This window comes from Heptranchias perlo, chromosome 17 (genome assembly GCF_035084215.1).
Source record: "Heptranchias perlo isolate sHepPer1 chromosome 17, sHepPer1.hap1, whole genome shotgun sequence".
In the NCBI taxonomy this organism is placed as follows: domain Eukaryota; kingdom Metazoa; phylum Chordata; class Chondrichthyes; order Hexanchiformes; family Hexanchidae; genus Heptranchias; species Heptranchias perlo.
In genome coordinates, this window is record NC_090341.1 from 7,407,221 (window position 1) to 7,547,913 (window position 140,693).

The 140,693-nt window shown below is 45.5% G+C and overlaps 2 protein-coding genes and 4 non-coding genes across 6 annotated transcripts; 3 read left to right on the top strand and 3 right to left on the bottom strand.

Moving 5' to 3' along the window:
- Positions 1-293: 293 nt before the first annotated feature.
- p4htmb (prolyl 4-hydroxylase, transmembrane b) lies at positions 294-57,553 on the bottom strand. Its single transcript, XM_067998419.1, has 9 exons — positions 57,187-57,553; positions 52,413-52,494; positions 30,891-31,081; positions 28,450-28,546; positions 23,905-24,067; positions 18,966-19,151; positions 17,557-17,647; positions 8,483-8,606; positions 294-7,174 (listed from the first exon to the last, which is right to left on the bottom strand). The coding sequence occupies exons 1-9, from the start codon at positions 57,505-57,507 to the stop codon at positions 6,963-6,965; spliced, it is 1,467 nt and encodes a 488-aa protein (XP_067854520.1). The 5' UTR covers positions 57,508-57,553; the 3' UTR covers positions 294-6,962.
- LOC137334342 (secreted frizzled-related protein 5) lies at positions 39,417-48,060 on the top strand. Its single transcript, XM_067999052.1, has 4 exons — positions 39,417-39,739; positions 42,913-43,082; positions 46,498-46,587; positions 47,700-48,060. Exons 1-4 carry the CDS (start codon positions 39,417-39,419, stop codon positions 48,020-48,022), a joined length of 906 nt encoding a protein of 301 aa, XP_067855153.1. The 3' UTR covers positions 48,023-48,060.
- A 19,381-nt stretch (positions 57,554-76,934) lies between the features above and the next one.
- On the top strand, positions 76,935-77,008 carry trnan-guu (transfer RNA asparagine (anticodon GUU)). Its single transcript has one exon. It is a non-coding gene; the product is annotated as a tRNA-Asn (tRNA).
- An 846-nt stretch (positions 77,009-77,854) lies between these two features.
- trnaf-gaa (transfer RNA phenylalanine (anticodon GAA)) lies at positions 77,855-77,927 on the top strand. The gene has a single exon. It is a non-coding gene; the product is annotated as a tRNA-Phe (tRNA).
- A 336-nt stretch (positions 77,928-78,263) lies between these two features.
- On the bottom strand, positions 78,264-78,336 carry trnaf-gaa (transfer RNA phenylalanine (anticodon GAA)). Its single transcript has one exon. It is a non-coding gene; the product is annotated as a tRNA-Phe (tRNA).
- Positions 78,337-79,236: 900 nt separating this feature from the next.
- Positions 79,237-79,309, bottom strand: trnaf-gaa (transfer RNA phenylalanine (anticodon GAA)). Its single transcript has one exon. It is a non-coding gene; the product is annotated as a tRNA-Phe (tRNA).
- Positions 79,310-140,693: the final 61,384 nt, after the last annotated feature.

The window sequence follows — 140,693 nt, forward strand, 5'->3', positions numbered from 1 at the left end:
TTTGGTTTAGAATTTATCAACTAATGAGAATGGCCCTTTTCAAATCTCCTAGCCCATGAAATTCAAACCATCCACCAGTAAATCAGCGATATAAGCACGATTAGGTCGGAGATGCCTTGGACTTTGGAAGACTAGGTTGCCAGTGATCGGCAGCAGCATGTGCGCCTAGGTCTGCAGGTCGGATCCCCTGCTCTGAGTCACTGCGCTGGGCTGGAATTTCTAAATAAGAAAGCCGGAGAGGTGGTTATGCAATTGCGGAGATTAAATTGCATAAAATCCAAGCAAGTTCAGTTTTAAACTTTTTTGTTTTATTATTATCGGTGAAGATTGCACAGCATGTTTCAAGTCAACATAAAGACAGGCAGACTGAAGTATACAATAGACAAACTAATTCAGTGAGTTTACACATGCAGTACAGACAAGAAACATGTCGTCCTTATTCAGACCAAGCTGACACGTGTTACCTGAGTAACCCAAGAGAATCTTGGGGGAATTGAGTGCAAGATCTACAATTATAATAAATACGTTGGGCAGACTCCCAGCCACAAAACACATTCCCTAACAGAGCAGACAAATTAAATACAAATGAATAAATTCTTTAATAAATACTAAATAATTTAGAGTCACAAAGTGAGGGTGAAAATTAATAAATAATAGAACTGACTTCTTTAATACAATATTCAAAAAGAACAGACAAGTGTCACAAATTGAAGACGATACTCATTAGAAATATAAATAAGGTATGAATGTCTTAAGATATAATATGAGTAAAATAAACATACAATATCACACAGTGAGGATAATGGCCATTAAATGGAATTGTTTTTAACTTTGCTTTTAAATGAGATCTTTTAAAATGATCAAAACAAAAACTATGATTTGAAACATTTTTGAGAAATTTCAGATTGAAGACTAGAGAAGCTGGGATTGTTCTCCTTCGAGCAGAGAAGGTTAAGGGGAGATTTAAAAGAGGTGTTCAAAATTATGAGGGGTTTTGATAGAGTAAATAGGGAGAAACGGTTTCCACTGGCAGGAAGGTCAGTAACCAGAGGACACAGATTTAAGATAATTGGCAAAAGAACCAGAGGGAAGATGAGGAGAATTTTTTTTTAAACACACAGCGAGTTGTAATGATCTGGAACGCACTGCCTGAAAGAGTGGTGGAAGCAGATTAAATAGTAACTTTCAAAAGGGAGATGGATAAATACTTGAAAGGGAAAAAGCAGGGAAGTGGGATTAATTGGATAGCTCTTTCAAAGAGCTGGCACAGGCATGATGGGCCAAATGGCCTCCTTCTGTGCTGTTGGATTCTGTGAGAAGGCTTGACACTGGATTAGGATTACCAGATGCTTTTTTGTGTGCAGACTGCAATATAAATGTAAGTGGCTGTTGCCTGTATATTATGGCAGTGTCTTTAATGCAGACGTGACCAGTGTATGTGTTGCTACAGCCCCTCCTCAGATCTACCACTGTACAGCCAACAAATTGCACATAACTGTAGCACCATTCCAGTGAAAACACAGGCCAATTGACCGAGGGACTCAGTGGGTCAATCCATCATATGCTGTGGTACGGAGACAAAAAAAACCCAGAAAGTTCAAGTTTCAATTCTCAGACTCTGAGGAGTTCATTCAGACCAGCAATGGGAGAGTTTACAATGAGCTTCAGTGTCCCAGGCTAGAGAGAGGGGGGGGGGGGGGGGGGAAACACAGCCTGGGCGGGTGCTCCTGATCACTAGAAAATGTGCATGTGTGGGTACAAGCAAGGACAGGATCAAGCTCAGCTGTGATTCCCTCCATTGCTGAATAGCCTGGCGATACTCATTGTCTGGGCACATCTGAAAAAGGATCACTTGGATGAGGTACCAAAGTGTGACTATCAAACTCTAGAAGTGAAAGTTCAGGAACGGAAAAAATCATAAAATAGAAACTTGGCTTTTCCTTGACTGTTTCTATGTGCACGACCAGGTCCAAAATTATATACCGTAACTGTCTAACCTGAGAATCAAGACTTTGATTGCTTATTTGATCCACTTCTAAATAGGACCCTAGCATCATTATACTGCTGTAGTATTAAATATATATGGAACCACAAGGAACTGAATAAGCTTATCGATATAGTTTTTTTGGACTGGGCACCACCAAACAACTGAGGTGCCCACTATCTGCTGCACTCACCTTAACGGAAAGATTCAGGCAGTTCACTATCTATTGTCAAACAGTAACCGTGTTCTTTGTACATGCATTTAAGATTTCATTGCAAATAGTGAACAGTAGAACTCTCCCCTCCTCTCCTTGTCCAGATCTGGCTATTAAAGCTGCACGACCCTGGCTTTCCGTATAACTACAGTAAGTAAATGCACTGCTCTATGTGGTGCTGAACTATCATGACCTGGGTTTGATCCTTGGTCTGTAGTGAGTTAGCCAATCTTACCCAAGGTAGTATTTGGGGGCTCAAAAAATGTTCTTGGTGAGCCTGGTCTGGAGGGAAAAGAGGAAAATTCAGCCACTGCTCCCACTCCTGATCGCCAATTAGTGGGCCCTGTTTGAAAGGGCACGTGTGAATCTCGGGCAAGACCAGGATCAGGCTCAGCTGGGTTGCTGTCAATCAGTGTGCTGACACTCCGTGCCCGGACTGACACAGGACGGGTGGCCACATGCCAAAGAGCTGCCTGTGGGCTGGGAAACCATAACTCAGCGAGAGTCACAACCTTAAAAACACAAACAATATCACAGGTCCCATAGAACTTATTTGAAAATTGCTACAGTCATGGCTTTCAGTCACAGAGCTTCCCCAACACCCAAATTCAACAGCGATGGGTACATCCAGATTCATCATTTCTTTACCAGATCATGGGGCAGGTTTGATGGGCCAGACGGTCGTTTCCTGTCCTTCTTTCTGACGCTCAGAGAGCTTGTCCTGTGGAAACGGACAGTTTCACTAATGCCCATTAACCGGCCATTCCCTGGTCAGGCTGGTATTTAACTTATCAGGGCTTAGTGCCTATATTGGAACTTGCAAGCTCTCCCAGTTCTCTAAAATATAGATCCCCTAAACTATATTTTAATTTCGAGATATCAATCTGCCATTCTCCCTGTACTGAAAGCAAGACTCGTGACTGGGACAAATGATTTGGAGCAACGCAAGATCCCACAAATGTCTTCACTAACCACGTAAGGCACAATTTGGCGCCCAAGTACTGCAAGAGTCCCGAAGACAGTAAAAATGTCAGTCTACAGCGATAACAAACCACTTGCTCTACTCATGGCACCATCTTCTCCAACTCACTTTCCCAGGACCTCCAAACTGTGGAAATCCTCACTCCCTTCAGTGCTCCCTTCCTTCAAACCTACCTGCAAACCTTTAAAATTCAAGTTTGGCGTCAATTAACCCTCTTGCTTTATCTCATTTTCTCTCCTACTTTTTCTTTTAAGGTTTGATTGTGCCCTACACTATTGGCCTTGACTCTTCGCCTAGGAGTCTAAGAAACAACAAAAAATTAAATCCTCCAGTGAGCTTTTATTTTGGTGTGTGTGTAACACTTTTACTTCTTAACCCATGGAATTAGATGAGTCTTTTTTTCTTGAGGGGGAGCGAGAGGGGGAATGACCTGCAAGATCTTGTTAAAAAGTTAACATCTGTGCAAACCACAGGACATCCAAAGTGCTAGCAAAGAACACCACTCCCCTAATAGATAAATAAAGCTACTGTAATTAAATTCACACTAGTGTCTGCATGGGTCAGAAATGCACTTATTTTTAAAAGGGAAAAATGTCCATCTTTTGGCAAACACTGAGACATCAGAAGGGTTAAACAGTGCAATGTGTGTGGAGATGAAGAAAGGGGAGGGACAGAGGCAGTCAGAGCCTCCAGTCCTTCCATTTTTACAGGAGTTCTTCCTGCTTTGGTAGTTTCCATGGATCATCCAAGCAGCTAGCATACCAGAGTCAGAAGTGAGGCAACCAAGACATTGGGAAAAGGAAAACAAATCCCTTAGACACTGGAAATCTGAAGTAAAAACAGAAAATGCTAGAAACGGACAGCAGGTCAGTTGGATTGTGAAAGAGGGCAATGTTTTGGAGTGGGAACATTCACTCAGAGTTACTAATTCTGATGCGAGGTTCTGCCTGGGACATTAACCTGTCCTTTCTCTTTCGCTGCTGTGTATTTCCAGCATTTTCTGTCCTTATTTCAGGATAGTTGTGGAAATGTTCTCGAATGAGGTGCTGGACTATTGCTTTGAGTACAAATGTCATGATGCAGAGAGAACTGTAAGTGTCTTACGATCTGGTGCTAAAAAAAAAAGTGGCATTGATGAATTATTTCATGTCTTCATAGCTTGTGGACTGGAAATCTTTCACACTTGTGAAAAATAACTCTTCCCTCCCATTATACTGCTGCTAGTGAGACACTCTCAAATTAACAAACGGTTGCACAATATGTGAACTGGTTGCACTGAGTTAACTGATCTCATCTGGGACAGCAATCGGAGCAATATACCTGGCCTCAGGAGCCTCGGTTGTGGGGGGGGGGGGGGGGGGGGCGGGGAAGAAAGGCAGCAAGAGTTCCCTGGCCTTATCATTTTCCAGTGACCTCCATTGGAAAGGGGACATCGGACGAGGACAGTATCAGGCTCTGACTCAGCTATGGTGCCCTCCATGGTGCAGCAGCCTGCCGCCACACGCTGTCCAGACTCGCATATGAGTAATGACATACTTGGGTGAGGTGTTAAGGGCAACCAGGCCATGGAACTGACCTCCAGCAGGGAGCAAGAACTGGAGGAGAGGGTGAGAGAAATTGAAAGGGGATTTTTTAAAAAATCAGGAAAACAAACTCATGTCGGATTAATCCCAGGACAAAACAAAAAATGAAAAGGACTAAGGAAGAGAAGGCCGAGAGCCTAGTGGCAGTGCGCTGACTTTCCAATCATGCAGCAGCAGGTTTAAGTCTGGGTATGCCCATCAATTTAGCTTCTGTGCCACAAGAGGATGAGCTTAGGCAGTTTCTGCAGAGGTGCCAAGAAATGTCCGTACCCTCTTTCAACCCCTGATCTGCCCTCTAGTGGAGGTGACCCTTTGTTGGAGGGGGAAGAGAAGAGACACAAATGGGAAGATTAAAACTATCTTGCTCCCCCCCACAACAACATACAAAATTAGAAAGGTGGTGCTTTATGTATCAATGCAGAAAATTTGTGACATGCAGATTTAAAAAAATTAAATATCTGAGCATTATTAAGAGTTAATATACATTTTGGGCATATATATATTATTTTAAAGTTCTTTTTTTCTGAATACTGTACATTGAGAGACTTTCTCTTCCCTTAATGAAATAGTGGCATCACACGTCACCTAGGTAACCTGTTTCTCTGTGCGTAATAGTTCACGTGCCTAAAAGTCTGAGAACGATTGATCCAACTCTAGAAATGCTACACTGTCAAGGTGGAGTTCCACGATCTCCCCTGATGGCTTGGTGGGTGAATACACCACTTGCTGCAGTACCGGGCCATGAATGACCAGGGAAGCCTCAGGTTTGATCACTGGTCTGTGCCGATAGCTTGGGCAGTGGTGGCAGCACATCAGTTCATCTCAACAGCCTATCTATCCAGGGCAGGGTAAAGAGACAGCCAAGATTCTGACCCTGATCCCTATCCAGAGACCCTTGCTGGAGTGTGTGGCTGTGAACATCAGTAGGGACCAGGACAGATTCAGCCCTGATACTGCCCTCTGAGCAAACAGCTTGCTAATGTTGCTGTGATGGCTTACAGGGCTACTTGGGTGAAGTACCAGAGGGCACCTAACATATCCCGGCAAGACTCACTGTCTTCAGGAGAGGAGGGAAGAAAATGTGGTGAAGCAGGGTGGGGTAAGATAGAGGTCCACTGCTGAGAGTCATTGGAAACAGCTCTGTTCTGTCAAGTCCCTACATTATGTGCTATTAAACAAAAACACATAAATCCCCCTCCCCCATTTCCTCTCCATCTCTCCTGAAGATCTTGTCTAGTCGCTAGAGTGCAGTTGCACAGGCACGCCATTCCTTACAGTCCCTGGCCCAAGTAGCCGTTCTTCACCTGAGCCAAGGGTGTGTCAGCAGGCTATTCAACTGCCAAGGGCATCGCAGCCAAGCCCAAGCCTTGCCCTACGTCCACAGAAACACACACTTCCAGTAGGGTTTGTTGAATAGTGACCAGGAGCAGGAAGCCTGACCGATTTCCCCTGCCCTAAAGTGATCACTGTAAAGCCAATTGTAGCTCCCCCATTGCCATCCTGACAGGCTAGCTAATACAGCACAGGCCAGGGACTGAACCTGGGACCTTCCTAGTGGAGTGCGTTATAGGCCAATGTTGAGCAGAATTGAAACGATTCATCAAAGGAGGAATGGCGAGTGGTAAAAAGAGATGCAAAGAAAAAGCACGCAAGTTAGAAATCTGAAACAGAAACAAAAATGCTGGAAATACACAGCATCTGAAATAGAACCGCATTAATATTTTGGGTGCGACCCTCAGTTAGAACAAAACAAGAAGAAGTCAATCGCCCTTCAGCCCCTCTCCTGCCAAGAGGTGTGTGAGCGGGTCAGCTGCCTACCCACCCCTCTTAGCCAGGGGCTGGAAAGGGTTAGAGGTGAAATGGAAAGAATAAAATAGCCTTACCAAAAGCAAAATGACTTGAAGGTTGCCATTCCTAATCACGACCCATTGATCTGTGTTCGAAAGCGTGCGCGTGCCGGGTAAGGACAGGATCAGGCTGGGCTGCAATGCAACATGCGGTCAAACAGCCTGCCAGCACTCGCTGTCAGTAGCTGAAGGTCAAAATTAAGTATTCGTGAACAAAACCGAAAGCAATTTATCACGACATTTTTTTTTCTTCTAAACCCTGATCGAGGATGGAGGAATAAATAGGGAAGTTGGTCGCTGCGAAGCATTCAAAGGCATTCCGTTATTTTTTTTTTCAAAAAAAGGAACAGATTCACAGTTCTACATGCAGATCCTGATAAATGTTATCAACTGCCCACTCCGCAGGAGCTTCTTCATTAGTGTATTTGGAAATTGCCTGTTGGAACTGGATTTGACGCTGCACATCTGGGTCGATGTTGATCCAGTTGTTGGCGATCCATTTGGTCCCTCGGGCGACGACGCAGCCCCCGTGCAGCGAGTACTCGTCCTGCTCTCCCACCCAGCCTGCAGGAATCGGGAGAAAAGAATTACCCACACATTTTTGGTATCGCGTTCCTGACCTTTAGGACCGAGAGTTGTCCTCACCGCAGTCGGAAGAGACAAAGGGGTCCAACGTGGCAGATGGTACAGTAGCGTAGGAACTAGGCGCACTAATGTCCTGCACCGGGCGGTAGACTGACATAGTTTGTGCTTGCAAGGCAAGTTCCAGCTCCTTAGCTGGGGTACTGTGAGAGGTGTGCCGAGAGCAGGCACAAGCAGGAAGAGGGAGAATTAAAAGTCAGAGGAAAGACAACCAGCACGCTCTCCCGTGTCTCCCACTGGTTGGTTATAGAATAGCACTGGATCGCAGCTGGGAACAGTCACCTCCCACAGCTCTGGAAAAGGGGTGCAAAGGGAGCAAAATATATATATTGAAAATGGCAATAAAAGGACTAGGGAACAAAAAAATGGGCAACATAGAAACAGCTGGAACGCGAGGCTACAGCACCGATTGCAGTTAAAAGATAAAGAACGTACAGTCTCACTGCACTTTGCTTGAAACAGAGCAACCAGGTTGAAGCGACACAGGCCTCAGTACAGACAGACAGTGTATTCTTTTACAACATCATGGAATAAACTGAAGCTCGTTATTAAAGGCAGATAGTTTGGGCGATTTTATTTGCTCGGTTTAGGCAGCGAAGCTCTAATGTGCAAGTATATATTCCAGGAGTCGTGTTTCTGGGGGTTGGTGGAACAATAATAGAAAAACAGCTCAGGAATAGTGGGACACACACACTAGAATTCTTTGAGATTTAACCAAGCACACAGGGCAACTGAATTCTGCTCTTTCCAATGTCGTATGTTGAGGTACCTTTAGGTGGTCAGTTACTTTATTGATAACAAGTCTTAATGAGGTACAGTAGTTAAAAAAAAAGAACTAATGAACTGTAATGTAGCAAACCTTGGTCGATTTTTCCTGTCCCGAACCCAGGGACACAGAGGCAGCTCCCAGGCTCAGATCAGCTAACTCAACACAAATGGGTAAAATCTGAGACCTTCCTAATCTATATGACTCAGTACCACACTAGGCAGTGCAATTACCTACTGGGCAGTTAGAGGAGGCTCCTGAAATTGTTTTTAATTGAACAAATACACTTCACTTTACAAGCAAGAGTTTCAGAACAATGCAACAATGGTGATTCCCTCGAGGACAATTAGAAATGTCACTTGGACCAGGACGTATTTTTAATTAGTAAACACTTTGTGGAGCCTTACTTTCTTCGCTATGGGGTGTAAATCTGAACTAATGCATATCCAGATTGGTGTGAGTACCTTCACCATCAGAGAGGTAGTTGTACCAGAAGAGAGCAGTGCCTTGCACAGGCTTCACCAGCAGGTTGGCTCTGTTACAGTTTCTGCGTGTATCTCGTAAATCCATGTCGTTCTGGATTAAAGACTGAGGAAAGAATCAGACACAAGAGCACAGTGCATGTCAAGAATTCCCGGTGCCAATTCAACATTCTTTAGTCTGGCGATTGTTGGAATCCAATATAAAATTATCCGGGGTCACCACTCGAAAGTTAACTTACTGGACTGCAAACACTGGACTGCATACAGAACATAAGCTTCCCACAATTAGTGTTGACAAAAATATCACCCATTAATCCCTTACTGGCGGACAGCTATATTTAAAGTTAGTGTCACAGTATCAAGGGCTCCCCCACACGATCCCAGTTATGAAGTGCAATGACTGATGCTGGGATTATAGTTATATGGGTCCTGGAAGCCTGTCAGTATTTCCTCCTGCAGCCATCCCTCATGTGCAAGGCACTGAATGTCAGCAAGCTATTAAACCCTGGGGAAAGGGCAAAATCATAGTTGATTGCAATCCTGTCTTCGCCCAACATCCTCACACAGGCACTTTCCAGAAGGGGTCACTGGACAGCGATCAGAAAACTCTGGGCTGATTTTCCCTTTCCTAGCCCAAGGGGCATTGGGGGCAACTTGGAAGCTTTCTGGTCTTTATGGCTCAGTTCCAAACCAGGTGGTGTATTTTTCCATTAAGCCATCAGGCAAGTCTAAGGAATAGGGGATGCACAAAACAGGATAAATTCCCAGGAGAGCCTGCTCTGCTGCAGAGACACTGTGCTAATTTTGCAGTGCAAGTGCAGTTTAAAAACTTTTGTCTTACAGTTTTGATAAAAACTGCTAATGGTGCTCATCTTCTGTGCTAACATAGTATAAAGTGCCTTGATAGACAGTTTACCATTAAGACATTGCTAGGGTTTGAACAAAATCTCCCTCCTCACTGACGCTATAAACTACTACTAATTTACAGAAGTTATAATGGAATGAATCCAGCAGAGATTGAGTGCTGATATACGGCACTGTAATTTACACCCTGCTGCAGTAAGTACTTTAGAGGCAATCTAGCACAGAAAATCTCCTCGATACCCATCATGGGAGACCGGGGGTAAGTTCAATAGCTTCCCAAAGTCACACTGGCACCAAACAATGTGGATGGTGCCAATAAAATTGCCAACATCCCCTTGTGCTTAAATAGATACAAGTCTGCACAGCCTGGTAGTTTGAATTCAAACTACTTGGATTGAAGATGTACTGCAGATTACTCTGCTAGACATCAGCAAAAATCAAAGTGGATACAAGACAATGTTCTGCTTCATCAAACGGTTATACTACCTTAATGGTCTATCATAAGAACACAAAAACTCTCTCAAGTCTTTCTATTTCATCGATACTACTCTAACTAATGTTCCTCTGAACTTTCCTAGTTTGCTCCTCCTTACTCTCACCGTCCTACACATACTGCCTCCTCATCACACCATTGGCTACTCCATATCTTTCTTTCCCAGGACACCTTACCGCCCTTAAACATCCCAAATTGTCAGTCCCCTAACCACTACCACAGAAGTTACTTCATCTTTTCTCCCATGCTTCTCACCCTTGACGGTGTCCCACAATATGGGCCTTGGTCCTTCACCAAGGTTTTTCAAGAACGCATCTATGTTTCTCAAGAAAAAAAATCCCAGAATGTCAATAATCCCAGCTCAGGGCACCACCTTCAGGAGAGACTGGAGGAAAAGGTTGGAAAAACATGTGATTCGATGAATGCCTTGTATCACATTACTCACCATCGATCAGTATCTTAAGGTAACAGTGTTGATAAAAATCCGTGAAAACCAAATTATTTTAAGATTTTTAAAAATACGAACATTGTAACACAACTTCACAATACCCAGAACTCTGTCTGTTAAACAGACTGTCTGTAAAACAGGCACTTTAGGAAAGATGTGAAGGCCTTAGAGGGTGCAGAAGAGATTTACTAGAATGATTCCAGGGATGGGGGACTTTAGTTACGTGGATAGACTGGAGAAGCTGGGGTTGTTCTCCTTGGATCAGAGAAGGTTGCAAGGAGATTTGATAGAGGTATTCAAAATCATGAAGGGTCTAGACAGAGTAGATAGAGAGAAACTGTTCCCATTGGCAGAAGGGTCAAGGACCAGAGGACCTAGATTTAAGGTGCTAAGAAAGAGGTTCTGCTGAGGGAGTTTGAGCAGCTAGGGGCTAAATTAAAAAGCAGAACCACAAAGGTGATAATCTCTGGATTATTACCTGAGCCACGAGGAAAGTGGCACAGGGTAAATCAGATCAGAGAGATGAATGCGTGGCTCAAAGATTGGTGTGGGAGAAGTGGGTTTCGATTCCTGGAGCACTGGCACCAATACTGGGGAAAGAGGGAGCTGTTCCGTTGGGATGGGCTTCACCTGAACCATGCTGGGACCAGTGATCTGGCAAACCGAATAACTAGGGTGGTAGAAAAGGCTTTAAACTAAATAGAAGGGGGGAGGGCTCAGGTGGAGCGAAGTTTAGATTGGGGGAGATTTTGTTCAAACCCTAGCAATGTCTTCATGGTAAACTGTCTATCTTTTTTTTTTATTCGTTCACGGGATGTGGGCGTCGCTGGCAAGGCCGGCATTTATTACCCATCCCTAATTGCCCTTGAGAAGGTGATGGTGAGCCGCCTTCTTGAACCGCTGCAGTCCGTGTGGTGACGGTTCTCCCACAGTGCTGTTAGGAAGGGAGTTCCAGGATTTTGACCCAGCGACAATGAAGGAACGGCGATATATTTCCAAGTCGGGATGGTGTGTGACTTGGAGGGGAACGTGCAGGTGGTGTTGTTCCCATGTGCCTGCTGCTCTTGTCCTTCTAGGTGGTAGAGGTCGCGGGTTTGGGAGGTGCTGTCGAAGAAGCCTTGGCGAGTTGCTGCAGTGCATCCTGTGGATGGTGCACACTGCAGCCACAGTGCGCCGGTGGTGAAGGGAGTGAATGTTTAGGGTGGTGGATGGGGTGCCAATCAAGCGGGCTGCTTTATCTTGGATGGTGTCGAGCTTCTTGAGTGTTGTTGGAGCTGCACTCATCCAGGCAAGTGGAGAGTATTCCATCACACTCCTGACTTGTGCCTTGTAGATGGTGGAAAGGCTTTGGGGAGTCAGGAGGTGAGTCACTTGCTGCAGAATACCCAGCCTCTGACCTGCTCTCGTAGCCACAGTATTTATATGGCTGGTCCAGTTAAGTTTCTGGTCAATGGTGACCCCCAGGATGTTGATGGTGGGGGATTCGGCGATGGTAATGCCATTGAATGTCAAGGGGAGGTGGTTAGACTCTCTCTTGTTGGAGATGGTCATTGCCTGGCACTTAACTGGCGCGAATGTTACTTGCCACTTATCAGCCCAAGCCTGGATGTTGTCCAGGTCTTGCTGCATGCGGGCTCGGACTGCTTCATTATCTGAGGGGTTGCGAATGGAACTGAACACTGTGCAGTCATCAGCGAACATCCCCATTTCTGACCTTATGATGGAGGGAAGGTCATTGATGAAGCAGCTGAAGATGGTTGGGCCTAGGACACTGCCCTGAGGAACTCCTGCAGCAATGCCCTGGGGCTGAGATGCTTGGCCTCCAACAACCACTACCATCTTCCTTTGTGCTAGATATGACTCCAGCCACTGGAGAGTTTTCCCCCTGATTCCCATTGACTTCAATTTTACTAGGGCTCCTTGGTGCCACACTCGGTCAAATGCTGCCTTGATGTCAAGGGCAGTCACTCTCACCTCACCTCTGGAATTCAGCTCTTTTGTCCATGTTTGGACCAAGGCTGTAATGAGGTCTGGAGCCGAGTGTTCCTGGCGGAACCCAAACTGAGCATCGGTGAGCAGGTTATTGGTGAGTAAGTGCCGCTTGATAGCACTGTCGACGACACCTTCCATCACTTTGCTGATGATTGAGAGTAGACTGATGGGGCAGTAATTGGCCGGATTGGATTTGTCCTGCTTTTTGTGGACAGGACATACCTGGGCAATTTTCCACATTGTCGGGTGGATGCCAGTGTTGTAGCTGTGCTGGAACAGCTTGGCTAGAGGTGCAGCTAGTACTGGAGCACAAGTCTTCAGCACTACAGCTTTATACTATGTTAGCACAGATAAAGAGAAAAGATAAGGAAGTAGTACAGGAAAGTGATGGGGGTAATGATAAACAAACAGAGTGTGTCAGGCAGGGACAGGGAGTACAAACCTAAGAGTACACGAGCAAATGGGGCCAGGGTAGGAAAGAATGGTAAAAAGACAAAATTAAAGGTTCTTTATCTGAATGCGTGCAGCATTCATAAGATAGATGAATTGACAGCACAAATAGAAACATGGGTATGATCTCATGGCCATTACAGAGACATGGTTGCAGGGTGACCAAGGTTGGGAGCTAAATATTCAGGGTTATATAACATTTCGGAAGGATAGGAAAAAAGGTAAAGATGGTGGGGTAGCTCTGTTAATAAAGGATGAAATTGGTATAATAGTGAGAAATGATCTTGGCTCAGAAGATCAAGATGTCAAATCAATTTGGGTGGAGGTAAGAAATAGCAAGGGAAAGAAATCACTGGTGGGAATTGTATATAAGCCCCCTAACAGTAGCTACACTGTGGGGTAAAATATAAATCAGGAAATATGGGGGGCTTGTAAAAAAGGTAATGCAATAATCATGGGTGATTTTAAATTTCACATAGATTAGACAAATCAAAGTAGCAAAAATAGCCCTGAGGAGGAGTTCATAGAGTGTCTTAGGGACTGTTTCTTAGACCAATACACCGGGGAACCAACCAGGGAACAGGCCATTTTGGATCTGGTAATGGGTAACGAAACAGGATTAATTAATGATCTCAAAGTAAAGGATCCCTTGGGAAGCAGTGATCATAACATGATAGAATTTCACATCCAGTTTGAGAGCGAGGATCTTGGGTCTGAAACCACTGTATTAAACTTAAATAAGGGCAATTATAAAGGAATGAGGGTGGAATTTGACCAAGTGTAGCACCAAGGAGCCCTAGTAAAATTGAAGTCAATGGGAATCAGGGGGAAAACTCTCCAGTGGCTGGAGTCATACCTAGCACAAAGGAAGGTGGTAGTGGTTGTTGGAGGCCAATCATCTCAGCCCCAGGGCATTGCTGCAGGAGTTCCTCAGGGCAGTGTCCTAGGCCCAACCATCTTCAGCTGCTTCATCAATGACCTTCCCTCCATCATAAGGTCAGAAACGGGGATGTTCGCTGATGATTGCACAGTGTTCAGTTCCATTCGCAACCCCTCAAATAATGAAGCAATCCGAGCCCGCATGCAGCAAGACCTGGACAACATCCAGGCTTGGGCTGATAAGTGGCAAGTAACATTCGCGCCAGACAAGTGCCAGGCATTGACCATCTCCAACAAGAGAGAGTCTAACCACCTCCCCTTGACATTCAACAGCATTACCTTCGCCGAATCCCCCACCATCAACATCCTGGGGGTCATCATTGACCAGAAACTTAACTGGACCAGCCATATAAATACTGTGGCTACAAGAGCAGGCCAGAGGCTGGGTATTCTGTGGCGAGTGACTCACCTCCTAACTCCCCAAAGCCTTTCCACCATCTACAAGGCACAAGTCAGGAGTGTGATGGAATACTCTCCACTTGCCTGGATGAGTGCAGCTCCAACAACACTCAAGAAGCTCGACACCATCCAGGACAAAGCAGTCTGCTTGATTGGCACCCCATCCACCACCCTAAACATTCACTCCCTTCACCACCGGCGCACAGTGGCTGCAGTGTGTACCATCCACAGGATGCACTGCAGCAACTCGCCAAGGCTTCTTCGACAGCACCTCCCAAACCAGCGACCTCTACCACCTAGAAAGACAAGAGCAGCAGGCACATGGGAACAACACCACCTGCACGTTCCCCTCCAAGTCACACACCATCCCGACTTGGAAATATATCACCGTTCCTTCATCGTCGCTGGGTCAAAATTCTGGAACTCCCTTCCTAACAGCACTGTGGGAGAACCTTCACCACGCGGACTGCAGCAGTTCAAGGCGGCTCACCACCACCTTCTCGAGGGCAATTAGGGATGGACAATAAATGCTGGCCTTGCCGGCGACGCCTACATCCCATGAACGAATAAAAAAATAGTAGCAGGACATTTGGAGACTCATAAAACCATGTTGACTCTCCGTGATTGTATTATGAAGGGGAAATCATGTCTGACAAATTTATTAGAGTTGTTTGAGGAAGTAATGGGCAGGGTGGATAAAGGGGAACCAATGGATGCAGTATATTTGGATTTCCAAAAGGCATTCGATAAGCTGCCACATCAAAGATTACTGCACAAGATAACAGCTCATGTTGTTGGGGGTAATATACTGGCATGGATAGAGATTGGCTAACTAACAGAAAACAAAGAGTCGGGATAAAGGGGTCATTTTCAAAATGGCAATCTGTAACTAGTGGGGTGCCGCGGGGATCAGTGCTGGGGCCTCAACTATTTACAATATATATCAATGACTTGGACGAAGGAACAGAGAGTCTTTGGCCAAATTTGCAGATGATACCAAGAGAGATGGAAAAGCAAGTTGCGATGAGGACACAAAGTGTCTGCAAAGGGATATTGACAGGTTAAGCGAATGGGCAAAAATTTGGCAGATGGAATATAATGTGGGAAAATGTGAAGTCATCCGACTTGGGAGGAAAAATAAAAAAGCAAAATATTATCTGAATGGAGAAATACTACAAAATGCTGCGGTACAGAGGGATCTGGGTGTCCTCGTACATGAAACACAAAAGTACAGGTGCAGCAGGTAATCCGGAAGGCAAACGGAATATTGGCCTTTATTTCTAGGGGGATGGAGTATAAAAGCAGGGAGGTCATGCTACAACTGTACAGGGTGCTGGTGAGACCACACCTGGAGTACTGTGTACAGTTCTGGGGCCCTTATTTAAAGAAGGACATACTTGCATTGGAGGCAGTTCAGAGAAGGTTCACTAGGTTGATTCCAGGTATGGAAGGGTTGTCTTATGAGGAAAGATTGAACAGGTTCGGTCTATACTCATTCGAATTTAGAAGAATGAGAGGAGATCTTATTGAAACATACAAGATTCTGAGGGGACACGATAGGGTAGATGCTGAGAGGATGTTACCCCTCATGGGGGAATCTAAAACTAGGGGGCATAGTCTCAGAATAAGGGGTCGCCCGTTTAAGATGGAAATGAGGAGGAATTTCTTCTCCCAGGTCATGAATCTTTGAAATTCTTTACCCCAAAAAGCTGTGGAGGCTGAGTCATTGAATACATTCAAGGCTGAGTTTGACAAATTTTTGATCAGCAAGGGAGTCAAAGGACATGGGGAAAGGGCGGGAAAGTGGAGTTGAGGTAAAAATCAGATCAGCCATGATCTCATTAAATGGCGGAGCAGGCTCGAGGGGCCAAATGGCCTACTCCTGCTCCTATCTCTTATGGTCTTATGATTGACAAAAGAACCAAAGGTGACATGAGGAAAAACTTTTCTACACAGCGAGTGGTCAGGATCTGAAATGCACTGCCCAAGGGGGTGGTGAAGGCAGATTCAATCATGGCCTTCAAAAGGGAACTGGATAAGTACTTGAAAGGAAAAAATTTGCAGGGCTACGGGGATGGCTGGATTGCTCTTGCATACAGCTGGCACGGACTCGATGGGCCGAATGGCCTCCTTCCGTGCTGTAACCTTTCTATGATTCGAAAGGGGATGAAAAAAAGTCATGAGCATTTTTTATCTACACTTCACCTCATGGGTTTGAACCTCCATGCAGCCCTCTTTCAGATGGGAGAATGGCCGACTGGCTCCCGATCACCTACCCCTCATATTCTGGATAAATTCCAATACAACTGGTTCCCCTGATGGTTCAGAAGTAAAGTTACCGTCTCTGAGCCGTATAGATCAGGAAGGTCCCAAGTTCAATCCTGGGTCTCTGCTAAGTTCTCAACCCTGGTAATGCCATGGTACTACATTTGCTGCAGGCAACCAGGGATTAGGGAAGGAAAATAAATTAATAAACTGGCTAGATTTCCACTTCTGATCATACGTAATAATCCCTACTGGGACTGCATGCATGCGGATGCTGGCTAGAACAGTGTTGAGCTGGGCTGTGATCACCTCCGTAGTTGGTTAGCCTGCCATCAAGGCATTTACACACAAATGATGACCACTTACTGGTGAGTGCCTGGTCCCTGTGGTAATGCACCCCAATGACAGAATCCATCGGGAAAATGGAAATAAAAACATCCGTCAAAAAATGCAGCATAACAAAAGCACATGCAAATAACAATTTATATTTGCAAACAGTGGCAATCATTATGGTGCCAACTCTCAGCACGTTTCTGCAGCCTGCTGCTCAGAACTACTCACGGTATCAGCACCGACACTAATGCCTGTTACAGGATTAGGCTCAGGGGGTGAATCATAGAAATTTATGGCACAGAAGGAGGCCATTCAGCCCACCATGTCTGTGCCGGCCGAAAAAGTGCGATCCAGCCTAATCCCACTTTCCAGCTCTTGGTCCGTAGCCCTGTAGGTTACGGCACTTCAAGTGCACATCCAAGTACTTTTTAAATGCGATGAGGGATTCTGCCTCTACCACCCTTTCAGGCAGTGAGTTCCAGACCCCCACTACCCTCTGGGTGAAAAAAATTCTCTTCAACTCCCCTCTAATCCTTCTACCAATTACTTTAAATCTATGCCCCCTGGTTATTGACCTCTCTGCTGAGGGAAATAGGTCCTCCCTATCCACTATATCTAGGCCCCTCATGATGTTACACACCTCTGGAGGTCACAGCATTCCTTTTGGTCGGGGCTGATACTTTATGATTAAAAGATAACCGCAGAACCCTACAAAATCGGAAAGAAAAACAGTGAAGGCCAGTCAGCGTCTCTTGGGCTCAACCCGTACCATAAACCTGTCTTTTTAGATGTTGACTGACCTGCTGTTTACTCAGCACGTTCTGTAACATAATGACTTGTCAATAAGATAAGCAAAGATGTTTTTTTCTTTACCAGTTCATCATAGGTTCTATTGTCTGCTACAGGAAAAGCAGTCTCCCCTCCTCCAGAAACAGTGTTCAAATAAAATAGCACCGTCACATACCTGGAACAGAAGTGGGGTTGAAGACAGGGTAAGGGGTGAGAAGGTTAAATATCTCTGCAAAAAGGTGCAAGACAAAAATATGCAAAAAGATTCGACTTTCCTGAACTGGACAAATCAAAATTTAAACATAGTCTGAAAATTTATAAAAACTCTGCAATTTAGCACTATTGGAAAAAGTTCTTTGCTCCCTTCCTCATTCACAGTAACGATACCGGTCCTGGCCTCGACTCCAGCAATGCTTCCGCTGCCAGCTTCAGGTCAGAGTTTGCTGCTGCCAGTGGCCAGATTAGTCTGCTCCAGCCTGCTTCAACTTAAGCCTCAGGGTCAGAACTTTCAACTTCAATAGGGGTGTAAAATGGGCGATATCGGATCAACTGCCCATTATCCACCCTGCCCAGTATAAAGAGCGGCCAATTCACTATCGCCCGTTTTACATCCCCACCAAAGTTGAAAGTTCCAGCGCATGTCCCGCTCCAACTAGCTTTACATGCTGTCAGGCTTTTACTATAGTTGGACACAGGGCTGAGCGCAGGTTTTACAAACAGCAAGTCCTTGTACGCTCTGTAAACGGCCAGTCTTGCTGTCAATCATACAGCAATATTAGTTGCTTTATTGGGAGCTGTTTGCTAACTATTAATTTTCGATTTGAACCTCCTTGGTACTTCCTGATTGGCACTTTTCATTCCTGTTTGCCACTTGTCCTCTACCTGTTCATTTGTGATTTGTTGCTGTTTTATGAGTGACATTTCAACCAGTCAGATGCAAGTGTTACACATACAGGTACTTTGCATATATAATAGCGACACTTTTAGATGTGGCATTCTCACACTAGATACAAGGCTTTATAGATGTAAATTTAAAGGCACCTCGTAAAACAGTGATAGATATAAATTATTCACACCGGGCTCTCTTTAGACCTAATTTAATAAAGTCCAAGGGACCCTGACAATCTCCCAATCTGTTTTAAAAAAGGGAGGGGTATAACAAGAACAAGGTTCAAGGGTATAAGCTAATATTCATATTATGTTGCAGAACAGAAAACATATTTTAACGTGCAACATCTTCAAAATTTTACTGGGTTTTCAATATGTTACAGATTGGCCTTGCTGGGGTAGGTCTGTCCCATAAGAAAGGACAGGAACTGTGCATTGCACATTGGGAAGAAGAAATAAAATGGTTTAAAAAGGGGATAAACTTCTCCCGTCTCGGGGTGATTATCTCTCAAAGGAAACATGATGGAATGGGTTAGATGCAGGAGGACATAGAAAACCTTTTAAAAATTGGACAAAGCATTTATTTGTTAGAATTTGTCACTGACCGACAGGAGGTTTCAAACGGTGTGGATCCATTTGCTACCAGCTTTGTGTGGAAGCAGCTGGTCTCTGCATAGATTGGTCCACTGTCGTGGTGAGCATGATAGTGCCCACCTTGATCGTACTTCACCACCTGCAGTGGCTCACTGTGTTCCACTATCTCTGGAGGTAACTGTGTCAATCTGATCACCCTAACAAGAGAAAAAGTTTAAAGATTGTCATACAAGAAGAAATTAATTAGCCCCGACAGATCTCTACCTTCTCCCATGAGGTAGGTGGGTTTGGAAGAAGAAAGGCCTACAGCCTATTTATCATCCCTCCAGAGCAACATCTCAATCGCCTTCTCAATATAGCATTTAATGATGTCTCAAATGAATCTAACGTTCTAAATTCAGCCATCCTTCCTGACTTCCCATTCCAGCTGTTAATCACCCTCGGTATAAGGAAGTACTTCCCAATACCTGGCCTAAATGTTCCCTTTACAACCCTGAATTTGTGTCCTCTTGTCTTCTTGCCCTGGGGTATCTGAAAGTATCGTCCTGGGAAGAAATCAAAAATTGGCGACCCATCTCTCTACTTAATGTGGACTACAAAATTCAGTCCAAGGTCATCGCCAATCGGGTCAAGTCAGCCCTGGAGGTGGTGATCCACCCCGATCAGACCTGCGCTGTACCCGGCAGGAAAATCCCTGATAGCCTGGCGCTACTCAGGGATACGATCGCCTATGTACCAGACAGGGGGGTGAACACCTGCCTGATCAGCCTGGACCAGGAGAAGGCTTTTGACAGAATATCTCACAAGTACATGATGGACGTGCTCTCCAAAATGAGGTTTGGGGAGGGAATCCGCAATTGGATTCAACTGCTCTACATAGACATCAGTGGGTGGGAATCAGAAAGCTTTCTGATCAAATCTGGAGTCAGGCAGGGTTGTCCTCTCTCCTCCGTCTTGTTTGAGTGTTGCATCGAACCCTTTGCCGAGTCCATCAGGAGGGATGTGGGCATAAGAGGGGTGACGATCCCAGGCAGCGGAGGCACTCAGGTCAAGGCCTCCCTGTACGTGGACGACGTCGCCGTCTCGGATCAGCTGTCGGTCCGCAGATTGATGAGCATCTGCGACCAGTTCGAACTGGCCTCGGGGGCCAGGGTAAATCGTACCAAGAGCGAGGCCATGTTCTTTGGGAACTAGACCGACCGATCCTTTGTCCCCTTCACCGTCAGGTCGGATTACCTGAAGGTGCTGGGGATCTGGTTCGGGGGTGGACGGGGCATGCACCAAAAACTGGGAGGAGCGGATTGCCAAGGTGAAGCGGAAACTGGGACTGTGGGATCGACGATCCCTCTAGATCGTGGGCAAGAACCTGGTCATCAGGTGCGAGGTGCTCTCGGTGTTGCTGTACGTGGCGCAGGTCTGGCCCGTACCTCGCTCCTGCGCTGCGACAGTCACCCGAGCCAACTTCCACTCTATCTGGAGATCAAAAATGGACCGGGTCCGCAGGGACACGATGTACAAATCTCCAGAGAAAGGGGGGAAAGGCGTGCCCAACGTGGCCCTCATCCTGACGGCCACCTTTGTGTGCGGCTGCATCAAGCAGTGCGTAGACTCTTGGTACGCAAACACAAAATGTCACTACGTGCTGAGGTTCTACCTGTCCCCGGTGTTGCGAAGGATGGGCTTGGCTTCGCTGCCATGGATCGCTCCATCCAGTTGGTCCGTTCCACCCCACCTGTCCTTCGTGGAAAAGTTTGTGCAGAAAAACACCATTGACCACAAGGCGATCAGCAAGTGGTCCGCATGTAATGTCCTTGAGACCCTGCTGGAAAAGTTGGTTGGTTCCCCGAGCAGACAGTCAATGTCATTTGGCAGAGCTTTCAAACAAGCACCAAGACCTAGCTTGGCTGGTGGTGAGAAGGGCCCTTCCCGTCAGATCCTTCGTGCACTCCTGGAGTCTCAGCGCCACCGCGCGCTGTCCTCGAGGAGGCTGCGGTGGAGACGAGACCGTCACCCATCTCCTTCTGGAATGTGCCTTTGCAAAGAAGGTCTGGAGAGAGATGCAGTGGTATCTGTCCAGGGTCATCCCGAGCAGTTCCGTAACACAGGAGTCTGTGCTCTATGGGCTGTTTCCGGGGACGCACATCGAGACAGACATCAACTGCTGCTGGAAGACCATCAACTTGGTGAAATACGCCCTTTGGTCTGCCCGAAACTTGCTGATCTTCCAGTGCAAGGAGCTGGCCTCGACCGAGTGTTGCAGACTGGCACATTCCAAGGTCCAGGACTACCTGCTCAGGGACGCACTGAAGCTGGGTGCGGCCACCGCAAAGGCTCTGTGGGGAAAGGCAACCGTTTAGAGCATTCCCGCCATTGTATACCGTGGGGCTGCAATCAGGGAAAAACCCCCTCGGGCAGAATGTAAAATTCAAATTGATGTAATATACCTGTAATGAATCTGTAATCAATAATCTGTATTGATTGTAATGCAATGAAGCACCCTAGAGTGTCATGAACGGTAATTATGTACAATGTGTTCATTGAACGAGACTTGATGTAAATTGTATAACCTGTATTGTGTACGTTTGGAATGTGATATGACAACTGTATTGTATGTATTGTTGCAAATTTTATGAATAAAATATATTTTTTGAAAAAAAAATCTGAAAGTATCGTCCTGGATTACTTTCTCTGTTAAGCGACTAATATACCTCTATAAGGGTCCCTTGAGACACATCTCCTTTCAAGACCGGAGAGCCCTAACTTGTCAAGTCATCCCTCTAACACCAGGGATCAATCTCACGGCTCTCCTCTGCTCCGTCTCGAGGGCCTTCTGCCAACTCTAATTTTGCTCATTTTTCTCCCTCCTCTCCTGAAAGTTGAAACTCATGCCAAAGGCCAAAGTGGTTGTTTTTAATGTATGAGCCCGGACAGAGCACCAGTAGGCCATCTCAGCTCAGTGCGCACTTTCTGCAGCGCTCAATGGGTAGTGATCAGGAATGGGAACCCCGGTTGACTTTACCCATCCCTTGCACGTGGATGCTCAGACCAATTTTAGTGCACTCACTGGTAGGTTAATCAATTTCAGCTGGAGCAGCAAAGGCCAGAAATTAAACCTAGAACCTTCCTGGGTTTGTATGACTCCGCGTTACACCACACTGTGCATTTGTCCATTAAGCCGCGGGGGGAAGCTTTACTGGCTGTCTGTGGCCTCCCAGATTGAGGCCTGGACGGTAGTCAGCCGCTACCTTGAGGTGGGGTATTTTGGTCAGTGAGCTGATCTCAGCTAGAGTCGCAGTTACAGCACTACAACTGGCATCAGCATCTCTGAGCTAGGGAAAGAGAAAATAAAATGATCATCCAGAGGATCCCTCCTGGACACTATCCTGTGACCAGTGATGGGAAGTGCTTGTGTGTAGGATTGAGGTCAGCTGTGATGGAGAGGGGACTGGCAGTGCCTGTGGAATCATACCTGAGCAGAAGTCATGAAAATTAGGTGAGGAGCCAAGGAAAGGTAGGAAAATCAGAAACAATACTGCCACTTTGGCCCAGTGAGTTCAACTGAAATCATAGTCCTCTGGTTGGGGAATTCCAAAAGTCTATCACGAGTCTGTCCTTCCGGTTCACTCAAAGATTTTCACAGCCCAACTAATTTTCCTTGCTGATTGAGTCAACAAGGGGGCGCTGCTTCAACTAATTTATACTATAAGCCTGTTGGAAGTGGATTTATACAATGCACGCCTGGAATTAATGCTGAGCCAGCTGTGCGTGCCTGTCTGTCTGCACCATGATGCCGTTTCATGGCATAACAAGCACACAGCAATTTCATGGCATAACAAGCATATAGCCCACAGAATTGGCTACAAGTGTTCTGCAGCCCAAAACAGGAGGCACCTATCTAGGCCTGCCACACTGTTGGATCTCCAGAGGGCACCTGTTTAATATTTTCAAGCGCCAGCGACATTGCGAGGACTGCATGTCTGCCACTCACCAATAATACCTTAAGACAGTTACTTGGCACAGTACATTTGACTAATTAAACACTTAATTCAGGGGAAATAAGCCGATTCTGTTTGCCTGTCAAAGAAATTACCTGTAATCTCATAATGTGCCACAGTGTAAGCAAACAACCGGATAATTACTTTGCATAACTATGGACTCCCTTCCAGCTTCATTTGCATTTTCTCAGTTCTTAATTCTATGTATTGTGACTTTTCAATTCACACCCCATTATCAACAGAGATGCAGAAGTGTTTGATAACCCACTGTGGGGCCATGGTTGCATTTGTAAAGTTCTGCAGTGGGAGCATAATACTAATCTCACCTTTACATTACTGGACCGTTTCTACTGGAGGGGATTCCGCAACGTGTTAAGGCTGCTCGTCTCTGAGTTTATCCAGTTTACTTGGCAGAGTGGATTTCAGTTTACTAGCAGAAAAGCTGAAGCATAAACTTGCGAATGAGCAGTTGCTTCGAAATCACATCTGTGACAAGTTTCTGACTGCAGACCTTCCTCAACACCGGGAGAAGGTCCGTACAAGTCAGCAAAAGTTCACCTGAGTCCACTGCCAGGAGTGGCATTCGTTTACATGCGTGTTGGCAGCATGGAGAGTTACGTCTTGATGTAGGTTACTATGTCTGAAGGCATGAACACTGCCTCATTTATAACTACTCTGGTAACAGTGCTGTGGTTCAAATGCAGCATTAGTGCCATACTACTGGGAATGATTTGAGCAAATTCAACCCTGAAAAGCATTGCGGTAAGCTAGTCAAGTAACACCATGGTTGTATTTTCAGGATTTCATACTGAGAGAAAGTAAATACATTCTTCTTGAAAAAAAACCTCCAGCGCTTAAGTTCCTGGCTGCTTGCAAATCACCCTGGTTAGAACAGCAATCTTGGCAAATAACACAGAGTGCAATAAGGGTTTTTTTGTTTAATTTGGAAGCTCACCTATGTCGAAGGGTTCTCAGGATCTGGTGCGCCCCTTCACCCTGGTACAGCCACGTGTGCTTACTGTTACGTACCAGCTCAGTCTTTTGCACCCCACGCTGTCGCAGGTATGTTTGGAAAGCATTTGTGTTAAGTTGCTTAAACTCCTCCAGGCTTAGCAAACCTGAAACACAAAATCATTTTTATTCCTTCCTGTTTACTAACCCCAATGTTCTCTTTTTCTCTGATGAAGGCAGTGTCTCTTGCTGAGGTTCAGGTACATAGGAACAGTAGGCCATTCAACCCCTCGAGCCTGCTCCGCCATTCAATAAAATCATGGCTGATCTACACCTCAACTCCAATTAACCGGCATTGCTCCATATCCCTTCATATCCTTAGCTAACAAAAATCGATCTATCGAGAAAGAAACAACTTACATTTATATAGCACTTTTCACAACCTCAGGATGTCCCAAAGCACTTTACAGCCAATGAAGTAATTTTGAAGTGTAGTGACTGTTGTAATATAGGAAATGAGGCAGCCAATTTGAGCACAGTAAGATCCCACAAACAGCAATGAGATAAATGACCAGATAATCTGCTTTCGTAATGCTGGTTGAGGGATAAATATTGACCAGGACACTGGGGAGAACTCCCCTGCTCTTCTTTGAATAGCGCTATGGGATCTTTTCCACCTGCCTGAGAGGACAGACGGGGCCACGGTTTAAGGTCTCATTTGAAAGACGGCATCTGAATGCAGCGTTCCCTCAGTACTGCACTGCAGTGTCAGCCTGGATTATGTGCTCAAGTCTCTGGAGTCTTGAATGTCTTAAAAGTTCCACTAGCGTTGGCCGCCCTCCTTACCTCACTCTAGTGACCATTCTCCATGTATCAGGCTAGACAGCGAGTGTCGGCAGGCTGCACGAAAGCGGGAGACATCGCACTTGAGCTCAATCCAATTTACGCAGATACATGTTCTGCAAGGGTCACTTGTTAGAGATCAGGAAACTTGGGTATTTCTCTATCTGTAGCTCAGGGTGCGTTGCTACCACTTCTCATTCTGTGCTGAGCCAGATTACCTCAGCTGGGGCAAGCCTCTGTATCCAGTCTAATAGTCTGCCAGCACTCATTACCTATACTTCCATATGAAGAATGAGCACAGGGTGAGGTAATGGAAGGCAGCCGGTGTGGAACTGCACCTCAGCGTAAGTTGCTCTTAAAAAAAAATTAGGAGAAAATTTTGGGGTGGGGAAGGCAGAGAGGGAGGTACATTTCAAAAATAGAGAACGGTTAGCAAAATGTCTCCTGTAAATTGCAACATTCCCAAAAAAAAAGATAGCTAGATAATCAGAGGTTAATTATCTGAAACCCAGCAGGTAAGAAGTCACAGCAGCGGATTAAGGCAAGCTAGCAGTGGGAAGTACGCCCTCCCTCGGTGAAAAGAAAAGTGGACGTACAAAACTTCATAATGGATGTGCAACCCCCCAAGGCTGTAACTCACTATGGGGGCTTAAAGCTTAACATACACCATCAATTCCTCCTAATACCTTCTTTACATTATCTGCTCCGCATGACTATTCAGTTGAGGTGAGGATGATTAACACTGAATAGGATCTCTGGTTTTCAAACTTTTGTGTGTGGTGAACCCCTTGCAAATATTGGCACGCTCCTGGAGACCCCCTGTCCTAACTTCCGAAAGAGCTAACCAAAGGAACACAGTGCGGAAAACAGTTATTACTGTACAGCAACAGAAATCTGATGACAGGTGGACCCAAATCTGATGACCTCGCAGATTGCCCCCACAATGGACTCCTCTTGTGGACGTCATGACCGTCTGGGAACCCTAGATTTCATCCAAAAGGTTTGCCATAAGTCAGTATATATGCTAAATAAATTCAGATGAAATCAACTACCAGAAGTTTTGACGAGCTTACATGCTCAAAGAGGTGATGCGCCAGCATGTAAGGATGAGTGTACAGGAATGTAATGCTGTTGACAGATGCACAATACTCCTGCTGTCAAAGGCACTCTGGTATAAATAACCTGACTTCTGGACAGCAGACAGTGTCTCTGTGGGTCTTGCGAGCTGACATCAAGTTTCCAGTTAAAGGTGGAATCTCAGGGCTAGATCCCCTCCCCCGCCCCTCCCTCCGCCCCCTCCCTCCCAACCCCCTCCACTCTCAGCGAGTGTTAGGATCAGCGGACAGCAACATATGAAGGACAATGGTCTCCATTTAAAGACTGTTCCCAGGACCACTCTAACCTTTCCATGTCCAGTACCTATCACTGCTAAATATCGACCAAAGCTTCCTCTAGCACACTGTAACAATGTGCTCTTGACCCCCTTTTGAAGAGAAAGCCTCTGATGGCGTATCCCACCTGAAATGCTAACCTATGTTTCTTTTTCAGATCCTGCTGTGTGTTCAGAGTTTTAATTTCAGATTTTCAGTTTTCTTTTTATCTCTAGCAAAAGCAGAGACCATGAAACAAGTCGTCTGCCCAGGCTCTTGGCCATGAAATGGTCCATAGCATGGGATGCAAGTATGAAATTAATAACATACAGTATAGAATACATAAGTCTTTAGTGCTTTACAGCAAGATATTGGTTTGAAAACTATAGCGCATGTATGAATGGATCCCAAACAAAAGTTGAAATACACAGAAAATGGAAAGTCCGGACAAATCCGGTTCATGTCGCATGAAATGATACCCTCAAACATCATTTTCTCTCTTGAATTTAAGTTGAAATAAAACAATATCACAATTTTTTTTTTGAAAAGTTAGTCAAATCTGAGACAAGATTCACCAGTGCCACCTGTTGCTAATCTGGAGACCAAAACCATAGACTGTAAATGGCTGTCAGCAATTGCAATGCAAAGACTGATCTGGGAAAAGCGTGGGTGAGAATGTTTTAAATGAGACAGTGGAAGGCAGCTTCCTGACCAGTTGTTTACGTCCGCTCGCTTCAGAATTATTTGCTCCACTGAATTACGCAGTAACACAAATAGGAAATTTGCAAGAACAGTTGCATCTAGTTGACAATAGTGTCATTCTCCAGTACCAGCAGTGTAGTAACACCAGGATCTGTTGGGGTCCTAATCAAACAAACTCCTACAGAGTTTTTCATCTGTAATTAGTCTGTGGAAACGACAGAATCAATTTATGAATCCGTCTTTCAGTAGGACCGAGGCGGTAGGACAGTTTCCTGAAGCCTGGTTAGACACGAGTGTGTAGCAATGGTCCTAAACCAACTGGAGTGGTAAAAGAGTCCACTGTGATATAAATATTTGCGTAGACTATCTAAACACTACTTCACCAGAGAAAAATCATTAACGTTTTGGTTAGATGTGCACAGCCCACATTATACCTTCCTATAACAATGAACCTCCTTTCCACCCCTCACCCCTGTTTTCCTTGTACTTACTCCCCCTTCATCCCTCCCCCACCAATCCCCTTCTCTCCCCCTCATGTGACTGATGCTGCAAAGGCAGCCCAAGTTTTTTTTCCCCGTTTGTTCTTGGGACGTGGCCAAAGCTGGCAAGGCCGCATTTATTGTTCATCCCTAGTTGCCCTGAACGCAGTGATTGTTTGCACAATTGACTGATTGACTCTTAATGCAAGCCAAACAATGTGACCAAACCAGACTGGGCAGGGGTGGCAGCTTCCCTTCCCCATGGGACTCTAGTGAACTAGTTGGGTTTGTACAACACTCCATCAGCTTTCATGGCCATTTTTTTTTTCTGGTACTAGCCCACAAATTTATTTTATTTCATTTCATAATTTGCCATGGTGGGATTTAAACTCACCATCTCGAAGTTACTAGTCCAGTTCTATACTATACTATTGCACCCACTGGTAGTAGGCCATTATTTATATGTAAGCCTAGACTGAAAGTCTGGGGGCTATTTAAATGCTGAGGGCGTCACATACACATGCAATTTCCAGCAAGGCTCACAGGACAGCAGTCGAGATTAGGTCCCCTGGCTGACCTTCTCCTTCCTAACCTGGGCACACAGAGGCCAACTGCATCCCTCCTGAAATCAGCTAACACGAAAGAGCCCAAGCATCCAACTTGGGAACTTCCCAGACTGTATTTCTCAGCTGGCTGAACATGCTGAGGTATTGGGGCAAGACCTGGGAGCTAAAATCTAAGAATCCAAGGGAGACGAATTTATCACACGTCTGTTTAAAAGGCAGTCAGAATGCATTGCAAAATATTTTTAAGGCTATCTGTCATAATGATATCAGATGAACTTACTCATCTTTAGTCAGATACATATTAACTCTGGCAACAATTTTACGATTTCATAGAATCATACAGATCATAACAACTCGCTGCATAAAATAAATTCTTTTCATCTCCCCTCTGGTTCTTTTGCCAATTATCTTAAATCTGTGTCCTCTGGTTACCAACCCTCCTGCCAGTGGATATAATTTCTTCCTGTCTACTCTAGCAAAACTCCTCATGATTTTGAACCCCTCTATTAAATCTCCCCTTAACCTTCTCTGCTCTAAGGAGAACAATCCCAGCTTCTCTAGTCTCTCCACCAGTTTAGAAGTCTCTCACCATTTCCATCAGGGTCAGCCTTGAGTCCTGTATAGATATCCCGAATATTTTCAGGAGTAATCCAGACACCATCACCAAAACGTGTATGTGTCAAAACCTGTCATTAAAATAAAGCCTTTGTTAACATGCTATACAGTACTATATAACCGCACAAGCTAGGAAGATAAACAGGTAGGGGACTACAAGTCTGACGAGATTACTATATAGTAACCTATTGTGGACCACTACTCTTTCTAACTATAATATCTGAAGTTAGTACAGGTCATATTTTTGATATTTTGAAACAACCTGCTGGGCTGGTTACCTGAGGTCTCCATGTCTGGTTGCACTTCCACTAAACACTGATCTCAATCCACACCCCAAAATAAAACTGGCTAATTTCAGCTCCAAATCGCCAGCATGCTCCCTGCATACCTGATCCGATTTTTCTCTGCTTTGATGCTGCGTCTCCCTCTTGGCCTCACTCTCAGAGTGGATGGGGAGCTCTACTGAAGCCGAGCTATCGTGATGTCCTCAGCACAAATGAAGGAAACAGTGCACTTTCACAAATGTTTTTTTTTTATTCGTTCATGGGATGTGGGCGTTGCTGGCGAGGCCGGCATTTATTGCCCATCTCTAACTGCCCTTGAGAAGGTGGTGGTGAAGATATAGGGAACGCTTTATGGAGGCAGTGAATTAGTGACACCAAAGGGGATTGGTAGCACATCATGAAGGGGGAGTCTGAAACAGATAAATGCTGGAAGGGTAGTAGAACTTTGGAGACGCCAAGTGGGAAGGATCCAGCAACACAAGCGAAGACATTCAAGTCTGCATTGATCAGCAGCGCTGTTTTTTTATAGCTAAAGACAGCCTATCTACTTTTTTCCCCTCTTTGACATTCAACAACAACAACAACTTGCATTCACATAATGCCTTTCACGTAGGAAAACATCCCAAGTTGTTTCACAGGAATGTAATCAGACAAAAATTGACACCGATCCAAAGGAGAAGATACTTGGAGGGGTGATTAAAAGCTTGGTCAAAAAAGTAGATTTTAAGGAGTGTCATAAAGGAGGAGAGGTAGACAAGCGGAGAGGTTTAGGGAGGGAATTCCAGAGCTTAGGGCCTACACGGCTGAAGGCACGGCTGCCAATGATGGGGGTTCCTATATTCACCAATTAATAATTACATTACTTTAAAAAATATTTTTCCCTTCATATTCAGTTGGATTAAAGATGTATAATTGTTAATCTTATGATTGGAGAAGCTTTCAGGCATAGTGACTCCTTCCAGGCAGTTTTTCCTGATCATTAACATCTGCTTCAGATTCTACAGTCTCTCCCCTTGCCCCAACCAGTCCTTGCAGAGCACCAGCCACATTAGAAAATTCTCTACTTTACACTTAGCCATCAACTCTTGGGTAAGATCAAGCACAAAGCAGAGCTCCCTTTACAATAAATACATGTGGAGACTGTAATCATCCACCCTAGTGAGTCAGTGCTGCAGTTAATTTTGTTTCAAACAGGCAATGAGATGAATGGCTAGTTAGTCTGTTTTGGTGATGTTGGAGGAATGTTGGCCAGGAAACCCAGAGATTTCCCTGAATCAGAACAGACAGACGGGCCCTGATTTTGCATCTCATCAGAAGGACAATCCCTCCAATGGTGAAGCACCCACTAGGCTGTCAGCCTAGATTATTCGCTCATATCCTGGTACGGGTAACCCTTTGATTAAGGGGTGAGAGTATTACCAACTGAGCCCAGCTGACAAAATTACATTGTCCTTCAATTTGATCATAAAATGCACATTGCTACCTATTCCCCACTGGACTGTTCAACGGAAGGTGCTATTTGTTGAACCATAGCCATGTGCTTTTCAACCACTGATATCATTCTGTGGAACAATTCACTTAAGAAGAGGGAGTTAGCATTATTTGTGTAAGATTTACATATCTAATTCTGAAGCTTTAAACACTGGGACCCATCATGTATCAGAATTTTAAAACTAAGTTAGACACTTTTACTCCTCAGACTGGTTCAAATTTAGCCCCCACTCCTGATAAAGGTCTCCTGTGTGTGGCTGCTGCAAAGGCCCTTTGTAAAATGAGTTTGACTAGTCTCAATCCAGTTCCAAGATGCCTAATTGGCAAACTTACTCAGAGATCCACAGGCTGGCTTATCTGGGAAAAGGAAAATGTTAGAACAATTAGTGGAGAATTCTCGTGAGATTCGGGTACTGTGGAGAGAGCTTTACTTTGTACCTAATAAATGCTGTACATGATCTGGGAGTACGTAATGCTGACCCTGAGTACTCAAATAGAAAGTGTTGTACTCTCAGTACCAGTATCCCTCAACTTGACAAGCAAATATTCACATAAAAAATTCTTTTTTTGGCCATAAATTACTTTAAAAGCCACAATACAAGAGAACAATGCAGTACCATCTTTAAGTAACACTATGTACCTCTTTCATCTGTAGCTGTCCGTCTTGGTTGTAGTCAAGTAGGTTGAAGATTTCCTCCTTGCTGATATCCATCTCATCGATGGCCTCCTGCTGAAGATCAGATGGCATTATCTGGCTCTCCTGGAGACCCTTCAACTTTGCTAGGTGAATAACCAGTTTACATTCTTCCTCTGAAAGGAAGTTTGCAATTTCTGAGGGAAAAAGAATAAATTAGATACAAATAACTGGGAATACAAAGGCTTACAATATGCAAACTACAACTATAATTGCCTACGTTTGATTATTTCCCAAGGTCCTGAGTTCAAATCCTACTCCAGAGATTTGAACACATAATCTAGGCTGACATTTCAATGCAGTACTGAGCGATTACAGCAGTGACTACACTTCAAAAGTATTTCATTGGCTGTGAAACACATTGGGACGTCGAGGTTGTAAAAGGTGCTACATAAATGCAAATCCTTTGCACTCTATGATCCTATTTTTAAAACCACAAATTCTATGGCCTTTTTATGGCTTTATTTACCAGGACTTGCATTTTCAGGGAATTATGTATTTGAACCCCTAGGTGTCTCTGGTCCTCCACATCCTCCAGTGTCTTCCCATTAAGTGTATACTCCATTTTCTTGTTTTTTCCCACCCAAAATGTATTACCTCACAGATATTCACATTAAATTACATTTCCCACCTGCTTGCTAACCTGTCTGGGTCTTCATAAAGCATTTTACAGTCCTCCTCATTGTTTGTTAAACTTCGTAATTTGTATCATCAGCAAATTTTGAGTTTGCGTTCCCTACATTCAAGTCCAAATCATCTATATATACGGAGAATAAAAGTGGACCCAGCACCAACACCACTTAAAACCCTTCTCCAGTCTGAGCAAACCCATTTACCCAAACTCTGTGTTTCCTGTCTGTCAACCAACTTTCTATCTGTTAAGCACTTTCCATTCTATTACAATTACTCTTGTACCATATGCCAGAATTTTTCTAACAAGCTTCTTATGAGACACATTTTTGAACACATCCTTTTATCTGTCCAATTGGTCACTTCTTCAAAACAACTCAATTAAATTTGTCAAACATGACTTGACTTACAAAGAAACATAGAAAACAGGAGAAGGAATAGGCCATTCGGCCCTTCGAGCCTGCTCCGCCATTCAATATGATCATGGCTGATCCTCTATCTCAATAATGCTTTAACAAATCCATGCTGGCTGTCCTTGATTAACCCATACACTTCTAAACGCTTATCAATTTTATCTCAAATTATGGATTCTAAAGAATTTGCCCACAACGGACGTTAGACTAACTGGCCTATATTCACTTGGATTATCCCTCCCTCCCTCCCTTATTGAGTAAGGGTGATACATCAGCTATTCTCTGGTCCTACGGTACAATTTTCATACTTGAGCATTGAAAAATTGTAGCCAGGGCCTCTGGCTATCTCTTCTCTTACTTCTTTCAACAGCTTAGGGACAAATAACATTGCGCCAGGTTTTTCAGAAAACAATTGCTGCAGTGTAGGTCGGAATAGGCTACCCATTTGGCCAGAGATGGTTAATAGTTTGGGGAGATCAAAGAAAGAAATGTGACCATACATATTTGGTAAAAGCATAATTGACTATTATATTATAGACTAAGAGTATTGTTACGATGACAGGATTGTCCAAAATTTGTCTTTGTGAGCTGCATATGCACGTACAACGGAGCCTTGGGCACATATACGAGGTTTAAATCCATATTCCCATTAATTTGCAGATATCTCAAGTTGCGGATACCAACAGACCTTGGTGATCTGATTTATCCACCCATGAGGCAGCAGAACAAAAATAAAATACAAACAACCAACAGAAGCACAATCTTGGCTTTAAGTGCTGGATTGGTAAGTCTTGGGGGCTGCAGGTTGGACACGTCTGTGCCATCATGTAGTTTATGTTAGAGGAATTTAAAACCTGTATCCCTTGTTTTTGTTTTACTGATCTCTCATGTTATTGCTCACATTGAGTCAAAGGACACTCTGATTCCTAAAGATGGTATTGTACTAATATGAAACTTTGAAACAAGGAAAATAGAGTCATAAGAACATAAGAAATAGGAGCAGGAGTAGGCCATCCGGCCCCTCGAGCCTGCTCCGCCATTCAACAAGATCATAGCTGATCTTCTACCTCAATGCCATTTTCCTGCACCATCCCCATATCCCTTGATGCCTTTAATATCTAGAAATCTATTGATCTCTGTTTTGAGTGTACTCAATGACTGACCCTCCACAGCCCTCTGGGGTAGAGAATCTCAAAGACTCACCACCCTCTGAGTTAAGAAATTTTTCCTGATCTCAGTTCTAAATAGCTGACCCCTTATCCTGAGACTATGACCCCTAGTTCTAGACTCTCCCGCCAAGGGAAACAGCCTCTCAGCATCTACCCTGTCAAGCCCTCTAAGAATTTTATATGTTTCAATGGGATCACCTCTCATTCTTCTAAACACCAGAGAATATAGGCCCATTCTACTCAATTTCTCCTCATAGGACAACCCTCTTATCCCAGGAATCAATCTAGTGAACATTCGTTGCACCCCCTTCTAAGACAAGTATATCCTTCCTTAGGTAAGGACACCAAAACTGTACACAGTATTCCAGGTGTGGTTTCACCAAAGCCCTATATAATTGCAGCAAGACTTCCTTACTGTTTTACTCCAACACCCTTGCAATAAAGGCTAACGTACCAATTCCTTTCCTAATTGCTTGCTGTACCTGCACGTTAACTTTCTGTGATACATGTACAAGGACACCGAAATCCCTCTGAATACCAACATTTACTAGTCTCTCATCTTTTAAAAAATATTCTTCCTACCAAATGGATAATTTCACAATTCTCCACATTATACTCCATCCTTCTTGCCCAATCACTTAACCTGTCTACATCCCATTGTAGCCTCTTTGCGTCCGCCTCACAACTTACTTTCCCACCTAGCTTTGTGCTGTCAGCAAACTTGGATAAATTACACTCGGTCCCCTCATCTAAGTCATTGATATAGATTGTAAATAGCTGAGGCCCGAGCACTGAGCCCTGCGGCACCCCACTAGTTACCGCCTACCAACCTGAAAATGACCCGTTTATCCCTACTCTCTGTTTTCTGTCTATTAACCAATCTTCAATCTATGCTAATATATTACCCCAATCCCATGAGCCCCAATCTTGTGTAACAACCTCTTGTATGACAACTTATCGAATGCCTTTTGAAAATCCAAATATACTGCATCCACTGGTTCCCCCTTATCTACCCTGCTAGTTACATCCTCAAAAAACTCTAATAGATTTGTCAAACATGATTTCCCTTTCATAAAACCGTGTTGACTCTGCCTAATCATATTATGATTTTCTAAGTGCTCTGTTACCACCTCCTTGATAATAGAGTCTAGATTTTCCCTACTACTGATGTCAGGCTAACTGGCCTATAATTCCCTGTTTTCTCTCTCCCTCCTTTCTTGAATAGCGGGGTTACATTTGCTGCTTTCCAATCCATAGATAGTAATGTCATCTTGGATAGGTTAGGAAAGCTCAAAATTGATAGAGCTTCAGGTCCGGATAATATCCGTCCAAGGGTGATTAAAGAGACAGGACATGTGCTCTGAGAGCCCCTTGCCTGTATCTTCAATAGTTCAATAGAGGCAGGGATAGTTCTTAGACTAGAAGCTAGCTCATGTAGTCTCTATTTTCAAAAAAAAGGGGATAAATCAGTGCCAGGGTACTATCAGCCTGACATCAATTATGTACACAACATGATTCTGAAAAAAATAGGTTGTGCCTAACAAATTTGATAGAGTTTTTCAAGGAAGTCACTAGGGTAGTGGATGAGGGTAATCCGGTAGACATTGTCTACCTGAACTTCCAGAAAGCCTTTGATAAGATATCTCACACTAGGTTACTTCACAAGCTAGAATCTTGTGGTATCAGTAGAAATTTGATAAACTGGATTAGGAATTGCCTCCAATTCCATAGCCAAAAGGTTCAGCCTAGAGACATGTTACTAGTGGTGTCCCCAGGGATCAGTCCTTGGCCCGCTACTCTTTACAGTCTTGTTTAATGTCCTGGACAGTGGTGTTGGGAGTATGGTAAGTAAGTTTGCAGATGACACCAAAATCTGTGCAAGGGTTAAGACGGTAGAGGACTGCAATCAAATCCAAAATGATTTAGATGTGCTAGGGGAATGGGCCACACATTGGCAAATGGCATTTACTCTAAATAAATGTAATGTCATGCATGTTGGTAGGGCCAATACAGAATACACGTATCATTTGCAGGGAACAATATTGAAAGAGGTTGAGCGACAAAAAGATCTTGGTGTTATTGTGCATCAGATCACTAAAGGTTCATGACCAGTGTAGAGAAACTGTAGCTAAAGCTAACAAGGAATTAGGTTGTATTAATAGAACTACTCAATATAAATCGAAGAACAAGGACCAGAGGGCATAGATTTAATGTGATTGGCAAAAGGTGACATGATGATAAAACTTTTCTTTTTACACAGTGAGTGGTTATGATCTGGAATGCACTGCCTGAGGGGGTGGTGGAGGCAGATTCAATCGTGGCTTTCAAAAGGGAACTGGATAAGTACTTAAAGGCAAAAATTTTGCAGAGCTAAGGGGGATAGGGCAGGGGAGTGGGACTAGCTGGATTGCTCTTGCAGAGAGCCGGCACAGACTTGATGGGCCGAATGGCCTCCTTCAGTGCTGTAGCTATTCTATGATTCTATGACACCATTTTGACACTATACAGGTCGCTGGTCAGACCGCATCCAGAGTACTGTGTCCAGTTTTGGTCCCCCCAGATAATGGGTGATATAGCAGCTTTGGAAAAGGTCAAAAGAGCTACAAGAATGATGCCTAGCTTAAAGGACCTCGGCTACTCAGATAGAAACATAGAAACATAGAAAATAGGAGCAGGAGTAGGCCATTTGGTCCTTCGAGCCTGCTCGCCATTCAATATGATCATGGGTGATCCTCTATCTCAGTACCATATTCCCGCTCTCTCCCCATACCCCTTGATGCCTTTTGTGTCTAGAAATCTATCTAGCTCCTTCTTAAATATATTCAGTGACTTGGCCTCCACAGCCTCCTGTGGTAGAGAATTCCACAGGTTCACCACCCTCTGAGTGAAGAAATTTCTCCTCATCTCAATCCTAAATATCCTAACCCGTATCCTGAGACTGTGACCCCTCGTTCTGGACCCCCCAGCCAGGGGAAACATCCTCCCTGCATCCAGTCTGTCTAGCCCTGTCAGAATTTTATATGTTTCAATAAGATCCCCTCTCATTCTTCTAAACTCGAGTGAATACAAGCCGAGTTGACCCAATCTCTCCTCATACGAGTCCTGCCATCCCAGGAATCATCAGATAGGCTCAAGAACCTTGGTCTATTTACTTTAGAGCAGTTGTAAACAATTTTACGACACCAAGTTATAGTCCAGCAATTTTATTTTAAATACTTTAGAGCAGCGCAGACTCAGAGGCGACCTGATAGAAGTCTATAAAAATGAAACGGCTGGATCAAGTTCCTACTGATAGATTATTCCAGTTTATCAAGTTGAGGAGGACCAGGAGACACGGGTTTAAACTATGGAATAGCAGGAAGAGACTGGATGTTAAGACGGTTCTTCTTTTCCCAAAGAGTTGAGCCTCTGGAATGTGTTGCCAGCTGATGTGGTGGGTGCTTACTCTCTTAATCTCTGGGGCAGAGATCACATCATATAGAAGGGAAGTGACTTTATAGATAACAATTTGTCCATGTGATCTCCTGGACTGGTTTTGATCTCCGGGGGTTGTGGCGGTGGGGGGGGGTCGGAGAGGAATTTTAGAATTTTTTTTCCTTATTGGCTCTGGGTTTTTTTTTCCGGGTTTTTGCCTCTCCCAGGAGGTTACACGGCTGCGGGTGAGCGGGAAGGGATGAAGTGTTTAGCTAGGATGGTTTGGCCATCATGGTGTGGGGGAGGCTTGATGGGCCATCTGGTCTTTTCCTGCCCGTCAATTTTGTACGTTCTTTTAAACCGCCTTTTATAATATCGCCCACCTATAACTCTCCCTCTAGGATTAGGGAGTTGGATTAAGTAGTGTAAATGCAGGGAGCTGGCTCACAGCAGCTGGTCTGACAGTATCTGAACTGAATGTGTACTAGTGTTAAAACACTTTATTTCGTTGCCAACTTCAAGATTACCATTTAAGCACTCAGCAGAGTAAATGAACTAACGCAGGTCCCTGGCAAAAAAATGGAAAGAATTTGTCATGAAATTCAAAACAGTTTCTCTTTAAAATTTGGCATCATTAAAAGCTATTTCAACCAAAAGCACCCTTTCACATAATTACAGCCCTGTGCATCATTCCTGCAAATAACATCATTGGTTACATGGCAATGCCTTCAAACAACAAAACTGTTAAATTCATGCAGGAAAACTGGGGTCAAGCACATCTTTAAGAACGGGAAGGAAAGCAGCACAGATTGGTGACTTGGGACAGCTCCTAGAAAGTGACGCGATGCCAGAGATGCTCGATTGTAAACTCCCGATTTCCATTATAATATAAAAAAAATGGAAACCTAACTTTCTCATTCAGTCATTTTCAGAATTCATTCCGGAGTTTTAAGGGAGGCCCCCTTTTGTTTGACAATCGTTAACAGCGGGGGAGTCCCTCAATTACTGTCGTCCGAAAATTAAAATGACTAAAGAGTTGTTCACTGCCATGCTTTTTTTCCTGGCAAACTTCGGTCTGGTTAGAAAGTGGGATTTGTACTTTCCGGAAGAAATCTTGTTGCTTCCGTGGAGAAGAACAAAACACATAAATACATTGTGTTTACTTATTCAACGATCACAACAAAACCATCATTAAAGAAAGCGAATTGTAGCAGAAACCAAGCAAACTTTTAATATCCAAAATAACGTTCGTCTGAATATTTAATTGGAATTCGTTTTATTTGTAAATATTTGATTGCAGACTTCAACTCTTCCAAGAATTTTTAAAAAAGAGTAACGGGGGAAACTATTTGGCTTCAAAGCAATTAAAAAATTTTAAAAATTTATAAATAAAATTTCCAACTGTCTATAATGAATCTAGGGGACAGGAGAAATTTTGTTTCAAAGACAACACGATATTTAAAATTATATTCAATTAATGAAGGATTGGGCTCGTTTTATAGCAAACATTAGCTTTATTAAAGAAACAGACCAATTGATATCAAGACAATCTCAATAACATTTAAAGGCAGAACATTACAACACCAAAATTACCAGATTAAAAAAAAGGTTTCCCAGCATTCTCGTTTCCCAAGTTGAAATAACTTTGCGTTTTCGCATCGACAAAAGAAACATCAAATTATTTAAATGCACCGTGTCTGCATGATGAGTATATGGCTACTCTCTATTAAATGTCAACAAGACCAAATTAAAAATCACATATATGGTGCTAATTTGTTGTGGGAAATCCAATTTACACAAATTCATTATTTGCCAATGTATTTAACGTCAAACGTATGATTTAGAGCAGTTTGCAGACGACTGTTAATTTGGACATGATTTTTTTTAAATTAATGGCCATTGACGAATTAAGTCAAAATAATTATAGACTACTGTAAAGGAGATTGGAGCCAACCCACATTTAGAAAATACAGAATAAAACTTTGCAAAGTTTGGAATATAGAAGTTGTTTTATTTGGGGTGTTGTTCTGGTTTTACTTACAAAAAAAATGCAATGTTTTTGATAATTGCAGGATTGAAAACTCGCCCCAGAAAAGAAAAACACCTGGCTCAAGGTCGCAGTGAAATCTAAATTTCTCAAAAAAAATTTTTAAAATGTTGATAGAAATGTGTAAGCGTCCAATTTTCTGCGGTTCCGACGCGACTTGGTCTGGTTTGTAAATCACCAATTGCCCGACTTTCAAATTACATTAAACTGAAAGGAAACCATCAATCTTGCCACAAGTTACGAACGTTCCTTGAGAAACAAGTCCCCAACAGAAAGTGAGATTAATGGCATCACCTGAAAGGTGCAACACTGGAACTATGATTGCAACTCAGCTGAACCCAAGTTTAGTACGTGTATGGTTCACTGCACAAAATAAACAAGTCTTCATTTATCTAATCTGATTTCCTCCCAACACAAACAGATCTACAGATGTAACGTTTTACTGCCAGATAATTACCGAGCAGCGCGCGGAGGGGCCGAGACACAGAACAGTTCCTACATGGTGAGTAAAACTGATTTAATAACGTACAATACCAGCCCCCTCCTGCTCTCATTAAGGTACCTGCTGGTCCCAGCTTCGCCCCCCTGAAAACTCCAAACAATAAGAGCAATTCGTCAATAAAACTATGGCATTGTCCTTGTCCGACCTAATGAGCAGGGATTAGGCAGAGTTTCTCTCCTATAAATGGCCCTTGGAAAGTTGAGACCAGTCAACACACCGCTTGGCCAGAATACCGAGATCCACTAAGCTGATATTTTCTTGGTCTCACCCAAGTAACATACAACCAAAAGAGCTGCGATGGCCTTCGGGGCAATTGGGAGTCCCATCAAACCCAGGCTGCAGATCTTGGCGTTCGTTGTAACCTGCTTGTTACCCGTGGCTTCTCACGGGTTGTTTGTAAACCTGGGCAGTTCCACCAGATGCTTGACCATCCCCAAGGCGATGGCCCTGTGCTACGACATTGGCTATGCGGAGATGAGGATCCCCAACATACTGGAACATGAAACGGTCGCTGAAGTTATCCAGCAGTCCTCCAGCTGGTTACCTTTACTGGCCAGAGAATGTCACCCGGACGCCAGGATCTTTCTTTGTTCTCTTTTCGCACCCGTCTGCTTAGACAGGTAAGGAGCATTAAATGCCATTGCCCATCAGTCCGCTTCGACAAGATAGCGAGATGCAACCGCCGGAAAAGTTTTAATATATTTAAATCAAAATGTCACCAGATATCGGATGAAAACAGACATATGAAAGTTGCCTTGTTCATATGATCATTGTTTGCTTTGAGTTCGGTCCAGCATTACACTGCTACAAAATGCCATCCATGTCCAGTGCCAAATTTAATTACAGGGTGTGAGTAAATATTTACATTAATACCTCGTGAAACTGACATTTTTGCCAATTCACAAATTGGGAATCAATTAGTCCAATGCGAGTTTTTTGTGTGATAAAGTACACTTTTTTAACGACGGGTTATTCTAAAATCGTTGACTGGCTGAATTGTTTTATTTTCTGAAAGCGAGACTGAAATGCGATTATTCCAATTTACAAGATCGTTGCCTCCAATTACACGACCCGCACTTTTCAGTTGATTTTATTTGTTCCCTTACTGTATTTTTGGAACAGGTTTTTCCATCCCCCATTTCTCTTCCCCTCCCCGCAATTTTTTCATCCTTGGTCTCATCAAGTCTGCAAGGCTTCCACAGACACCAGCAACATTCTGGTACTTTAGCCAAGTGGCTATTCTTTCCTGTGGGAACTTGAAGTTCCTTGTCCACATTGGACATCTGCAGTCACACATTTTCCAATAAGGGGTCACTGAGCTGAGGTCAGGAACAGTAACCCTGGCTGATTTTGCCCTCTCCAGCAATTGTAACACCCAATGTCCCAGTCCCATTGAGATCAGCTAGCTCAGCTCAGCCCAGACCAGCGATTGAAGTTGGCATCTTTCTGGTCCATGTGACTCAGTTCCAAACTGGGCAATGCACTTACCAACTCACCCATGGGAAACTGCACAAAAGATCTTCAGATTTCTAAAATTATAAATGTATTTTAATGTCTATAAAATATTTCATACAAACTTGAAAGCTCATTAATCTCAGTAACACTAGACCAGAGTTATATTTATACAGCATGTTTATTGACTAGCTGCCTCTATGGTCCCAGAGATACGAACTGGATCACATAGTATTATCCTGAGTATCTGACCTGTATTGTTTTGATTGAATATTCAGTGTTCTGGCAAAGTCAATATGGCCATTGCCCTTCTATCTGACTGCCTGTCCAGCATGAAGTTCTATGTGAGTGGAAATTCCTTCAGCTGACCGTTGGCAAACTGAAGCCACCCTCTTGGGTTCATGCCAGCGCCTGCAGGTATTCACTTCAACCTCCCTCGCTGCCCATTTAGGCTGCACCAGGTGCTGCACAACTTTGGTGATCTGTTCAACCCGAAGCTGTCCACCTGATCACACACCCAGTCAGCCATGAAAACAATGTTTTTTCCACTTTCATACCAATGTGCCTCTTACCTTACTCCCTCCTCCGCTAAAATCCTAACCCATGTTTTCATAACCTCAAGAATCAATTTCTTAAACACTCTCCTCACTGCTTTCCCCTTCTCCACCCTCAGTTGATCCAGAATTGGTGACCCTGGTCCTCTATCACTTTCCCATTGTAAACAATTTTACAACACCAAGTTATAGTCCAACGATTTTATTTTTAATCCCACAAGCTTTCGGGGGCTTTCCCCTTCCTCAGGCAGTGTGGAAACTGTGGAAGGGGAAAGCCCCCGAAAGCTTGTGGGATTAAAAATAAAATCGTTGGACTATAACTTGGTGTTGTAAAATTGTTTACAATTGTTAACCCCAGTCCATCACCGGCATCTCCACATCATGTTTCCCATTGTAAGCACCAAGTGTCATCATACAGCACTCTCACACACCCACCTATCCTGTCCCTTAGCATGTCAATTTCAAGATCTTTATCTTAGTTTTAAAAGTAGAGTTCAGTCTTGTTCCATTTGACCACAGTGATCTTATCCATAGATACATCCCAACCTGTACCCTCTATCTTTTGTCTCTAGATTACTGCTTGATCCCCACTCCCTGCTTTCCATTATCAGAGACCAAACTTGCAGCCATTATACTCCTGCTCTTGGAACTCTGTTCCAAAATCAAATGTCTCGCCATCTCTCTTCCTCCTCTTGAAGCCCCACCTGAGAACAGAAATGTGCAGGTATCACCCACTGGTACAGCATGTGGGACACCGAGGCTGGCCGAGGCACTTCTTATATTAGTTAAGAACTTGAAATAATACTGATAAGAAATCTGATGTTGCCTTTAGTTTATACAGAACTGTTTTGTTATGTCTTGTCTGTCGGTGCTGTGGAATTCACCCAGTTTACACTACGGTGCGATCCCACAATAGGTAAACTGTGCAACAGTTATTTTAAAAAGTCACAATCTTTAATTTCTGGGTCAGGGGCCTACCTTTTAAGACGGGAAACCCCATTGCTATTGTACATGTGCGGGTGATCGCTTATATTGTGATTCGGGGAAAAAGACCTTTGGATGTGGCTCTAACTTACTTTACAGTGTCTGAGTGGGTGGTGCCATTGGCGGCATTGCTGATCTCAATGGGACTGGGACATGGGGAGCTACAATTGCTAGAGAGGGCTGTTCCTGACCTCAGCTCAGGCGGCACTGCTGTCAGATTAATACAGCATTAAACACAAACAAAGAATGCCAGAACACACAACGTACAGTGCTGCTGAAAAAAACTTCTTCAGTGATGAAGAAAAACCGTAGTAAATGCTTTTTAGCATCTGATTACGATGTAGTGCTCTCTCTTAATCTCAGGCACGAACACGTTCAAAAGGGGATTACTGATTATGACACAATTACTGCAAGTATATTGAAAAACAATCTAGGTTTGATTAGAGAAATTCTAAGGAAAGATTCCTCTTAGCGAGAAACAGGAAAATGCCGGTTTTCTCGCTAATCAATGGCAATGAAATGGCTAATGAAATCACAGAACGCACAGCTTTGAAATGTACTATTTCCGAGAATGTGATGTTATAACAGATCGGTAACTTAGAAAAAAACCCTCACTCCTTTAGGTCCAATATATATTACACTGTGTATATAAATTCACACAAGCCACAGAAGAATCAGTTGTGCTCTCCCAAGTAGGATAGACTGTGTGCGTGCGTGGACGCATTGGAAGAAAGAGAATTTATTGCGGAGGAATAATGCAGGAAATAATTTATAATTTCCTCTTGGTTTTTGCCCCTCTTAAGGTTTATATACCCTTGTCACAGTCTCTGTGTAGCAGTGAGGAACAGCTGTGCCCCCATCATGGCCTGCTATGGCTACCCATGGCCAGAAATACTGAACTGCAACAAGTTCCCTGCTGACCACGGCATGTGCATCTCAACTATCAGCAACAGGACAGCATCACATAGAAGGAGTAAGTGGTTTTGACTGAACAGTGGATTTCATGTAATGGCATATTCACATCATGCTTCAGTCCTTTTCTGGTTATAACCTTCAAACCGTTTAAATCTAATTTCTAGTAGTCAGTATTAATAAGGATTTAAGGAAGCACAAGATGGGAAATAAAAATTACTAGGATCATCCAGCCTGAACCTTTGGAAGGACTTTAGAATATCTGCACTGCTCATTGCATATAAATCGCTAAACCACAAAGTGGTACGATACCAGTTCTCGCTTGCAATTCTCCACATAACAAATCCTGTCAGGTTGAGGCAGTGGGCAGGAATGATGAGTGTCCTCAAGAGGAGGAAAAAGTGAGAATCATTCATGTTGCTCTGCTGCTGTCCTTGCATTCTGTTAGATATCTGAAAGCAACTTAGCTTCTCGCCTGGAAATAATGTATTAAGCAGGAGGAAATTAAAAAAGGATAAAATAATTATCTATAGCAAACCTGTAAATGTAAAAAGGGGAAGAGCAAGCAAATAATCAGGAAGAGTATCTCAAGGCACCAACTTCTTGCTGTGTACAGTTCCATGGGTGCCCAAGTAGACCTTAATAATGTGTTAGCCTTGACAGTGTCAGGAGAGTGTCAACTGCAGGGATTACCCTTGCTGGAAATATGATTGTAAGGAGTAGGACTCTCTAATCCAGAAACTAGTTATAGAAACTCTACAGACACACTGGCTGGTTAGCTAACAGCACAGATTGGTGATCAAACCTGGTCTGTATGGGTCAGCTACAGAATAAACAGTAAACCAAAGCACGTGCTGGAAAATGGAAACCAAGCGTGATCTTTTCCTTGCCTGACATCCACACAGGCATACTTTCCAGCAGGAATCATTGGATAGTGGAAGCTATGGCTGATTTTCCCCCCACCCCCAAAGTCTTGGAGCACTAAGGACAATTGTAGTAGCACTGTTGCTGCTGTGGCTGAGACCAGGTACCTCAGTATAGGCTAGAGATTGAACGTAGATCCTTAAGTCTCTGAGGCAGTACCATACTTGGTAGTGCATCTATCCACTGAAACATTGGGGTGCTACTAATCATATTTTCCCCTTAGTGTTCTCGTCCATAAATTGCACTCTAATTTTGTTACAACCCAATCAATCTCAGGTTAAGCAAGCAGTGGTGTCTAACGTTGCGTTAAATAATTTACAACTTTGCAACCAAGGTACACAATAAAATCAATAAATGGGAAGGGAACAGGTGTGAACAAATTTACATTCCATCTATAAATATTAAAAGTCTTGCGTATGGTTCACACTTTGTGACATAGTACCCTTACATCCGGTCACGATTTTTGAACAATGCTTTTATGTCAACATTTATATAATTTATGGAAAAAGTCCTATGTCGACGTTTATAATGGAAAAACTCTATGTCAACGTTTGCCTGTCACGCTGTACTTGCAGGCTTCCCAACAACAGATGGCACTGTTGCACCTCCCCAATCACGATGCCTCCTTACTCTACCTCTGCTAATTGTAAGTCTCTGCCTCAGGCTCAAGACAATAAATATATATATATATGTTACTTAAAGATGTTATATAATAGGATTTAAATATTTTTTAAAACTAGGGTCCTCGTTGTAGCCTGCACCTGTTACCTCTGGACCAAATTAGGCACCACTCTTTGCTGCCACATCTGCTTACCATGAGCAATGCCACAGGAGATATGCTAGTAATACATTAAAAGTCCTGTATATGGTGCACACTTCTAGTCCACATTAACCTTACTTGCTGGGTCACAATATTTGAATCCTGCTTTTTACATCATCTATAATCGGAAAACTTGAAGTCAAAATGCGGCTGTCATGCTGCAATTTCTAGCCTCCTACAAGTAGGTGGAGCTGTTGCACAAGCCACTTAGCTTCTTCAACCATTTTTTAAAGATCTAATTGTTGTGGATTTTTAATCCCAACATTCAGGGCAGTCAGATTCCCCCCCAACCAGTTTACAGCCGCCCAATTCCAATATCAGTCCATAGCCAACCCACTCCCCACCCACCCTTTTTCTTTCCTTGATATTAGTAGGTCTTAGGCCCACCCACATCGTGACCCCCAACCTCATGACCCCTGACCACACTCCCACCTCCTCATGAGCATCCCTTCTTCCCCATCATAGTTCTCCTTAGTGTCATGTCCCAACACTGAACTCTTTACACTTAGTGATATTATTTATATTGATTTAATAAATCAAAAGCCTGTTTTCACTTTATTAATCTTAAAGAGTATTTTAGTTCTTTAAAATTTACCTTTCACATTGATTCAGATGGCACAACAAATCCGACAAAGACCACATACTTGATACTGTACATTTATATAGTACAATCACATTAATGCTTTAAGTGCCTTAACAGACCAACAGCCTGTTTTTACTTCAGTGCTCTTAAACAGGCTTTTAGTTTTAACAACTTATCGTTCAATTCTGTGCGCTATGAAATCCTCCAACGGAGGAACCGTTTACATGATCACCGGAAAGGCAAAAACAGCATATCCTTCAATTCACCGGTGAGGAACACCGTGGGAGATCTCCTAGTAATATACTAAAAGAATTGCATATGGTGCACACTTCCTGTAAGCATTGCACTTACTTCCTGTCACACTTCAGTCATCACACTTTGTACGATTTGCTACTATTTTACTTTGAGCCAATCAGAAGACGTGGGGTGTACACAAATTAAAAGCCCAGGAAACAATGGAAACATCAGTGCCATGAGGGGACATTCTGCAATCCATGGCATTACGACCCTATTACCTAATCTAGGCTGGCATTTCAGTGGAGCACTGAGGGAATGCTGCAGCGTTGGAGATGTCATCATTTCGATAAGACATTTAACCGGAGCTCTGTCTGCCTATTCAGGTGGATTTGAAAGATGTGAAGACATTTTTTTTTCCCCAAAGAGAAGCATGGGGTCCTCCCAGAGTACTGGTCAGCATTCACTCCTTAAGCAACACCACCAAATCAGATTATCTCATTTACCGTTTGTCAGGCCATCCTATGTGCACACGGACTGCTGTGTTTGAATAAAAAACAATGACTACAGTTCAAAAAAAGGAATTCATTGACTGAAGTACTTTGGAATGTCCTGAGAATGTGAAATGTACAATATAAATGCAAGCTCTTTCTTTTCTTTATAGCTGGAAAATACTTTGTCCTCCGAATCACCATAAGCAATGCCACTGGAGATCTAATAGTTTTTAAAAAAGCTACTCCAGACCACTCTTTGCTTCTCTCAGCAGACAGGTGAACAGCGGAGTCAACGAAAATAATATTAATTTCCATCCCCCCCTTCCTCACAAAGCTAGGAAATGGTGGAGTCAGTTCACTGAAGAGCCTGGTATCTGTACTGCCTGCATCTAACAAATATACATTTCCATTCACTACACAGCAGTGCCCCAAGCAAGCTGTCGAGACTGTGAATTGGAAGAAACCGCCTCATCAAGAGAAATACTCAATACGTTTTGCTCACATGATTTTGGTAAGTGCAGTAATGAAGATCTTACTTGATTCAGAAAATCTCTGCTTGCATGAAGCTATTTCATCGATTAGAAGTATTTTGAATTTGGACAAGCCTATTGTCAAGGGTGCTGTTTTCAGTATTTGTCTGAATCAGGAATGAGATTTTGAGGCACCATGGGTGGCAGAGCATGTTGGATCTCTTGTTGTGGAGAGTTTTCAGCAGTCTACCTTCTCACTATTCTAAGGAAATTTCTCAAAAGGTCAGGGATGACCTATGCACCAGACCTTACAGGGCATGAATTAAACCACTGTCCTACTTAAAAGGTGAAGAAAGGGCAAGGGAAATAGGCATTACCCATATAAAATGGCCCTTACTGTTTGTCACTGTATTTAAAAAGAAATTCCTCAGAACAATGATTATGTAAATGCCATTAGCAGGTCCTTCAAATGAAGCTTTCTTACAGCAAGCTCAAATCATGCCGAGAATCAGCATTTAAAAATAAATGTGTCAGAAAAAGAATGATCGTCAGAACAATTTTAGCAAGTTGAAGGGAGGTTTTGCACTCACTGGACAGCCTTCACTTATATTATTATTCCCTCTCTTGTTTGCCTCTTCTGAAGTCACTAGCTCCTGCTCGAGTTTGGTTCCATGGGCTTTGGTTGCCCTCCAGTGCCTCACACATGTGAGTGAGTCGTCTTTGCGTGGGAATAATGTTGGTAGGTTATTCGACTGCAGGGGCATCACAGCTGAACCCAATCCTGTTCTCCACCATGTCCGTACAAGTGTACTTTCCAGCATGGGTAGCTAGATAGCAATCAGGAGTGAGAATGCTGGCTGATTGCCTTCCTCCTCCACAGGCCAGAAGCACCAGAGCCAATAACTACCGAGTAGGAATTGCAAATGGTACCTTGCAGTTTATGCGGCTTGTTGTTACGCTAGGTACAGTCGTAATAAGATTAATTATAAAATCTCTGCAAATTCCATCCGTCTGCCATTATTATTTTTATATTACACAGGCTTCTCTATAACGCAGCAAGGTGCTCATATTATTTGGTGCTAGTAATTTTTTTAAAAATTATGAATGATACACTGAAAACATACTCCTCAGAATATTATTCTACCCCCCACAGCTGTGAAAATCAGAATCTCAAAGAGAAACACAAGTTTTTCCCGGATCTCAGATTTCGAGATGGACAGCAGGCTGGAGGTCTTCAAGCATGGGCCCCTCCTCAAGACAGAGATTCACCCCAAGCTTCAGCACTGGCTTGACTTGGATGCTACTTGCGTCCAGAACATGACACGAGGCAGCCGTGCGGGGACTTATGTGATTGTGGGCCGGGTCCAGAATGGCAGAATTGTGGTGAACAAGGTGTACTTATGGCAAAAGCGTGACAAAAATCTCATGCTCGCCGTCAGAAAGTGGAAACACTACAGGTGTCGTACGCAATATTAAGATTGAAAATTATATATTTGTAAATATATGTATTATTATACGAGTGTAAAGATCTTATAAAGTACTTTATCTTTTTCAGTACTGATGCCTATTCTTTATAGCAAATTCAGATCAGGAATCAGAAATTTAGAAGTCAGCCAAACAGGGATCTTCATGAACACAGGTGGATTTCTACACAAGTACCACATGGACAGACTAGATTGAGTCTTTTTGAAACTGATATGAAGTCAGCACCATCTCCTTACTTGCACAAGCGAGAAATTCCTATTGATAAGCTGCTTATTCACAGCACAAATGACTAGCAGACAGACTGAGCCAACCATGAGTACAACAGCAAAGAGGTAATGCTAAACCTATACAAAACATTGGTCAGGCTAAACTACATTAAATGAGATTTGTGCTAAATGACAACAATTAATTTGTCTTAACTAACATAATGCAAATGTTTTGGTGCTGGGGCTTTGCATTCTCCAAAAGATTCGTCTTTTCTGATCATCTTTAGCTGGTCAGTACAATGATTTCCTTCACAGAGAACTGGCCATTCGCTGCATCGCTTCTAATAAAATTACTTTTGCAGGAAATTTTGAAGTAAGTTCGCAACACCGAGATCGGTGGGTAAAATGGCAAAATTTACAGCTTAAGTTGCCGATCTGGTTGTTGCAGGAAATTCTGCACCATGTTTGCAGTTCTTGGGCACATTACTATTGCAGCCAAGGAAAAAGTACAGTGAAGATTCACTGGAGTAATGCCAGGAATGAGGAGTTTATTGTTATAAAGAAAGGCTTGAAATATTGGAACTAAAATGGTTAAAGAGAAAATCTAAGAGAATTTCAAACTTCTCAAAAGGTTTCAAGGAAGTAATTAGTGAAAGACTGTTCCACTGCTTGATGATTCAGTCAAAAGGGGGCATAGACTCCAGATTAGAATCATATAGCACAGAAGGAGGCTATTCAGCCCATCATGCCTGTGCCAGCTCTTTGAAAGAGCTATCCAATTAGTCCCACTGCTGCTCTTTCCTATAGCCCTGCAAATTGTTCCTTCTCAACAATTATCATTGAAAAAGAGGGAAGTTGGAAATTTTTTCACAGCGTCTCTATAACATGCAGTGCTTTACCAAGTGACAACAGAGGCAGATACCGTATTTTATTCAAAAAGAATTGGATGTCTGTTTGAAAAGGAAAAATATAAACATCTGCAGGAAAATGGGATTAGCATATATAGTTCCAGTTGATAAGCCAGTACCAGCAAATGTCTTACCAGCTGAATGGCCTTCTTCCATGCTGTAAATTTTATACTTCAACTTTTCTTAAGTTTATTAATTGATATTAATCCCTGGCTGCCAAGCATGAACACATATCGAGGTTGTTTTTGTGACTGGAAGCCTGTGGCCAGTGGGGTACCACAGGGATCGGTGCTGGGTCCCTTGCTGTTTGTGGTCTACATTAATGACTTGGATATGAATGTAAAAGGTATGATCAGTAAGTTCGCTGATGATACAAAAATTGGTAGGGTGGTAAATAGCGAGGAGGATAGCCTCAGTCTGCAGGACGATATAGATGGGTTGGTCAGATGGGCGGAACAGTGGCAAATGGAATTTAACCCGGAAAAGTGCGAGGTGATGCACTTTGGAGGGACTAACAAGGCAAGGGAATACACAATGAATGGGAGGACCCTAGGCAAGACAGAGGGTCAGAGGGATCTTGGTGTGCAGGTTCACAGATCCCTGAAGGCGGCGGAACAGGTAGATAAGGTGGTAAAGAAGGTATATGGGATACTTGCCTTTATTAGCCGAGGCATAGAATATAAGAGCAAGGAGGTTATGATGGAGCTGTATAAAACACTGGTTAGGCCACAGCTGGAGTACTATGTGCAGTTCTGGTCGCCACACTACAGGAAGGATGTGATCGCTTTGGAGAGGGTGCAGAGGAGATTCACCAGGATGTTACCAGGGCTGGAGCGCTTCAGCTATGAAGAGAGACTGGGAAGATTGGGTTTGTTTTCCTTGGAGCAGAGGAGGCTGAGGGGGGACATGATTGAGGTGTACAAAATTATGAGGGGCACAGATAGGATGGATACTAAGGAGCTTTTTCCCTTCGTTGAGGGTACTATAACAAGGGGACATAGATTCAAGGTAAAAGGCGGGAGGTTTAGAGGGGATTTGAGAAAGAACTTTTTCACCCAGAGGGTGGTTGGAGTCTGGAACTCACTGCCTGAAAGGGTTGTGGAGGCAGGAACCCTCACAACATTCAAGAAGCATTTGGATGAGCACTTGAAATGCCATAGCATACAAGGCTACGGACCAAATGCTGGAATATGGGATTAGAGTAGACAGGGCTGATGGCCGGCGCGGACACGATGGGCCGAAGGGCCTCTATCCGTGCTCTATGACTCTACATCGAAACTACTGATTACACAAATTGGGGTCGTATTCTCTAGAGTTTAGAAGGTTAAGGGGTGATCTGATCGAAGTTTATAAGATATTAAGGGGAACGGATAGGGTAGATAGACAGAAACTATTTCCGCTGGTTGGGGATTCTAGGAGTAGGGGGCACAGTCTAAAAATTAGAGCCAGACTTTTCAGGAGTGAGATTAGAAAACATTTCTACACACAAAGGATGGTAGAAGTTTGGAATTCTCTTCCGCAAACGGCAATTGACACTAGCTCAATTGTTAAATTTAAATCTGAGATGGATAGCTTTTTGGCAACCAAAGGTATTAAGGGATATGGGCCAAAGGCAGGTATACGGAGCTAGATCACAGATCAGCCATGATCTTATCAAATGGCAGAACAGGCACGAGGGGCTGAATGGCCTACTCCTGTTCCTATGTACTGGACAGAAACATTTGGCCCAACTGGTCTATGCTGACCTTCTGCTCTACACGAGCCTCCTCCCTATTTCATCTAACCCTATCAGGATACCCTTCCATTCCTTTCTCCCTCATGTGTTTATCTAGCTTCCCCTTAAATACATCTACTTTATTTGCCTCAAATACTCCTTGTGCTAGCACGTTCCATATTCTTACCACTTTTTGGGTAAAGAAGATTCTTCTGAATTCCCTATTGGATTTATTAGCGACTATTTTATATTTATGACCTTTAGTTTTGGACTCCCCACAAGTGGAAACATTTTCTCTACGTCTACCCTATAGCCCCAGCCTGTTCAGCCTTTCCTGATAAGGATATCCTCTCAGTTCTGGTATCATCCTTGTGAATCTTTTTTGCACCCACTCCAATGCCTCACTATCCTTTCTATAATATGGAGTCCAGAATTGTGCACAATACTCCAAATGTGGTCTAACCAATGTTCTATACAAGTTTAAAATAACTTCTTTGCTTTTCAATTCTATCCCTGTAGAAATTAACCCTAGTGCTTTGATTTGCCTTTTTTGTATGGCCTTATTAACCTGTGTCGCTACTTTTAGTGATTTGTGTATCCGTACCTCTAGATCCCTTTGCTCCTCTATCCCATTTAGATTCTTATTATCCAAGAACTACACAACTTTTAACAAAAATGTTCTAATTTAAAAAGTACTATACTTGACGCACTTCAGTCACTCAGTTGAGAAGCATATTGGCCAGCGTGGACTGAGTCATACAGAATAGGAAGGCCCAAATTCAATCCTCAGTCTGTCCTGAGTTAAATGACCTCAACCATGATAGCAGTAGGAACTCTACCATTGGGTCTGCCTCACTTTGCCTGGGAGGTGGAGAGGGAAAAAAAAAAACAGGTTTCCTGTGCCTCATGATTACCCAATGCACGTGTATGGACGCTGGACAAGGACTGGATCAGGCTTGACTGTGATGCTCCCCCCAGTCAAATAACCTGTCGAGACTCACCATCTTGATTCACACATGACAAATTGCACATTAGTGGTGGCGGTGAAAACTTACATCAGCAGTATTCAGCGTCTTCAGGACAGGAGAGAATGAAAAGTAAAAACTAAACGCAAAAGTACTATGTGTATGATAGGTTCAGCTTGTTGCCAGTGATCATTTGCCAGTGATAAATGTCTTATTTAGAGAGACACATGTAAATATAGTTGAAGTTGACTCATTCCATGTTACTACCTCTACCCCCTCCCCTATACACTACATTTCATGTTCTACATTGACACAGCAAAATTTGCACACCTCAGGGGATGATTTGGACTGGCACGCAGAAAAGCTACCAGCTGGTGACATCAGGCCATTATTATTTTGGTCCCCAGTGCCCTGCAATAAACAGCAGACTTCAAAAGACTCAATGCACCAACTCTACAGGTACTGTGTGCTGGAACTGTTGCCATTTGTGTTAAAGCTTTCACTCTGGATACTGACTTTAAACACAGAATGACAAGGATTAAAATTCCAATTATCCAAGATAACCGAAAGCACCGTTCAAATCCTTACCAAATAGAAGTGGTTTTAGGCTCAGTGTTTTCACGTAGTGTACTTTGTTAGGTTCAAGATCCACCTTTTGCATGTGGCCAACCTGCAAAGAAAGAAAAAATGTCATGTGACAGCAATCATGGTATAATATAAAATGACAATAATATGGGTACTAAGGATGAAAATTAAGGCTACAGAACCAGTTACTGATCAGCCGATGTAACAGAAAATGAACAAGTCCTTAATAGTAACACAGCTCACATAAGAAGTGTCTTGCATGCGAGCATAATGCGATGAGCATTTTAATTAGAGACCCTCCCAATAGCACTAGCCTACTAGGACCACTTCTGGCACCTCTATTACATTCCTGGACAAGATAGAAAGGGGGGAAAAAACTCATGACTTGATAGATTGTAGTGGGGAGAGGAGTTGGAGATTAGAGGTGAGGGAAGGATCACCTTTCTTATTTCTATTTTATCAATGCTATTATGGTCATCACTCCTCTGAACTTCCCTCTCGTTTCTCCTAAGCTCCATCATACACGTTTTTCCTCCTCCTTACGTTATCACTAAGTTCAAATGAAGACTCACCACGCTACCTCCTACTCTAATTCACCCTTTCCAAGGCCTCAAACCTTTGGAACTCCTTATCTCCCTCGGTCTTTCTTCCCTCCTACAATCTACAGGTTTTTAAAATCCAAACCTAATACCACCAACATAGCAACAGGAGTAGGCCATTCAGCCCCTCGAGTCTGTTCCACCATTCAATTAGATCCTGGCTGACCTGTATCTTAACTCCATTTACCTGCCTTGGTTCCATATCCCTTAATACCCTTGCCTAACAAAAATCTATCAATTTCAATTTTGAAATTTTCAATTGACCCAGCATCAGCAGTTTTTTGGGGGAAGAGAGTTCCAGATTTCCACTACCCTTTGTGTGAAGAAATGCTTCCTGACATCACCCCTGAATGGCCTAGCTCTAATTTTAAGGTTATGCCCCCTTGTTCTGGACTCCCCCACCAGAGGAAATAGTTTCTCTCTCTCTACCTTATCAACTCCTTTAATCATTTTAAGCACCTCAATTAGATCACCCCTTAATCTTCTATACTCCAGGGAATAAAAGTCTAGTCTATGCAACCTGTCCTCATAATTTAACCCTTTCAGCCCCAATATCATTCTGGTGAACCTGCGCTGCAGCCCCTTCAAGGCCAATATATCCTTTCCGAGGTTCGGTGCCCAGAACTGAATGAAGTACTCTAAATGGGGTCTCGTCAGAGCTTTATATAACTGTAGCATAACTTCCACCCCTTTGTATGCCAGCCCCCTTGAGATAAAGGCCAACATTGCATTAGCCTTTTCCTTGATTTATCTTATTCCCTCATCCAATCTTTTCAATCTTAGTCATTTCCTGTGCCATGGACTTTGGTCCTTCACCCAGATTTCTCAATACAAATAAACTGCTATAGCCTTTGTCCAGTATATCATGCATTTGTTCCTGGCTAAGCAGATGGGTAAGCAACCTGTTTCAAGAGTTTAAATTTTAACCCCACGAATGGGTGGGTTGGGGGCGGGTGGGAAGGCAAAAATTGTAAAAAACTAAAACTGACCCCAACCCAGTTTTAACGGAGGCCCAGGCCTAGGGCCGGGCGACCAACCCGCTCTCAGGAGGCGGTTTGGTCAGTGAAAGCTGCTAAGGAGGTTGCAGGCCTCCATTTTGACAGCTTTTTTATTTTTAACACCTGAGTGCCGGGATTCCTGGGCCCGCTGCTTCACGCCACGTGAGAGGAGGTGAGAAGGCCCAGTTCAGCAGGTAAGTGCCTTTATTGCACTGCTCGTGGGCCCGGAGGAGCAGGAGTGCTTCCCCAGGCCCAACAAGCCTACCTGCAACCAACCCACACACATCCCCATTTCTGACCCCCCCCCAATGATCTCCGATCCCCCACCCTGATCTCTGACTCCCCACAATTTCCGACTCCCCACAGTGACTGACCCCTCCGTGACCCATGACCAACCCCCCCCCAATGACCAGCCCCATGATTACTCCCCCCGATGACCAACCCACCCCGGTGACCGAGCCCCATGATTACTCTCCCCGAAGACCGACCCCCCCCCCCCCCCCATCTAAGACTTACCTGCTGGCATCCGCTCCATGGCCCTTCTCCCGTCCGATTGACGGCCAGCCTGTCAAGTGGGAAACCGACAAAAAAAAATTCAAAGACGTCCTTACGTCAAATTCGTAAGGACGCCTGGGAAACCCGTACTTCCAGGTTTCCCATCAGGAAATCCCCCCCCATTTGCCCTCTTCCCAGTTAGGAGTTAAAATTTACCCCCAGGCCTCTCTGCAAGGACCCCTTAGTAACTGGAAGTTCGGTGATACGCCAAAGCAGTCGTGGCCATCTGACCCTCTGACTTTCAATTTAGTTCACTTGAGAAAACAATTAACTTCATTGGACTCCCCCACCCACCCAATGGTGCAGCTCAGATCACAAGCTTACATGTCAGAAAGAACAGTGATGAGTCCAGATTTTGCCACTCTGTGGCAGTGAGTTGGTATTCTGCTGCACTGTCCTCCAGCACATTGCCACAGCAGATCATTATTATTTTATGTGTTTGTTCCCTCACCATTTCTGTACTTTTGTTTCTGCTCATATTCTCATCGTGCAAATCACATTCCTGCAAAGCTACAGTTGGAGAGCAATTGTCTCAAATCCAATCCCATTACTTGCGCTGGACTGTTTCAACTGCTAACCCAGTCAGTACCGAGCAAGAACAGTGAAACCAGGTGTTAGTTGCAAACCCAGTCTCAATGGTTATCTGTGTATCAAGCAAACTGCAGCTTGATAGGGTAAAAGTAGACCTGTTGAGCGTTTGAATTTATTGTGAAAGAACTGTGCTGGGAACTCAAAACCCTTCTTCAATTCAGTGTTGTCACTAAACTTATATGCTGTAGTTCAAATTACACTTAAACTAACAAGCCATCTCAGTGATTTCCTCTTTCTCCAAGACCTTGGTCTCAGGGTTTTTCACCCTCAATTACCCCAGTTTATAGAATCATACAGCGCGGGAGGCCATTCAGCCCATCGTGCCTGTGCCGGCTCTTTGAAAGAACTATCCCAATTAGTCACTCTCCCCTGCTCTTTCCCCATAACCCTGCAAATTTTTCCTTTTCAAATATTTATCCAATTCCCTTTTGAATATTACTATTAAATCTGCTTCCTCCGCCCTTTCAGGCAGTGCATTCCAGATCATAACTTGCTGCGTAAAAAAAATTCTCATCTCCCCCCTGCTTCTTTTGCCAATTATCTTAAATCTGTGTTCTCTGGTTACTGACACTCCTGCCAGTGGAAACAATCCCTCTCCATCTACTCTATCAAAATCCTTTCATGATTTTGAATACCTCTATTAAATCTCCCCTTAACCTTCTCTGCTCTAAGGAGAACAATCCCAGCTTCTCCAGTCTCTCCACATAATTGAAGTTCCTCATCCCTGGTACCAGTTGAGTAAATCTCCTCTACACCTTCTCCAAGGCCTTGACATCCTTCCTGAAGTGTGGTGCCCAGAATTGGACCCAATACCCCCCGCTGAGGCCTAACCAGTGATTTATAAAGGTTTAACATAACTGCCTTGCCTTTGTACTCTAAGCCTCTATTTATAAAGCCAAAGACACTGCATGTTTTTTTAACAGCCTTCTCAATTTGTCCTGCCACCTTAAAAGACTTGTGTATGTGCACCCCCAGGTCTCTGTTCCTGCACCCCCTTTAAAATTGAACCACCCAGAGCTCCCTCAACCTTCTAAATCCGAGCACTCTCTCCAATCCCCGCTCCCTACTCCCCCCAGCCCCTGCTGTCAATTCTCCCCAACCCATCTGGCTACAGTGTTCCACCCCCTGCTGTCAGTTTTCCCCAACTGTCCTGGCTCAAGTATCCACCCCCCGCCCCCAGCCTTGGCTATCAGTACTCCAGTGTCTCCCCCTCCCCATCCTTCGTATTGCCCAGGCCCCCATCCCAGTATTCTCCCCAGTCCAACCTGGCTGCCACCCCCCTCTCTGGTCCCCTCACAATTCTGCCCCAACCCCTCTGGTTCCCTCCGGTCCCATCCTGAGTCTCCCCCAACCCTGCCTCAGTCCACCCCACTCCCTAAGGCTCATCCCAGTCCGTATCTCCCCAGTCCACCCCGCCCCCTCTGGTCCCACCCAGTCCGTCCCGCCCCTTCTGGCCCCACCACCTCTGACCCCTCCCCAGTGCATCCCACCCCACCCCCAGCGCCTCCCCAGTCCGCACCGTCCCCTGTGACCCCACCCAATCCGCCCCGTCCACCCCCTCTGGCGCCACCCAGTCCGCCCCGTCCCCGCTGGCCCCGCCCCAGTCTGCCCCCCCCTTTGGCCCCTCCCAGTCCACCCCGCCCCCCCTTTGGCCCCTCCCAGTCCACCCCACCCCCTCTGGCCCCACCCAATCCACCCTGCCCCCGCTGGCCCCTCCCCAGTCTGCCCCACCTCTGGCCCCACCCAGTCTACCCCACCCCCCCTTTGGCCCCTCCCAGTCCACCCCGCCCCCCCCCTTTGGCCCCTCCCAGTCCACCCCACCCCCTCTGGCCCCACTCAGTCCACCCCACCCTCGCTGGCCCCTCCCCAGTCTGCCCCGCCTCTGGCCCCACCCAGTCTACCCTGGCCCCGCCCAGTCTACCCCGCCCCCTTTGGCCCCTCCCATTCCACCCCGCCCCCCTCTCTGGCCCCTCCCAGTCCTCCCCGCCCCCCTCTCTGGCCCCTCCCAGTCCTCCCCGCCCCCCTTTTCCTTACCTTGATGCCCTCCAGGCGATGCAGGCGGCCCAGCACGGCGTCATCCTGCAGCTTGGGGGCGGGGTCCGGCGGCGGCGGCGGCAACGACGACGACGACGACGGCGGCAGCAGTAGTTGGCCCTGCGGTGGGCTCGCGCTCTGGCCGCCGGCTGCCGGGAGCGCGCCGCTGTCGGGCGGCGAGTGCGCGCCCTGGCCCTGCGCGCCCCCGCTGGTGTAGTACACGTAGAGCAGCAAGGCCATCACATTGAGGATGTAAACGTGAACAAACACCATGACAACCATGAAATAGGAGCGCGAGCACACACTGTCCTTCTGGGACATCTTCACCCAATAAACATTTAAAAAGCCCCACCCCGCCGGTCCCCGTCCTCCGCCTCCGGTCGGCGGATCCGAGCGCCGCTCCGGTTTCCCGTTAATATTTAGTTCTCTCCGCCCCTCCCCCCCCCCCTTTTATCTCCCTCGCCAGGCACGCGCCTCCGTTATTTTCAAACCGGGCTCGGGGAAACACAGCGTGCCGCGCCTCGACGTCATCGCGTCGCCCGATCGTTGCCGTACGCTGCCACGTCCCCTTGACGACATCGCGTCGCACGGTGCTGCCGTACGGTTCGACGTCGATCGAACGTCGCCCGCGTTGCCGTACACGGCCGCCTCGCCGTACGTCGCGATGACCACGTTCTCATGGACGTCAATCAAGAGGGACAAGGAGGGAGGGAGCAATGGCTCTGGCTGGCATCGGGTTGCCCGCTCTGGTTGGACGTATTCCCGGAGGTTTCACCACATCATCTCGTGCCACGTCCCGTTCGCCCATCCCCCCCCCCCCCCCCCCCGTGCTCGCTGACCTACATTGGCTCCCGGTCAGGGAAGGCCTCGATTTTAAAATTCTCATCCTTGTTTTCTGATCCCTCCATGGCCTCCCTATCTCTGTAATCTCCTCCAGCCCTACAACCCTCCAAGATCTCTGAGCTCCTCCAATTCTGGCCTCTTGCGCATATCTGATTTTAATCGCTCCACCATTGGCGGCCGTGCCTTCAGCTGCCTAGGCCCTAAGCTCTGGAATTCTCTCCCTAAACTTCTCCGCCTCTCCCTCCTCCTTTAAGACGCTCCTTAAAACCTACCTCTTTGACCAAGCTTTTGGTCACCTATCCTAATATCTCCTTATGTGGCTCAGTGTCAAATTTTGTTTGATAATCGCTCCTGTGAAGCGTCTTGGGAGGTTTTACTATGTTATAGGCGCTATATAAATGCAAGTTGTTGTTCTTGATCTCTCGTCTCCAACTGCCTTATCCCCACACTCCCACCATTGGTCGCCCAACATGTCCACCCTTGCAATGCCCTGCCTTCTCTCACCAAGTGTAAAGTGAACAGACTCTTTGTTACTCGATTGGATGATTCTTGACTCAGTCAAAACAGCCAATTATCCCATCTCCAATATTTTTACAACTAATAAATAAACGAGTTCAAAGAAAATGGAAATAACGTATAATTTTTCTTCTGGTGTTGCTCGCAGCAGTGTCCTGGAGATTACCGTTGTTTAAAAAGGGAGAAAGAGATAGGCCGAGTAATTATAGGCCAGTCAGTCTAACCTCGGTGGTGAGCAAATTATTGGAATCAATTCTGAGGGACAGCAAAAATCATCATTTAGAAAGGCATGGGTTAATCAAGGACAGTCAGCATGGATTTGTTACGGGAAGGTCGTGTCTGACTAACTTGGTTGAATTTTTTGAGGCGGTAACAAGGAGGGTCGATTAGGGTAACGCACTTGATGTAGTGTAGATGGATTTTAGCAAGGCTTTTGACAAGGTCCCACAAGGCAGACTAGACAAAAAAGTAAAAGCCCATGGGATCTAAGGGAAAGTGGCTGGTTGGATCCAAAATTGGCTCAGTGGCAGGAAGCAAAGGGTAATGGTTGACGGGTGTTTTTGCAACTGGAAGACTGTTTCCAGTGGGGTTCCGCAGGGCTCAGTACTAGGTCGCTTGCTTTTTGTGGTATATATTCATAGAATCATAGAATCATAGAAGTTACAACATGGAAACAGGCCCTTCGGCCCAACATGTCCATGTCGCCCAGTTTATACCACTAAGCTAGTCCCAATTGCCTGCACTTGGCCCATATCCCTCGATACCCATCTTCCCCATGTAACTGTCCAAATGCTTTTTAAAAGACAAAATTGTACCCGCCTCTACTACTGCCTCTGGCAGCTCGTTCCAGACACTCACCACCCTTTGAGTGAAAAAATTGCCCCTCTGGATCCTTTTGTATCTCTCCCCTCTCACCTTAAATCTGTGCCCCCTCGTTATAGACTCCCCTACCTTTGGGAAAAGATTTTGACTATCGACCTTATCTATGCCCCTCATTATTTTATAGACTTCTATAAGATCACCCCTTAACCTCCTACTCTCCAGGGAATAAAGTCCCAGTCTGTCTAACCTCTCCCTGTAAGTCAAACCATCAAGTCCCGGTAGCATCCTAGTAAATCTTTTCTGCACTCTTTCTAGTTTAATAATATCCTTTCTATAATAGGGTGACCAGAACTGTACACGGTACTCCAAGTGTGGCCTCACCAATGCCCTGTACAACTTCAACAAGACATCCCAACTCCTGCATTCAATGTTCTGACCAATGAAACCAAGCATGCTGAATGCCTTCTTCACCACCCTATCCACCTGTGACTCCACTTTCAAGGAGCTATGAATCTGTACTCCTAGATCTCTTTGTTCTATAACTCTCCCCAACGCCCTACCATTAACGGAGTAGGTCCTGGCCCGATTCGATCTACCAAAATGCATCACCTCACATTTATCTAAATTAAACTCCATCTGCCATTCATCGGCCCACTGGCCCAATTTATCAAGATCCCGTTGCAATCCTAGATAACCTTCTTCACTGTCCACAATGCCACCAATCTTGGTGTCATCTGCAAACTTACTAACCATGCCTCCTAAATTCTCATCCAAATCATTAATATAAATAACAAATAACAGCGGACCCAGCACCGATCCCTGAGGCACACCGCTGGACACAGGCATCCAGTTTGAAAAACAACCCTCGACAACCACCCTCTGTCTTCTGTCGTCAAGCCAATTTTGTATCCAATTGGCTACCTCACCTTGGATCCCATGAGATTTAACCTTATGTAACAACCTACCATGCGGTACCTTGTCAAATGCTTTGCTGAAGTCCATGTAGACCACGTCTACTGCACAGCCCTCATCTATCTTCTTGGTTACCCCTTCAAAAAACTCAATCAAATTCGTGAGACATGATTTTCCTCTCACAAAACCATGCTGACTGTTCCTAATTAGTCCCTGCCTCTCCAAATGCCTGTAGATTCTGTCCATCAGAATACCCTCTAACAACTTACCCACTACAGATGTCAGGCTCACTGGTCTGTAGTTCCCAGGCTTTTCCCTGCCGCCCTTCTTAAACAAAGGCACAACATTTGCTACCCTCCAATCTTCAGGCACCTCACCTGTAGCGGTGGATGATTCAAATATCTCTGCTAGGGGACCCGCAATTTCCTCCCTAACCTCCCATAACGTCCTGAATGTGGGGGGCTTGATCAAAAAGTTTGCAGATGATACAAAAATTGGCCGTGTGATTGATAGTGAGGAGGAAAGCTGTAGACTGCAGGAAGATATCAATGGACTGGTCAGTTGGGCAGAAAAGTGGTAAATGGAATTCAATCTGGAGAAGTGTGAGGTAATGCATTTGGGGAGGACAAACAAGGCAAGGGAGTACACAATAAACGGGAGGGTACTGAGAGGTGTAGAGGAACAAAGGGACCTTGGGATGCATGTCCACCAATCTCTGAAGGTAGCGGGGAAGGTAGATAAGGTGGTTAAAAAGCATACAGAAACTTTCCTTTATTTGCTGAGGCATAGAACATAAGAGCAGGGAGGTTATGCTAGAACTATAAAACATTGGTTAGGCCACAGCTTGAGTACTGCGTACAGTTCTGGTCACCACATTACAGGAAAGATGTGATTGCACTAGAGAGGGTACAATGATTTGGGTGAGGGGACCAAATGTAATATTTCCAAGTTTGCTGATGACACAAAGCTAGGTGGGAATGTGAGTTGTGAGAAGGATGCAAAGAGGCTTCAAAGGGATATAGACAGGCTAAGTGAGTGGGCAAGAACGTGGCAGATGGAATATAATGTGGAAAAATGTGAAGTTATCCACTTTGATAGGAAAAACAGAAATGCAGAGTATTTTTTAAATGGTGAGAGATTGGGAAATGTTGATGTTCAAAGAGACCTGGGTATCCTTGTACATGAGTCACTGAAAGCTAACATGCAGGTACAGCAAGCAATTAGGAAGGCAAATGGTATGTTGGCCTTTAATACAAGAGTATTTGAGTAGAGGAGTAAAGATGTCTTATTGCAATTATATAGGTCCTTGGTGAGACTGCACCTGGAGTATTGTGTACAATTTTGTTCTCCTTACCCAAGAAAGGATATACTTGCCATAGAGGGAGTGCAACAAAGGTTCACCAGACTGATTCCTGGGATGGCGGGATTGTCGTACGAGGAGAGATTGAGTAGACTAGGCCTGTATTCTCTAGAGTTTAGAAGAATGAGAGGTGATCTCATTAAAGACATTAAAGGCATCAAGGGATATGGGGATGGTGCAGGAAAATGGCATTGAGGTAGAAGATCAGCCCTGATCTGGTTGAATGGCGGAGCAGGCTCGAGGGGCCAGGTGGCCTGCTCCTGCTGCTATTTCTTATGTTCTTAGAGGATATTTACGAGGATGTTGCCAGGGCTGGAGAATTTTAGCTATAAGAAAAGATTGGATAGGCTGGGGTTGTTTTCTTTGGAACAAAGGAGGCTGAGGGGAGATTTAATTGAGGTGTATAAAATTATGACGGGACTAGATAGAGTGGATGGGAAGGACCTATTTCCCTTAGCAGAGGGGTCAGTGACCAGGGGGCATAGATTTAAAGTAATTGGTAGAAGGATTAGAGGGGAGCTGAGGAGAATTTTTTTTCATCCAGAGGGTGGTGGGGGTCTGGAACTCACTGCCTGAAAGGGTGGTAGAGACAGAAACCCTCAACTCATTTAAAAAGTACTTGGATGGGCACTTGAAGTGCCGTAACCTACAGGGCTACAGACCAAGTGCTAGAAAGTGGGATTAAGCTGGATAGCTCTTTTTCGACCGGCACGGACACGATGGGCTGAATGGCCTCCTTCTGGGTCGTAACTTTCTATGATTAATCTTTAATTCTTGGGAGACTCCAGGCCAATCCTGGAGGGTTGGCAATCCTAGCCTGACATTGTGTTGCTACATCTGGTCCAGTTAAGCTTCTGGTCAATGGTGACCCCCCCCCCAAGATATTGACATCTGGGGAGGGGGACTCGGTGATGGTGGTACCGTTGAAGGTCAGGGAGAGATGGTTCAGCTTTCTCCTGGCCAAATGTTACCTGCCTGGTAGAGTTGCCAACTGTAATTGGACGTATTCCTGGAGGTTTCGTCACATGACCTGCCTCCACTCGCCCCCCCCGCCCCCCACACTCCCGCCATTGGTCGCCCGACACGTCCATCCTCACAGCGCACCATCTTCTCACGGCCAATTGGAAAGCAAAATTACTCTTCATTACCCGAATGGATGATCCTTGATTCTCCGTCAAAAAGCCATTTTCCCCCATCTCCAATATTTTTATAACTAATAAACAAAAGCGTTCAAAGAAAATAAAAACACACAATTTTTAAAAAATTCCCCAATGATTTTTGCTCTCGGGTTTTTGCTCGTAGCAGTGTCCTGGAAATTAATCTTTAATTCTTGGGAGACTCCAGGACAATCCTGGAGGGTTGGCAACCCTATGCTATAGGTTGGCATGGGCTGCACTGTAGATACATGAAGCTGTTCTTACATGTAGTACTTTTGAAATGGCCGTAATATTGGTATTTTTATATGGATTTTCAATCCATCAGACTTTATTCTTTTTCTTTGTGAATTTTGTGCTGATCAAGGTGAAGGGTGTTATTGCTGAGAAATGGAAAGCTCTTCCATTTCAGGCATGCGCTGCCAGCATCGAGCACTCCCGGGTCAGGTCAGGTGCAGGATAAAACTCTCAGTAGCCTGCCTCAACAATGTACTAGAGCACTTTGAAAAATGTGACATTTTTCCATTTCCTGCATCAAATGTCCTGTGGCCTCTCCACATCTTATTACCAATTCAGGGCCATCGGTGTCAAATTCGATACAGTTTTTGATGTGGACCCATGCTCACTAGGAACTAGATTGAGACTGACAAACTCATTTCACATGCAATTCTTGCTAGTATCATAGTATGGTACAGCACAGATGGAGGCCATTTGGCCCATCGTGCCTGTGCCGGCTCTTTTAAAGAGCTGTCCAATTAGTCCCACTCCCCTGCTCTTTCCCCATAGCCCTGTAAATTTTTTCCCTTCAAGTATTTATCCAATTCCCTTTCGAAAGTTACTATTGAATCTGCTTCCACCGCCCTTTCAGGCAGTGCATTCCAGATCATAACAACTCGCTGAGTAAAAAAGTTTTCTCATGTCGCCTCAGGTTCTTTTGCCGATCACCTTAAATCTGTGTCCTCTGGTTACCGACCCTTTTGCCACTGGAAACAGTTTCTCCTTATTTACTCTATCAAAACCATTCATGATTTTGAACACCTCTATCAAATCTCCCCTTAACCTTCTCTGTTCTAAGGAGAACAACCCCAGCTTCTCCAATCTCACCATATAACTGAAGTCCCTCATCCCTGGTACCATTCTACTAAAGCTCTCCTGCATCCTCTCTAAGCCTTCACATCCTTCCTAAAGTGTGGTGCCCAGAATTGAACACAATATTCCAGCTGGGGCCTAACCAGTGTTTAATAAAGGATTAGCTTAACCTCCTTGCTTTTGTACTCTATGCCTTTATTTATGAAGCGAAGGATCCCATATTCTTTTTTAACGGCATTCTCAGCTTGCCCTGCCACCTTCAAAGATTTGTATATGTACACCCCCAGGTCCCTCTGTTCCTGCACCCCCTTTAAAATTGTACCATTTAGTTTATATTGCCTCTCCTCATTCTTCCTACCAAAATGTATCACTTCACGTTTCTCTGCGTAAAATTTCATCTGCCATCTGTCTGCCCATTTCATCAGTCTGTCCATGTCCTCCTGAAGTCTGTTACTAACCTCCTCGTTTGTTTACTACATTTCCGAGTTTTGTGTCATCTGCAAACTTTGAAATTATATCCTGTATACCCAAGTCCAGGTCATTAATATATATCGAAAAGAGCAGTGGTCCTAATACCGACCCCTGGGGAACACCACGGTATACTTCCCTCCAGTCTGAAAAACAACATTCACCACTACTCTCTGCTTACTGTCCCTTAGCCAATTTTGTATCCAAGCTGCCACTGGGCCTTTAATCCCATGGGCTTTAATTTTGATAACAAGTCTATTCTGTGGTACTTTATCAAATGCCTTTTGCAAGTTGTTAGCGTAAAATTTGGGCTGTTGGGTTAAAGACAACGATGAAGTGACTATTGGGTACATGGCGGTGGTCTTTACCCTAAAACCACACTGAAATGCGCTTTGTGTAGATTAGACTAACCCTAATTAAAGCTTAAACATAACACTTGACTACTAACAAAATGGACACTACTAAACAAAATGGATTCTGTGACTGTGGGAAGGACAGTTAAAAGTGTTGAGTTTGTACATTCCAAAACTGGCTTACAGTCTGGGAATACAAAAGACATTTCACAACGAACTGATAAAACTATAGAACCAGACTGCGTGAAACAAAGGCATACTGTCTTAAGGTGATAACAGTTGTTTTAATTTGATTGGTTAATATGTAAACAGTCCGTTGTTGCCATGCGGGCTTAATTGGTTAATGTGTGTAATCAAGATTAATGATGTAAAAGCTACTGAAAATCTGTATTTCAAAGGTATAAAAAAGCATGACAACCATTTTAAAGTTGAGAAAATTGACTGCGTGCACTGCGGAGTGTCCAGCGGTTCTCCCAAAGCTTTGTCCAATAAACTGCGTGTTGAATCTTTAAGTCTGACTCCGAGTGGTGATTTTTCCCACAACAAATTTGTCCCTTAGCCAATTTTGTATCCAAGCTGCCACTGGGCCTTTAATCCCGTGGGCTTTAATTTTGATAACAAGTCTATTCTGTGGTACTTTATCAAATGCCTTTTGCAAGTCCATATTCACAACATCAATCGTACTACCCTCATCAACCCTCTATGTTACTTCATCAAAGAAGTTAGTCGAACACAATTTTCCTTTAACAAATCCGTGCTGACTTTCATTTATTAGCCCACACTTTTCCAAGTGCCAATTAATCTTGTTCCGGATTATTGTCTCTAAAAGTTTTCCCCACCACCGACATTAGGCCAGCATTTATTGCCCATCCCTAATTGCCCTCGAGAAGGTGGTGGTGAGCCGCCTTCTTGAACCGCTGCAGTCAGTGTGGTGAAGGTTCTCCCACAGTGCTGTTAGGAAGGGAGTTCCAGGATTTTGACCCAGCGACAATGAAGGAACGGCGATATATTTCCAAGTCAGGATGGTGTGTGACTTGGAGGGGAACGTGCAGGTGGTGTTGTTCCCATGTGCCTGCTGCTCTTGTCCTTCTAGGTGGTAGAGGTCGCGGGTTTGGGAGGTGCTGTCGAAGAAGCCTTGGCGAGTTGCTGCAGTGCATCCTGTGGATGGTACACACTGCAGCCACAGTGCGCCGGTGGTGAAGGGAGTGAATGTTTAGGGTGGTGGATGGGGTGCCAATCAAGCGGGCTGCTTTATCTTGGATGGTGTCGAGCTTCTTGAGTGTTGTTGGAGCTGCACTCATCCAGGCAAGTGGAGAGTATTCCATCACATTCCTGACTTGTGCCTTGTAGATGGTGGAAAGGCTTTGGGGAGTCAGGAGGTGAGTCACTCGCCTATAATTGCCGGGTTTATCCCTCTCCCCTTTTTGAACAGGGTTGTAACATTTGCAATCCTCCAGTCCTCTGGCACCACTCCCATATCTAAGGAGCATTGGAAGATTGTGACCAGAGCCTCTGCAATTTCCACCTTTACTTCCCTCAGTAACCTAGGATGCAGCCCATCCGGACCGAGTGACTTTTCTACTTTGAGTGCTGCCAATCTTTTAAGTACCTCCTTTTGATCTATTTTTACCTTCTGCAATATCGCCACTACCTCCTCCTTTACTGCTACAATGGCAACATCCTCTTCTCTAGTGAAGATAGATACAAAATATTCATTTAGTGCCTCAGCCATGCCCTCTTCCTCCACAAAAAGAACCTTTTTGTCCCTAATTGGTCCCACCCTTCCTTTGACTACCCTTTTACTATTTATAAAAGACTTTCGGGTTCCCTTTTATGTTAGCTGCTAATCTACATAGGAACATAGGAAGAGGAATAGGCCATTCAGCCCCTTGTGCCTGCTCCGCCATTTGATAAGATCATGGCTGATCTGTGATCTAACTCCATATACCTGCCTTTGGCCCATATCCCTTAATACCTTTGGTTGCCAAAAAGCTATCTATCTCACATTTAAATTTAGCAATTGAGCTAGTATCAATTGCCGTTTGTGGAAGAGAGTTCCAAACTTCTACCACCCTTTGTGTGTAGAAATGTTTTCTAATCTCACTCCTGAAAGGTCTGGCTCTAATTTTTAGACTGTGCCCCCTACTCCTAGAATCCCCAACCAGCGGAAATAGTTTCTCTCTATCCACCCTATCCATTCCCCTTAATATCTTATAAACTTCGATCAGATCACCCCTTAACCTTCGAAACTCCAGAGAATACAACCCCAATTTGTGTAATCTCTCCTCATAACTTAACCCTCGAAGTCCGGGTATCATTCTAGTAAACCTACGCTGCACTCCCTCCAAGGCCAATATGTCCTTCCGAAGGTGCGGTGCCCAGAACTGCTCACAGTACTCCAGGTGCGGTCTAACCAGGGTTTTGTATAGCTGTAGCATAACTTCTGCCCCCTTGTACTCTATTCTCACATTCAGTCTTTGCCCCTCTCATTTCCTTTTTTAGATCTCCTCTGTACTTTCTATATTCAGCTTGGTTCTCTACTGTATTATGAATCTTATATTTATCATATGCCTCCTTTTTCTGTTTCATTTTAATCTCTATATCTTTAGTTACCAGGGAGTTCTAGCTTTGGATGCCCTTCCCTTCCCCCTCGTAGGGATGCGTCTACTCTGTACCCGAACCATCTCCTCCTTGAAAGCCTCCCATTGTTCAATTACTGTTTTGTCTACCAATTTCTGATTCCAATCTACCTGGGCAAGATCCCTTCTTAACTCACTGAAATTAATCCTCCTCCAGTTAGGTATTTTTATGCTTGATTGTTCCTTGTCCTTTACCATAAATATTCTAAACCTAATGATATTATGATCACTGTTCCCCAAATGCTCCCCCACTGAAACATGCTCCACCTGCCCCACTTCATTCCCCAGAACTCGATCCAGCACTGCTTCCTTCCTCGTTGGGCTGGAAGCACACTGTTCCAGAAAGTTCTCGATGACATTTCAGGAATTCCTCCCCCTCTTTGCCCTTTACACTGTTACTGTCCCAGTCTATATTGGGATAATTGAAGTCCATTATCACTACTCTATAGTTCTTGCATCTTTCTGTAATTTGCCTGCAAATGTTCTCCTCCATCTCTTTCCCACTATTTGGTGGTCTATAGTATACACCCAGTAGCGTGATAGCTCCTCTATTGTTCCTTAATTCTAACCAAATAGATTCTGTCTTTGACCCCTCAACTACTTCATCTCTTTCCAGTGCTAGAATAGTTTCTTTGATCAAAACTGCCATCACCCCCCGCTTTCATTCCATCCCTATCTTTCCCGAATATCTTGTAGCCAGGAATATTAAGTTCTCAATCCTCCCCTACTTTTGAGCCAGGTCTCTGGTTATTGCCACTATATCATAGTCCCATGTGGCGAATTGTGCCTGCAGCTCACCAACCTTATTTACCACGCACGTGCACTCCAAACTCATCTTAGACTGCCTCGCATTCGCCCCCAGTCTGATCCCTCCTATTTCTGAACTATTCTTTATTCTAATGTTAATTGCCTCTCCCAGTCCTCTGTGCACCTTGTTTCTCCTGTCTAACGTTTCATCCTGATGCCCAGCTCCTTGCCAAATGAGTTTAAACCGTCCCTCACAGCACTAGCCTCTCTGCGAGGACATCAGTCCCAGCCCTGTTGATGTGCAACCCGTCCATCTTGTACAGGTCCCTCCTGCCCCAGAACCGGTCCCAATGCCCCAGGAATCTGAAGCCCTCCCTTCTGCACCATTTCTCCAGCCACACATTAACCTGTCTTATTCTACTGTTCCTGTACTCACTAGCGCGTGGCACTGGGAGTAATCCAGAGATTACTACCTTTGAGGTCCTGCTTTTTAACTTCCTCCTTAGCTCCTGAAACTCTGACTGCAGGACCTCAATCCTTTTTCTACCTACGTCGTTGGTTCCCACATGGACCACAACTTCTGGCTTTTCCCCTTCCCCTCGCAGAATGTCCTACTCTTTTATGATGGAATTATACTGGAGTATATGTGCAATGTGTGTACAAACTGCTTATTAGGAATTGATCTCGCTTTGGTTTGTATCATTATATTTCATTATAATTTCATTATATTGAAGTGCTGTTTCTGGGGTATTTTTTGGTACCTTTACTCCTCTTTTCACGGCATTTGTCTCCCCTCCCTCCTCTCCTAGACATTGATTCCTTGCTGAGGTACAGTTCCATGTGCAACAGTCATCCTCCGGTGTCTTGCACTAGTAGACACTAGTGTTGTGTGTGTCTTGTTGGTGACCAAAGGCAGGGGAGTTTACAGCAAACCCAATCCTGCCCTCATGTTAGGCAGATTATTGGGGTTTGATCTATCCACATTCCTTGGAACATTGAATCCCTCAGAGCCTTTTATTCCTTCGTCATTCTTTAAATTTATGGATGTCAATCTAAAGTGTCAGTCATTTTCTAGCTCAATACAAGCCCGGTCATGTTACTATTGCCAACAATGGCCATTAGCTCTCCAGTCACAGGGACTGTTTGCGCTGGATTCCCAAATCTGAACACCAGAGAGCGCCAGAGGTTTATAAAAGAGTGAGCACTGACCACATACTTGGATTCTATCATCGCAGGTAGAGCACAGGTAGAGCCATATGTCGTTCATATCAAAATGTCTCAAAGCACGTTACACGGTTAATTACTTTAATATTATGTGGACATTCCACTCATGGTCCTGTTCATATTTTTATTTAATTCTTCACACATGCACACAAAGACACCTACTGACACGCACAGGTACACAGACACACACCTACACACGCACTCTCTCTTTGACGATTGCTTCAAGCTCCAGAAGCGGGGGACACGGGGTCAAATTTAAAGGGGACACGGGGTCAAATTTAAAGGGGACACGGGGGTCAAACTTAATGGTGGCCGGTTGCCATCAAGCAGAAACAAGGGGGAAGGCACACGGATATTTTAGATTTAACCATTTTACGCAGAGGGAGCTGAAAGTGTGGAACAGACTGCCCAGGGAGGCAGACACGGGAGAAAAAATGAAGGAACAATTGGATAGATATTTGTGAGAGTGGACGATTGAGAGGTATTAGTTTTGGAACTGGTTTTATGGTCCTATACTTTCCTATGTTCCACCAAATGTTATTTGGAGGTAGTAAGAACATAAAATTGCAGACTAACTGAGACTGATCGAGAGATCTGAATACTCCCCAACTTTAAAGTGCATCTTAGAATAATAATAACTGGATTTCAACTCTTTCAAAATGTACCTAAAAAGCTAATGCAGCCCAGGGACAAAACATTATCTGATTGGAGCTACTTCTGTGGTTCTTAATTTGGTTCTGGGTTGCATTAACTCGATATGTAAAGAATACAGAAACTGCCATTGAAGATGTGGGGGAGGAAAGACTGAAAGAAGCAAATAGAGGAGAAAGAGAAGGGGGGAAGAAAAAGGAGAGACACAGTGAACGGAGAGAGGAGGGAAGAGAGAAAGAGAAGGGGAAGAGATAGTAAAGAAAGATGCAGAGAAAGTGAGTGAAAGGGGTGTGGGAGAGATAAAGAGCATGTGAGAGAGTGAGATGACGCGAGAGACAAAGAGAGCGAGATGAAGTGAGGGCGAAAAAGAGAGACAGAAAGTCAAAGAGGAAGAGAAATGGGAGACAAAGAGTGAGAGAGACGGAAGAGGAAAGGAGAGAAGAGAGAGACCGAAAGTGAGAGACATGATGTGGAGATGCCGGTGATGGACTGGGGTTGACAATTGTAAACAATTTTACAACACCAAGTTATAGTCCAGCAATTTTATTTTAAATTCACAAGCTTGTGAATTTAAAATAAAATTGCTGGACTATAACTTGGTGTTGTAAAATTGTTTACGAAAGTGAGAGAGGGAGAGAGACAGAAAGTGAGAGACGGAGAGAGACAGAAAGTGAGAGAGGGAGAGAATCAGAAAGTGAGAGAGGGAGAGAGACAGAAAGTGAGAGAGGGAGAGAGAGAGAGATGAGAGAAGCAGAGAGAGTGACAGTATGGAAAGGAGTGGGAGAAAAGGAGAGGTGAGAAATCGAGGAGGGGAAGAGAATAAAAGGAGGGAAGCACTTTTTTTTTGTTTTAACTCTTTAACAGTGTAGCACCATAAACACAAACGCCCAGATTTTCCTCTTTGCAGAGCTAGCTGTTATAACATTGACCCTGCCGACTCCCCTGAATTTACATGGGGCCGCTTACCTTAATATTTTTGTTGGGCTTCCCGTGTGCAGGCACAAACAGAGCAGGGAGCCTGGCAAAGGTTTGGGGGTGGGGAAAGGTGGGGAGAGGGGGGGTGGGAGGTGATGGGGAATTGCTTCTGCCACAGGACTCTGCCCATTGTTGCAGCTTTAAGGGGGCCGGATACCACAAGGCAGGAAGAAGTGCTGTTATACCAGCAGAACCTGTCAGCGAGGGAGAGTTCATCGATTGTCCCCGCGATCAATTGCACTCGCAGGGGGTTGTCCCTTCAATTTTTAAAAATTCCTTCAGCCGGCCCTGACAACACAGGACACCAGTAAAATGGGGGCATGACTAGCGTGCAAGGTGTCAGTAAGGCGGAATTGATGGAACAAGGCATGACATCTCTCCTTCATTACCACATTATTTGGATGCGCCTGCCCGTATTTGGGTGGGTGGTTCTGACACCTGGTGGAAGTTTTTAAAAAAATTCATTCTGCGGATGTAGGCATCATTGGTGAGGCCGGCCTTTATTGCCCATCCCGAGCTGCCCTTGGGGAGGTGGTGGTGGGCCTTCTTCTTGAACCGCTGCAGTCCCGTGTGGTGAAGGTTCTCCCACAGTGCGGTTGGGTCGTGAGTTCCAGGATTTTGACCCAGCGATGATGGTGATGAAGGAATGGCCGATACATGTCCAAGTCGGGATGGTGTGTGACTTGGGAGGGCAACTTGGAGCTGATGGTGTCCCCATGTGCCTGCTGCACGCTGTCCTCCTAGCTGGTGGAGGTGGCAGATTTTGGGGGGATGCTGCTGAAGAAGTGACGCGGAAAAGATCACTTAAGGTGGCGCAGAAATGGGATAGGACCCAGTCGGCTAACACCAGAGGGAGTGTACCCCTGCCCAAAGAGGTAACAGCAACAACAACTTGCATTTATATAGCACCTTTAGCGTAATAAAACGTCCCAAACCTCCCGCTTCATGGGAGCGATTCTCAAACAAAATTTGACACCGAGCTGCATAAGGAGATATTAGGACAGGTGACCAAAAGCTTGGTCAAAGAGGTGGGTTTTGAAGAACTTCTTAAAGGAGGAGAAGAGGTAAAGAGGAGGAGAGGATTAGGGAGGGAATTCCAGAGCTTAGGGACTAGACAGCTGAAGGCACAGCGATGCACAAGAGGCAAGAATTGGAGGAGCGCAGAGATCTCGGAAGGTTGTAGGGCTGGAGGAGGTTACAGAGATAGGGAGGGACGAGGCCATGGAGGGATTTGAAAACAAGGATGAGAATTTTAAAATTGAGGCGTTTCCGGACCCGGAGCCAATGTAGGTCAGCGAGCACAGGGGGTGATGGGTGAACGGGACTTGGTGTGAGTTAGGATACGGGCAGCAGAGTTTTGGATGAGTTTATGGAGGGTGGAAGGTGGGAGGTCAGCCAGGAGAACATTGGAATGGTTAAGTCTAGAGGCAACAAAGTCATGGCTGAGGGTTTCAGCAGCAAATGAGCTGAGGCAGGGGCTGAGACGGACAATGTTACAGAGGTGGAAGTAGGCGGTCTTGGTGATGGAGCGGGTATGTGGTCAGAAGTTCATCTCAGGGTCAAATAGGACGCCAAGGTTGTGAACAGTCTGGTTCAGCCTCAGACAGTGGCCAGGGAGAGGGATGGAGTCGGTGGCTAGGGAACGGAGTTTGTGGCGGGGACCAAAGACAACAGCTTCCCAATATTTAGTTGGAGGAAATTTTTGCTCATCCAGTACTGGATGCCGGACAATCAGCGTGACAAATCAGAGACAGTGGAGGGGTCGAGGGAGGTGGTGGTGAGGTAGAGCTGGATGTCGTCGGCGTACATGTAGAACCTGACGTTTTTTTTCGGATGATGTCGCTGAGGGGCAGCATGTAAATGAGAAATAGGAGGGGGGTGCAAGGATAGGTCCTTGGGGGACTCCAGAGGTAATGGTGCGGGAAGAGAAGGCATTGCATAAAACTGAAAGTGGGGATATTGTCATTGACAATGGAGAAATGGGGGACATGTTGAACAATTACTTTGCGTCAGTATTTACAGTCGAAAAAGAGGATAGCATGCCGGAAATCCCAAGAAAACTAATATTGAATCGGGGACAGGGACTCAATAAAATTAACATAAGTAAAGCAACAGTAATGAAGAAAATAATAGCACAAAAGAGTGACAAATCCCCAGGACCGGATGGTTTCCATCCCAGGGTTTTAAAGGAAGTAAGTGAGCACATTGCGGATGCCCTAACTATAATCTTTCGAAGTTCTGTAGATTCAGGAACTGTCCCTCTAGATTGGAAAATTGCACGTCACTCCACTTTTTAAGAAAGGAAAGAGAAGGAAACCAGGGAATTATAGACCAGTTAGCCTAACATCTGTTGTGGGGAAAATGCTGGAGTCTATAATTAAGGATAGGGTGACTGAACACCTCGAGAATTTTCAGTTAATCAGAGAGAGCCAGCATGGATTTGTGAAAGGTAGGTCGTGCCTGACAAACCTGATTGAATTTTTTGAAGAGGTGACTAAAGTAGTGGACAGGGGAATGTCAATGGATGTTGTTTATATGGACTTCCAGAAGGCATTTGATAAGGTCCCACATAAGAGACTGTTAGCTAAGATAGAAGCCCATGGAATAGAGGGAAAAGTATGGACTTGGTTAGGAAGTTGGCTGAGCGAAAGGCGACAGAGAGTAGGGACAATGGGTAGGTACTCACATTAGCAGGATGTGACTAGTGGAATCCTGCAGGGATCTGTGTTGGGGCCTCAATTATTCACAATATTTATTAATGACTTAGATGAAGGTATAGAAAGTTTCATATCTAAGTTTGCCGATGACACAAAAATTGGTGACATTGTAAGCAGTGTAGATGACATAAAATTACAAAGTGATATTGATAGATTAGGTGAATGGGCAAAACTGTGGCAAATGGAACTCAATGTAGACAAATGTGAGGTCATCCACTTTGGATCAAAAAAGGATAGAACAGGGTGCTTTCTAAATTTTAAAAAGTTAAAAACAGTGGCTGTCCAAAGGGACTTAGGGGTTCAGGTACATAGATCATTGAAGTGTCATGAATAGGTGCAGAAAATAATCAATAAGGCTAATGGAATGCTGGCCTTTATATCTGGAGGACTAGAGTACAAAGGGGCAGAAGTTATGCTGCAGCTATACAAAACCCTGGTTAGACCGCACCTGGAGTACTGTGAGCAGTTCTGGGCACCGCACCTTCGGAAGGCCATATTGGCCTTGGAGGGAGTGCAGCGTAGGTTTACTAGAATGATACCCGGACTTGAAGGATTAAGTTACGAGGAGAGATTACACAAATTGGGGTTGTATTTTCTGGAGTTTAGAAGGTTAAGGGGTGATCTGATCGAAGTTTATAAGATATTAAGGGGAACAGATAGGGTGGATAGAGAGAAACTATTTCCGCTGGTTGGGGATTCTAGGAGTAGGGGGCACAGTCTCAAAATTAGAGCCAGACCTTTCAGGAGTGAGATTAGAAAACATTTCTGCACACAAAGGGTGGTAGAAGTTTGGAACTCTCTTCCACAAACGGCAATTGATACTAGCTCAATTGCTAAATTTAAATCTGAGATGGATAGCTTTTTGGGAACCAAAGGTATTAAGGGATATGGGCCAAAGGCAGGTATATGGAGTTAGATCACAGATCAGCCATGATCTTATCAAATGGCGGAGCAGGCACGAGGGGCTGAATGGCCTACTCCTGTTCCTATGTTCCTATGTTTCCTATGTTCCTATGCAGTTGATTCTCTGGCTACGACAAACATGCAGCGGCAGCCAATGACATCAAAATTGACAGGTACCGATTAAGGAAATTACATACTCAAACTGATATGAAACATCAATACTTACTGAAGCAAGGGAACATCTATAAACGCTCATACTATATTTTAAAGGGGAGTTAAGCTTGAAATATCTCCCCCTGCCCTACCAACTGTGTTGAGTACCCATGATATAATGGCTTTTCTTGTGACCTGTAATGTAATTGTATAGGCGTTGCCTTATGGGTATAATGCAACACTAATATACTATCCTGGATCTCCCAACTTCTCACGCTACATTCCCAACCACAAGCAGACAGCCTGCTGGCCTATCGTAACTAATTCCACCCTGTTTGTGGCTGCTGTAACATTGGCCTAGGGTGACTCAATCGCTGATTTCTCCCACCCTGGCTGTGGTACAAAGCACCTCCCTCCACAGGTTGGAATCAGGCATCCACTGCGTCAGGGATCAGGAATGAAGATGTGCAGCCTACCCACAACACAGCACAACACATTGGAACTCTGAAACAATGTTCCGCCCTGTCAATTATAGTAATGCCTCAAAATTAAAATTATCCTTGCATTTAAATCCCTCCATGGCCTCGTCCTCCCTTCTCCAGCCCTACAAGCCCCCCATCCTCAAACTCTGCATTCCTCTGGTTGTGGCCTCTTGTGCATTCTCCCTCCCTTCGCTCCACCGTGCTTTCAGCCACTTAGATCCCACTCCCTGGAGTCCCACCACCTCACCACTTCCCTCTCCTCCTTTAAGTTCCTCCATAAAACCCACCTCTTTGACCAAGCTGTTGGTCGCCCTTCCTAACATCTCCTACTTTGGCTCAACGTCCAATTTTTGTCCTTATGCTTCCGCGAAGCAGCTTGGGATGTTTTTCTACGTTGAAGGCAAGTTGTTGTTGTAAAGGAGATGGATCAGTGTTTTCTACTGCTGCCGTGGACTTGTCCGTAAGCCTTCTTCACCTGGGGCATTAATGACCGTATGGACCAGCATAAAAAATTGGCAAATATTCAATAATCCATAATCGTGAGTTGGTGGCGAAGACCAAAAGTCTGGCCAAAGAAATAGGTTTTGGGAAGGCTTTTGCAAGTGGGCAGAGAGTTGGTGAGACATAAGGGTTTAGACAGAGAGAGGGGCTGAGATAGCCAAGGGTTGAAGGCTCTCCCAGTGATGATGGAGCGGGGGGGGGGGGGCACGGTGGGGGGGGGGGGGTTTGGGGTGGTGCTTGGGGGATGCAAAGCAGGCCAGAATTGGAAGACCGAAGAGTACTGACTGGGACATGGGGCTGGAGAGGGAGGCTGTGGTCTGAGGCTGCGGATGGAATTGTAAACAAGGATGAGGATTTTGAATTCAGTGCACTGGGTCGGGGGGGGGGGGGGATTAGGCAGCCGGCAGAGGTCAGCAAGAACAGGGCAATGGTCGGACAGAACTTTGTATGGAACAGGATGGGGTTGGCAGAGTTTTAGATGAATTAGAGTTTATGAAGGGTGGAGCTCTGCAGGCTGGTGAGGAGACCATTGGAGAAGTAATGTCGAGCTTCGCGTGCCCCCGTGAATGATTCTATACATAAGAAGTAGGAGCAGGAGTAGCGCTGTATTGTCAGCGTCCCCCCCCCCCCCCCACCCCCTCTTTGTCTGTGAAAATCTCCCGCCCTTTCGGGGGAGCCAATCCACCCCTGTTTTTGGTCAGTTCAGGAGCTTTCTTGACGTCTAGTTCTGGTTAAAGACCGTTTCCCCAAAGCATTAACCCACTTTTGTTGTTGCATGTAGCTGACACTGGAGGGGCGACTTTAACCTAAACTGACGAAATCGGGTACAATGCTGGTTTTACACCCCGCCCGATTTTCAAGTTAATGAGGAGTAACATTGGGCAGGGCGTAAAGCCGGCTACCACCCGAACGCATGGGCGTCCCGCCCGGCGAGTTAGGTTAAAATTCCTTCCCAATGCATCTCCGCCATTTCCTGTTTTGTTTATTTCACATTTGCAGAGTTTACGGGATTTGTTACGCTAAATGTTATTGGATGTGTATTTTAAAAACCAACCCTGTAAAATAAAAGAGGGTTCATCCAAGGGGAGTATATCCAGGATTATGGTGCAGGGATTCTTGCTTTAACACGCACTGCAGGCTGGTGTCATGTGTACAAGTCTTAGAACAAACAAGTGAGACCGTGTCTATGGACTCTGCGAGCAATGCAACAAATAGGGAGGCGGAATCGCTAATTTGCAAGTCTCTGTGGCGCAATCGGTTAGCGCGTTCGGCTGTTAACCGAAAGGTTGGTGGTTCGAGCCCACCCAGGGACGCACATTTTATCTGGAGATTTAAATATTATTAATTACATGAACAGCAATTTTTATTAATAACCTTAGACTTGCACGAAATTCACTTGAACCTAGCTCTAACCAGCCGTTACCTCGCTTCGCCTCCATTCCCTTCATATTTTTTTGACAAAATATTATTTATTATCTTTAAACAGGACCGAAAAGGGAAAAAAATCCTCCTCTCAGCCACTTCAAAACCAAAATTTATTAAATGTATCTTTTTTTTTAATGTAATTACTTTCCTTCCGGTCTTTGCGCTTTTTGAAAAATACCATTTAACATAAATATATTTTGCAATTTAAAGCCTCAGGCAATTTAATATATTCGAATTATTCATTTATACCAAACTGCCCGAAGCACACATTTTTAATAAATCCTTTCGATTTAAATCTGGCGCAAAGATTAAGGGATAAAAGTTTTAGATATTTGGACAGGAAGTGATTTTAAAATTAAAAGGCTTTTTAAAAAAAATTCTTGAAACTTTAAAATGTCCTCAAGTAATTTTAAAAAAAATAATTTGACGTTGTTTTTTGATAGTTAAAAATAATATGAATGGAGTTTAAAAGAGAAATTTACCGACCGTACCGCCGGAAACATTAATGTATCTTTTTTCCGAGAGGGTTTGCTACAGTCGGGAGTTTGACGCCTAGTTTTTTGTTTAATCTCTTCACATTTAAAGTGTGTGGTAAAAGTTGAGTTTCGACCCCCATGAAAGAAAACTATCGGGTCACTTCACAGGAATATCAACCAATTCAAAGATTAAAAGATAAAAGGTCTGACTGCGTTACCCAGCTTGGTTTCAGAGACTGTAATAGGTTGCGAGTATCAGCCGAAATAGCTCAGTTGGGAGAGCGTTAGACTGAAGATCTAAAGGTCCCTGGTTCGATCCCGGGTTTCGGCAGATGTTTTTTTTTTCTTGCAGTGTTTTACGTGTGTTAAAAATAAGTAAGTCGCACACACTGAAATATGCAACAAAAAGTTTGGTTCAAAGAAATAATGTCATCAATTTTCTCATTCTTGCATCTTTCCTTAACTTTGCCTCCTAACGCTATTGGTGTTACTGGGTGTTTGTAAGTTTGCAGGAAATAAAAACAGAAAATGCTGGAAAGGAACGAAAAGGAAAGTGATAGGGTTAAAGGCAGAGGAGTGATTAAATTATAAAAAGGGGTGATGGTGCAAGGCAAAAAGAGGTGATAATCGAACAGACGTGGAGACAAAAAAATAGGACCCTGTCCACTGCCGAAACCCGGGATTGAACCAGGGACCTTTAGATCTTCAGTCTAACGCTCTCCCAACTGAGCTATTTCGGCTGGTATGCATAAAATAGAGAGAGAGATATCTGATAGGATGGACTATACGCTATCACAGATTTTTTTTCTTTTTGTTCTTTCTTTTCACTTGCTCTGTATTTGATTAAAAGCAGTTCATCTCAAACATCTTTCAGTTCTCATTAAAGGTCATCCACCTGAACCGTTAACTCTCTTTCTCTCTCCACAGATGCTGCTTGGCCTGCTGAGTGCTTCCAACATTTCCATAGAATCATACAACATAGAAGGAGGCCATTCAGCCCGTCAGACCTCTTTGGAAGAGTCCCATTCCCCAAATATTTCCACATAGGGTTAGACTGAAGATCTAAAAGCTCCCTGCTTTGATTCTGGGCTTCAGCAAATGTTTTTTTTCTGCAGAATGAAATATTTTACTTGATTTACATGTGTAAGAATAAGTAAGTCAGACACTTAAATATGCAAGAAAAAGCTTGTAAAAACAATGTCACAGGTTTTCAATTCCTTGCATCTTTGCTTAACTTTGCCTTCTAACAGTGTTTTAATCACTGGTGTTACTGGGTGTTTATAAAAACAGAAAAAGCTGGAAAAACTCTGCAAGGGAAAGGAACAAAAGGGATGATGGTATAAAAACAGAAAAGCTGGAAAAACTCTGCAAGGGAAAGGAACAAAAGGGATGATGGTATAAAAACAGAAAAGCTGGAAATACTCAGCAAGAACTGCATCTCCAGTCCTGACGAAGGTTCATCGACCTGAAACGTTAACCAAGTTTCTTTCTCCACAGAAGCTGCCTGACTAGCTGAGTATTTCCAGCTGTTTTTATTTCAGATTTCCAGCATCTGCAGTATTTTGCTTTTGATAAAGGGATGATGACAAAACAAAGCGATGATCGAACATTCGTGGAAACAAAAGACAACCCTTGTCCACTGCCGAAACCCGGGATCGAACCAGGGACCTTTAGATCTTCAGTCTAACGCTCTCCCAACTGAGCTATTTCGGCTGACATATGCAATGTAACAAGAGATGCATCTGATAGGACGGCCTCCACCCTATCACAGATCTTTTCCTATTTGTTCTTTCCCCGCCTCTCTTTTCACTTGCTCTGTATTTGATTAAAAGCTGTTCATCTCAAAACATCCTCCAGTTCTGATGAAAGGTCATCCACCTGAAACATTAACTCTCTTTCTCTCTCCACAGATGCTGCCTGACCTGCTGAGTGTTTCCAGCATTTTCTGTTTGTATTTCAGATTTCCAGTATTTTGCTTTTGCCTTATTATGTAGGAGTTATGCCACTGATCCAAGGACAGAGTCTTGGCAGCCCCAGGGCATTGTTCTCTGCCTTACATCCAGCTCTCACCAACCCGCGTAGGCAGGAGTGTGCAAATGTCTACGTGTACATTATGCAAACTGCACCCACCCTCAATTCCTCTGTCCTCGTTAACTAGCATCTCGCCTCACCTTTCTTCCCCAAGGCCCTTGAATGTGTTGTTGCCTCCCAGATCCATGTCCACCTTGCCCAAAACTTCCTGTCTGAATATCCTCCAATCAGGTTTCCACCCCTCCCACAGCACCAAAACGGCCCTGACCAAAGCCATGAATGGCAACCTCTGTTACTGTGACCACGGTATATTGTCCCTTCTTGTCCTGTTTGACATCTCTTCACCCTTTGACAAGATTAATCATCCCATCCTACCCTGGCCACTGTCTCGAGCTGAACCATGCTGTTTGCAACCTTACCTGCATAAGCATGTTCAACCCTGAGCTGAGCATCCGACCCCATAGCTTCTCCATCAAAAACTCCGCTTACTTCCACCTCGATGGCATCACCTGACCTCTGCCACTACTTCAGCTCGTCTCTTGGAATGGGATACAAATCTCCCGGCCGCTGCTTCTAACAGCCCAGGAACATAAGAAATAGGAGCAGGAGTTGGCCATAAGGCCCCTCAAGCCTGCTCCGCCATTCAATCTGATCATGGCTGATCTTCGACCTCAACTCCATTTTCCCACCCAATCCTCATATCCCTTGATTTCCTTAGAGTCTAAAAATGTATCGATCTCAGTCTTGAATATACTCAATGACTAAGCATCCACAGCACTTTGAGGTAGAGAATTCCAAATATTCATGATCCTCTGAGTGAAGAAATTCCTCCTCATCTCAGTCTTAAATGACCAACCCCTTATACTGAGATTATGCCCTCTAGTTCTAGACTCTCCAGCCAGGGGAAACATCCTCTCAGCATCTACCCTGTCAAGCCTTCTTAGAATCTTATATGTTTCAATGAGATCACCTCTCATTCTTCTAAACTCCAGACAGTATAGGCCCATTCTATTCAATCTCTCCTCATAGGACAACCCTCTCATCCCAGGAATCGATCTAGTGAACCTTTGTTGCACCCCCTCTAAGGCAAGTATATCCTTCCTTAGGTAAGGAGACCAAAACTGCACACGGTACTCCAGGTGTGGTCTCACCAAAGCCCTGTACAATTGCAGCAAGACTTCCTTACTCTACTACTCCAACCCCCTTTCAATAAAGGCCTCCATACCATTTGCCTTCCTAATTGATGTAGCTAAATCCCACTGAACACCAACATTTAATAGTTTCTCACCATTTAAAAAATATTCTGTTTTTCTATTTTTCCTATCAAAGTGAATAACCTCACATTTCCCCACATTGTACTCCATCTGCCACCTTCTTGCCCATTCACTTAACTTGTTGATATCCCTTTGCAGACTCTTTGTGTCCTCTTCACAGATTAGGAGTAGGGATAGCTGAACCTTTTATATTTCATGCTGCAGCAGCCCACCCCCCGCCCCCCGGCTTGCTCCGTGACCTCCTCCTCCCCTCCCCCCGCTTCACGAATCACCCTCCCCCATGATCCCTCTCCCCCCTTACTCTATGACATCACCTCCACCCCTTCTCCACCAGGGACTCACCATAAACTGCACCGGCTGGTGGAGGGGGGAACGAGACGGAGCAGGGTGAGGTGTGGGGTTGTGCAGAACTGGACTGGAAGAGGGTGACCAGAGACTAGGGGGTAGGAGATTGAGGGTCGGGGGACTGGGACTCCGGGAGTAGGAGATTGGGGGTCAAGGATACTGGGACTCTGGGAGTAGGAGATTCAGGGTCAGGGATATTGGGACACCGGGAGTAGGAGAGTGGGGGTGGGGGGACTGAGACTCCAGGAGTAGGAGATTGGGGGTCAAGGATACTGGGACTCTGGGAGTAGGAGATTCAGGGTCAGGGATATTGGGATACCGGGAGTAGGAGAGTGGGGGTGGGGGGACTGAGACTCCAGGAGTAGGAGATTGGGGGTCGGGGATACTGGGACTCTGGGAGTAGGAGATTCAGGGTCAGGGATACTGGGACTCCAGGAGTAGGAGAGTGGGGGTCGGGGGACTGGGACTCCAGGAGTAGGAGAGTGGGGGTCGGGGGACTGGGACTCCAGGAGTAGGAGATTGGGGGTCGGGGATACTGGGACCCTGGGAGTAGGAGATTGCGGCTCAGGGATACTGGGACTCCAGGAGTAGGAGAGTGGGGGTCGGGGATACTGGGACTCCAGGAGGAGGAGATTGGGGGCCGGGGGACTGGGACTCCAGGAATAGGAGATTGGGGGTCGGGGATACTGGGACCCCAGGAGTAGGAGATTGTCCGGTTACAGTTTAGTGAGCTCGGGCTGCAACAGCTGATTTGTAATTCTAAGGAGGGCGTGCAGGAGGGTGGGGAGCCATTAGTTGCTAGTAGTGTCTGCAATTTTAAATTTACTAACGTCAGCTTGGCACGGTTGATAGCAGTCTCACCTCCACTGTCAGTTCAAGGTCCACTCCAGGACCAGAGTGCATAATCTAGGCTGACACTCTATTGCAGTACTGAGGGAGTGCTGCACTGTCGGAGGGTCAGTACTGAGGGAGTGCTGCACTGTCGGAGCGTCAGTATTGATGGAGTGCTGCACTGTTGGAGGGTCAGTACTGAGGGAGTGCTGCACTGTTAGATGGTCAGTACTGAGGGAGTGCTGCACTGTCGGAGGGTCAGTATTGAGGGAGTGCTGCACTGTTGGAGGGTCAGTATTGAGGGAGTGCTGCACTGTTGGAGGGTCAGTACTGAGGGAGTGCTGCACTGTTGGAGGGTCAGTACTGAGGGAGTGCTGCACTGTTGGAGGGTCGGTACTGAGGGAGTGCTGCACTGTCGGAGGGTCAGTATTGAGGGAGTGCTGCACTGTTGGAGGGTCAGTACTGAGGGAGTGCTGCACTGTTGGAGGGTGAGTACTGAGGGAGTGCTGCACTGTTGGAGGGTGAGTACTGAGGGAGTGCTGCACTGTTGGAGGGTCAGTACTGAGGGAGTGCTGCACTGTCTGAGGGTCAGTATTGAGGGAGTGCTGCACTATTGGAGGGTCAGTACTGAGGGAGTGCTGCACTGTTGGAGGGTGAGTACTGAGGGAGTGCTGCACTGTTGGAGGGTCAGTACTGAGGGAGTGCTGCACTGTCGGAGGGTCAGTATTGAGGGAGTGCTGCACTGTTGGAGGGTCGGTACTGAGGGAGTGCTGCGCTGTTGGAGGGTCAGTACTGAGGGAGTGCTGCACTGTTGGAGGGTCGGTACTGAGGGAGTGCTGCACTGTTGGAGGGTCAGTACTGAGGGAGTGCTGCACTGTTGGAGGGTCGGTACTGAGGGAGTGCTGCACTGTCGGAGGGTCAGTATTGAGGGAGTGCTGCACTGTCTGAGGGTCAGTATTGAGGGAGTGCTGCACTGTCTGAGGGGCAGTACTGATGGAGTGCAGAACTGTCTGAGGGGCGGTACTGTGGGAGTGTTGCACTGTCTGAGGGGCAGTACTGAGGGAGTGTTGCACTGTCTGAGGTGCAGTACTGATGGAGTGCAGAACTGTCTGAGGGGCAGTACTGAGGGAGGGCTGCACTGTTGGAGGGTGAGTACTGAGGGAGTGCTGCACTGTTGGAGGGTCAGTACTGAGGGAGTGCTGCACTGTCGGAGGGTCAGTATTGAGGGAGTGCTGCACTGTTGGAGGGTCAGTACTGAGGGAGTGCTGCACTGTCGGAGGGTCAGTACTGAGGGAGTGCTGCACTGTCGGAGGGTCAGTACTGAGGGAGTGCTGCACTGTCGGAGGGTCAGTACTGAGGGAGTGCTGCACTATTGGAGGGTCAGTACTGAGGGAGTGTTCCACTGTCGGAGGGTCAGTATTGAGGGAGTGCTGCACTGTCTGAGGGGCAGTACTGATGGAGTGCAAAACTGTCTGAGGGGCAGTACTGAGGGAGTGTTGCACTGTTGGAGGGTCGGTACTGAGGGAGTGCTGCACTGTCTGAGGGGCAGTACTGAGGGAGTGTTGCACTGTCTGAGGTGCAGTACTGATGGAGTGCAGAACTGTCTGAGGGGCAGTACTGAGGGAGTGTTGCACTGTCGGAGGGTCAGTACTGAGGGAGTGTTGCACTGTTGGAGGGTCGGTACTGAGGGAGTGCTGCACTGTCTGAGGGGCAGTACTGAGGGAGTGCTGCACTGTCTGAGGGGCAGTACTGAGGGAGTGCTGCACTGTTTGAGGGGCAGTACTGAGGGAGTGCTGCACTGTTTGAGGGACAGTACTGAGGGAGTGCTGCACTGTCTGAGGGGTAGTACTGAGGGAGTGCTGCAGTGTCTGAGGTGCAGTACTGATGGAGTGCAGAACTGTCTGAGGGTCAGTACTGAGGGAGTGCTGCACTGTTTGAGGGACAGTACTGAGGGAGTGCTGCACTGTCTGAGGGGTAGTACTGAGGGAGTGCTGCAGTGTCTGAGGTGCAGTACTGATGGAGTGCAGAACTGTCTGAGGGGTAGTACTGAGGGAGTGCTGCACTGTCGGAGGGTCAGTACTGAGGGAGTGCTGCACTGTCGGAGGGTCAGTACTGAGGGAGTGCTGCACTGTTTGAGGGACAGTACTGAGGGAGTGCTGCACTGTTTGAGCGGTAGTACTGAGGGAGTGCTGCACTGTTTGAGGAGTAGTACTGAGGGAGTGCTGCACTGTTGGAGGGTCAGTACTGAGGGAGTGATGCACTGTTGGAGGGTTGGTACTGAGGGAGTGCTGCACTGTCGGAGGGTCAGTATTGAGGGAGTGCTGCATTGTCTGAGGTGCAGTACTGAGGGAGTGCTGAACTGTCTGAGGGGTAGTACTGAGGGAGTGCTGCACTGTTTGAGGAGTAGTACTGAGGGAGTGCTGAACTGTCTGAGGGTCAGTACTGAGGGAGTGCTGCACTGTTTGAGGGGTAGTACTGAGGGAGTGCTGAACTGTCTGAGGGGCAGTACTGAGGGAGTGCTGCACCGTCGGAGGGTCAGTATTGAGGGAGTGCTGAACTGTCTGAGGGGCAGTACTGAGGGAGTGCTGCACCGTCGGAGGTGCAGTCCTTCAGGTAAGATGTTCCAAACTAAGGCCCTGACTGCCTGCTATGGTTTTTTCATGTGCCGTAGTGCCGAGGAATGTTTGGTCCGATGGTAGTATTCGAAAGTGGGCGAGGAGTTCTGTTGGCCAACACTCTTCCTTCAAAAACAGGTGACCTGGTGATTGATCACATTGCTGTTTGTGGGATCTTGCTGTGCTGCACTTTTGCCGAAATAACAACAGCACGTCAAACTAAATTAATGGTACATGAAGTGCTTCGGGGTGTGTGTGTGAGACATGATAAGGCACGATACAAACGCCAATCTTTTGTCTTGCACCCTAGGTCCTCGCAATCGGGTCCTCGGAACAGTTTAATTCCCACACAGCGGCCAGACCTGCGATCCGGTTTGACTGCAGCGTAAAACCAGATGAGGGCAGCCAGGTGCATTGCTGCTGATGAAGAGGGATGCCTGCCCTCCAGGCCATGAAGCCTGAGAGCAGCGGAGATTTCGTAGGAAACTTGCAGTCAGCGAAGGTGCCGACAGCAACGTGCCGCATCGAACGCGGCTAATCACGAGTCTACAGGGGAACCCACCGCATACTTTATCCTTTGTCAACCTTAGCACGCCATGTAATGCACCAACCTAGCGGCGAAGATACTGTGCATGGCAGGACACACCGTATAATTAAATCATCCCAAAGGCACAATTAGTAACTAGTTTGTCAAGTGGTTTGGAACTTGGAATACAGATTTTATGGTCTCCAAAGCGCAAAAACCAACAGTTGTATTGCACCTACGAGGGAGTGGTTGGGGGGGGGTCTCTGGATCGCGATCAAGTTTGGAAACACTGGCTGACTTTCTCCCTCTTCCTAACCCAGGGGTGGTGTGGTCAATTGCAGTGTCTTGTCACTGCTGTGATCAGTCAGTCCAACACAGATGAGCCACTTAACATGGGACCATCCTGGTCTCAGTTTCTCAGTGGAACTCATAGCAGTTGCTTTTAAGGTTTTTGGTCCCATGCACTCCGCATTAAAATGGTTTCCACAGGACACAGTTGGGTGGGGGCAATTAGAAGCCCCATTGTTCATTTTAATTGCAGCCAAGTTGCTTCACCCAATTGCAAGTTGTGAAAATTCCATCGCCTGTACATAAATGCAATGACTAACGAAATGGCCTCCCTGCTCCACGTGCCTTTGCTCAAAACTCGCTCAAGCCAATCGTCGCTCTTGACAATAAATTTGAAGTGGCTCTTAACCTTTTTCTGGCTGAGCCCTACCAGAAATCTGTCAGTCTCCCGTGCCTTTTCAGCCAACCTTTAGCTCCTGGTAAAGGTTAGTAGGGGTAGTCCCAGCGGGTGGTGATGTCCCTGAAGAATCTCACACTTCTGAGTCAAACGATGTAGATTGTCCTTTAACAACTGTGCATGCCTATTGCCCTCACTAGGCCTACTTAGTAAATAGAAAAAGAAATTACACACTTAATTACATTACACGCTTGATTGGCACCCCATCCACCACCCTAAACATTCACTCCCTTCACCATCGGCGCGCAGTGGCTGCAGTGTGTACCATCCACAGGATGCACTTCAGCAACTCGCCAAGGCTTCTTCGACAGCACCTCCCAAAATCGCGACCTCTACCGCCTAGAAGAGCAGCAGGCACATGGGAACAACACCACCTGCACGTTCCCCTCCAAGTCACACACCATCCCGACTTGGAAATATATCGCCGTTCCTTCATCGTCGCTGGGTCAAAATCCTGGAACTCCCTTCCTAACAGCACTGTGGGAGAACCTTCACCGCATGGACTGCAGTGGTTCAAGAAGGCGGCTCACCACCACCTTCTCAAGGGCAATTAGGGATGGGCAATAAATGCCGGCCTCACCAGCGACGCCCACATCCCATGAACGAATAAAAAAAGCCAATCTATTTCTTGTGTGAAGCACTGGCACCTCCAGGGGCAGACCTGTACCCACCACTTCTCCGTCCTAGTGTTACACAGCTCAAAATACTCTCTCCAAACACAACCCAAGTGTGGAAGGATGAAATCTGTAACTGTGCAGCTGGTTGTTCTTCACCGTTCAAGTGGAGAAGATATGAAAATTTCACGCCCTTCCCCCCACCATTATACTCTCTGACAACAGTGACTGTTACACACCTATTATTCCCAATCCAATCGCACTGCTTCACCCCACGACAATTAGCTGATTGTTATATGTTCAAACTCGACCGAAGGCAAATAGCCCTCATTAAATACGCCCTCATGAGGCGCTGTAACACATGATGAGGGAGCAGCCAATCATTCAAATTCTTTGTGGCAGCACCAAAGCTGGATTCTCTGCTCCTGTTTGTGCCCTGGGAGGTGGGGGCGAGGGTGTGGAGGGGCTGCGAGGGTGTGGAGGGGCTGCGAGGGTGTGGAAGGGCTGCGATGAACCACCAAAAACAAGGGAGTGGCTCAAACAGTTCAAGACTTCCCCTTGGGACATGAATTGTGAAATGGTGAAAATTCCCATTCTGTAGCTGCTGTAGGAAAAGTTATAAGTTCACAGGTAAACAGCCACATCGCTAAATGATTTGCACAACCATTAGTGCAAAGCTCCAACCTGCTCCTTCTACCTGGCTTCAAAGTTACTGTAACCTTGCGTCTGATCCTCTCTGTAAAGGCAAATTAAGTTGATGCAATGCCAGCTCAGAAAGCACCATACTCTTTTAATCATTGACGCAAGCCAAATTATTAACGCACTGTTGTAAACCCTGATATAATAGCTGTGCTGTCAGCTGATTGCCCAGACTCCAGTGCCGGTAGTTGGCTGCTCTTACTAATCTGCTTTAGGTTATCACCGAATACTGGACTTTCTCCACTATTACTTGGATGCTTAATCATCGGTCCCCCCCTTTTGAAACAGATTCCATTTACCAAATCAAATAAGGAAGAGAAATGGAGTCTTGTGCTTTCTGGACCAGGGCCAACTCACATGCAGTGAAAGGAATCCTGCAGACTGCGTGTGCATGCATATAAATGCAAGTTGTTGTTGTTTGTTTGTTTGTTTGTTTGTTGTTGTTGTTGTTGAGCTAGCTTTCTGACTTGCAAATTACTGCTCCACAAACATAGATTTACATAGAATTTTCCAGCACAGAAACAGGCCATTTGGCCCAACTGGTCTGTGCCAATGTTTATGCTCCACACGAGTCTCCTACCACCTTACTTCATCTAACCCTATCTGCATATTCCTATTCCTTTCTCCCTCATGTCTTTATCTAGCTTCCCCTTAAATGCATCTATGCTAGTCGCCTCAACTAATCCTTGTGGTAGCGAGTTCCAACATTCTAACTACTCTTTGAGTAAAGAAGTTTCTCCTGAATTTCTTATTGGATTTATTAGTGACTATCTTATATTTATGGCCCCTGGTCTTGGACTCCCCCCACAAGTGGAAACATCTTCTCTACGTCCACCCTATCGAACCCCGTCATAATTTGAAAGATCTCTATCAGGTCACTTCTCAGTCTTCTAGAGAAAAGAGCCCCAGCCTGTTCAGTCTTTCCCGATAGTTGTACCTCTCTCAGTTCACGTAAACGCCAGCACAATTTACATTCGCAGGTCAGGGAGTACAAGGAGTCCAGCTAGATTTTTGTTGGAGGGATGGGAGAATCTGTCCTATTTACTAATTAGTTTATATATAAAGACCTGAGCTTCCTCCAGCGGTTTAGTGTGTAAATGCGCTTGCCTGGTTTGGTACTGAGTCCTACAGGTCAGGAAGGTCCCAGGTTTAATTACTGTGCGGAGTAAGCTGATCCCAGCCACAGAAGAAGCCGATTGCTAAAATTGTTCCCTGCGTTCTCGAGTTGGGAGGGGATTTTTTCGACACTGCTCCCTTACTGTGAAATGCAGCATCAGTGAGTGTCGGGTGCAGACAGGATGGAGCTGTGATGCTCTCCACAGCTCAACACTCACGCCTGGAATTTCCGCCAAGGTTCTCTGGTGGGAGAAGGAAGGAAGTCCCCCACCCTCGGGAGAAGAGCTATAAAATGGCCATTTCTCTGAGGAGGTTCTGCTAATCTCCCGCCAAAGTTTTAAAAAATATGTTCGCTCTTGGGATATGGGCGTCACTAATATGTATTGCCCATCGCTAGTTGCCCTTGAGAAGGTGGTGGTCAGCCACCTTCTTGAACCGCTGCAGTCCGTGTGGTGAAGGTGCTCCCACAGTGCTGTTAGGGAGGGAGTTCCAGGATTTGGACCCAGCGACGGTGAAGGAACGATGATATATGTCCAAGTCAGGATGGTGTGTGACTTGGAGGGGAACTTGGAGATGATGGTGTCCCTATACCCCTTGTCCTTCTAGGTGATGGAGGTCGTGGGTGTAGGAAATGCTGCCAAAGAAGCCTTGGCGAGTGGCTGTAGTTTCGGCAGGAGATCGGGAGAAGCCATTGGAAATTCGAGGCTCACACGTGATGAACGGACACTTGTCCTGAGCATCAGGGCCTCCAGCCCTTCCACACTGACACACAGTTAAAACTTCCCAAGGCTCCAAAGTTTAAAACTTGGATCATCGGAAAATTTGGCCTCAAGCTTCCAAAGACAAAGCTGAAAATCCAAGTTCTTGGTTAGGATTGGAAGAAACAATTCTTCCCTTGACAACTACTGATAACGGGCAAGATTATAATCCAATCCCAGCTGTTTGATAGCCAAACTCTACTGCTTTAGTCCTCACTTGTCAAGTAGCAACCAAGCACATCTAGAGCAGTGTTGACATGACACAGCTGTGCTCACGGTTTGGGGTTTAACACATACACAAAATGGTTGGCTTCTTTTTTAGGTCAAGTAGATTATATCAGTATATTTAACTTGGTCTCGTGTGCATTTAAGGAATTAACAGCCACTTATAGAGATTTCTCTTTATCTGTAATTTGTTTACAGAACTTAACCGCCCTCACGCTGCCTTCTGTAATACCCAGCGTTTGCCAAATGCTACAAAAATCCCTCGTACCTGCTGTTAAAATGGAGGCACACACATTGACTTAGTGCCCCTGAGAACCAAATCTTGTCCCCGCCGCTTCCGGGAATTCCCACCGGAAGTCATGGACGGGGATGGTGGTTGGGGGGGGTGCTGGTGCACAGAAAACATTGGCCCAAATATCAGCCGGGGTGGGGGGCATATTCAAATGCTATGCAAATGATGTAAACATGTCACACAGCATAATTTGGCCCCTAGCAACAGCTGAGGCAAAAGGGGACGCCTGTGCATTTCTTGTTAAAGGAGTAATATTGGGCAGGGTGTAAAATCAGTGTTCCACCTGATTCCATGCGTTTCCCAGTTGGCGAGTTAGGTTAAAATGACCCCCCCTCAGAGTCAAATTGTTGGGGCAGTTTCTGGACCCACCAGAAACCAGCTCCGGATTGAATCCCTTTAGAATTATAAAGTGGAGTCAGAAAATATACAGATCCCGACAAAATGTTTTGAATCTAAAAGGTGCTGATCTCCCCTTTGTATTATTTACTCGTGGGCGGTCTGGAAGCTGTCGGATTGTCATAAAAACCCAACTGGTTCACTAACGATCTTCCGGGACGAAGACCTGCCGTCCTTTCCCGGTCTGGCCTGTACGTGACTCCAGTTCCACACCAACATGGTTGACTCTGAAGTGGGCTAGCAAACCACTCAGTTGTATCAACTGCAGCGGTTCAAGAAGAAGGCCCACCACCACCTTCTCAGGGCAACTGGAGATGACCAATAAATGGCCTTGCCAGTGACGCCTACATCCCGGGAATACATTTTTTTTAAAGTCTGGAGCATGGTTGAAATGTTTAGTTGTGTGGAGCCTGGGCTGTCCCCTTAAGATCATTGCTTAGCTACTTCCTTTGGGGAAGTGGTCTAAGTAGCCAGATCCTGAAATGAATTACAGGCTAATTGTTGTTGCTAGGGGAGAGGCCAGGTTATCTGAAGGTCAGGGAAAAAAACCCCAGCTAGAAAAGACTGGCTTTCTTGTTCCGCTATTAACTACCTCAGTGCAAACTAGGGAGAAAACCAGGGGTTGCCAACTCTGGTTGGACGTATTCCTGGAGGTTTAATCACATGGCCCCCTGCCTCCAACCCCCTCTCCTCTACACTTCCACCATCGGTCACCCAACACGTCCATCCTCGTGACGCACCACCTTCCCACACCAATTGGAAAGCGAATACTCTTCATCATCGTTCATTACCAAAACAACCTTTTTTTCCCCATCTCCAATATTTTTAGAACCAATAAATGAAAAGTGTTGAAATAAAATGAAATAAAAAGCACAATTTTTTTAATGCCCCTATGATTTTTCTCCCAAGTTTTTGCTCACAGCATGTCCTAGAGATTAATCTTCAATTCCTGGAGACTCCAGGACAATCCTGGAGGGTTGGCAACCCTGGAGCAAACCTGGGCCCTTCTGGCTGGTAGGACTAGTACCCTGATGCAGCCCTACACAGGGATAAGCTCCTGCTCAACAGACTTCAAACGGGGTCATTTTATGAAATTGAGTTCCCAGTCTAGCGCCTTGCTCCCTAGGAATGCATATCAGGAATTCCGGAGCATGCTTCCCATGCTTTTTTTCTCCTGGGGGAGTGGGATAGCACCTGAATTCCCAGGATGCGCTCCTGATGAGGGAGGCACCAAACTCACAACATCACCGCGAAAATATGACTTATTTTCAAAAAATTGTTTCATTGCATTGATTCCACTTTGTGGGTGAGTCCAGAAGAAGGATAAATAAATACAAGATAGCCACTAACTGATCAAATAAAGAATTCAGGAGGAATTTCTTTGCACAGTGAGTGGTGAGAATGTGGAATTCGATGCCACAAGGAGTGGTTGTAGCAGAGAGCACTGACACATTTAATGGGAGGCTTGCTGCATACATGAGGAGGGAGGGAATAGAGGGATATGGAGTCAGGGATTGGCAGGAGGCTCGTGTGGAGCATAAACACCAGCATAGACTAGTTGGGCCAAATGGCCTGTTTCTGTGCTGTGGACTCGATGTAATTCTATTATTCATTTACAGTTCTCTGTTGAATGATTTCAACGAGTTATCCCAATAATGTCAGGAATTTCAATGGATGATTTGGTGGGCAGACGCTGCCCACGCATAATGATCCAGAAAAATGTCATATATACAGACAAGCACTTCACTCTATTCTATTTCTTCCTTTCTCTGGCCAGCAGTTAAATTTTTTTATTTGTTTACGGGATGTGGGCATCACCTTCAAGGTAACATTTATTACACTTCCTTATTGCCCTGCAGTGTGGAATTACAGTTGTTTGTAGATCAGTGTGGGTTGTGGTGGAATCCCATCCCTGACATTAAAAGCAATATTTTCCTGGTAATATCCCACATTGTACCAGATTTATTAAATTCAATTAACGCAGCCTGCTACGGTAGGATTTGCATGCATCTTATTATGGCCAGATCAAGTAACTTCAGGATATGTGCTCCTGTCTACAAGTACAGACCAGCTTTTGTAACGCGCAAAGTTCTAATGATTCTTTTAGATATTTTAACAACAGCAACTTGCATTTATATAGCGCCTTTAACGTGGCAAAATGTCCCAAGGCGCTTCACAGGAGCGATTATCAAACAAAATTTGACACCGAGCCACATAAGGAGATATTAGGACAGGTGACCAAAAGCTTGGTCAAAGAGGTGGGTTTTAAGGAGCGCCTTAAAGGAGGAGAGAGAGGTAGAGAGGCGGAGAGGTTTAGGGAGGGAATTCCAGAGCTTAGGGCCTAGGCAGCTGAAGGCATGGCCACCAATGGTGGAGTGAAGGAAATTGGGGATGCCCATGAGACCAGAATTGGAGGAGTGCAGAGATCTCGGAGGGTTGTAGGGCTGGAGGAGGTTACAGAGATAGGGAGGGGCGAGGCCATGGAGGGATTTGAAAACAAGGATGAGAATTTTAAAATCGAGACGTTGCTGGACTAGGAGCCAATGTAGGTCAGCGAGCACAGGGGGTGATGGGTGTTCGAGACAGTGCGATATCTTCCTTTCTGCGACCGTACATCTCTAGTTTAGCTCGGAACAGTTTGCCATCGAAATCCCCAGTGCATAAAAAACGCATAGAGGGATGTTGTGAAAAGAAAGAACTTGCATTTATATAGCGCCTTTCACAATCTCAGGACATCCCAAAGCTCTATTACAGCCAATAGAAGCACTTTTTGAATTGCAGTCCCTGTTGTAATGTCGGAATCGTGGCAGCCAATTCGCACTCAGCAAGGTCCCACAAACAGCAATGTGATAAAGACCAGATAATCTGTTTCAGCGATGTTGGTTGAGGGATAAATAATGGCCAGGACACCAGGGATTACTCCCCTTCAAAATAGTACCATGGGATCTTTTACATCCACCCGAGAGGGCAGACGGGGCCTTGGTTTAACGTCTCATCTGAAAGACGGCACCTCTGACAGTGCAGCACTCCCTCAGTACTGCACTGGGCGTGTCAGTCTAGATTTTGTGCTCAAATCTCTGCAGTGGGACTTGAACCCACAACCTTCTAATTCAGCAGTGAAAGTGCGACCCACTGAGCCACGGCTAACAAGCATGTAAATCAATTAGAACAGGGGAAATTAATGAGGCGCGAAGAACTTACTGAGCTTTCCGAAATAGTCGGCGCCGCTTAATAAGTTTTAAGCGGCACCTTTGTAATCAACTCCTATGGTAATGGCGAACGGTCAGAGGTATCTGCGCGATATAGGCAGCTGCCCGTGGTAAACACGGACGGTGTAAGTGCGGGACGCCTGTGTTTTTAAACTTTCACTCCCAGCAGGAGCTGGGGCCGCGATGGGTCCAAACATTCCAGAGACTTTACTGAATGTCTCTGGGGGAAAGTTACTTCAACATCAGGCATCGACTCAAGTGTTCAGACCCCACGCGGAGGGCCGCTGAGGCAGCTGAAGGTTCGTAGAGTTCAAGAAGAAGGCGACTCTTTCGCTTCTCAAATTATTTTGGTCGGGGTCGAGAAAATTATTTTTACGTTCTCCATTTCTCCGCACTGCTCAGTCGGCAGTCACGAGGGCAGAGAGCTGACGTGTTGCCAGGCTCATTGCCAGTGGTGCTTTAAAAGTAGCCGCTAGGTGCAGGATAGTAACCCTGGAAAGTCTCTCTCTCGCTCTGCGGGTAAGTTTAACTTTGGGCGATGTTGTAAAATGGGTGCTATCGAATTGGCTGCTCATCATACACCTTGCTTCATTTTTCTTCCACTTCAGTGGAAAGGATAATCAGCCATGGTGTATAACGGACGGCCAGTTTGATAGTGCCCGTCTTAAATAAATTTAAAACAGAAATAGACAGTTTCCTAGAAGTAAAGGGAATTAGGGGTTACGGGGAGCGGGCAGGAAATTGGACATGAATTTAGATTTGAGGTTAGGATCAGATCAGCCATGATCTAATTGAATGGCGGAGCAGGCTCGAGGGGCCGAATGGCCTACTCCTGCTCCTATTTCTTATGTTCTTATGTTCTTACACCATCGCCCAAAGATAAAATTGCTCTCTCTCTCTCTCTCTGATTTTCCCTCCTTCCTCATCCTGCTCCCTCCCTCCCTCCCATTTTGGGAAGCGCATGGCCCCTCTCTCCAGGTTGGCACAACTGAAGTCGGATAGTCGAGCACCAAGTCCAACCAGTCCCTGTGTCGCTTCCAGTTAGTGCTGGGGAGCCCACTCACTGAGGCAACAGGTGTGGGCACATGCTCACAGTGCCAGGACAACTTTTTTTTTTATTTGTTCATGGGATGCGGGCGTCGCTGGCGAAGCCGGCATTTATTGCCCATCCCTAATTGCCCTTGAGAAGGTGGTGGTGAGCCGCCTTCTTGAACCGCTGTATTCCATGCGGTGAAGCTTCTCCCACAGTGCTGTTAGGAAGGGAGTTCCAGGATTTTGACCCAGCGACGATGAAGGAACGGCGATATATTTCCAAGTCGGGATGGTGTGTGACTTGGAGGGGAACGTGCAGGTGGTGTTGTTCCCATGTGCCTGCTGCTCTTGTCCTTCTAGGTGGTAGAGATTGCGGGTTTGAGATATGCTGTCGAAGAAGCCTTGGCGGGTTGCTGCAGTGCATCCTGTGGATGGTACACACTGCAGCCACACAACTCACTAACAATCAACTCAGCTCGTGCTAAGGGTTGCCAACTCTGGTTGGACGTATTCCTGGAGGTTTTATCACCGCCCCTGCCTGGTCAGCAATATTTTTATAACTAATAAATGAAAGTGTTCACAGGAAACACCCAGTTTCTTTAATGCCTCGATGGTTTCTCTCCCCAGGTCTTTGGCTCGCAGCAGTGTCCTGCAGATTAACCTTTCATGCCTGGAGACTCCAGGACAAACCTGAAGGATCGGTAACCCTTAGCTCGAGCAAACACAGGAAACACTGGGAAATACAGGACAGAACCGCCATTATCTCCAAATAGAAAAGTCCAGATCGCATTTGAGACAAAGAATCTTAGTCAGAAATCAGGAGTTCTGAAACATTAACCTGCCTCTTCTCCCTTAGATGCTGATGGAGCTGCTGTGTATTTCTAGCATTTGCAATGTCCAGTTTTTTTTCTTTTTAACTCAGATGGCGTAGCCATGTTCTCCAAATATTTGCCCTAATCTCCTCCACCCTCCCCCCCACCCCCACCCCCACCACCCCGATAGGGTTGCCAACCCTCCAGGATTGTCCTGGTGTCTCCAGGAGTTAAAGATTAATCTCCTGGACACTGCTGTGAGCAAAACCTGGTGTAAAATCATCGGGGGCATTGAAAAAATTGTGAGTTTTATTTTCATTTTCTTTGAAGGTGGTTATTTAGTTATAAAAGTATTGGAGATGGGGGGAGAAAGCCTGCTTTTTAAAAGTTTGTTCATGGGATGTGGGCATCGCTGGCAAGGCCGGCATTTATTGCCCATCCCTAATTGCCCTTGAGAAGGTGGTGGTGAGCCACCTTCTTGAACCGCTGCAGTCCGTGTGGTGAAGGTTCTCTCACAGTGCTGTTAGGAAGGGAGTTCCAGGATTTTGACCCGGTGACGATGAAGGAACGGCCGATATATTTCCAAGTAGGGATGGTGTGTGACTTGGAGGGGAACGTGCAGGTGGTGTTGTTCCCATGTGCCTGCTGCCCTTGTCCTTCTAGGTGGTAGAGGTCGCGGGTTTGGGAGGTGCTGTCGAAGAAGCCTTGGCGAGTTGCTGCAGTTTGACCGGGCGGGGCAGTTGGAGGCAGGAGATCGTGCGATGAAACCTTCAGGAATAAGTCCAACCAGAGTTGGCGAACCCCCCTCTCCCACTCCCAGCCCCCTGAAGATGCTGACCCTTGCTGGGGCCTAGTTACATAGCCTCCAGTTCCTTGCCAATACAGACCAGGCAGGGGGGCTTAGATTTTCCTAAATGCCGTTATTTTGACGTTGGCTGCAACCCATTTAAACGTGAAAAACCTTGGCCTGAGTCGGCATATTCAACAGCGAAGGGCGTCGTATTGAGCCCGATCCTGTCCATGCCCAACATGCCCCTGGTCTGTGAAGCTCGTCGTTACAGAGAGGGGGCACGTGCCCACCAAATTATCGAAGGGAAAAGCAAAATGCTGCAGATGCTGGAAATCCGAAATAAAAACAGAAAATGTTGGAAACGCTCAGCAGGTCAGGCAGCATCTGTGGCGAAGGAAACAGAGCTAACGTTTCAGAACGATGACACTTCGTTACAACTCTGACAAAAGGTCATCGACCTGAAACGTTAATTCTGTTTCTTTCTCCACAGATGCTGCCTGATTTGTTGAGTATTTCCATACGTAATAAAAGGAAGAGGTTTGTGACAGGGTGGAGAACATCCTATCAGATACCTTTCTCTCTAGGTTACACATGCCAGCCGAAATAGCTCAGCTGGGAGAGCCTGGGTTTCGGCAGGGAATGTGGGCCCTCTGGGCCCATCTCTTGTCTCCATGTTTGTTCAGTTATCACCTCCTTTTGCCTTGTACCAACATCCCTTTTGTCGTTGAATCGCTCCTGTCCTCCGCCCTATTACAGACCTCTCCCTTTTCTTTCTTTCCCTGCTGAGTGTTTCCAGCATTTTCTGTTTTTATTTCCTACATAATAAGCGGCCAGATGTTAGAGATGAACAGCTTTTAAGCAAGTCTAGAGCCAGGGAAAGGGCTGGAGGGGATGGGGGGCCAGGGGTGGAAAGAACAAAAGGGGAGGTTAGTGATAGGGTGGAGGGCAGGAGTGATTAAAGGACAAAAGGGATGATGGTGCAAGGCAAGGAGGGTGGGAATGGGACAAGTAAAGAAACAAAAGATGGGTCCAGAGGAGGTGTAAATGGTTGTCACGTTCGAATAACCTGCCACCACTCAGTCTCAGGTTTATCGCCAGCCTGCGAGCTCCCCGTCCAGTAAAATGAACCAGTGAATTTCGTCCTCGCTGTTTGGGTCTCTCAGGCTAGGTGCTGAAAGATTATCAAGAATTATACCTCGGCAAGATGCAGAAAAGAACAACAACAACTTGCATTAATATAGCAAAATGTCCCAAGGCGCTTCACAGGAGCGATTATCAAACAAAATTTGACACCGAGCCACATATGGAGACATTAGGACAGGTGTCCAAATGCATGGTCAAAGAGGTAGGTTTTAAGGAGTGTCTTAAAGGAGGAGAGAGAGGTAAGAGGCAGAGAGGTTTAGGGATGGAATTCCAGAGTTTAGGGCGTAGATGGCTAAAGGTGGAGTGAAGGAAGTGGGGGATGCACAAGAGGCAAGAATTGGAGGAGCGCAGAGATCTCGGAGGGTTGTAGGGCTGGAGGAGGTTACAGAGATAGGGAGGGGCGAGGCCATGGAGGGATTTGAAAACAAGGATGAGAATTTTAAAATTGAGGCACTGCTGGACCGGGAGCCAATGTAGGTCAGCGAGCACAGGGAGTGATGGGTGAACGGGAGCTCAAGATCACGGAGGGTGGGAGGCCCCAGCCAGGAGAGCATTGGAATAGTTGAGACTGGAGGTAACAAAAGGCATGGATGAGGGTTTCAGCAGCAGATGGGCTGAGGCAGGGGTGGAGACGGGCGATGTTACAGAGAAAAGGAGAAAAACAGGATGGAAAAAACAACCAAACATAATAGTGCAGTCACCAAAGGGTTAAGGTGAATCCATTGAGCCTGAATTATAGCCCTGGTAGGTACACATTTGGAGTAGAATCATGGAATTATACAATGGTTACAGCACAGAAGGAGGCCATTCGGCCCGCCGAGCCCATCTGGCTCTCTGCAAGAGCAATCCAGCGAGTCCCACTCCCCCGCTCTTTCCCCGTGGCCCTGCAAGTTTCTCCCTTCAAGTACTTATCCAATTCCCTTTTGAAAGCCATGATTGAATCTGCCTCCACTACCCTTTTAAGGAGCGCGTTCCAGATCATAACCACTTGCTGCGTAAAAAGGTTTTTCCTCATGTCGCCTTTGGTTCTTTTGCCAATCACCTTAAATCTGTGTCCTCTGGTTCTTGACCCTTCCGCTAATGGGAACAGTTTCTCTCTATCCACTCTGTCTAGACCCCTCATGATTTTGAACACCTAATATCAAATCTCCTCTCAACCTTCTCCGCTCTGAGGAGAACAACCCCAGAGTACAGAGCAGGCTGGCAAAATGCCCATGTTTATAAGACCAAGCCAGCTGGTGAAGTCATCAAGAGTTAATATTTGGGATACAGATTCCTCAGACTGCAGGCAGCCCTTCTGAAAATTGTTCAGCCGTTGCACCTTCTCTGTTTCCACGCATGCTGGCGATTCAATTACACACTGTCGCCTAGCAGACTGGGTACATCATGGGTCACAGGAGCCTGGGGCGTATTAGTCATGCCTCGGAGCTTGTCAGCTTGTTTATGGTGTTACAGTGAGCTCGGGGTTGGGGGTGGGGAGGGCCACTGGGGAATTTTTTTTTAATCTGCGTTCCATGTTACGATCCGCTTTGTGGCAGATACATGTGCTGACGGCAGAATCTCACCATCACCCTGTCCTGTAACCCCCCCCCCCCAAGGTTCGCAGTGGAGTTAGGGGTCACCTGTTAATGGAGAAGAGGGAAACACTGCAGGGATCTGGCCCCCATGATAGCTACCTTACCCCCTGGAGTTCCTCACCGCCCTCAGTGGTTCAAATGGGTTGGAGCTTTCCGGAACACTGTACCGGCCACCTTACCGGCTCAGGTGAGCTGCCTGTGGAGGGGCGACCAGCGAGTATGTTAGTGAGGCCTGAGGACCAATTTTCCATTGATCCTCGGGCCTCTCCTTCTGGGCACGGGCTGGTGTCGTGTCAGAGCCTGAAAACTGGGCCCTGACCAATTTCTAGGCCCTAGTGTTTCGACTCACGTGTCAGCTCGTTTGTGTCTCACAAGAAAAATCAGTTGCAGGACAAGTGTAGAGGCTGTCATAGCCAATCAGAACAGTTGGGGGGTGGGACTGATAGTCATTAGAACCAATCAGATTAGTTAGAGGGGGCTTGAACAATCAATCAGATGCGACGTTCTGTCACTGCGCATGAACTTGAGACAGAAAAGTTTTGAGATGAGTTGATGGCTTCTGAGAGTCACAGTTACAATTGTGTTACTGCTAAAATGCAGCGTTTTAAAACTTCATTTTTCTCACAGGAACTATCTGGGAATTTTTGTTTAATCTTAAGGTTAATTTTCTTCAAGACTAGCTGCAGCTTTTTGTTGTGATCGGGAGGGTGTTCCTTAATGTGAATAGATTCACTGACATTTTTTTTGATTAGTGTTACTGCATCGATGGAATTGCTAAGTTTTGGAAATAAAATAGTGGTGATGAGTTTTATTTAACAAAAAAATTACACTGAAATTCCCATATATGGGATTTTACTATAACACATACCACTCTGATATATGAAACAGGCTGAGGGTTGATACCTGGTGGGTATGTTCTGTAAGTTTGAAAGCTGTATTGAGTCTGTTTCTGTGCTCGTGGTAAAAGTCCCTTTGTTACTGTACAGTAATTGAGGGAAGAGTTCAGCTCCTGTTCCTGCTCCTGCAAACTAGGTTTTCATGCACTTAATCGTAGGATCATAGAATCATACAGCACAGGAGGAGGCCATTCAGCCCATCATGCCTGTGCCGGCTCTTTGGATGAGCTATCCAATTAGTCCCTCTCCCCCTGTTCTTTCCCCCATAGCCCTGTACACTTTTGATTATCAGCTAGAAAAATATTGAAGAAGGCACAACTTGACTGGGCGGGGTGGTTGGAAAGGAGAGGCCATGTTGCATCGAGTTACATCGAAACTACAGCACAGAAACAGGCCATTCGGCCCAACTGGTCTATGCCGGCGTTTATGCTCCACACGAGCCTCCTCCCTCCCTACTTCATCTAACCCTATCAACATATCCTTCTATTCCTTTCTCCCTCATGTGTTTATCCAGCTTCCCCTTAAATGCATCTATACTATTTGCCTCAACTACTCCATGTGGTAGCGAGTTCCACATTCTCACCACTCTAAAGAAGAGGTAAAGGAGTTTCCCCTGAACTCCTTATTGGATTTATTAACGATTATTTTATATTTATGACCTCCAGTTTTGGACTCCCCCACAAGTGGAAACATTTTCTCTACGTCTATCCTATCAAACCCTTTCATCATCTTAAAGACCTCTATCAAATTACCCCTCAGCCTCCTCTTTTCTAGAGAAAAAAGCACCAGCCTGTTCAGCCTTTCCTGATAAGTATATCCTCCCAGTTCTGGTATCATCCTTGTGAATCTTTTTTGCACCCCCTCCATTGCCTCTATATCCTTTTTATAATATGGAGACCAGTCACAGTACTCCAAGTGTGGTCTAACCAAGGTTCCATACAAGTTTAACATAACTTCACTGCTTTTCAATTCTATCCCTCTAGAAATGAACCCTAGTGCCTGATTTGCCTTTTTTCTGGCTTCATTAACCTGCATCGCTATTTTTAGTGATTTGTGTATCTGTACCCCTAGATCCCTTTGCTCCTCTATCCCATTTAGACTCTCATTATCCAAGTAGTACATGGCCTCCTTATTCTTCCTACCAAAATGCACCACCTCACACTTACCTATATTGAAATTCATTTTCCAATTACACGGCCACACGTGACGAAATCTCCAAGAATACGTCCAACCAGAGTTGGCGAACCTGCCCGAACCCTATCAGTCTGCACTGCGACATTACTGCAGCAAAAGTGACACACAGAACCTCCCCCGCCCCAGATAAACATAGGGATCGTCCCATGGCACTTCACCAATAAACCTGAGGGAAAATGGCTGCTGAGCCGGAAGAGAGGGATTGAGGGATGATCAAAAGAGTCCACCAAGCAACTTTTTTTTCCGGGAATGTGACGTCAACTTCGAATGTTGTAACAGGAATGAAGTGTTTTACAGGCCTGTAATGTTGCAATAAAGATTAATTGAACGCTCCTGAGATAAGGGCTCGTCTCCTTATACGGGGAGGGCCGGCTAAATCGACCACGTCAGCTCGAAGGCGTTTTTGCAACGAGCTGGTATTTACTTCTTTCACTCTGCGCAGTCTGGAGAGATGATCATTCTGCACCCAGCGTGAGAGAAAATGGCATTTACATTTCTGCAATGGTCAAGGCTAATTATAGCGACACGGCCCCTCGACAGCCAGCCTGCTTTGCAAGAATCAAATCCCCCTTTATTCACGCTACCTGCCCACCCACCCACCCCCCAACACTTAGTTTTGAGAACCATCTGACAATTTCTCATTGAAAAAAAAAGATGCGGAAATGTGACCCATTTCTTTCATTGCAAGTGCTTATGAAGTGACCGATCATAGGTGCCTGTTAGGACGACAAGTTCCCTACCCCCTGGAATAGATGTTTTTTTTTTTGCTTGGCCTGCTCTTGCTACTGGGTGTGAGGGCAGTGGGGGAGAGTTGAAGGGATTCTGTGTTGGAGGAGAAGGATCTGTTGATTCTGCAGTTGGTGCTGCACTGGTCGGGTGACAGGGAGAAGCGGACCGGGAAATGTCAGCCCTGTGGATTCAAGGCTATCAGCTGGAGACCAAAATAGTCAGGCACAAAGCGACTTCAATGGATCAACCTCGGCAGTGCGTGCTGGACGAAATGAAAACACGCCCCAGTTTTAACCCAGGGTTCGGGTCCCACGCCCGTTTTGCACTCCTTTCATGCTCCACTGGAGTCAGTGAAAATCGGGTGGGGGAGTAAAACGGACCTGAACCCTGGCTCAGCAACTCCTGCTGGGCGGGTTAGGTTAAAATCGGGGGTGGTGGTGGTGGGGTGGGGGGGGACTTACGTAATCTTTTCCCAAATGGAATCAGTACATGCTGTCTGCAACTTTACAAGAAACCCAGCAGCAGGGTATTGAGTTCATGCTGAAGACGTACCACATAATCATAGAATCATACAACACAGAAGGAGGCCATTCGGCCCATCCGTGCCTGTGCCGGCTCTTTGGAAGAGCTATCCATTTAGTCGCACTCCCCCATCTCTTTCCCCGTAGCCGTGCAAATTTTTCCTCTTCATGTATTTACCCAATTCCCTTTTGAAAGTTATTATTGAATCAGCATCTACCGCCCTTTCAAGCAGCACATTGCAGATCATAACAACTCTCTGCATAAAAAATGTTTTTCCTCATCTCATCTCTGGTTCTTTTGTCAATTACCTTAAATCTGTGTCCCCTGCTTATCGATGACTATGGCGACACCATTTTAACTGCGTGCACTAATTTTAGTAGAAAATGCCACACGTACACTCACAAATGTACCTCACACGTGTATATTTACTGAACAAACATCTACCACCAATAAGTACCCAAGAAATGAAAGCACTCACAATACTCAAAAAAACACTCGCGTACTCTGCTTTTTGTCTTACCATTTTGCCAACAAACACACAAAAAGGATAAGGTTCGCATGCAATATGCAGTGTATACCATTCACAGGATGCACTGCAGCAACTCGCCAAGGCTTCTTCAACAGCACCTCCCAAACCTGCGACCCCTACCTATCAGCACTGTGGGAGAACCTTCACCACACGGACTGCAGCGGTTCAAGAAGGCGGCTCACCACCACCTTCTCAAGGGCAATTAGGGATGGGCAATAAATGCCGGCCTCGCCAGCGATGCCCACATCCCAAGAACAAATTAAAAAAAACATGAGCATTGAGATTACATTCCCAATGATCGATGTCTATTACTTAATTTTTAATTAAGAGACTCCAGAGAGTTGAGCACATAATCTAGGCTCACATTCCAGTGCAATACTGAGGGAGTGCTACACTGTCGGAGGTGCCTTCTTTCAGATGAGACGTTAAACTGCGGCCCCGTCTGCCCTCTCAGACATAAAATGTCCCGCAGCACTATTTCGAAGAAGAACAGAGGAATTTTCCTTGGAATCCTGGCCAATATTTATCCCTCAACCAACATCACTAAAACAGATTATCTCATGACTGTTCGTGGGAGCTTGCTGTGCACAAATTGACTGTCTTTTTTCCTATATTACAACAGTGACTCCACTTCAAAAAGTACTTCATTGGCTGTAAAGCGCTTTCGGGACATCCTGAGGTCGTGAAAGGCGCTATATAAATGGAATTCTTTCTTTCTATCAGGAGTTGGCTCCTGAAACTTTCTGCGAGTCTTGAAGAATTCTGGCCTAGCTGGATCCTAAAGGGTAGCTCAACGCCCATTGTCCTCACATCTCCTGTCAAGTGCCTTGGTGCATTTTTCTATATTAAAGTTACTGTGTCAATTGTTCTTTAACGTACTCTGGTGACGCCTCAATTTTAAAATTCTCATCCTTGTTTTCAAATCCCTCCATGGTCTCGCCTCTCCCTATCTCTGTAACCTCCTCCAGCCCTACAACCCTCCGAGATCTCTGCGCTCCTGCAATTCTGGCCTCTTGCGTATCCCCGATTTTAATCGCTCCACCATTGGTGGCCGTGCCTTCAGCTGCCTAGGCCCTAAGCTCTGGAATTCCCTCTCTAAACCTCTCCACCTCTCTACCTCTCTTTCCTTTAAGACGCTCCTTAAAACCTACCACTCTGACCAAGCTTTTGGTTGCCTGTCTTAATATCGCCTTATGTGGCTCGTGTCAAATTTTATCTGATAATCGCTCCCGCGAAGTGTCTTGGGACGTTTTACTACGTTAAAGGCGCTATATAAATGCAAGCTGTTATTGTTGTTTACTCTGCCCTGCGGGTTTCAGGAGGCAACACTGGACCCGGTTCCACTCCTCCTGCCGTTTACCCACCCGACGTCGCTCCCAATCAGCGGTCGGGCAGAAGCGGTGCTGGCAAATCTGGCAAATCAGGCGGGGCTTCCCGAGACCAATGACAAAGTGGGCCTCCGTAACCACTGGGACGAGTTGAGCTCCCACGTGCAGCCGACAGTGGAAGAACAGGGCGTTTACCATCGGCTACACTTCAAAATATCGAGAGTGCATTTCATGGTGACATTACATGAGGCCAAGGAAAGGAAGGTGATGCTGTAGAGACATATAAGATAGTGAATGGTACGGAAAGTGTTAATCTGCAATATTACTTTAACGACGAGTGACTCACCTCCTGACTCCCCAAAGCCTTTCCGCCACCTACAAGGCACAAGTCAAGAGTGCGCTGGGACACTCGCCTGGACAGGTGCAGCTGCAACAACACTCAAGAAGCTCAACACCATCCAGGACAAAGCAGCCCGCTTAATCAGTAGTACAGCCACCGCTTTAAACATCCACTCCCTCCACCACCGGCGCACCGTGGCTGCAGTGTGTACCATCTACAGGATGCACTGCAGCAACTCGCCAAGGCTTCTTCGACAGCACCTCCCAAACCCGCGACCTCTACCACCTAGAAGGACAAGGGCAGCAGGCACAAAGGAACACCATCACCTCCAAGTTCCCCTCCAACTCACATACCATCTCAACTTGGAAATATATCGGCCGTTCTTTCATTGTCGCTGGGTCAAAATCCTGGAACTCCCAACCTAACAGCGCTGTGGGAGAACCTTCACCACACGGACTGCAGCGGTTCAAGAAGAAGGCCCATTACCACCTTCTCATGGGGCAACTAGGGATGGGCAATAAATGGCGGCCTAGCTAGCAACACTCATAACCCCAGAATGAATTTTTTATCAACTTAAATTGTCAAAGCAGATAAGGGGGACACAAGTCTGCTTAAAGAGGGGGATAATTGGCAGCTCAATATCCCTGGTTATAGAGTTTTCAGGCAGGACAGAGTGGGTGATAAAAAAGGAGGAGGGGTAGCATTATTGGTTAAAGAATCAATTACAGTTGTGAGAAGGGATGATATGCTAAATGGATCATCAATCAAGGTCCTATGGGTTGAGCTAAGAAATAAAAAAGGGGCAGTCACACTACTCGGAGTGAACTATAGACCCCCCGAATAGCGAAAGGGAGATAGAAGAACAATTACGTAGGCAAATTTCTGAGTGCAAAAATAAGAGGGCAATAATAGTGGGGGACTTCAACTACCCTAGCATCAACTGGGATTAAAACAGTGTGAGGGGCACAGAGGGTGCAAAATTCTTGATCAATGTCCAGGAGAACTTTTTTAGCCAGTACATGACAAGCCCAACAAGAGGGGATGCAATTCTAGATTAGTCCTGGGAAATGAAGATGGGCAAGTGGGTGAAGTGACAGTGGGTGACTATTGGGGATGGTGACCACAATTCAGTTAGTTTTAGCATTATTATGGAAAAGGACAGAGTTAAATCAGGAGTAAACATTTTAAGTTGGGGAAAGGCAAATTTTACAGAACTAAGAAGTGATTTGGCAGAAGTGGACTCGACTCAACTACTTGAGGAGAAATCAGTGGGAGGCACTAAAAAGTAAAATTCTATGGGTACAATGCAGACACGTCCCCTCAAAGAAAAAGGGTGGCACTGCCAAATCTAGAGCCCCCTGGTTGTCTAGAAGTATACAGGGCAAGATAAAGCAGAAAAGAAAGCTTATGACTGTCGCAAACTAAATACTGCAGAAAGCCTAGAGGAGTATAGAAAGTACAGGGATGACGTAAAAAAGGACATAAGGAGAGCAAAGAAAGGGCATGAAAAATATTAGCTAGTAAGATTAAAGAAAACCCAAAGATGTTTTCTCAGTACATTAAGAACAAGAGGATAGCTAAGGAAAAGGTGGGACCTATCAGGGATGATGAGGGTAACTTGTGTGTAGAAGCAGAGGATGTGGGTAGGGTTTTAAATGAATATTTTGACTCCGTATTCACAAAGGAAAGGGATGATCCATACGTAGTAATTAAAGAGGAGAGGTGTGAAATATTGGATAAGGTAAACATAACGAGAGAGGAAGTACTGGAGGGACTGGAATCCTTGAAAGTTGATAAGTCACCAGGGCCGGATGGATTGTTTGCTAGGCTATTGAAGGAAGCCAGGGAGGAAATAGCGGATGCTCTGAGGATCATTTTCCAATCCTCACTAGATACAGAGGAGGTACCAGAGGACTGGAAGACTGCAAACGTAGTACCATTGTTTAAAAATGGTATGAGGGAAAGGCCGAACAATCATAGGCCGGTCAGTCTTACCTCGGTGGTGGGCAAACTATTAGAATCAATACTGAGAGATAGGATAAACTGTCACTTGGAAAGGCTTGGTTTAATCAGGAATAGTCAGCATGGATTTGTTCAGGGAAGGTCATGCCTTACAAATCTGATTGAACTCTTTGAGGAAGTGACAAGGAGGATTGATAAGGGTAGTGCAGTGGATATTGTCTACATGGATTTTAGTAAGGCATTTGACAAGGTCCCACATGGCAGACTGGTCAGAAAGGTAAAAGCCCATGGGATACAGGGAAATGTGGCGAATTGGGTCCAAAATTGGCTCACTAACAGGAAACAAAGGGTAAAAGTTGATGGATGTCTTTGCGAATGGAAATCCGTTTCCAGTGGTGTGCCACAGGGCTCAGTGTTGGGTCCCTTGCTGTTTGTGGTATATATTAATGATTTGGACTTGAATGCAGGGGGTATGATTGGCAAATTTGCAGACGACACAAAAATTGGCTGTGTAGTTGATAGTGAAGAGGATAGCTGAAGACTCCAAGAAGATATCAATGGGTTGGTGAAGTGGGCGGAAAAGTGGCAAATGGAGTTCAACCTGGAGAAGTGTGAGGTAATGCACTTAGGGAGGGCAAACAGTACAAGGGAATACGCAGTAAACGGGAATATATTGAGAAGGGTAGAGGAAGTGAGAGACCTTGGAGTGCATGTGCACAGGTCCCTGAAGGTGGCAGTAGAGGTAGATAAGGTTGTGAAGAAGGCATACGGAATGCTCTCCGTTATTAGCCGAGGTATAGAATACAAAAGCAGGGATGTAATGATGGAACTGTATAAAACGCTGGTAAGGCCACAGCTGGAGTATTGTGTGCAGTTCTGGTCACCACATTACAGGAAGGACGTAATTGCTCTGGAAAGAGTGCAGAGAAGATTTACAAGAATGTTGCCAGGGCTTGAAAATTGCAGCTATGAGGAGAGATTGGATAGGCTGGGGTTGTTTTCCTTGGAGCAGAGGAGGCTGAGGGGTGACTTGATTGAGGTGTACAAAATTATGAGGGGCCAAGATAGAGTAGACAGGAAGTCCCTGTTTCACCTAGCAGAGAGTTCAAGAACTAGAGGATATAGATTTAAGCTGATTGGCGGAAGGATTAGAGGGGACATGAGGAAAAACCTTTTTACCCAGAGGGTGGTGGGTGTATGGAATTCACTGCCTGAATTGGTGGTAGAGGCAGGGACCCTCAACTCTTTTAAAAAGTACCTGGACCTGCACCTAAAGTACTGTAAGCTGCAGGGCTACGGACCGGGCGCTGGAAGGTGGGATTAGAACGGGCACCTGGTTGTTCTTCGAGCCGGTGCGGACTCGATGGGCCAAATGGCCCCCTTCTGTGCTGTATCTTTTCTATGGTTCTATGGTTCTGAGTTCAAAATAGAAAAGGTAATTTTAGGACTGATATCAGGAACTTTTTCTTCATACAGAAGTGGAATGGACTCCCAGATAGAGCAGTGGAGGTGAAAACCCTGGAATCATTTATGAAACATTTTAATGCTCCAATGGGGGAGGGGGCTGGAGATCTCTAGGGTTTCTCGACACGAATAAACTAAAACGATCAAACAACCTTCCACACCCGTAATTATCTTGTGATCTTATACTGTGCGTTGTGCTGATTGGCTGTGCACTGTGTTGGGTCAGAGGTCACCCAGCAGAGGTAACCTCGCACTGCCTCAGCTTTATGCTGATCGTGGCACAGCTCCAACCAGTGCGGGGCCAACGTCCTGAGCTTCGAGATTAAATACGAAATAAGAGCTCAGGCGTTCTGCAAGGACCCCTTTAAAAGTTCCTCAAGTCAGAAAAGAACTGACTGGCCCAAAGTCCCTCGGTGCTCCCCCTGGCAGCCCAGAGTGGAACTGATTCAGACCAGGACAAAGAAAGACTTGCACATTTATATAGCGCCTTTCACAACCTCAGGACATCCCAAAGTGCATTACGGCCAATGAAGCATGTTTGAAGTGTAGTCGCTGTTGTAATGTAGGAAACGCGCCAACCGATTTGTGCACAGCAAGATCCCACAAACAGCAATGAAGTAAATGACCAGATCACCTGTTTTAATGATGTTGGTTGAGGGATAAATATCGGCCAGGACACCGGGGAGAACTCCCCTGCTCTTCTTCGAAATAGTGGCCGTGGGATCTTTCACAACCACCTGAGGTTGGATGATGTCCTTACCCTCTAACCCACCTGTCGGCAGGCTTGGCAGATGCACCTGGCTTGTTTGGGCAGTGGCTTCTTTCATTTGACCCCAGAAGGGAATGCTCCCCCTTCCCCGACATATGGTCAAAACTGACAGGTAATCAAGAGTCCCTGAATGGTGGTTTTATACACACAGTACAGCAATAGCCTCCGGAGGGGGATGGAGGCAAGTAACAAAACAAATATCATGTAGTTTTAGAAAGAAAACTTTATAACTGTCCCGAAGCATTTCATGTGAATTACTTCTGGAGTTGTGCCAGAAAAGTTTCTCTCTCTCCCTTCTCTCCCCCCTCTCTCCCACTTCATCTCCATGCCCCTTCTCTTCCCCTCTCCCTCTACCTCCCTCCTCTCTTTCTCTCTCCCAGCCCTTCCTGGAAGGCACTTAAATTAAGGAAATTTGGACAATCTTAACCTAGTTCCTGATTCACCACAAATCCACAGCTCAAAACTGCCTGAAACCTGCCACAACTTAACACAAAATTAGAAGCCCCTCATCCCAGACAGGGAATTGGGAACAACCAAGGTGAGAAATGCAAAATGATGCACACTGATACACTGGACCATGCTGTCCCGGTGTTGGGAGTTATAGATATTGGGACAGAGTGGAGCGACCCTGTATCTAATCCCCGTGTTACATCTGACTGGAGAGAGCTCGATGTTGACATTGGGTGAAAAACAATCAGGGAAATTTTCCATTGCCAGCACTGACATTCCTCGTGTTAAAGGGCATAAGAACTCCCTCATAAAAATGACCCTGTTGTATTATTGCAGGAAAATTTTTCCAGTGCTTAAGGTGCCGATAAAGCGAGTTTGCTGCTATTCAGTGAGTTGATTCCTTTAACCAGCTGTAGTTCCTATTCAGTCTGTCTGGTATCGTCTGTCTGGGTGGACCAGTCGGATGATCTGAGGTTAACACATGGCTCCATGTGGGTGGGGAGTGTCTGTATTGTGTTGCACAAAACATCACAATCTATATGGGGCAGCCTAGATGGATCAGTAGTTCTTTTCCTGCTCGTCATTTTTATATGCTCGTTAGATGCTGATGCCTATTGGCTCAGTTGGTAGCTCTCTGAGTCAGAAGGTTGTGGGTTCAAGTCCTGCTCCAGAGACCTAAGCACAAAATCTAGGCTGACACTCCCAATGCAGTACTGAGGGAGTGCTGCACTGTCAGAGGTGCTGTCTTTCAAATGAGATGTTAAACTGAGGCCTCATCTGCCCTCTCAGGTGGATGTAAAAGATCCCACGGTACTATTTTGAAGAAGAGCAGCGGAGTTCTCCCCGGTCCTGGACTGATATTTATCCCTCAACCAACATCACTAAAAAACAGATCATCTGGTCATTATCACAGTGCTGTTTGTGGGAGCTTGCTGTGTGCAAATTGGCTGCCGCGTTTCCCTCGAAAACACTTCAAAATTACTTCATTGGATGTGAAGTGCTTTGGGAGGTCCTGAGGTCGTGGAAAATGCAATATTAAAATGCAAGTCTTTTCCTTTCCCACTGGAGCACAGTTCCACAGACGCTGGGCGTCCGATACCTTATCCATTCTTCACATGTGGTTCTGCACCGAGAGTGCCTGCAGGTCATTCAATGGGCAGGGGGGAGGGGAGATACATCTGAATCGAACCCAATTCTGCCTTCACCTCACATCTGCACTTGCTGACACTCCCGCGGGGGGATCACTCGATAGCAATCGAGGGCAGCAACACAGACAGGCTTTTTTTCTCTCTCTCTCTCTTCCGATCTCAGTGACGCTAAGGCAAATTGTGCCAGCCCTCTGAAAGGTCTAGCTGATGTCGGCATAGACTAGGGACTGAATGTAGGATCTGCCTAGTCTGTAGGGCTCAGAATCACATCCCATGCAGTGTGCACACCCACCCTCACAAGGGAAGTGTCCTGGTGAGTTATTTTAGCTCACATTCACAATGGCACAATTAAAGCAATGCCGGTCGTGAGAGGGAGTGGAATCCAATCTCACTGAAGTTGGGTTTGTGGAACGTGACACTGATGACTAAAGAAACAATATCAGATCAGAGCTGCAGGGAATAAACACTCCTCTCACTTACAAGCCAGAAAAATGCTTTATTCTCCAGGTCAACCGGAGCTGGAAATTAACTGAACCCTGACTGGCCAGCGACTGGAATTTTCCAGCCCTGCCCTGAAAATTTCCGCTAATATGGAAGCAGAGGCAATGGTGATATAGAGGGACAAGCAATAGGGATATAGAGGGACAAGCAATGGGGAAATAGAGGGAGAGGCAATGGGGATATAGAGGGACAAGCAATAGGGATATAGAGGGACAAGCAATGGGGATATAGAGGGACAAGCAATGGGGATATAGAGGGAGAGGCAATGGGGATATAGAGGGACAAGCAATAGGGATATAGAGGGACAAGCAATGGGGATATAGAGGGAGAGGCAATGGGGATATAGAGGGAGAGGCAATGGGGATATAGAGGGACAGGCAATGGGGATATAGAGGGAGAGGCAATGGGGATATAGAGGGACAAGCAATGGGGATATAGAGGGACAGGCAATGGTGATATAGAGGGACAAGCAATGGGGATATAGAGGGACAAGCAATGGGGATATAGAGGGAGAGGCAATGGTGATATAGAGGGACAGGCAATGGTGATATAGAGGGACAAGCAATGGGGATATAGAGGGAGAGGCAATGGTGATATAGAGGGACAGGCAATGGTGATATAGAGGGACAAGCAATGGGGATATAGAGGGACAGGCAATGGGGATATAGAGGGACAGGCAATGGTGATATAGAGGGACAGGCAATGGTGAAATAGAGGGACAAGCAATGGGGATATAGAGGGACAGGCAATGGGGATATAGAGGGACAAGCAATGGGGATATAGAGGGAGAGGCAATGGGGATATAGAGGGACAAGCAATAGGGATATAGAGGGACAAGCAATGGGGATATAGAGGGAGAGGCAATGGGGATATAGAGGGACAGGCAATGGTGAAATAGAGGGACAGGCAATGAGGATATAGAGGGAGAGGCAATGGGGATATAGAGGGACAAGCAATGGGGATATAGAGGGACAGGCAATGGTGATATAGAGGGACAGGCAATGGTGATATAGAGGGACAAGCAATGGGGATATAGAGGGACAGGCAATGGTGATATAGAGGGACAAGCAATGGGGATATAGAGGGACAAGCAATGGGGATATAGAGGGAGAGGCAATGGTGATATAGAGGGACAAGCAATGGGGATATAGAGGGACAAGCAATGGGGATATAGAGGGACAGGCAATGGTGATATAGAGGGACAAGCAATGGTGATATAGAGGGACAGGCAATGGTGATATAGAGGGACAAGCAATGGGGATATAGAGGGAGAGGCAATGGGGATATAGAGGGACAAGCAATGGGGATATAGAGGGAGAGGCAATGGGGATATAGAGGGAGAGGCAATGGGGATACAGAGGGACAGGCAATAGTGATATAGAGGGAGAGGCAATAGTGATATAGAGGGAGAGGCAATGGGGATATAGAGGGAGAGGCAATGGGGATATAGAGGGACAGACAATGGGGATATAGAGGGAGAGGCAATAGTGATATAGAGGGAGAGGCAATAGTGATATAGAGGGAGAGGCAATGGGGATATAGAGGGAGAGGCAATGGGGATATAGAGGGACAGGCAATGGGGATATAGAGGGACAGGCAATAGGGATATAGAGGAACAGGCAATAGTGATATAGAGGAACAGGCAATAGTGATATAGAGGGACAGGCAATGAGGATATAGAGGGACAGGCAATGGGGATATAGAGGGACAGGCAATGGGGATATAGAGGAACAGGCAATAGTGATATAGAGGGAGATGCAATGGGGATATAGAGGGACAGGCAATGGGGATATAGAGGGAGAGGCAATGGGGATATAGAGGGACAGGCAATGGGGATATAGAGGGAGAGGCAATGGGGATATAGAGAGACAGGCAATGGGGATATAGAAGGGCACACAGTAGGGAATACAGTTTGATTAAATTGTACAGCCCCCTTTCCCCCCACTCTCACACCACACGTACACCTTTTTGAGATACACTGCTTAGCACTTGGATCCGGAAACTTCTAGAACTGATGAATTTCTGTTTTACCTTTGAACTTCCAGTCTGAGGAAAATTTTACGATGGTGATGAATCATCATTATGTTATGTGTTTGTGAACACATGCGAAGCTTTAAAAAAATAATTTTTAAACCATTAAATTGCTTCAAATCACATCGGGACACATAATTGCATTCCTTGTGCATGACTTCATTGACAATATGACAGCTAGTTCTCTCTCTCCCTCCGTCCCCCACCAACCCCCACCTCCCAAACAAAACGGAGTTTACCAAATACTTTTTTTATAAGAAGACATCGCCCCTTTAAGTTATTGAGAGGCCCCATTATTTATAACAGGAGTGACACATTACGGAGTTTGGTGTCAATGCGCATCCCTTGTCCCGATAATACACCCTGGGCTTCATATAATCTCATTCTCTTAATATGTAGCAACAGCTGGAGAGAAAGAAACAGAGAAAGGAGAATAGTTCAGTTGCATCTTGAGAAGAATAAAAGACTCCAGTAAAAATCATATGACTTATTTATATGATGGTAAATATCGGTTTGGCTCAGTGGTAGCGCCCTCATCTCAAAGTCTGATGGCTGAGGTGCCAAGCCCCACTCCAGGACTTGAGCTGTCCTTCGGTTGAGATGTTAAACCAAGACCCTTGGTCTGCCTGTTTAGGTAGATGTAAAGAGATCCCATGCCACTATTCAAAGAAGAGCAAGAGGGTTCTCCAGCTGTCTTGGACAACATTCCTCCCTTGACCAACGCCATCAGAAAACGGATTAACCGGACATTCATCTCATTTGCTGTTTGTGGGACCTTGCTGTGTGCGAATTGGTTGTTGCATTCGCCTCCACGACAACAGTAATTATTTGAACGTGAAGTCCTCTGAGACATCCTGAGGATCTGATAAGGTTCTAATACAAATGCAAGTTCTTTCTCTAAGCTGTGTTTGCAAGTTGCTTATCAGATTGTGTTAGGATTCCAGTTGCTGAAACCGCCTCCACAGAACAACTGGAGGAAGAGTCTCTAAATGAGGCATTAGTCACTTCTAAATTTGGATACTTGGGTCATACTTGATGAGACAATGACAATGTTGTACAGGAAGCTACTTCTGTATCTGCACATCTTCTAAAGGCTTTGGTGGTCAGATGTTTCCGTAGTGTTGGCTACTGTCGTCATTAGGAAGTCACAGCTTCCTTCCTTTGGCAGGAAGAAAGAGCAAGGGTTGGGGGAGGGGTGGTGGGTGGCAACAGCGACAGAATCACGCCCGCCACCTGCCTGTCTACCTCCCACCTCTGTGCCAGCTGCCCATCGAGCGGTTCCCAAGAGATCCGCTTTGGGTGTTGCTGGAGTGAGGAGCGAAGGGAGTGATTCTTCGCCGCAAAGACACTCTGCACCCATCTAGATTTCTCACGATCTCGGATTCCAGATAAAAAATGTCATCCCTCGCAAAATTTCAGTTCAGGTCACCTCGGCAATGTCAGGCCTCCCAACCTGTGGACAATTCTGTGAGGTGAAGAGCAAGTCAACTGCCAATGGCATGGGGGGGGGGGGGGGTGGTGGGGGGGGTAGCCAAATTTACTGGGGGGATTCAGGGCCTGCTCTAGATTCCCAGAAGCTTTAGGTTGTTACAAAACCTCCGCCTATTCAGTTTGATGTAAAATACACCAGTTTTCGCCCCTGAGAAGCACTTTGGACTATTTTCCTATGTTGAAGGATATAAATGCATGGTATTGTAATGAGATAGTGCCTGTATATTAAACGAGAGTGGGCGATTGTTCAGAAGTGAGGATGTCACCCTTGAAATAAGGGTGGGTTGACAGGCCTGCCATGTGCTATACAGATAAGCTTTTCACAAGTAACTATTGACTGATGTGTTACTTCAGCCCATCAAAGCTTCTGATTTCTGGTTTTGCCTCATCCTTCACTCCACCAAACAGAAATTTCGGATTCCCTCATGGGACCTTTCATCTCGGTTCTTTCAGATTCAACTCAAGTAGAGCAACATTGGTGATTGTGGAAACATCTGTAAGTCAGACCGCCCTGTCCTTTGTTAGAGGAAAATGCACAGTGATGAATATTCCCACCAGGGGAAAAAATGGAGGCAAGACAGGGAAATATTAAGTTGAAAGAATCCTTTAAAAAACAGTTAAAGCCCAGTCTGTAAAGTCGGAATGATACTTAAGTTGAATCAGACCCACCCGACATTTGTTAAATTCATCTGTCGCCCATCCAACAAGTGAAAGAGATTTTGTTCAAGGTATTGTACTGAAATGGATCCAATAATTCACTCGGGCAGGTTGGTGCAAAAGAACTACCAGTTGAGGCAAGGTAGAAATCATCCCTGAAGCCCCAATCATTGGTGTCAGCTGTGGCTCAGTGGGTAGCTCTCTCTCACCTCTGAGTTAGAATGCTGGTGGGTTCAAACTCCACTCTTTGACACTTAAGCATGTAATCCTAGCTGATATTCCAAGTGCAGCACTGAAGGACAACGACACTGTCAGAGGGTGCTGTCTTTCAGATGAGCCCTTAAACTGAGGCATGTCTGCCCTCTCTGGTGGATGTTGAAGATCCCACAGCACTATTCAAAGTGTCCTGGCCAACTTTTATCCCTCAACCAACACCTAAAACAGATGAGCTGGTCATACTGCTGTTTGTGGGACCTTGCTGTGCGCAAAGTTGGCTACTGCGTTTCCTACATTACAACAGTGACTATGCACCAAAAGTACTTCATTGGCTGTAAAGTGCTTTGAGACATCCTGAGTTGTGAAAGGCGCTATAGAAAATACAATTTTTTTCTTTTTATTTAAAGAACTGGTTAATAAACTCCGACAGAGTTCGGGTCAATGGGGTAAAGTAGAGGTATAAATGCTCGATTCACTCGGATTATGTTCCTGTGTGCGATATTTCTACACCGTTTAAGAAAAACATTAATCCGTGAACCTCGCTGATCAGAGGTTCTACACATACTTTATTTCCAGTCCACACAACTGTGTGACTTGTTTCTTTGCTCACTGTCACTACTTGCTCACCCCAATGAAGGGAGATAAAGATTGCCTTTTTCATCCTTAACCCAATGACACAGATAGGGGTCACTACAATTGGTATCTCCTGGGCTAGGGAGGGAACAAATTGAGCACGGTTTGCACTCCTAGAATCATAAGTCCCATTCCTCCGCCCTTTCCCCATAGCCCTGCAAATTTTTCCCCTTCAAGTATTTATCCAATTCCCTTTCGAAAGTTATCATTAATCTGCTTCCACAGCCCTTTCGGGCAGCGCATTCCAGATCATAACAACTCGCTGCATAAAAGAATGTATCCTCATCTCTCCCTCTGGTTCATTTGCCTTAAATCTGTGTCCTCTGGTTACCGACCCTCTTGCCAGTGGAAACAGTTTCTCCTTATTTACTCTATCAAAACCCTTCATGATTTTGAACACCACTATCAAATCTCCCCTTAACCTTCTCTGCTCTAAGGAGAACAACCCCACCTTCTCCAGTCTCTCCACTTGACTGAAGTCCTGCATCCCTGGCAGCACTCTTGTAAATCTAGCCTGATCACAATCCAGTGACCAGAATGGGAAAAGCAGCAGCCACCTGCGGACCTTCAGGTGAGGGACAGGACTGGCCTCATCTGGGGTGTCTTCCATGATTGAACAGGCTGCTGACACTAACTGTGGGGCAAGGGACTGGGGATTGTCACCATTGTAATGTAGGAAACGCGGGGGCCAATTTGCCCATGGAGCTATACCCCGGCACGAGGCACTTAGGAGAATGGAGAACAAAACAATCAGCAGGTTCTATGCAGCTTGTCTGTGAGTGCAAACAAAACTGTCGCCAACCCATCGCAGCAGATGACTAAAGAATAGATTCCTTTGTATATTGTTTGCATGCTCAGAATATTTTGCATTTCTGAATGTCCTCAGGCTCCGTCACCACAAGAAATGTTGGTGCATTGTACTTGTGTATTGTGTCCTGCTGGCTGCAGATGGTTTGATGGAAGATAAGCAACAGACATTTAAAACAAAAACTAGTAGATCTTCTGCAGTGTTAGTCAGAAAAGAAAGACTTACATTTCTAAAGCGCCTTTCACAACCTCAGGATGTTCCAGAGCGCTTTATAGCCAATGAAGTACTTTTGAAGTGTAGTCACTGTTGTAATGTTGGAATCGCGGCAAGGTCCCACAAATGACAATGAGATAAATGACCAGATAATCTGTTTTCAGTGACGTTGGTTGAGGGATAAATACTGACACTGGGGAGAACTCCCCTACTCCTCCTAGAATAGTGCCATGGGATCTTTTACGTTCACCTGAGAGGGCGGACGGGGCCTTGGTTTAATGTCTCAACCAAAAGACGGCACCTCCGCCAGTGCAGCACTCCCTCAGTACTGCACTGGAGTATCGGGTCGGCCAGAGCAGAGAGGTTGATTGGGTCAGAGCCTGACTGCACAGGGTTTGGGTGGGGGGGGGGTGGGTGGTAATTAACTAAAAATAGAGCTAATCCACAACTAAAGAATAGAAAGCTAAAAATAAAAGTAAAAAATAGAAAATGGCTGCTTTTGGGTTCTTGTGGGGATCTGATTGGCTCGTTGTGTCACGTGGTTAGCATGGACCAATTGGAAGCATTACAGATTTACAGACACACGTGCACAAGGGTTTTGTAAAATATTATTTTAAAAAGAAACTCCCATATCACGAACAAAATTAATCTGTGGGAAAGGAGCCCCTGAAAGGGAAGAATACTTGTTGAGAAGCCAAAACATCCTAACTGGGTCAGCTCAGCTCTCTTCACATCAGAGGCAGTGCTGGGATATAAATGAGGTGCTATGTGTACTTGGCAGGTGGTTTCATCACCGGCACCGGGCACAGAACACCATGAGGGGAAAACATAAATGGGTGCCACCAGCCCTGCTTGCTGCCATTTTATTTACTTTAAGTCGGTCGAGCTCTCACCCCACCCCTATAGGCCCTCCACCACCGGCGCACCGTGGCTGCACTGTGTACTAGCTAAAGGATCCACCGCAAGCTACTCACCAAGGCTTCTTCGGCAGGACCTCCCAAACCCGCAACCTCCACCCCCTAGAAGGACAAGGGCAGTGGGCGCATGGGAACAACACCACGTCCAAGTTCCCCTCCAAGTTACACACTATCCTGACATGAACACATTTCGCCTGTTCCTTCATCATCGCCGGGTCAAAATCCTGGAACTCGCTACCTAACAGCACTGTGGGAGCACCTTCACCACACAAACTGCAGCGGTTCAAGAAGGTGGCCCACCACCATCTTCTCAAGGGGCAACTAGGGATGGGCAATAAATGCCGGCCTTGCCAGCAACGCCCATAATCCCAAGAACGAATGTATTAAAAAAAAATCCCGACTTTGAGTAACTATGTATGAGCAGTGTTGCTAACATGCACTTGCTTCAATATTGGTATCAGTGCAACAAATCACAAGATCGCAAGATAGATACAGACGAGGAGGACAATCTTTAACCCCCTAAACTTCAAAGGCTCCGTGGAAAATCTCTATCCCATTGAAAACTACAAGCCCTAATTATCTGAACCCTATGGGTCACCATCATTATATCTTAACCAACCAATCCAATATTTTTATGATTCAACCGCCCAGAAAGACCCACAGTTGCACCACCATAGCCTCGAATTGTCTCTTAAATGGCTCCAAGGGTTTTGTTTCCAATACCCATCCCAAAGATACGGTCCATCTCTTGATCATCGTTTGTGTGAAGAACTTCCTGACTGATCCTACTTTTCCAATCAGCAGTTTGAACCTGTGCCCCTTGATCTAGATTCTGGTCTCTCCCCTCAACCCAATGTAAGCAGGGCAAACTCAGGGTACCAGACGTGGAACCCCCTCAATATAAAGGAGTAGACCCGACAAGCTTGGGCCCGAGCCAGTGTCGGTACAGTGTTGCAAAGCAAAAAACTGCTCAGGTTTAAGATTAATCTCGCTGAATAAACAGGGACTTACAATCATTGTTAGGAAGATAAACACCGTGTCTGGTGCTTTAAGGATCTTTTTTTTTTGGGTGTGTACATTGTGAGAGGCGCACCGGTTGCCTGGAAACACCTTCGCCTCTTCGTACCTGGTGATTTTCTCCTGGCGTGTTTCGTGGTTCCCAAGATGTACCATAGAATGGCCTCAACGTGGACAAATCTGATGTAATTCACGTTGGAACAGGAAACATGTAGCTAATGGCTAGGCGTCCATTAGCAGAGTTGCAAAAAGGTTTCGGGTGGGATTATTGACCATGCGGTAAACATTTCCAGTCAATGTTATCAAGAAAGCTAGTCAAATAGTGGGGTGCAAATAATGGACACATCTCAAAGGCACTTGGACATGTGTCAAAAGAAAATTGTTTTAATCCTGCATAAATAAGGATAATTGCAAGTTCCTCTTGATTCAGCGAGGTTAATCTTAAACCTGAGTCGTTTTGTGGTGTAATGCTGTACTCTCACTGGCTTGGAGCCAAGCTTCTTTATATCCAGTATTTCCAAGGGCGGAGCCCTAAAACTTGCCCTGTTTACACTGTGCACTGGGCTGAGAGGAAAGGCTGGAGAGACTTGGGCTCTTTAGCCTCGACAGGAAAGGGGAAGTATATAGGATAGTAAATGGGATGGAACATTACCTTAAGGGATACCGTGACCCTGCATTCTCGTTGGTAAGGTCTCATTCATAACAAAACGCACTTATTACATAGAATTGCATAGAATTTACAGCACAGAAAGAGGCCTTTCAGCCCAACTGGTCTGTGCCGGTGTTTATGCTCCACATGAGCCTCCTCCCACCCAACTTCATCGAATCCTATCAGCATACCCTTCTATTTTTTTCTTCATTGTGTACTTATTTAGCTTCCTCTTAAAGGCACCTATGCTATTCGCCTCAACTACTCCACCTGGTAGCGAGTTCCACATTCTAACCACTCTCTGGGTATAGAAGTTTCTTCTGAATTCGCTATTGGATTTATTAGTAACTATCTTATATTTATGGCCTCTAGTTTTGGACTCCCCCACAAGTGGAAACATCTTCTCTACGTCTATCCTATCAAATATGGGGCTTTAGCCAAACAAAATAAACCAAGGCACCTCACAACAGAATCATTCACTGGGCAGGAGATTGGAAGAGGGGTTAGGGAAGTGATCAAAGGTGTGGTCAAAGAGGTAGGTTTTTGAAGAGGATTTTAAAGTAGGGAGAGATGTAACAAAGCGGAGGGAAGAGAATTCCAGAGTGCAGGGGCAGAATTAGACGAGTGGAGAGTTCAAGCTAAATTGAAATCTGAGATAGATAGCTTTTTGGCAACCAAAGGTATTAAGGGTTATGGGCCAAAGGCAGGTATATGGAGTTAGATCACAGATCAGCCATGATCTTATCAAATGGCGGAGCAGGCACGAGGGGCTGAATGGCCTACTCCTGTTCCTATGTTCCTAAGCTGGGAGGTAGGGCCGGAAGGCGTCACAGACGTAGAGAGGGGTACAGCCATGCAAGGGTTTGTGAAGGAGGGCAAAGATTTTGAAATTAGTTGGGCACAGGGAAGCAGTGGAGATTGGCATGGCCGGTGGTGATAGGTGAGAGGAGTTCCGTATGGGGTGGCATGCGGGCCAGTGAATTTCTAGATCCAGTTTGAGCTTGTGTAGGGTGGAGCCCGGGAAGCCGTCAAAGAAAATATTGTAGAAGTGAAGCCTGGACATGAATTAGGGGTGGATGAGCGTCTCAGTGACATTACAGGTGAGCTAGGGACAAAGGCAGGCAATATTACGGAGGTGGAAACATGCAGCCTTGGACTGGATATAAGGTTTGAGGCTCAGATCAGAGTCAAGTGGGACTCGGATGAAGGAATAAAGAAAAGCAAAATACTGCGGGTGCTGGAAATCTGGAATAACGAACAGAAAATGCTGGAAAACACTCAGCAGGTCAGGCAGCATCTATGGAGAGAGAAACCGAGTTAACGTTTCAGGTCGATGACCAGAACTGGAAGAAGTTTGAGATTTTAACAGTTTTTAAGCAAGTACAGAGCGAGGGGGAAAGGGGAGTGGGGGTGAGGGGGGGGGGGCTGGGGGAGGAAAGAACTTACTGTCTGAGAAAATGGGGGCAGTGATTATGATCTACACGAAAACATCTCAAGTTTAAAGATCGCAAATGTAATAATCTCGGGTCAGAAACATCTTTTACCAAAGCACGTAAGCAAAATATATCCAAAGGAGTTGTAATGGGACCTCTGCCTTCACCTGCTGACAACATGCCAGCTGTCCACAGCATAAATCAAAACAGAATGAAATGCAGTCTACTGGACTGCTGCACATTATAATTTCAGGCTGTGTGGGAACGATTCCCTGAACAGTGCATATTAGGATGTTACTTTTCGCTGCCAATCTGCTGACGGGAATATGATGAAATACAAACCACCATCTACCCTGTAGTTCCTTAGATTGCAGATCTGACACCACAGCAACTTTAGAACTTGACATCGTAAATAAGAGGTTCAAAAAATAAGCTGAAACCATTCCCCTCTCCAAAGATGTGTTATACTTGGCAGCTTCATATAATTAAAGTCAAAGTATCAGCGATTACTGTGCCTTGGTGTCATCCTGTCACTTCAATACTAAAACTTTTGAAACATATGTGAAGAGCTTTTACGTTATATGCTTTAATGAAGTTCTATAAAGCCAAGAAAAACAAAAATATAAATTCTATAAGCATTGAGTTTACTGACTTGTATACTATGGAGAAAATAAATGATGCAACTTTAGTCGTAGATTATAGATTGGAATCGCTGCACCAAATATGCGTTGAGACCTGCTAACTTTCCGGCTCACTGTTATGGAACCATTGGTGTCAACCATGGCTCAGTGGTAGGACTTTTGCCTCCGAGTCAGAAGGGTGTGTGTTCAGAGTCCCACTCCAGAGACAAATTCTAGGCTGACACTTCCAGTGCAGTACTGAGGGAGTGCTGCACTGTCGGAGGTACCATCTTTTGGATGAGAAGTTAAACTGAGGCCCCATCTGCCCTCTCAGGTGGACGTAAAAGATCCCATGGTACCAATTTGTAGAAGAGCAGGGGAGTTCTCCCTGGTGTCCTGGACAATATTTATCCCTCAAACAACATCAGTAAAACAGATTATCTGGTCATTATCACATTGCTGTTTGTGGGAGCTTGCTGTGCTGAGGTCATGAAAAGCACGATATAAATGCAAGTCTTTCTTTCTTAGGGATCTAATGCTTTACTGTTAAGATCTTTCCTTGGTAACCAGACTGGCTCTTGGATCTACAAGCATCAGATTCCACAGACCTGCATGTTAAATCTGTGATCCTCCTGCTTCGGGTCACTGTATTGAAACGTTCTTTTAACCTGAAGTCACGCTTGTTCAATTCTCCATTTGATTCAGGCAGGCTCTATGGTAAATGTTATTTCATCGATAGACAAAGAAAACAAGCTGCATAATCCCAGCCCGTCCTCCTCAGGCCCCCACCCCCCCTCTCTGATACCTCACCCCCAGTTTGGGAATCTCTGATGAAGGGGACATGATCCCGGTCTTTAAAATACTGGATAATATATATGTAAATGAGATATTTTAACTTAAACTAGAGGGCATAAATACAAAAGCAACTGTAAGCATTTCCCGTGTGTAGTGTATAAGTTAGATGCACTTCCATCAAATATAGTTGCGGCTTCCTCAATTAATTGCTTTAAATAGGAGCTGGAAGAAGGCCAGTTTAATCATTGAAGGTTAGATAGGCAGAGATGATGAATGACAATATTGAACAAAACTAAACCTCTCCGCCTCTCTCTCATCCTTTAAGACACTCCTTAAAACCCACCTCTTTGATCAAGCTTTTGGTCACCTGTCCTAATATCTCCTTATGTGACTTGGTGTCAAATTTTGTTTGATAATCACTCCTGTGAAGCGCCTTGGGACGCTTTACTACGTTAACGGCGCTATATAAATGCAAGTAGTTGTTGTTGATGCTGCCTTTGTTGCTGGGGCTGTGAAAATGTCATCTGCAGAATGCAGCTGGTCATGGTTGAGTTGAGTGGATTGAGAGGAAGAGATTTCAAGGAGTTTCTTATCCCTGAGGTCACTCGTTTCTCTCAGGACAAGTTAGGACGAGCCTGTGATAAGGCAGGTTTGAGATCTTTTGATGGGTTGAAAAGCTTTTACTTAATCCATAATTTCTTCCGTTTTTTTAACATTATTAAGTTCAAGTCTCAGGTTTAATCCCTGATCTGTGCTAATCTCAGCCAGATGGCAGTAAACCAGTGTTGTCCAACACGTCAGCCACTAGCCACATGTGGCTATTTGGGAATCCAGATGTGGATAATTGCATTTCTGATTAGATGGGCATGTGATCTCAATACTCATATTCACAGTGCATGTGCATGTGAACTTTAACCTCTTTGTGCGTTTGTTCTTAAGGCGAAATGCAGAGTGTGCGAGTGTTTTTGATCATTACTTCCTTGGTTACTGAATAGCGGTAGATGCTTGTTAAGTAACTATACACACGTGAAGTACTGTGTTAATGTACACGAGGTGTTTTCTACTACAATTACAGCATGCCACTAAAACACATGTCGCCATGTGGCTAGTCAGCAATTTCTATTGGACAAGACTGCACTGGAGATGCTGCCACTGGCTTTCATGCCCCGGTCTAGGAGGGGAAACATTTACCAGGGTTCGTGCTCCTGATCACTGGAGGGTTTGAGCGTGCGGAGACCGGGTGAGGACAGGATTGGGCTTGACTGCAATGCCCGCCCCACCACCCCCCACCCAGGTCAAATAACTTGTTGGCAATCAATATCTGGGCCAAGAACGTCCAGACTGCGGCCCATGGACTCCATGCAGTTCCCAAACACTGGCACTCCGGCCTTCGAAGCTTAGGAACTCAGTTCTATTTCCAATTATTTCTTACTCAGTGGTTTGTCCTGTTTGGATTTTGTGGGCCTGAAGGTTTGGAAAGGGCTATTTTTAGTACCATTGCCTTATCAGTCGATAAATCTTAAGTCAGAACATTGCAATCCGTTACTATTGGCAGCTTGAGATATATGCCAATTAATAGGGATATGGATTTAAACTCTATATGTGGCTTTTTAAAAAAAAAAATTTCAATGGACGCCAATCTGTCACTATACAGGTCGTTGGTTACACCACATCTGGAGTACTGTGCCCAGGTTTGGTCCCCCTACATGATATAGTGGCTTTAGAAAAAGTCCTGAAGGGAGCGACGAAAATGATTCTTAGTTTAAAGAACTTCAGTTACTCAGATAGGCTCAAGTACCTTGGACTAGTTACTTTAGAGCAGTGTAGTCTTAGAGGCGACCTGATAGAGGCCTATAAAACAATGAAACAGCTGGATTGTGTCCCTATTGATAGATTATTCCACTTTAACAGATTGGGGAGGACCAGGAGACATGGGTTTAAACTATGGAAGAGAAGGAAGAGACTGGATGTTGGGCGGTTCCTCTTTTCCCAGAGAGTAGTGAGCCTCTGGAATGTGTTGCCGGCTGGTGTGGTGGGTGCCGACTCTCTGCCTTCAAGAGAGAGCAGGACCGGTTCCTGACTGGGGCAGAGATCGCATCAAATAGAAGGGAAGTGTCTTTATAAGTAACACCTGGTCCATGTGATCTCCTGGACTGATTTCGATTGCCTGAGGTGGGGTGGGGGTCCCAGAGGAATTTTCCCGAGTATTTTGCTCTTATTGGCCCTGAGTTTTGCCTCTCCCAGGAGATTACATGGCTGCGGGGAGGGACGTTGGAAGTGTCTAATTAGGATGCTCTAACCATCATGAGTGTGGGGATGGCTTGATGGAACAGTTGGTCTTTTCCTGCCCATCAATTTTGTATGTTCGTATGTTCTCCTCCAATTCTCCTCCCTTCTCTTCTGAATCTGTTGACTCTCACTGGGATACAGTCCCACCTTTGCTGGGGACCCTCTGGTTCCTCACCCAAGAAGTGAGCCTAGACCAGGGGTGCCAACCCTGGTCTAGGTTTTTGACCAGGGTGGGTGATACAGCTGAGCCTAGCTCTGTCCTGACTCAACGTACACACACTCACACACATAGATTTTCCATCAGGTGTCACTGGATAGTAATGAAGAGAGGGAGGTCCAGTTGATTTTTTCTCCTCCTTAGCCCTGGGACACTTAAACCAACCCGTGTCATTTCGGGATGCAGTATCTGAGTAATTTGAGACATGACATGTGGTGAGTGTAACATGCTTGGGAGAAACAGGTGACTTTGGACATATGGGGGGATAAATTGGATAAGGGCCGTTTTTGGGCGTAGGTAGCGTGATGTGCTATTACCCCCCGCCCAATGACCCCTGCGCAGGTAGGATGCAAGTTTCAGCCGGCCCGACGACTCACCTGCAATCAACGTTCCATTCCGGGCCTGGCACATGGAATCAATTCGCACTTTCCACCACCAGGGGGAGCTCAATCTCTTAAAGGGAGGATGTTTATTAGAAATCTCTTAAAGGTAGCTGGTACCTGTTATTTGCTGAAAATAACAGTCTACTGTCTGCACGGAGTCTGAACGGAGATCAGACATCGCACACGTAAAACACAAATGCAGGTCCCATCCCTATGTTTACACACTGATGAGTTATGTTAAAACATTGAATAAAGGTTGCGCACTACTAATTCCCACATCCTCCAATCTGCATGCCACACCTCACCAATCTGCCGATCTGAGTTTGTACCAGGCCTGTGAGAGTGCGTGCACCAAGGTTCTCTGCTGATGCACTAGAGACCTTGGTGTAAGAGGTGGACAGAAGGAGGGACGTCCTATATCTGCATTGGCGGGGGGTGGGGGCAAGTGGCCCTCCAGACATATGCCCAAAAGGCAGTAGGGGGCAGCGGGAGATGAAGTCAATGTCAGGCACACAGCATCATGAACATGGATGCAGTACAGGAAGAAGTTCAATGCTTTGACATGAGTGGTCAAGGTGAGTGAGGTCAACTGTCAAGTGGCGATTCCTACCAACTGCACCACGCACTACAGCCCCCATCATCCATATACCAACAAATTCTTAAACTCTTTCTATCAGTACTTTTCTTCCAACCAAACACTTCCTCTCACCACTGTTGTAAGCCGCCCACCCACAACTCACAGGCCACACACACTGGCAGCTATTCAACCATGACAGGCACATCATACAGGCTCACGTCTTGCTTTCTTGCAGGAGAAGGTGGCGCATATCAGGAGGCAGCAAGTGGCAGTAGCATTTAGCCCCTCGAACCTGTTACACCATTTAATGAGATCATGGTGGACCTGTGACCTAACTCCATATACCACCTTAGTCCCATATCCCTTAATACCCTTGGTTTACAGAAATCTATCAATCTCAGATTTAACGTTCACATGTGAGCTAGCATCAACTGCCATCTGCAGAAGAGCGTTCCAAACGTCTCCCACCCTTTGCGTGTAGAAGCATTTCCTAACTTCACTCCTGCACGTCCTGGCTCTAAATGTTAGGCTATGTCCCCGCGTCCTAGTATTCAAGTCTAGGAGACTTTCAAAAACAGTAGCAAATGTCTCGGCAGCCAGAAGCAATAATCCAGCCACCAACCTGTAAATCCTGCATGGTCACTTTAAATAGCACTGGTGGGGGATCCTCCAGGCACTCTGAGACACATTCAGATGGTCGGGGTTAAGACTGTGCGTTGAGTTGAGCATTAAGTCCCAAAATGGTGTCTATCATTTTAAATCAGCGTTGCACACTGATTGAAGCCATTTTCTCCCTACTTTACTTGATTCCAGTGTTCGTTAGCTGCGGCCGCGCTAACTCCTATACCAAGATGGCATCTGGCGCACGTCACACTGGAAACGTGTGTGCGCATCCAAGACGCCATCTTGGGTGTCAGAGAGTCCGTGTAGCGCCGAAACAACGGGCGCTAGACGGCCCAATTTAGTGCCCATGGTTCCCAAGGCTCTCCACCACTGGGGGTTTTCCTCAGCCTCACATCTGGGTCTGTTGAAGACTAATTGATAGAGATCGATTGCTGTGATTAGTCAACAGCTCCATTAGCGTTGTATCATGTGACTAGCAGGATAGCAGAAGGCAAACTAGAGACACCCTGGTCTTTTTTCATCCAGCAATTCCTGTGTGTCACTCCTTACCACCACCCTGGCTGCAATCAGGTAACTCAGCTCGGACCCAGAGATAAAATGACAACGTTATTTGTTGACAGCTTCGTTACCAGGGAAATCGGTCAATTTTAATTACCTGTTCTGTTTGTTTTGTGTACTCACTTCAGAAACTGTACTTAACGCTAGACTCGAGATCAACAACATTTCCAATTGCAGCATCTCGTAAACAGCTGCCTAGAGCCTATGACATCTACAGTAAGGAATGAGACCTGCTAACGATCACAGCTGTGCTATTGCACAGGAAACATTCAATTTGACTTTGGCATAAACACGCCAATTTCCCTTGTTTACACAGAACAGTTTTACCCCAGTTGGGACTTTCTGAAAATGTACAGTCAGTTCCAGCTATTCTCAGAAACTTCAATTCCTGTTTACTGCATATTTCCAGCACCCCCCACCCCCACTCCGTCCCGTATACCTATTGCTTTTTTTTTGTCCAGATTAAGTGTTTTGTTCTGGTTTAATAGGCTTACGGTTTGGGTCACATCTCACACTCGCTCTGCGCTGGGTATTTTTATACCCTCGCAGATAATAATAGGCGAGTTAAAAATAGTGGGAACAATGGTGATATGGGAGCCACTTTAGATCCATTCGAATGAGGTCAGCCTCGTGTGTGAAATCGCTCACATTGACTGCAATGTGCAATCTCAGAGACTCGAGCACATAATCCAGGCTGGCACTCCAGTGCAGTACTGAGGGAGTGCTGCACCGTCGGAGGTGCCGTCTTTCGGATGAGACGTTAAACCGAGGCCCCGTCTGCCCTCGCAGGTGGACGTAAAAAATCCCACGGCCGCTATTTCGATGGAGAGCAAGGGGAATTCTTCCCCAGTGCCCTGTCCAACATTTATCCCTCAATCGACATCACTGAAAGAGTTTATCTGGTCATTATCTCATTGTTGTTTGCGGGACCTTGCTGTGAATAAATTTGCTGCCACAATTCCCTACATTACAACAGTGACTACACTTCAGAAAAGTACTTCATTGGCTGTAAAGTGGTTTGGGACATCCTGTGTTCACGAACAGCACAAGTCTTTCTTTCTTTATCTATCCTATGAAAGATATAGAAGTAGGGTCTTTAATGTGAGCCTGATTTGCATCTGTTTCTCTTGTAATCACAAGTCTCCACTTGATTGGTTTCCAATTCTGAGACAGTGGAGATAGTTTCAGTGAATCTGAACAAGTAGGTTTGATTGTTTTGAGTCCCCTCCTCCTCACCCCTCAGTCTGATCTAAACTCCAGTATTTCTGTTGGATGTTTGATTCTCTAGTGCTGTAGCACTAGCTTGGCCATTTAGAAAAGAGTAGTGACCTCTGCGGTGGGACAGCGCGTGGGATGGGCCTTATTTTTTTCTAATAATAAACACAGAAAATGATGGAAAACCACTCAGCAGGTCAAGCAGCATGTGTGGGGAGAGAAACAGAGTTAACGTTTCAGGTCGAGCACGTAGAATTTAAGTTGGAATCCATATGGAGAAAGGTCGGAGCCGGAGACAGTTGCTGAGGAAAGAGATGTGGCTGTGAAAGCCAGTTTTAGTAGATACCTGATCAAACACGAGAAGGGAAACAGAAAGTAATAAAGGTGAACAAGGTAAAAGAGACAAACGGAAATCTAGTCGGAGAGAAGAGAAGAACCAGTTAAAGGTGGGCCATTCCTGGAAAGGAAATGGCCGTGAATTAAATACTATCACAAAAGCAAAATACTGCAGATGCTGGAAATCTGAAATAAAAACAGAAAATGCTGGAAAACACTCAACAGGTCAGGCAGCATCTGTGGAGAGAGAAACAGAGTTACCGTTTCAGGTCGATCACCTTTCATCAAAACTTCTTTTTCTGATGCTGGTCTTGCCTCGGTCACTTGAACCCAGGTGTACACGAACCCTTTTGGGCCCAGAAAGGAACAAAATTTTACCCTAAGGTGTGGGATTGAGATACATTAGTGCGATGGCATTCTAGTTCTGAATTTGCAGTTGCACCTACACGCCCTCAAACATGTCCCCCCATGCCTGCTCCTTTAGTTTCCCCTGAAGAACTAAAATGCATAGCTCTGTATGCATGAGGAAGAGAATTTACTGGGCAGCTGAATGCATTTCTACTTTAAGAGCATCACCAATGACAACTTGCATTTATATAGTGCCTTTAACGAGGTAAAACGCCCCAAGGCGCTTCACAGGAACGTTAACAGACAAAACTTGGCGCTGAGCTACAAAAAGAAATATTCGGATGGGTGACCAAAAGCTTGGTCAAAGAGGAGAGAGAGGTAGAGAGTCGGAGAGGTTTAGGGAGGAAATTCCAGAGCTTAAGGCCTAGGCGGCTGAAGGCACGGCCGCCAATAGTGGAGCGATTAAAATCGGGGACGTGCAAGAGGAGCGCAGAGATCTTGGGGGGTTGTAGGGCTGGAGGAGGTTACAGAGATAAAGAGGGGCGCGGCCATGGAAGGATTTGAACACAAGGATGAGAATTTTAAAATCGAGGCGTTGCTGGACTGGGAGCTAAGGGGTGATGGGTGAACGGGACTTGGTGCGAGTTAGGAGACGGGCAGCAGAGTTTTGGATGAGCTCAAGTTTATGGAGGGTGGAAGGTGGGCGGCCGTCCAGGATAGCATCGGAATAGTCGAGTCTGGAGGTAACAAAAGCTTGGATGAGGGTTTCAGCAGCAGATGAACTGAAGCAGAAGTGGAGACGGGCGATGTTACAGACAACAGACGGTCGTTAAAGCAAGTTAGAGTGTTTTCAGTGTCATAGTAGACGAGCTGCAAGCTTAAAATGGCCAAACCAGGGAGACCATTTACATCCAGTAGTCTGAGAGTTAAAGCTAGCTTCCTTTTGTTATTCTATTTAATATAATATGCTGTGTTTTTTTTTTATTGGTGAAGGACCAAGACCCAGAGTCCAGGACACCACTGGTGTTGAGAAGAACAGAAGAGGAAATTGGATGAATTAGCAAGTAGCGATTAAGTGAGACGAAGCTTGGGTTTTAGATTGTAGGTGGAGGCGGGGTGGGGGGGGGGGGGAGATAAACATGTAACAACATAGTCTAGGCAGAGGCGGCGACGACAAGGACCACACTCGTAATAATTGGATTAACTCTACTACTGCAAACACAACTTGCGTTTATATAGCGCCTTTAACGTAGTAAAACGTCCCAAGGCGCTTCACGGGAGCGATTATCAAATAAAATTTGACACCGAGCCACTGAAGGAGATATTAGTACAGGTGACAGAAAGCTTGGTTCAGAAAGGTAGGTTTTAAAGAGCGTCTTAAAGCTTGGTCAAAGAGTTAGGTTTTAAGGAGCGTCTTAAAGGATGACAGAGAGGTAGTGAGGCAGAGAGGTTTAGGGAGGGAATTCCAGAGCTTAGGGCCTAGGCTGCTGAAGGCACGGCCGCCAATGGTGGAGCGATTAAAATCGGGGATGCACAAGAGGCCAGAACTGGAGGAGCGCAGAGATCTCGGAGGGATGTCGGGCTGGACGAGGTTACAGAGCTGGAAAAGGATATTCAACAACTTCAGGAGAGGAGAAAGGGAGAATATTCGTGGGAAATTATTTTTTAAAATATACAGATTCTTGCATTGGGGGTAAGGAATTCTCAACATGTCTGAAACTTCAGGCACTTAAAATAGTTGACCAGTTCCTAACATTCCTGAAGTCAATGGCTCCAGTTTTGCTGGGCTGAAAAGTTGCCTGAGGAGAAAAGTCCGGCAAGTTTGGAAAGTGAAACACTTTTCAAAATGCCTGACTCAACCATATAGGAACGCATCCTATGAAAATGACTCAACATAATTTTCATTCCAAGTTAATAATTGACCTAAATTTAAAGTGCTTAAGTGATATAACAAAGCTTCTGGAACATTTTGTGGCGAATGTGGCACGTTTGCTTATCATCTGAAAGACTCGTGATCCAGGAAACTTGCCTGGGAACTAGGAGTGGCTCCATGAAATTTAGCTTTGAAGCTCAGAATTCTCTAAATGGCAAACAGAGGTTAGCATCGTCAGATCATTTCAAATTTCCTCACCTCCCCTCTTCTGAGAATGCCAGGGTTTGGTTCAGTGGGTGCTGCCCACACCAATACCTTGCCCAAATTGCGCGCGAGCCCAGGCTGTGAGCTTTGGAAAGCCATTTGACCGCCAAATCCAACCCTGCCCTCAGCTGGCACATTCCAACATGAATGATTGGGTGGTGATCAAGTGCAGGAGCCCTGCCTAGCCCATGGGGGGGACCTACTTCTGTGATCTCTGCAACAGCTCAGATCAGCTAATTCTGCAGAAATTGGAATCAAACCTGAGATCTCCTACTCTACTGTGGATCAATATTATGCCTACCAGGCGATCAGGGGAACTACCCTGACTGTCATTAATCCAAGCTACTTTCTGCACGGGTCCTATACATCACTGACTTTGTTCCAACTTACAATAAACCAAATGAAATTATTTAGAGCTCCTTGTCAAATTTTCCTAGTCCCATATCCATTTGGCAGAATCTTGGTTTCAGCCGGGACAGGACAGGGAATGATATATTCCCAGCTGTAAAAAAATTTCAGATGACAGAGATGATCAAAAGGGAGAAGGGGTGACCTCGTTAATTAGGGAGAAGGTTACAACCATAGAAAGGGAGGTTTTCATTGATGATGCTTCTCAGACGCAGTCCAGGAAGGAATCTGTTACCATATTGGGAGTGTGTAACAGACCACCAAATAGTGGGATAGAAATCAAGTATGAGGCTTGCCAGCAATTTAGAGAGGTTTACAGTACAAACTTCAACTGTATGCAGGAATTTAACAGTTGCTGAGGCAGACTGGGGTAGGATAAAGATCACGAGTCAAAATGGGAAGAGGTTCTTAGGAAACGTGCAGAACTGTTTCCTTAGTTGCATGTCCAACAAGGAAGCATTCCATGCTAGATTTGATTCTGGTTAATGAAGCAAGATAAAGGAGTGATAGGAGAACACATGGGAAATAGCGATCTAATTAAGTTTACATTGAAAATAGATAAAAATGTCAGACTGGAAATGAGCTAATTTCACCTCCGGGTGGGATCAGATGCCATAGGAATGCAGGGTTAAGGTGAAAAAAGCTGGGATGTGGGACTAAATTGGACAGCTCTTTCAAAGATCCAGCACAGGCACAACAGCCTCCTTCTGTGCTGTAAGATTTTATGACTCTATTCTAGATTCTATGCAGTGCTCCCTCAGTACTGCCAGCCTAGATTTTGTGCTTAGGTCTCTGGAGAGGGACTTGAACCCACAATCTTCTGACTCAACAGCAAGAGTGCTAACCACTACGCCACAGCTGACACCTTTCAGCCTCTCCACTTTATCTAAGGATCCTGGACTCAAGGAATATGGTTTCCATTACATGTCAGTTGGCCACTCTCTGGGCAATCGGTTGGGTACGCAAGACTGCAAAGCTGTAGCCCTCAACTGGGAGAGTATGTTTCTATATGCAACATCTCAGTGCTAATTTTAAGAATTGTGCACTGTTCATTCAATGGCTACATTTAATTTTAACAACTTCATACTGGCCAAAAAAAAGATGGGTCCTCAGACCCACCAGAATTGCATCAATTGGTTGCTACCTCTTTCTCAGAGGCTTAATCTACTATTTGAGAGTCCAATCTAGTACACTTCCTTTCACAGCCCTCAACTAAATGTTGGGGTCTCAAGAAGAAAGGATTGGTAAGAGAGGGACTTTGAAACTCAGTAATGAATATTCTTGACATCTAGAAAATCTTTTAGTCAAGTTATTTTCACACAAAATCGCTGAGGTTGGAATTGTAATGTCGAGATGGCCACTTCAAACTCCCTGAACTGTGATAGCCCAACAACCTTGCTTCATCTAGAATCTTTACTTACAAACCGAAACCCATCAGACAGCTCATTCACTTTCCTAACGTAGGACATGAATACTGATGAGTAATGCTGCCCAGCACTGCTGAACACATGAGCAGCTTAATGCTTAATATTTAAGAGTCAGCAAAAGGAATTTCAAACACGTTAAACCGGACTCAGTCTACTACAAGAATGCACTACTGCATTACCCATACCAAATTCTGTAAATTAATAATAAAGTTGAGTGAGATGTGCCTCGTGCTACCAGGTTTCAGAAGCTCGGGATTGGGGATAGGGATGGGGGAAGGGGAAAAAAAGGAACAGAAATAGAAAAAATAGTTTAAGCTAAACTTTTTTCCCCAATTGACTGTAATCAGTTCATTTAAAGTGATAAGGATTCCGTCTAAAAAATTTTCAACTCATTTCATTATTTCTGAAGTTTTTTGTTCCACTTCAGTTACACAGCCAGTCTCACGTTTAGAGATATACTTATTGCAGAGAGAGACATCTAAATGCACGTTATTTCTTTACAACGCTCAAGAACAGTATGAGTCATATGGTGGAATAGTGCTAACTCGACATTTCCTGACAAGGTAAACATGTTCCCTGGACTTTGCAATCAATTCATAGAAGTACTTGACTGTATGATTGGACAGAACACATAAAGGAATCAGTTTCCTGGCAGTAACACACCTCAGGGTTCTAATACTAAGGCTGAATCAGCTGCTAGTGGAGAGGCCTTGTCTGACAAGCACGCACATTGGGAAATTGCAGGCAGTGTGCCCACGATTTCTCCATATACAGGGTTGGCCGATTAGGCTCCTCTCTGGCAATGCATACTCAGATAATTGGTCCTATTTTCCCTCTTATGGTTTATAGAAAGAAAGATCTTGCCTTTATATAGAGCCTTTCACGATCTCAGGACTTTACAGCCAATGAAGTACTTTTGAAGTGTAGTCACCATTGTAATGTTGGGAAATGCGGCAGCTAATTTTGCGCACAGTAAGGTCCCAGAAACAGCACTGAGATACATGAACCAGATCATCCGTTATAGTGACGTTGTTTGAGGGATAAATGTTGGCCAGGACACTCTATGCCATTAAAGCCTTGAAACTGGACAAGACAACCAGCAAGAGAGCACTCTAATTTGAAGTAAAGCCTTGGATCAGAATACCTAAAAATTATTGCATTTATATATCACAACCGCATTTCAAACATCAATAGAAAGAAATTACATTTATATAGCGCCTTTCACCACCTCAGGACGACCCAAATCGCGTTACAGCCAATGAAGTACTTTTTTCTGAAGTGTAGTCACTGTTATAATGTAGAAAACGCAGCAGACAATTTAGGCACAGCAAGGTCCCACAAACAGCAATGTGATAATGACCAGATAATCAGGTTTACTGATGTTGGTTGAGGGATGAATGTTTACCAGGACACTGGGAAGAACTCCCCCCAGCATTATTTCGAAGAAGAGCAGGGGAATTCTCCAGTGCTAGGGGATCTTTTACATCCACCCGAGAAGGTAAACAGGGTCTCGGTTTAACATTTCACCCGAAAGACAGCACCTCAGACAGTGCAGCATTTCCTCATTACAACAACAACAATTTGCATTTATATAGCGCCTTTAACGTAGTGAAATGTCCCAAGGCGCTTCACAAAATTTCACATTGAGCCACATAAGGAGGTATTAGGTAGGACAGATGACCAAAAGCTTGGTCAAAAAGTTTTAAGGAGTGTCTTAAAGGAGGAGAAAGAGGTAGAGAGGCAGAAAGGTTTAGGGAGGGAATTCCAGAGGTTAGGGCCTAGGCAGCAGGAGGCACGGCCGCCAATGGTGGAGCGATTAAAATTGGGGATGCGCAAGAGGCAAGAATTGGAAGAGCGCAGAGATCTCGGAGGGTTGCAGGGCTGGAGGAGGTTACAGAGATAGGGAGGGGCGAGGCCATGCAGGGATTTGAAAACAAGGATGAAAATTTTAAAATCGAGGTGTTCCCAGACCGGGAGCCAATGTAGGTCAGCGAGCACAGGGGTGATGGGTGAACAGGACTTGGTGCGAGTTAGGATACGGGCCGCAGAGTTTTGGATGAGCTCAAGTTTATGGAGGGTGGAAGATGGGAGGCCGGCCAGGAGACCATTGGAATAGTCTGGAGGTAACAAAGGCATAGATGAGGGTTTCAGCAGCAGATGAGCTGAGGCAGGGGCGGACATGGGCGATGTTACAGAGGTGGAAGTAGGCGGTCTTGGAGATGGAGCGGATGTGTGGTTTGGAAGCTCATCTCAGGGTCAAATAGGATACCAAGGTTGCGAACGGTCTGGTTCAGCCTCAGCCAGTGGCCATGGAGAGGGATGGTGTCACACTGAAATGTTGGCCTAGATTCTGTGCTCAAGTCTGTGGTGTGGGACTTGAACTCATGACTTGCTGACTCGGAGGTGAGAGTGCTAGCACTGAGCCAAGGCTAAGTTACTTTTCAAGTGCCATCACTTATATAGTCAAACATGGCACAAGGTCTCACAAACAGCAAATGAGATTTTTAAAAAATTTTTTTATTCGTTCATGGGATGTGGGCGTCGCTGGCAAGGCCGGCATTTATTGCCCATCCCTAGTTGCCCTCGAGAAGGTAGTGGTGAGCCGCCTTCTTGAACCGCTGCAGTCCGTGTGGTGACGGTTCTCCCACAGTGCTGTTAGGAAGGGAGTTCCAGGATTTTGACCCAGCGACAATGAAGGAACGGCGATATATTTCCAAGTCGGGATGGTGTGTGACTTGGAGGGGAACGTGCAAGTGGTGTTGTTCCCATGCGCCTGCTGCCCTTGTCCTTCTAGGTGGTAGAGGTCGCGGGTTTGGGAGGTGCTGTCGAAGAAGCCTTGGCGAGTTGCTGCAGTGCATCCTGTGGATGGTGCACACTGCAGCCACAGTGCGCCTGTGGTGAAGGGAGTGAATGTTTAGGGTGGTGGATGGGGTGCCAATCAAGCGGGCTGCTTTATCTTGGATGGCGTCGAGCATCTTGAGTGTTGTTGGAGCTGCACTCATCCAGGCAAGTGGAGAGTATTCCATCACACTCCTGACTTGTGCCTTGTAGATGGTGGAAAGGCTTTGGGGAGTCAGGAGGTGAGTCACTCGCCGCAGAATACCCAGCCTCTGACCTGCTCTCGTAGCCACAGTATTTATATGGCTGGTCCAGTTAAGTTTCTGATCAATGGTGACCCCCAGGATGTTGATGGTGGGGGATTCGGCGATGGTAATGCCGTTGAATGTCAAGGGGAGGTGGTTAGACTCTCTCTTGTTGGAGATGGTCATTGCCTGGCACTTATCTGGCGCGAATGTTACTTGCCACTTATCAGCCCAAGCCTGGATGTTGTCCAGGTCTTGCTGCATGCAGGCTCGGACTGCATCATTATCTGAGGGGTTGCTAATGGAACTGAACACTGTGCAGTCATCAGCGAACATCCCCATTTCTGACCTTATGATGGAGGGAAGGTCATTGATGAAGCAGCTGAAGATGGTTGGGCCTAGGACACTGCCCTGAGGAACTCCTGCAGCAATGCCCTGGGGCTGAGATGATTGGCCTCCAACAACCACTACCATCTTCCTTTGTGCTAGGTATGACTCCAGCCACTGGAGAGTTTTCCCCCTGATTCCCATTGACTTCAATTTTACTAGGGCTCCTTGGTGCCACACTCGGTCAAATGCTGCCTTGATGTCAAGGGCAGTCACTCTCACCTCACCTCTGGAATTCAGCTCTTTTGTCCATGTTTGGACCAAGGCTGTAATGAGGTCTGGAGCCGAGTGGTCCTGGCGGAACCCAAACTGAGCATCGGTGAGCAGGTTATTGGTGAGTAAGTGCCGCTTGATAGCACTGTCAACGACACCTTCCATCACTTTGCTGATGATTAAGAGTAGACTGATGGGGCGGTAATTGGCCGGATTGGATTTGTCCTGCTTTTTGTGGACAGGACATACCTGGGCAATTTTCCACATTGTCGGGTGGATGCCAGTGTTGTAGCTGTACTGGAACAGCTTGGCTAGAGGCGCAGCTAGTTCTGGAGCACAAGTCTTCAGCACTACAGCTGGGATGTTGTCAGGGCCCATAGCCTTTGCTGTATCCAGTGCACTCAGCCGTTTTTTGATATCACGTGGAGTGAATCGAATTGGCCGAAGACTGGCTTCCGTGATGGTGGGGATATCGGGAGGAGGCTGAGATGGATTATCCACTCGGCACTTCTGGCTGAAGATGGTTGCAAACGCTTCAGCCTTGTCTTTTGCACTCACGTGCTGGACTCCGCCATCATTGAGAATGGGGATGTTTGCAGATGAGTGGATTCGTTTTTTTTTGGTGGTGTTGGCCAGGATACCAGGAGAATGCCCTGCTTTTCTTTGAATATCGCCATGATATCTTTTATGTCCAACTGAATGGGCAGATAGGACCTCAGCTTCATCTAAAAGACGGCATCTCTAACAATGCAGCACTCCCTCAGTACTGCACTGAAAAGTCAGCCTAGATTTCGTGCTGAAGTCCTGCAAGTAGGACTTGAACCTTTCGATTCAGAATCGAGCGTGCTACCAAGCTGACACTAGGAAAAGTTAGTGCAGAACACGATGCAACCTTTGCAGGCCATCTGAATACAGGGGTAACAACCTAAATTAAATTTTCTAATGGCTTGCTTTCAGGCTTTGATAAAACCAGTTTGGGTATACACAAATTGAGAAACAAATTGGGAGTCTCTTTACATGGATGAGAGTTGAATATGGATTTTACTGCAGATTTACACACTTTCCCAGTAATGTGTTTGCTGCTTAAAACGTGGCAAAGATAATTACCACACAAGGTTAATTTATCAAGTGCATCCAAGTCATAAAATCAGGCTTGTTCTTCATTGAACAAGGTACTTCGTGAGAAAATAATGATAGTTCGCTAGCAGACTCATTAAAAAGAACCGGTTATCAGAACACTGATACTGTTGCAGATATTATCACCAAGTGCATTTTCGTTATCTGTTAACCTTTGGACTGTGCTTTGCAACTATAGTTCGACACCTTGTCACAGGTGTGTAAATACACTACATTTTTTAAATGCACATTTTAAACTACAGGTTAGCACAGCCCCTGTGATGTAGGCTCCAATCTAGCCCAGATTGCTGGGCTGAATTTGTGCAGTTGAAACTCATTTGCAATATCCCCCAAAACTCACAAAAGTACTATCTAGAATTTAACTAATTCACAAAGAGGCCATAAATTTTGTTACACTGGTACAAGTAGAGCAGGAGGGGGTCCAAGGTTTTTATTATAATCTTTATGAGCCACATATCAGTGGCAGCCTTGGCTCAGTGGGTAGCACTCTCAGCTCAGAGTCGGAAGGTTGTGGATTTAAGTCCCACTCCAGACACTCGAGCGCAAAATCTAGGCTGTCACTCCCAGTGCAGTACTGAGGGAGTGTTCCACTGTCAGAGGTGCTGTCTTTCGGATGGCGGCATTAAATCAAGACCCCTGTCTGCCCTCTCAGGTAGATATAAAAGATCCCATGGTACTATTTCAAAGAAGGGCTAAAGGTCCTTCCTGGTGTCCTGGCCAATATTTATCCCTCAATCAACACCTAAAATAAGTTATCTGGCCTCTTATGTCCTTGTCTCATTGCTGTTTGTGGGATCTTGCTGTGTATGGGATCTTGCTGTGTAATAATTGGCTGCCTGGTTTCCCTGCATTACTACACTTCAAAAGTTCTTCATTGGATATTAGGCGCTTTGGGGCGTCCTGAGGTTGTAAAAGGCACTAAATAAATGCAAGTCCTTTCCTTTCCCGCTGGAGCACAGTTCCAGATGCCAGTCTTCCGTTAGAGGGGTGGTGGGGGTCAGGAACTCACTGCCTAAAAGGGTGGTAGAGGCAAAAACCTTCAACTCATTTAAAAAGTACTTGGATGTGCACTTGAAGTGTGGTAACCTACAGAGCTACAGACCAAGTGCTGGAAAGTGGGATTAAGCTGGATAGCTCCTTTTTGGCCTGCACGGACACGATGGGCCGAATGGCCTCCTTCCGTGCTGTAACTTTCTACGATAGCTTGTCCAGGCATCAATTCTTCACATTATGGTTCCACAGCGAGTGTCTCAGCGAGTCATTCAACAGGCTTAAACGAATACTTCATTGGCTGTAAAGCATTTTGGGACATCCTGAGGTTGTGAAAGACGTTATATAAACAAACACAAATTCACTCTATCATGGAGGCTCAAGAACCATGTATAGGCCAGCTTGCAATTTTCCACTGGACATCACAGACTGATCAGCAAACGCATAAATCCCCACCCATAATGTTGAAATCCATGCTCCTTAATTTGGAGATTACTTTCAGGCAAAAAACTGCACCAAATGTGGAGACTATAGGATTGGTCATGAATATCATGCCACAAAGCACTGGCCCTAGTTGAGATGCATCAGTGGGACAGAGTAGAGGAAGCTTGTGTATCTGGCTTGTAATACATTAGATCTAGGAATCTAAAGCAGAAAATAATCCATTCCCTATTCAGCCATTTTACAACTTTTAAACCTTGTTCTCGCAAAAGCTCAGGTAAATGCACCTTGTTTTGGTTTTGCATCATACAACCCAGAAATATCTTGGGTTCAATCCATCTTAACCAACCTCAAGCTGGACAGCAATGGATTACTACAATGGGCTTGTGACCAGAGTCTTTTTTTTGGGAGAAGAGGATTATAATGATTTAAAAAGCAACTGGATTCCCATTTGGAATCACTATCTGTTCACCTCGACTGTTGTGAGATCAGCCCAGGCTGTGATTTCCCTTCAGCCCCTAAATTGCATACCAATAATTGTCATCAAGGATGGCTACTTGGACAAGCTACTGGAAGGGTTGCTGGTACCTATGCAGTCATACCCCAACATAAATCACTGGTTAGAGAAAGAGGAAAGAAATTTGGGAAATGTATGCAGTGAAAATGAAGATAACTCCTAGAGATCATTAAATGCCAAAACATTTCAGACTGTTCATAGCACTTTAATGGCATGAGGAGAAATGGTTTTACACAGCAAGTTATGATGATCTGGAATGCACTGCCTCAAAGGATGGTGGAAGCAGATACAACAACTTTCACAAGGGAACTGGATAAATACTTGGAAGGGGAAAAATTTGCAGGGTAATGGGGAAAGAGCAGGGGAGTGGGACTAATCAGATAGCTCTTTCAAAGAGTGGGCACAGGCACAATGGGCTGAATGGCCTCTTTCTGTGCTCTATCATTCTATGATTCCGTAAGTTAGAATGCTACATTAAATGAGACCTCAATCGTACAGACAATACTATTTCAACCTCTTTGAACCAGTTCCATTAACACAAATGCAGACAGAAAAGTTAAGGTACCTTTATATTGGTACATAGCACTTTAGTTCCAGCAGAGCGCTCTCTTGCTACTGCTTTTACATTCAGCCTTGGGAACCTGTGTCCCAGACCTGCATTACTATAGCTATCGCCCTTAAGCATACATACTTTAGGGGGAGGGGGCAGAAAGAGAAAGTTCCGTTGCAACCATAACCAGCAATTTCCCTTGCAGTCACAGCTAAATAGAACATTTATCCATTCAGTATCAGATTCAATTAGTGTGGGGGGAGGTAGGGGAAGAAAGGAGGGGTGACATCAAAATTACCTACAAAAACTTGCATTTATATATCACCTTTAAATGTAGTAAAACATCCCAAGGCTCTTCACAGGAGCGTAATCAGACTAAAATTGACACCGAGTCAAAGGAGACATTAGGACAGGTGACCAAAGCTTGGTCAAAGGCGTGGGTTTTAAGCAGCCTCTTAAAAAGGAGCAGAGGTAGCGAGGTTTAGGAATGGAATGCTAGAGCTTAGGGTCTGGGCAGCTGAAGGCACGGCCACCAAGGCAGTCAGGGATGCCCAAGAAGCCAAAGTTGAAGGAACAAAGAGTTTTCAGAGGGTTGTAGGAAGTTTCAGAGATAGGGAGGGGGCGAGGCTGTGGAGGGATTTGAACACTAGGGTGAGAAATTAAAAATTGAAACTGGCGGACTGGGACTCAGCAAGCGCAGAGGTGACGGGTGAATGGGACTTGGTGAGAGTTAGGATACGGGATACATAAAACACACAGTGAGCAAGGATTTTTTTTTAATAAAACAGAATTGTGGAATGAAATCTCAAACCACTGGTAAAAGATTCAGTCATCACAGGTAGTCTAAAGCCGCTTTCATATTGAGGTGAGCAGAGACATGGACTGCTGACTCCCCATCTCCTGTTGTAGCACCAACCA

Excerpts from the sequence above, each read along its gene's own strand:
- p4htmb (XM_067998419.1), bottom strand. The coding sequence starts at position 57,507 with ATGTCCCAGAAGGACAGTGTGTGCTCGCGCTCCTATTTCATGGTTGTC. Across the intron at positions 19,152-23,904 it reads CTGAGAACCCTTCGACATAG|GGTGATCAGATTGACACAGT; the intron begins GTGAGCTTCCAA and ends TTCTCTTGTTAG. Across the intron at positions 7,175-8,482 it reads CTACCTCTCTGATGGTGAAG|GCTGGGTGGGAGAGCAGGAC; the intron begins GTACTCACACCA and ends CGATTCCTGCAG.
- LOC137334342 (XM_067999052.1), top strand. The coding sequence starts at position 39,417 with ATGGCCTTCGGGGCAATTGGGAGTCCCATCAAACCCAGGCTGCAGATC. Across the intron at positions 39,740-42,912 it reads GCACCCGTCTGCTTAGACAG|GTTTATATACCCTTGTCACA; the intron begins GTAAGGAGCATT and ends GCCCCTCTTAAG. Across the intron at positions 46,588-47,699 it reads GTTTTGCTCACATGATTTTG|CTGTGAAAATCAGAATCTCA; the intron begins GTAAGTGCAGTA and ends TACCCCCCACAG.